At 41.7% G+C, this 144,179-nt stretch overlaps 3 protein-coding genes across 5 annotated transcripts; 2 read left to right on the top strand and 1 right to left on the bottom strand.

The window, feature by feature from the left end:
- Positions 1 to 32,799: 32,799 nt before the first annotated feature.
- LOC132896235 (RING finger protein 223-like) lies at positions 32,800 to 34,905 on the top strand. Its single transcript, XM_060936971.1, has one exon. It carries the CDS (start codon positions 32,812 to 32,814, stop codon positions 33,448 to 33,450), a length of 639 nt encoding a protein of 212 aa, XP_060792954.1. The 5' UTR covers positions 32,800 to 32,811; the 3' UTR covers positions 33,451 to 34,905.
- Positions 34,906 to 39,724: 4,819 nt separating this feature from the next.
- On the top strand, positions 39,725 to 47,926 carry LOC132895943 (RING finger protein 223-like). The gene is made up of 3 exons (XM_060936681.1): positions 39,725 to 40,140; positions 47,649 to 47,770; positions 47,826 to 47,926. The coding sequence occupies exons 1-3, from the start codon at positions 39,740 to 39,742 to the stop codon at positions 47,924 to 47,926; spliced, it is 624 nt and encodes a 207-aa protein (XP_060792664.1). The 5' UTR covers positions 39,725 to 39,739.
- A 14,771-nt stretch (positions 47,927 to 62,697) lies between these two features.
- Positions 62,698 to 136,942, bottom strand: ptpn11b (protein tyrosine phosphatase non-receptor type 11b). Of its 3 annotated transcripts, none has more exons than XM_060938312.1 (16): positions 136,758 to 136,942; positions 103,592 to 103,714; positions 88,052 to 88,246; positions 86,237 to 86,429; positions 86,024 to 86,140; positions 85,773 to 85,886; positions 85,232 to 85,328; positions 82,761 to 82,840; positions 80,821 to 80,976; positions 79,206 to 79,337; positions 78,581 to 78,735; positions 75,522 to 75,589; positions 75,264 to 75,415; positions 74,936 to 75,033; positions 73,876 to 73,993; positions 62,698 to 67,473 (listed from the first exon to the last, which is right to left on the bottom strand). In XM_060938312.1, exons 1-15 carry the CDS (start codon positions 136,769 to 136,771, stop codon positions 73,909 to 73,911), a joined length of 1,779 nt encoding a protein of 592 aa, XP_060794295.1. In that variant the 5' UTR covers positions 136,772 to 136,942; the 3' UTR covers positions 62,698 to 67,473; positions 73,876 to 73,908. The 3 variants fall into 3 exon arrangements, with proteins under 3 accessions (XP_060794295.1, XP_060794296.1, XP_060794297.1); XM_060938313.1 differs by lacking the exon at positions 136,758 to 136,942 and adding an exon at positions 128,219 to 128,302; XM_060938314.1 differs by lacking the exons at positions 103,592 to 103,714; positions 136,758 to 136,942 and adding an exon at positions 89,711 to 89,777.
- Between the last annotated feature and the right edge of the window lie 7,237 nt (positions 136,943 to 144,179).

Genomic DNA, 144,179 nt, shown 5'->3' with positions numbered 1-144,179 from the left:
TAAATTGGACTTGTTCCGTAATCTTAGACGAGGACTGTTTAGCTCTTCCTCTATAGACATAATTCCTGTAGACTTATATATCTTTCAATATATCATGGATATTGTTTATATTCTGTTATATTTTGATACTTCAGCAAGCCTACAGTTTTACTATTGTTGAGATGCAGTGTAATATACTGCACACAATCTAAACACTGCACATACAAAAAAAACAGCAAATCGAGCACCTTGAGAGGTTTTTTTGTATGAATCCTAAGGATTTCTAGGTAAAATTCTACAACAGTTTGTTCCCCCAAAAGACAGGGTTTCAAGTAAAGATAACTAGCCAAGGTAACCTCAAACAATCTTTTTGAATGTGTACTGATAAGCATTATGAAAAACACTTCTCAATGACAACAATATTTAGAAAGTACCTGGAGTAGGTGAGCATGGGAAACAAATTAAATCAGGGCAAAATGTAAAATTTTTTATGTTATTACAGAAGGTCAAGCAACGTATCCTTCTGGCTACATTTGTGAGCAATGGTCTGTGGCCAACTTTCAGAACAATATGCCTGTGTTCTCAAGAAATCTGTGTTAAAGCTAGACTGTCTTTTAGATTTTTCAAGTGTAGGTCATAAAAAGAATTTTCCCAGACAGCCAATTATTTTTGTTTAGTGGAATGAAAGTTACTGAATTTGAATCACAGACTTCCAATTTTATTAGTTTTTTTAATAGAACAATTAATGAATTTAAGGCCACATGGCCCTAAATTCTCTGCTATTTTTTCCTGCTTCACCATGACAATTCACAATACTACGTAATGCATGATGTGGTGGGCTTTCCCTGTTCATGCAAGGCATTGTGGGATACAAATTTGAAACAGGAGAGAAAAATGGAAGACCTGAGTGTGCAAATGAAACGTGAAAGACCAATTACAGTAACGGAAAGTGAGAAGAAAAGTTGTTATGGTATATATGAAGGAAAGGAAACGCAGGACCAAACTAAGAAATATCGGCGGTCAGCGAGCACCTCGGTGTGATCAGCTGTTCGTTTAGCGACAGAATGATGTAACTGTCAGTGCAAGGTCAAAGGTAAACCTGTAGATGGCAGTAATGCAACACTGTGGATGCCAGCTGCCGTAAAACCCAAAAGAAGAAGAAGAAGGTAAACCTGCACATGTGCACACAGACTTCCTCTGTCTGCGTGACTGCACAAAGCGAGCGATTTCATGTACATTATTTGCTAGGGAATCCTCATCTCATCTCATTATCTCAAGCCGCTTTATCCTTCTACAGGGTCGCAGGCAAGCTGGAGCCTATCCCAGCTGACTACGGGCGAAAGGCGGGGTACACCCTGGACAAGTCACCAGGTCATCACAGGGCTGACACATAGACACAGACAACCATTCACACTCACACCTACGGTCAATTTAGAGTCACCAGTTAACCTAACCTGCATGTCTTTGGACTGTGAGGGAAACCGAAGCACCCGGAGGAAACCCACGCGGACATGGGGAGAACATGCAAACTCCACACAGAAAGGCCCTCGCCGGCCCCGGGGCTCGAACCCAGGACCTTCTTGCTGTGAGGCGACAGCGCTAACCACCGTGCCGCCCTAGGGAATCCTCTCAAATTAAATAACTTCCCAGCCACAGAATGGCCGCCTTCTTTTTTTTGTGAGATATTACAGAAATGAACATATATCACAATGACCAAATTTAAGAGGGAACTAAATTTCACTGACTTTATGAAAGTGAAAGGCCGTCAAGCTTTAAAAAGTGTTTTCCATGCATGCAAGTAATTTTTTCCATCACACATTTTGCCTTTGGTTATTGAACTCTGTGTGTAAATGACAGAATCTAACCTTATCTAATAGTAATCAACATCCTCTTGCCTTGCAACATAGCAATGTTTTGAAACCTGCAACTATATCGCAGCAAGTTAGATCAGCTTAAATAGATATATATTATTTACCAGCTTAAGGTCAGTCCGTATCATGAAATACCATGACCAAAGTCTTGAAAATACTGACCGAGGCCTTTGGGCCAAGGTCAGTATTTTCAAGGCCGAGGTCACGGTATTTCACGATATGAGGCCAAGGTCAGTATTTTCAAGGCCTTGGTCATGGGATTTCATGATATGGACATGATAAGCTGATAAATAATATATTCATTTTTTTCTTTATCAAATTCTAACAGAAAATGAGAGCGCCCGAAAGGGAAACCATATTTAGAACAAACCTGCTACAAGCTCTTTTTCGGATTTCTCCTGAAATGTTTTATTTTATTTTGTTTTAATCAGGGTAGTAAAACTCGCTTTCGCTGTGAACACTGTCGTTATCACTATCCATGCTGTAAAATTAATGCTATTTTACTGAGAAATGCGAAAATAAATGTTGACAAAAATTGCTACTATTTTTGTTGTTGTTGTGAACAAGCGATTCGCCAAAGGTCCGTAACAGGGGTCCGTATCATAGGATTCCGGACCGCTCGTGAGCCAATCAGAGTGCACGATTTGATGGAAACCGGACCACGAAAAAATAAAACCTCCATACTGCAGGCTTAGATGTTGTGCGGTGTTCCAACTGAGCCATGAGGAGAACATGGAAACTCCACACAGAAAGGCCCCTTTTGCAAACAATGACAAGTTAATTCTCTCCCATATAAAATAAAATAATTAATTTCTTGAACTTTTTATTCACAGAATAAGACACCAAGTAAGAAAAACCTTGTGTGTGGTGAAGATTTTGCTTCCTCTATCCGTCGAGAGCAATGAGTGAAGTGTGTCTTCTGTGAGGAGTGGAAGCATAAACTGTGCATGATGAAGAATCAAACTGTCAAGTTTATTTGTATAGCGCTTTTAACAATAAACATTGTCGCAAAGCAGCTTTACAGAATTTGAATGATTTAAAATATGAGCTAATTTTATCCCTAATCTAGACAACATGAGGAAGAAACCTCGAGAGGAACCAGACTCAAAAGGGAACCCATCCTCATTTGGGCAACAACAGACAGCATGACTATAATATTAACAGTTTTAACATGAAGACAGTTTCGTTGATGTTATAAACTCTTCACTGATGGAAACTTGAGTGCAAAACTGTTCATGACAACTGCAGTCCTAAAGTTAGCAAGTCAACTGTAGTCCTCAGCCATAAAAGCATTACTGTAAGAGTCCAGAGCGTCTTCCAGGTGTGACTTTCAAGTGTCCTCATGGGGCCGTCCTCTACAGGAGCGATGTGATGAGACTCCAACCAGACACAGGGCACCAGGATGGATCAAGCAGGTCCGAGGAGCAGAAGAGGTCAGCATCTTGATCCCAGGACCGACATGTAACTCAGAGGGACAGATTTTTTTTTTTTTTTTTGGGGGGGGGGGGGGGGGGGGGAGAGAGGGAGAGAAAACACAGGTTTTTATCAATACAACAAACTGTGTAAATACTACAGTGCCCAGGGAGCAGTGAGGGGTTAGGTACCTTGCTCAAGGGCACTTCAGCCCAAGGCCACCCTATGTTAACCTAACTGCATGTCTTTGGACTGTGGGGGCACCCAGAAGAAACCCACACAGACATGGGGAGAACATGCAAACTCCATACAGAAAAGCCCTCCTCCATCAGCCACTGGACTCAAACCCAGAACCTTCTTGCTGTGAGGCGACAGTACTAACCACTACACCACCGTGACACTGATGCTGTGCCAAGTGCACAGGTACTTTTCCCCCCATATATCAAGATTTAAAAAGGAAAAGAAAAAAACATTATAAAAACATGTTTTTTTTATTTGTTGCCCTACCTTGTCATCACAGGGCTGACACATAGACACAGACAACCATTCACACTCACATCTACGGTCAATTTAGAGTCACCAGTTAACCTAACCTGCATGTCTTTGGACTGTGGGGGAAACCGGAGCACACCCACGCGGACACGGGGAGAACATGCAAACTCCACACAGAAAGGCCCTCGCCGGCCCCAGGGCTCGAACCCAGGACCTTCTTGCTGTGAGGCGACAGCGCTAACCACTACACCACCGTGCCGCCCCACTTTAAATCCCCGGAGGGAAATTCAAACTTGCTACCAAGCTCCTGAATCAAAGAAGAAGTAAACATGTCTAAAAATAGAAGATAAAATTGTCTGAAAAAAGAATAAATTGAAATGAAATAAATATAAATAAGTTCAATACTGTAACTGAAGTAAAAGCAAAATGAAGTGATTTTATATACAATGATTCCTATATACATATATTGCACCTGAGTTAAGGACACATGGTAAGACAGTGTACCACAGTTATACAGTGGCATTGTACAGCTTGACTGCAACAGGTAGGAATGATTTCCTGTGTCTATCAGTTGTGCAGCGTGGAAGAACCAGCCGTTTACTGAATGTGCTCCTGTGGCCGATCAGCTCCTCATGTAGAGGGTGGGAAGGACAGTCTAAAATTGTTTTTATTTTGGACAGTGTCTTCTTCTCCAACACCACTGTCAGAGAGTCCAGTTCCACGCCTACAACATGGCCGGCCATCCTGATGATCTTATTGAGTCTGTTAGTGTCCTTCACCTTCAAGCCGCTGCCCCAGCAGACGACAGCGTACAGGATGGCACTAGCCACCACAGACTCATAGAACATCCGCAGCATCGTTCGGCAGATGTTGAAGGACCTCAGTTGTCTCAGAAAATAGAGACGGCTTTTTGTATACAGTGTCCACGTTTTTGGACCAGTCCAGTTTATTATCCAAGTACACCCCCAGGTACTTCTATTCCTCCACCACGTCCACACTGATCCTTTGGATGTTAACAGGGTTCACCGGAGCCCTGATTCTCTTCAGATCGACCACCAGTTCTTTCGTCTTTGTCACGTTGAGCTGTAGGTGGTTCTTCCTGCTCCACATGACAAAGTTGTCCACCACCGTCCTGTACTCGCTCTCATCACCACTGGTAATACGTCCAACCACTGCAGAGTCATCAGAAAATTTCTGGAGGTGGCAGGTCTCCGTGCAGTAGTTGAAATCAGCGGTGTAGAGAGTGAAAAGGAAAGGAAAAAGGACAGTCCCTTGCAGAGCCCTGGTGTTGCTGATCACTCTTTCCGATGCACTGCAAGCACACGTACTGTGCACATGTCAATCATGTGGCAGCAGTGCAATGCATAAAATCCTGCAGATACAGGCCATTACTGTGACATAATTGCAAGTGCTCGACGGACGGGTTTGAGTATTTCCATAACTGCTGAGCTTTTGGGATTTTCATGCACAGCAGTCTCGAGTTTACTCAGAATGATACAGTAACGAAAAAACATCTAGTGAGCCAACACTCTGTGGACAGAAACCCCTTGTTGATGATAAAAGTCAATGGAAAATGGATGGTGAATCTGTCAATCTGACACAAAGGCTACAGTAACTCAGATAACCACTATGTATCATTGTGGTGAGCAGAAAAGCATCTCAGAATGCAAATATGTCAAACCATGAGATGAATAGGCTACAACATCAGACCACCACATCAGTTCCAATTCTGTCAGCCACAAACAGAAAGTGGAGGCTGCAGTGGATACAGGCTCACTAAAATTGGACACTTAAAGACTGGAAAAGTGTAGCCTGGTCTGATGAATCTTGATATTTGCTGAGGAACACAGATGGTAGGGTCAGAATTTGGCACCAACAGCATGAATCCATGGACCCAGCTTGCCTTGTGTCAACAGTCCAGGCTGGTGGAGGTGGTGTAATGGTGTGGGGAATGCTGACCACTTGACTTGCTGACAATGTGCCTCCCTTCATGACCACAATTTACTCATCGTCTAAAGGCTACTTACAGCATGATAATGCACCATGTCACAAAGCAAAAGTCATCTCAATCTAGTTTCAGGAACCTGACAAAGAGTTAGGTGTTCTTCAGGATATCAGCTCATATACCGTGAGTAGAGAAAAACAAAATGGTGGAGCGTGTTGCTGAATCAACCAAGGATGAAATAAAAACTCTACTCAAAAACAAAACCCAGAAAATTATCATCAAGTATTTAAAAGAAACAGAAATAGCTAAAAGAATATCGTTTTTTTCCCCCTCAATAGCTCCTGTTCCACACTCCAGCCCAGTCAGTGGTGGTAATGCACCTTTAAGTTGGTTTGCCAACCACCTACAAAAAAACCCAGAAGAATACAACCCCGATTCCAAAAAAGTTGGGACAAAGTACAAATTGTAAATAAAAACGGAATGCAATAATTTACAAATCTCAAAAACTGATATTGTATTCACAATAGAACATAGACAACTGTAGCATTCCCTATGTGTGGGTGGAGCACAGAGGACGGCAGGACAGAGATCAGGTTTAACACTTGGCTTTATTGCCACACTTTTCAGTACAATAATAATCGCTCTAGCACAGACACACACACACAACCGGCGTCTGGTTCAGGGATGAGCCACTTCTGCTCTCGCTCTCCCTCCTCATATAGGGCGCAGTCACTGGGAAGACACACAAACACAGGTTAATTGCTCTCAGGTGTAGTGATTCTGCCACTTACCTTCCCTGACTCCACCCTCCTGTCACAGACCGGCACTTGACCACGCCCCCGCTGCCACATACCCCCACCGCCCGACTCAGGCCAGGCGCCCATCCGGCCTGCAGCCGACTCCCCCCCCCCCCCCCCCCCGACGGGAGAGGAAGTCCGCCATGACCATCTGCGCCCCCGGCCTGTGGACCACCTTGAAGTTGAAGGGTTGGAGTGCCAGATACCAACGGGTGATCCACGCGTTGGCATCCTTCATGCGGTGGAGCCACTGGAGGGGCGCGTGGTCCGAACAGAGGGTGAAAGGGCGCCCCAGCAGGTAGTAACGGAGGGCGAGGACCGCCCACTTGATCGCCAGGCACTCTTTTTCAATCGTGCTGTAGCGCCCCTCACGCACTGACAGCTTCCGACTGATGTAAAGGACCGGGAGGTCCTCCCCCTCCACCTGCTGGGACAAAACGGCCCCCAGCCCTCTGTCCGACGCATCCGTCTGTAACATAAAAGGGAGAGAGAAGTCAGGGGAGTGTAAAAGTGGCCCCCCACACAGTGCAGCCTTTACCTCAGAGAAAGCCCGCTGACACTGCTCCATCCACTGGACTGGATCTGGCGCCCCCTTTTTAGTGAGGTCAGTCAGCGAGCTGGTGACGTCCGAATAATTAGGTATAAACCTACGATAGTAGCCAGCCAGCCCCAGGAACTGTCTCACCCCCTTTTTGGTCTTGGGCCTCGGGCAGGCCGCAATCGCTGCTGTCTTATTAATTTGGGGACGCACCTGCCCGTTGCCCAAGTGGAAGCCCAGATACCATACTTCCACCCGCCCAATCGCACACTTCTTTGGGTTGGCAGTGAGTCACGCCCGCCTCAGCGACCTAAGGATGGCCCTCAGGTGTTGCAGGTGCCGCTGCCAGTCATTACTATAAATGATAATATCGTCTAAATACGCGGCTGCATAGGTGGCATGGGGCCGGAGGACCCTGTCCATCAGCCGCTGAAACGTAGCGGGCGCCCCAAACAGCCCAAACGGAAGTGTGACGAACTGGTGTAAGCCAAACGGTGTGGAAAAGGCCGTTTTCTCCCGGGATAATGGAGTCAAGGGGATCTGCCAATATCCCTTCGTCAAATCCAGTGTCGAGTAAAAGCGAGCCGTGCCTAGTCGATCGAGCAGCTCATCAATACGAGGCATTGGGTATGCGTCGAATTTAGACACCACGTTGACTTTTCTATAGTCCACACAGAACCGGACCGAGCCGTCGGCCTTGGGAACCAAGACCACCAGGCTGCTCCAGTCACTGTGGGACTCCTCGACGATGCCCATTTCGAGCATGGCCTGAAGTTCTTCCCGAACCACCTTTTTTTTGTGTTCGGGTAGCCTGTAAGGGCGGCTACGCACTACCACCCCCGGGGGCGTCTCTATGTGGTGTTCTATGAGGTTAGTGCGACCGGGCAGGGGCGAGAACACATCCGAAAACTCGGCCTGCAACTGGGCGACCTCCGTGAGTTGGGTCGGGGAGAGGTGGTCTCCACAGGGGACCGGAGAGGTACGTGATGCCAATGTCCCTTTTTGAACCTCCGGCCCCAGCTCCGCCTTCTTCGGAACTACCGACACCAACACCACGGGGACCTCCTCGTTCCAGAGTTTCAGCAGATTGAGGTGGTAGATCTGTAGCGCCCCACCCCTGTCTGTTCGCCTCACCTCATAGTCGACGTCCCCGACTCGCCGTGTGACCTCAAAGGGCCCTTGCCACTTGGCGATCAATTTGGAGCTCAATGTGGGCAACAGTACGAGTACTTTATCTCCCGGTGTGAACTCTCTAAGGCGCGTACCCTTGTTGTACAGGCGGGCTTGCCATTCCTGGGCCTGCCGCAAATTCTCCTGAGTTAGGTGGGTGAGCATGTGGAGTTTTGCGCGCAGGTCCATAATGTACTGAATTTCGTTCTTATTTTGTGAAGGTCCCTCCTCCCAATTTTCCCACAGCACGTCCAGGATGCCGCACGGCTTACGCCCATATAATAATCTGAACGGGGAGAACCCCGTGGAGGCTTGGGGGACCTCTCGCACTGAGAACAGCAACAGTTTGAGCCACTTATCCCAATTACGTGCGTCCTCACTTACGAATTTCTTAATAATATTTTTGAGGGTGCGGTTGAACCGTTCCACTAAACCGTCCGTTTGTGGGTGATATACGCTGGTGCGGATTGGCTTAATCCCCAATAACCCATACAGTTCGCGCAGTGTTCGTGACATAAACGTAGTGCCTTGGTCAGTCAGAATCTCTTTCGGGATTCCGACTCGGGAGATGACGCGGAAGAGTGCCTCTGCAATACTGCGTGCTGAGATATTGTGCAGAGGCACTGCTTCCGGGTATCGCGTTGCATAGTCCACCAGAACTAATATAAAGCGGTACCCTCGTGCTGACCGATCTAATGGCCCGACGAGATCCATCCCAATTCTCTCAAACGGGGTCTCGATTATCGGTAGAGGGCGCAACGGCGCTTTTGGAATGGCCGCTGGGTTTACTAACTGGCATTTGTGGCATGCCGTACACCACCTACGGACATCGCCGCGAATCCCCGGCCAATAGAATCGGGCCATTATTCGGGCTAGTGTTTTATCCTGCCCTAAGTGTCCAGCCATGGGATTAAAGTGAGCCGCCTGGAATACCAATTCCCGGCGGCTCTTTGGAATCAAAAGCTGCGTGACTCGCTCTTTAGTTTGAGTGTCCTGCGTCACTCGGTATAATCTATCCTTCATAATCACGAAGTAGGGGAAGGACGGGGTGGCTTTCGGCGGGAGCGTTTGACCATCGATTACTCTCACTTGGTCAAACGCATGCCGCAGAGTCTCGTCTCACGACTGCTCTAATGGGAAATCTGCGAGGGATTCCCCAATAGAGAGAGGAGGAGCCGGCGGCTCCTCACTCTGACGCGGAGATGACGTAGACGGCTCTGTGACAGCTGCTCCCGCCAAAGCAACACCGGGACCTCCCCCTGTCAACTGGCAGGACCCACTCTCTACTAGGCGCGTCATTAAACCCCGAAATCCCGGCCAATCAGTCCCCAAAATTAAAGAGTGGGTAAGGCGAGGATTAACCACTGCCTTCACTATAAATTTTTCCCCTCTGAAAATAATGTGGACCGACACCAAAGGGTAGCGGTGAACACCCCCGTGCACACACAACACCTTCACCCCTTGTGCTCCCCCCAATGCCTCGTTTTGAACCAGGCTTTGGCGAATTGAGGTCTGATTACAACCAAAATCCACCAACGCCTGATATGTAGCCCCTTGGATACTCACCGGTATGCGATACGCTCCGGCCCGATCGAGGGTGGCCTCTGGTGCGTCGGGGATCCGAACCACCATGCCCACTTCCATTGCTGTGCACTGCTGTTGAAGGTGGCCCAGTTCCCCGCAGTGCCAGCAAACCGGCCCGGGCTTTCCCTCTGCACCGGTGACCTGGGGCTCACTCACCTGAGGTGGGGGAGAGACAGACACAGAAGGGAGAAACGGGAGGGCACCGCGGGTGCGGCGGGCCGGCTGGGGTGGTGCCGGCCCCCGCCTCCGCAGTGGGGGAATGGGTCGAGGACGGGACACAGGAGGAGGGGGAGAGAGAGAAGAGGAGAGAAGAGATGATGTCATCTGCTGTCCTGCCACCAGGACAGCTGCCAGATGATCCTCCGCCAGCTCAACTGCCTGATCCAGCGACGCCGGGGGGTGGCACTGGACCCACTCCACGGTTCCTGCTGGTAGGCGGGCGATGAACTGTTCCAGTAACACCTGGTTGATGATTCCCTCGGCGTCGCGATCGTCGGCCCTCAGCCACTGCCAGCAGGCATCCCGGAGCTGCTGGCCGAACGCGAACGGCCAGCTGACTTCCTCCAATTGCAGCGCGCGGAAGCGCTGGTGCTGTTGTTCCGGTGTGCGCCCCACGCGCTGTAGGACGGCCCAGCGGAGGTCCGCGTACGCCAGCCGGCGGACGGTGGGGAGCTGTAGCGCAGCCAGCTGTGCCTCTCCCGTGAGCAGGGGGAGGAGGCGCGCCGCGCGCTGCTCCATCGGCCACCCCGAGGCTTCAGCGACCTGTTCAAACAACGTGAGGAACGCCTCGGGGTCGTCCTGCGGACCCATCTTGGTGACAGTGAGGGGAGACGGGCCCGCGACCGGAGCACTGGTGGGCCCCACCGACACGAGGAGATGCCGGAACGCCTTGCGATCTTCCTGCTGGGCCAGCACCAGGGCTTCGAAGCACCGCTCTTGTTCCTTTCGGAGTGTGACGAGCGCCTGGTGCTGGCTTTGCTGAGCTGTGGCGAGGGCGTGGACCAGGTCGGCGAACGGGGAGGATTCCATGGGGCTGCTGGGTTGGTGCTCCACTTTCCCAGGTTTCGGCACCACTGTAGCGTTCCCTATGTGTGGGTGGAGCACAGAGGACAGCAGGACAGAGATCAGGTTTAACACTTGGCTTTATTGCCACACTTTTCAGTACAACAATAATCGCTCTAGCACAGACACACACACAACCAGCATCTGGTTCAGGGATGAGCCACTTCCGCTCTCGCTCTCCCTCCTCATATAGGGCGCGGTCACTGGGAAGACACACAAACACAGGTTAATTGCTCTCAGGTGTAGTGATTCTGCCACTTACCTTCCCTGACTCCGCCCTCCTGTCACAGACCGGCGCTTGACCACGCCCCCGCTGCCACAACAACATATCAAATGTCGAAAGTGAGACATTTTGAAATTTCATGCCAAATATTGGCTCATTTGAAATTTCATGACAGCAACACATCTCAAAAAAGTTGAGACAGGGGCAATAAGAGGCTGGAAAAGTTAAAGGTGCAAAAAAGGAACAGCTGGAGGACCAAATTGCAACTCATTAGGTCAATTGGCAATAGGTCATTAACATGACTGGGTATAAAAAGAGCATCTTGGAGTGGCAGCGGCTCTCAGAAGTAAAGATGGGAAGAGGACTACCAATCCCCCTAATTCTGCGCCGACAAATAGTGGAGCAATATCAGAAAGGAGTTCGACAGTGTAAAACTGCAAAGAGTTTGAACATATCATCATCTACAGTGCATAATATCATCAAAAGATTCAGAGAATCTGGAAGAATCTCTGTGCATAAGGGTCAAGGCCGGAAAACCATACTGGGTGCCCGTGATCTTCGGGCCCTTAAGGCCAATTTATGCTGACAACGCAGTCCTCACAGACGGTGTCGCAGATAGCGTCTGCGTAGCCCCCCCACTTTCGCAGACGCTCTGCGCGCACCTCCCAAAAATTGTGACCACCGCAGAAGACTCGCAGACAGCGTCGCAGACAAGAGGGCTCTGACTGGTCCACTGTACATCCGCTGTACACGCACTTCCGCTTCCCTACTTTCCCGGTTTGGTTTGTTTTCACGACCGCCATTTTTAAAAACACGAGCGAAGATGGAGCAGCACGAAGAGCGGTTGATCGAGGAAGTGAGGAAGTACGTACATCTATACGACTCCAGTTCTAGTCATTATAAGTAACCGGAGGATAAACACTCCACTAACCACACCCACCAACTACTCCTAGCGATTTCGCGACTTCACGCCCCCTTGCGTTGTAGCGGTGAATAACATCGCGCATGCCTATTACTCCCGGCTCAACGATAAATTACAACTGTCTGCGAAAAGCTGTCTGCGAAAGCCTTGTCGCAAGAGCATGCAGAGGCATTTAGACAGCACTGCATCACATACAGGCATGCTTCTGTATTGGAAATCACAAAATAGGCTCAGGAATATTTCCAAAGAACATTATCTGTGAACACAATTCACCATGCCGTCCGCCGTTGCCAGCTAAAACTCTTTATTTCAAGGAAGAAGCCGTATCTAAACATGATCCAGAAGCGCAGACGTCTTCTCTGGGCCAAGGCTCATATAAAATGGATTGCGGCAAAGTGGAAAACTGTTCTGTGGTCAGACGAATCAAAATTTGAAGTTCTTTATGGAAATCAGGGACGCCGTGTCATTCGGACTAAAGAGGAGAAGGATGACCCAAGTTGTTATCAGCGTTCAGTTCAGAAGCCTGCATCTCTGATGGTATGGGGTTGCATTAGTGCGTGTGGCATGGGCAGCTTACACATCTGGAAAGACACCATCAATGCTGAAAGGTAGATCCAGGTTCTAGAGCAACATACCGTATGCTCCCATCCAGACGACATCTCTTTCAGGGAAGACCTTGCATTTTCCAACATGACAATGCCAAACCACATACTGCATCAATTACAGCATCATGGCTGCGTAGAAGAAGGGTCCGGGTACTGAACTGGCCAGCCTGCAGTCCAGATCTTTCACCCATAGAAAACATTTGGCGCATCATAAAATGTAAGATATGACAAAAAAGACCTAAAACAGTTGAGCAACTAGAATCCTACATTAGACAGAATGGGTTAACATTCCTATACCTAAACTTGAGCAACTTGTCTCCTCAGTCCCCAGACGTTTACAGACTGTTGTAAAGAGAAAAGGGGATGTCTCACAGTGGTAAACATGGCCTTGTCCACCTTTTTTGAGATGTGTTGTTGTCATGAAATTTAAAATCACCTAATTTTTCTCTTTAAATGATACATTTTCTCAGTTTAAACATTTGATATGTCATCCGTGTTCTATTCTGAATAAAATATGGACTTTTGCAACTTCCACATCATTGCATTCCGTTTTTATTTACAATTTGTACTTTGTCCCAACTTTTTTGGAATCGGGGTTGTAGAAGAAAACCCCCCAAAAATACAAAAAAGCAACAAAATATGGAATAAAAGTATTTGATGGTAAGAACTTTTTTTATTTTCCAAGAATTATTATTATAGCATATTTCACAAATTGCTACTGTCATTTCACTGGTTTGTTTGTATTCTAAGCGGAAATGATTTTGTCAGACGTTTTGTATAAAAGTTTTTATTTCTTGAAAAAAATTAAAATGCTCTGGTGCTCAAAATCCAGTGAATGTGGATGGAATAAAACAGCTATTCCACTCAATCTCGTCGTACATGGCTTATAGGGTTAGGGTTAGGGGTTAACCCTAACCCCGGTGCTACGCTCCTCGTCAGGTATCAGCTCATGTATGACTCGATTTCATGGAATAACTGTTAATTATGCTTAAGTTTCTTACAATCCTGCTTCAACAAAGTAAAAAGTGCTGGTAGAATATTAGCTTGATGTTCGTGCAATGTGAAAACTACCATAAGCTACTTCAATTTTCTTTGTCACAGCATAATCATTTATGACTAATAAATGAGAACATAATGTTTAGTAGTCTTAACATAACGCAGCATTAACAACTTGCATAAAACAGAATAGAAATGCTTGTTAAATGCTAGCTTGTTAGCGTAATGTGAAATTAACCTCAATTTGTTTTTTTTTTAATTTCCTGTCTCAGGCTAAAACTTTAAGACTAACTTTGCAACATTGGCACAGTTGAGTCACAGAAAATTCACTAATTATAAAGAGACTCAAAGGGACGAGCTATATATGCTGGATAATGCTAGCTTGTAACTAGCCTGTTGAGAAAACTCACAACCCGATGTGATTTCTTGTCTCAGCCTAAACATTGATTATTAAATAAGTGTGTAACATTAGAAAGTCATGAACACAGAAATTTTGATGACTGTAAAGAGACTAGCATCAAGGAGAGGCTAGTGCTAGATCAATTCTAGCTGGCCGTTAACTTGTTGAGAAAACTCATAACTCAAATGTTATGAGTCTCATACTCTAAATATCTACAACTATTAAACAAGTGTGTGGTATAAGAAAACCCAGAAACCTCACTGTCGAAAAGGAAACCAGAATGAATGAGATTTGTGCTTTAGGTGCTGACTAAATACTATCTAGTGTCCTGTCTTTTGCTACAGAGTCTCGAACAGAGGAAACAAGCCTTCATAAATAAATGGCTTCAATATTTAGCCTCCTCTTTCCAAAGTGTGATATTTGATATGTTTTTATATTCCACACTATCTTTCTGCATCGTCTGGCCTCTATTTTTTAACAGCCCAATACAGTCTAACTTTGACCTTTCATCTTTTCATTGAAGACACAAACTCAATTTAATTTGACAAAGCATGTTGAGGTATGTTTTGCGAATTTTCTAATGTTAACTGGATCTATTTCTCCAAGTTAACTAATATTTCTAGTTAGTATAAATACGCAGGTGATTATGGAAAATCCTGAGTGCTGATTGGTCGAGAGATTCAGACTATTTCTCGATAATCACCTCGAGTTACTCGGCAAAATGGCTTCCAATCGCTTTGTCACCATAAGTGAGGAAGAATTACAAATTATGAAAGAAAATGCTGTTCCTAAAAGCACTAAAGATGCTACGAAGTTTGATCTAAAATTATTCAAAGGTAAGGTGGAGTTGTGATTTATTTTATCTATTTCAAAACTAAGTATTTTATGTGAGTCGGCGTAGATAAGTGACAAGTCTGCATGCGCACTTTTATTACATTTGCATTCCGCTTTTGAAGTTTTAAATAAATTATTTTTTAATAATCTCCTGTGTATTTATACTAAAACAATTATCCACCTCAAGCTCAACGAATATTAAATATTTAAATAATATTAGCTGGCATTGAGTGGTATATCAGATATATTCCATTCAGCTAGCATGATATTGAACGAGTCGAAGATGAGTTGAATGAATGGAATAAATCTGTTATACCATGAAAAAAAGCCAGCCAATATTATTATACACTACCGTTCAAAAGTTTGGGGTCACCCAGACAATTTTGTGTTTTCCATGAAAAGTCACACTTTTATTTACCACCATAAGTTGTAAAATGAATAGAAAATATAGTCAAGACATTTTCCTGGCCATTTTGAGCATTTAATCGACCCCACAAACATGATGCTCCAGAAACTCAATCTGCTCAAAGGAAGGTCAGTTTTATAGCTTTTCTAAAGAGCTAAACTGTTTTCAGCTGTGCTAACATGATTGTACAAGGGTTTTCTAATCATCCATTAGCCTTCTGAGGCAATGAGCAAACACATTGTACCATTAGAACACTGGAGTGAGAGTTGCTGGAAATGGGCCTCTATACACCTATGGAGATATTGCACCAAAAACCAGACATTTAGTAGAATTTAGCTAGAATAGTCATTTACCACATTAGCAATGTATAGAGTGTATTTCTGATTAGTTTAAAATGATCTTCATTGAAAAGAACAGTGCTTTTCTTTCAAAAATAAGGACATTTCAAAGTGACCCCAAAATTTTGAACGGTAGTGTACATACACATTCCTTTCGGGTGTTCAGTGCATCTTTCTCTTTTAAAATTCTCTCAAAATCTTCTGTATTTAATTAAGCAAGTCTGGCGGTTATGTTTATTTACAAATTGTCACAGTCGCTCACTAGCACAGAAGTTTTACATCTCCAACGTGTGACGTCATGTTGTCTTGACAACATGCAATATCATAAACCATATTTAACACTCACTTTCACTTGAGTACTTCTTTTTTTTACCTAATTGGGTAATGTTGTATTTTGACACATTATCTATGCTTTCACACAAGTATAATTTCTCATAACTTTTCCCACCCCTATTTGTTTTTACCTCATTTTGTCATCTGTGGTTTTGGCTTTCAGTCATTTATCAATTTATTCATTTTATTTTGTATTTTATTTCATTTTTGTTTATATTTCATTGTGCAGACGCTCAATGACGCATTGTGCCTTATAAAAGAGTTGACCTGGCTTGATTTGACTCTATTTCCTCTATTCTTTCTCTCCAAAATAGGAATGAAGTCCTGCCTATATGTCCAGACTGTGAATAATTCCAAAGAAAACATATATAACATGCATAACACAACATGTATGTGTTATTTGCTCCCAGTGTTCCTTCTTTCTAAGATATTAGGCATTCATTTTAGAGATTTGGATTCATCACAGAGATCAGTTGAGCCAAGAGCACAAATGTAATGAAAGCATTTAATATAGTGACATTGACACTCAAACTTGTCACCAAATAAGTATTACAGTTGTTCTTTTGTTGTTATCTATCCTCAATTTAGTCTCCTCACTTTGGCGCTCCATTGCAAGCGTTCTTGTGTGAGCTCATGCATGACTTTTAGAGTATCGGTAAAGGCATACTTCACATTCTTGTAAAATGAGACCCAAGACCCAGAGAATGGCAAGCACCTGAAACGGAGGGATTTGTTTCTATACTAAACGACTGGATTATATTGGATTAACTGATTATCACTGGTTTGTCCCTCAATCATTGCCTCTTTGCTGACATTCCTGATGCAATGTTCTCCATTTTAACCCATGAGTGGCAAAACCAAGAGTTTTATTATGGCCTGTGATCAGACGGAGAGGGAGTGGTGGTAGTCATACTTGCCTTATCACTTTGCACTTCACTCTCTTTTGCACGTGTGTGGTCTAGCTTTCTCATTTGCCTAACTGACATTGCTGAGACTTAACGTCCTCCTTATTCCACATCAGTGTATAATGAATACATGACTCACAGCTTTTCCTCCAAATTAGAAATAAGGGCGAAGCTGTTATTAACTTCCACCTTGCTCTACGTCAACATTCATTAAGCACCCTGACTAATATGATACAGCTGTATTTGGACTTGGAGTGATTTGATAACCCCAAATGAGTAGCTATCAGTCATTGGCCATCTTAATTCTTCCTGCTTGGCTTGCCATAAAAACATCAGTAAACAAATGGTTCTCTTCCTTATAAGTTAAGAAACATACATGAGGCATAATGATCTGAAAAATAAGGATAAATATTTATGTATATAGAGATTCATACTTTTAGAAAAACAGTTTAATCTGGCATGCTAATGAGTTCAGATTAAAACCTTACATCATAGTGGTTTCCTAAGACTGGGTCCTTTTGAAGAATCTTTAACCACACAAGGAATTTTTTATGTTCCTCAAAGGAATATAAAAGTGAAAAAAATTGCTCATGTTTGTTGCTAGCTTAATGAAACAAGAAAACCGAGTCATCTATATCCCCTGCCCTACATACCAACTATATACCAAGTTTCAAGATGTTATTTGTCACATTTTTCAAGTTCTGCTGCAAGAAACCAACCCTACCTCTTTACACTGACCTCAGCAGCCCATGGCATAAGCCCACCGGACCTTTGGTCCAGGTGAGCTAAAAATTAAAATTTCTTACATTTCTTAGTATCAAAAGGTACATATACATTACTTAGTTAACACATGTACCAACTTTCAAGACCATACCACTCAGTTTTCAAGTTCTGCTCCGGAAACAAAACCTACCCCTAAGACTAACCTGAGAGACTAAGTCTGAAATTGTTTCCATGGACACATGAAAAATTACAATTTCTCAAATTTCTTAGTATGAAAAGGCACATCTACCATACATCACCTTGTTAACATGTATACCAAGTTTCAAATCCGTATCATGAATAGTTTTGGATATATGCTCCGGAAATGAACATTGCTCATAGAAATTAAGTCAAAATCTATTTATGTAAAGATTTGAAAAATACTTTTTTTTCCAAAAATCCAAAATAGCAAAAGGCACCAGTTCACATGTTGCTTGATATGTATGCAAAGTTTCATGAAGATATCTACAGTAGTTTTAAAGATACTACCCAGAAACGAAAACGTGAATGGATGGACGGACAGCCGGACGGAACCCGTTTCTATACCCCCCACCAAACTTCGTTTGGGCGGGGGGTAATAAATACCTCTACCTTCAAGTATTATTTAATTTCCTAACTCACATTAAGGAGTGTGCAACATTAGAAACTTTTGAACTGAGAAAATTCATTGAAAAGCATCAAAGGAGAACGTTCTTTTCTCCCATGAGCCACCACATGGCTATTTAGCTGACAAAACCTGTCAGGTGTACACATGGGCTTTTATTTTGGATAGACAAATTTCATTTGTGTTCCCAGTGTTTGCTTTTGCAAAGGCTCCAAGTCCCAGTCTGTAGTTTGCATACAGACGGTTGGGCTGCACCTGTGTAATCAAAAACGGGCTAAAGTACACCCAATTTCAATATGATCCTCATTTATTCATGGCCTGCACCTTCAGAGAGGCAAAGATGACAGAAATGGAGATATATCAAACGAGCAGAGAGAGAGAGAGTGGAGAAAAGGAAGAAGACTAAGACCAATATTGGTACGGACAGATAGACAGAAGGTCTGGAAATGTTACACTCTGAAATTCCCTTGTCCTTCATGCTGGCCCTCCCCCCTCACTAAGCCTGCCTCAAGGCACAGATATTGTTCCTGCCTATCAGTGTCATTTCGACAGGGCGTGAGGAAAGTAAGACCAGGTGAGAGTGGAGATGAGGCAGTTCACTTCTGTTCCACCCGTAGCACTGCTGACTCCAGACTTGAGAACATGAACATGCTCTAGAAGCAGCTAAGGAAAGTAGAATCAAGACAGGAGCACAAACAGGTAAGTGTGTCTGTAGTTTGCTGATCTTGAAACAGAATGCATCTTGAGTTTGGAAAAAAAAAAAAACTGATGTGTTCGAAAGGAAAGAACGATACGGCTAGTATATCCAAGCTGAAGAGAATCCTGATACGAGTCCGAGACCTGACATGAGTCGTGCCTTGGATTTGAACCTCGTGAAAAATGAGCAGCGTTCATTGTTTTAAAATTTGTATCCTGAATCATTTAGCTAGAACAATACACTGAGGTCAAAATGCCACACTTTGAGGGAGGGTCATCCAACGCTGGAGTAGTAGAACCGTGCCAGGTGTTCACTCCAAGTGATAGAGTAAATATACTGGATACCAGAGAAGGTTTATGCTCCTCAGGTGTAGTGTGTGGACTGCAGTGCAGGTGATCATAGAGGCTCAGCCTCCCCCTGTCACTGTGCTGAGCCTCACAGGCTGCCCGGGCATCAGGAATGCCAAAGAGAGAGTAATAAGAGGGAGAACAAGCAGGAGCATTGTGCACTACAGGGAGAGGGAGAAGAGCAGACAGACAGACATAAGGACACACACACATATCTCTCTCACACACACACACACACACTCACACACATACGCACACAGCAGGCTTGTGTGAACAGAACATCTGGTCTGAAAACTCTTATCCTGGATCTACAAATGGACACACACACACACACACACACACACACACACAGCCGTTTTCAGTGTAAACAATACAGATGCCTTGTTAAGCAGAATAAGCATTACATTAAAGGCAATATAAACAATCGACCTGATCATCTGTCCGTCATCTTTGTTCCTATATTTTGGTGCAAATCCAAAACGGTCCTGATATCCCAATGGAGTCAGAATATTGAGCTGTTTTGGACTTTATAACAGTCAGAGTAGTGAGAGATCCAGTGAAGAGATGACTTTCAGAGCGTCTGATTGTGATGAAAAGGTTTACAAAGGGCACTCATAAACCCTGACGGTGCAAAGAAAACAGAAACAACAAAGCGGGCTGTGTGCGCTGCCAGGCGCAAACCAGGGACTCCCACGTAACTCAGTGTCTCACAAAGAAAACACACCCAATACATGCATGATCAAGACAGGCAAATCACAAGGCCTAAACACAGTTAGTATGACACTGCAGCCAAGAGTGAATGATTTCGAAATGCTTGTGGAAACATTCACCCATGTCGAATGAAAAGAATGAGCGAGACTCCTGTTTATACCAGATTACATGAACTAGATGCATGGACTGTAAATTGTGGAACAAGTGCTCTCTTTAATCACCTTTTGCTTTTACACAGACTTGTTCTGCGTACTTTGCTGCAGCTAGTCAAGCGTACACCGTTGCGTGAGCTCAGCATTCTGCACATACACAAGACTATAAATACAAGGTACGCCATTATCAAGCTCACACACACTAATTTAAATCTATCTCTACTATCATTCACATGTGCCTTTTTTTGGAATATCTACTGAATAGCCACAGTCATACTTACACTTTAGTTATGGCATGCAAGTATCCAGCTGGGTCTGAAGGTCAGAGTCCAAACCAGTTTTTCTTTTTTTCTTTCCCTCATTATTCATCAAAGCAATATTGCAACATTTAGTTCAGTAGGTGCATGTTTTGCAGGAATACCTTTTGTACTGTGGTTTTTTTTCTTGACATTGAAATTTACTGTTCACAGCATTTGCTTCATTTAAAAAATGATGGCATTTATTTAATTCAAATGTCAAAATCAACACCAGATACTAAGTCAGTTAATGTGATCCACTATTTGGGCAGCATGGTGGTGTAGTGGTTAGCACATATCACTTCACAGCGAGAAGGTTCTAGGTTCGAGCCCAGTGGCCGACAGGGACCTTTCTGTGTGGAGTATGTTGTCTGCATGGGTTTCTTCCAGGTGCTCTGGTTTCCCCCACAGTTCAAAGACATGCAGTTAGGTTAACATGGGGGCGGCCTTGGGCTGAAGTGCCCTTGAGCAAGGTACCTAATCACTAACTGCTCCCTGGGTGCTGTTTTATGGCTGCCCACTGCTCTGGGTGTGTGTGTGTGTGTGTATGTTTTCATTGCTTCAGATAGGTTAAATGCAGAGGATGAATCTCACTGTGCTTGAGTGTGCATGTAACAAATAAAAGTTTATTTTTCTTATTTGTTATTGTCTGTCTTGCTTTCAGTAAATTATTGTTAACATTTTGTCTTGGGTAAAAATGGAGGTTAAGAAATGTAAACGAGCAAAACAGACTTTAGATTTAGTTATTCACATTTACGATCGATCGATCGATCAATAGATAGATAGATAGATAGATAGAATCACTGAACCCTCTTATACATGTACAAAAATATTGTGGCAGCGGGGGCGTGGTCAAGCACCGGTCTGTGACAGGAGGGTGGAGTCAGGGAAGGTAAGTGGCAGAATCACGACACCTGAGAACAATTAACCTGTGTTTGTGTGTGTCTTCCCAGTGACAGCGCCCTATTTAAGGAGGGAGAGTGAGAGCAGAGGAGCTGATCTCCGGACTAGGCGCTGGCTGTGTGTGTCTGTCTGTCTAGCCCATAAGATTGTTCACTGAAAAGTGTGGCAATAAAGCCATTTTGCAAACCTGATCTCTGTCCTGCCGTCCTTAGTGCTCCACCCACACGTAGGGAGCGTTACAGTGGTGCCGAAACCCGGGACGTGGAGCACCAAATCAGCAGCCCCATGGAATCCTCCCCGTTCGCCGATCTGGTCCACGCCCTCGCCACGGCTCAGCAAAGCCAGCACCAGGCACTCGTCACCAGTGATGGGAATAACGGCGTTAGAATAAACGGCGTTACTAACGGCGTTACTTTTTTTAGTAACGAGTAATCTAACTAATTACTTTTTACATCGTTATAACGCCGTTCCCGTTACTTACAATAAAATACTATGCGTTACTTTATTAAAGCTGTTCTCATCTGGCATGCTGCTCGTTCAGCCTTTCTTTACTCTGCTTTAGTGTGGGGCGGGGAGACACGAGACAGCGGCACAGTAAGCCAATCAGAGTAGATTTGGACAACATATGTAGGTAGGCCACGCCTACTGCACTACTGCGCACGCTTTCAATCGGAAGACGCAGCTATGGCGAGCGGTCAGCCCAGCACTGCGCTTTCACACTGGAAATACAGCCAGCACTTTTCATTACTTGAAATAAAAGGCAAGAGTGTTTACGTGCAATGCACATTATGTCGAGGAACAAAGCGTTTGTCCTCGTCAGTGGCCAGTAATTAGTAACATAATTTTAATAACTGCAAAAATATATTACATTTGATAGATGTCTTATCTCACATTGTCCCACAAAAATATTAATATAGTGTAGATAATGTTACTAACTGGTTCTGTTAAGTGTCCATTTCAGTCATTAAACACATTTAACAATCACTTTTATTATGATTACACTAATTGAATTTGATTTTTTTTTTTTTGGGGGGGGAACAAAATGTAACGGAATAATTACTTTCTCTGGTAATTAGTTACTTTTATGACAAAGTAACTCCGTTACTAACTCAGTTACTTTTTGGGAAAAGTAACTAGTAACTATAACTAATTACTTTTTGAAAGTAACGTGCCCAACACTGCTCGTCACGCTCCGAAAGGAGCAGGAGCAGCGCTTCGAAGCCCTGGTGCTGGCCCAGCAGGAAGACCGCGAGGCGTTCCGGCATCTCCTCGCGTCGGCGGGGTCCACCAGCGCTCCGGCCGCGGGCCCGTCTCCCCTCATCGTCACCAAGATGGGCCCGCAGGACGACCCCGAGGCGTTCATCACGTTGTTCGAACAGGTCGCCGAAGCCTCGGGGTGGCCGATGGAGCAGCGCGCGGCGCGCCTCCTCCCCCTGCTCACGGGAGAGGCACAGCTGGCCGCGCTACAGCTCCCCGCCGACCGCCGGCTGGCCTACGCGGACCTCCGCCGGGCCGTCCTCCAGCGCGTGGGGCGCACCCCAGAGCAACAGCGCCAGCGCTTCCGCGCGCTGCGACTGGAGGAAGTTGGCCGGCCGTTCGCGTTTGGCCAGCAGCTCCGGGACGCCTGCTGGCAGTGGCTGAGGGCCAACAATCGCGACGCCGAGGGAATCGTCGACCAGGTGGTACTGGAACAGTTCGTCGCCCGCTTACCAGCCGGAACCGCGGAGTGGGTCCAGTGCCACCGCCCGGCGTCGCTGGATCAGGCAGTCGAGCTGGCGGAGGATCATCTGGCGGCTGTCCCGGCGGCAGGACAGCAGATGGCATCGTCTCTTCTCTCCTCTTCTCTCTCTCTCTCTCTCTCCCTCTCCTCCTGTGTCCCGTCCTCGCCCCATTCCCCCACCGCGGAGGCGGGGGCCGGCTCCACCCCAGCCGGCCCGCCGCACCCGCGGTGCCCTCCCGTTTCTCCCTTCTGTGTCTGTCTCTCCCCCACCTCAGGTGAGTGAGCCCCAGATCACCGGTGCAGAGGGAAAGCCCGGGCCGGTTTGCTGGCGCTGCGGGGAGCCGGGCCACCTTCATCAGCAGTGCACAGCAATGGAAGTGGGCGCGGTGGTTCGGATCCCCGACGCGCCAGAAGCCGCCCTCGATCGGGCCGGAGCGTATCGCATACCGGTGAGTATCCAAGGGGCTACATATCAGGCGTTGGTGGATTCTGGTTGTAATCAGACCTCAATTCGCCAAAGCCTGGTTCAAAACGAGGCATTGGGGGGAGCACAAGGGGTGAAGGTGTTGTGTGCACGGGGATGTTCACAGCTACCCTTTGGTGTCGGTCCACATTATTTTCAGAGGGGAAAAATTTATAGTGAAGGCGGCGGTTAATCCTCGCCTTACCCACTCTTTAATTTTGGGGACTGATTGGCCGGGATTTCGGGGTTTAATGACACGCCTAGTCGAGAGTGGGTCCTGGCATTTGACAGGGGGAGGTCCCGGTGTCGCTTTGGCGGGAGCAGCTGTCACAGAGCCGTCTACGTCATCTCCGCGTCAGAGTGAGGAGCCGCCGGCTCCTCCTCTCTCTATTGGGGAATCCCTCGCGGATTTCCCATTAGAGCAGTCGCGAGACGAGACTCTGCGGCATGCGTTTGACCAAGTGAGAGTAATCGATGGTCAAACGCTCCCGCCGAACGCCACCCCGTCCTTCCCCTACTTCGCTATTATGAAGGATAGATTATACCGAGTGACGCAGGACACTCAAACTAAAGAGCGAGTCACGCAGCTTTTAATTCCGAAAAGCCGCCGGGAATTGGTATTCCAGGCGGCTCACTTTAATCCCATGGCTGGACACTTGGGGCAGGATAAAACACTAGCCCGAATAATGGCCCGATTCTATTGGCCGGGGATTCGCGGCGATGTTCGTAGGTGGTGTACGGCATGCCGCGAATGCCAGTTAGTAAACCCAGCGGCCATTCCAAAAGCGCCTTTGCGCCCTCTACCGTTAATCGAGACCCCGTTTGAGAGAATTGGGATGGATCTCGTCGGGCCATTAGATCGGTCAGCACGAGGGTACCGCTTTATATTAGTTCTGGTGGACTATGCAACGCGATACCCGGAAGCAGTGCCTCTGCGCAATATCTCAGCACGCAGTATTGCAGAGGCACTCTTCCGCGTCATCTCCCGAGTTGGAATCCCGAAAGAGATTCTGACTGATCAAGGCACTACGTTTATGTCACGGACACTGCGCGAACTGTATGGGTTATTGGGGATTAAGCCGATCCGCACCAGCGTGTATCACCCACAAACGGACGGTTTGGTAGAACGATTCAACCGCACCCTCAAAAATATTATTAAAAAATTCGTAAGTGAGGACGCACGTAATTGGGATAAGTGGCTCGAACCCTTGCTGTTCTCAGTGCGAGAGGTCCCCCAAGCCTCCACGGGGTTCTCCCCGTTTGAATTATTATATGGGCGTAAGCCGCGCGGCATCCTGGACGTGCTGTGGGAAAATTGGGAGGAGGGACCTTCACAAAGTAAGAATGAAATTCAGTACGTTATGGACCTGCGCGCAAAACTCCACACGCTCACCCACCTAACTCAGGAGAATTTGCGGCAGGCCCAGGAACGGCAAGCCCGCCTGTACAACAAGGGTACGCGCCTTAGAGAGTTCACTCCGGGAGATAAGGTACTTGTACTGTTGCCCACGTCGAGCTCCAAATTGATCGCCAAGTGGCAAGGACCCTTTGAGGTCACACGGCGAGTCGGGGATGTCGACTATGAGGTGAGGCGAACGGACAGGGGTGGGGCGCTACAGATTTACCACCTCAACCTGCTTAAACTCTGGAACGAGGAGGTCCCCGTGGCGTTGGTGTCGGTAGTTCCGGAGAAGGCGGAGCTGGGGCCGGAGGTTCAAAAAGGAACATTGGCATCACGTACCTCTCCGGTCCCCTGTGGAGACCACCTCTCCCCGACCCAACTCACGGAGGTCGCCCAGTTGCAGACCGAGTTTTCGGATGTGTTCTCGCCCCTGCCCGGTCGCACTAACCTCATAGAGCACCACATAGAGACACCCCCGGGGGTGGTAGTGCGTAGCCGCCCTTACAGGCTACCCGAACACAAAAAAAAGGTGGTTCGGGAAGAACTTCAGACCATGCTCGAAATGGGCATCGTCGAGGAGTCCCACAGTGACTGGAGCAGCCCGGTGGTCTTGGTACCCAAGGCCGACGGGTCGGTCCGGTTCTGTGTGGACTATAGAAAAGTCAACGCGGTGTCTAAATTCGACGCATACCCAATGCCTCGTATTGATGAGCTGCTCGATCGACTCGGCACTGCTCGATTTTATTCGACACTGGATTTGACGAAGGGATATTGGCAGATCCCCTTGACTCCAGTATCCCGAGAAAAAACGGCCTTTTCCACACCGTTTGGTTTACACCAATTCGTCACCCTTCCGTTTGGGCTGTTTGGGGCGCCTGCGACATTTCAGCGGCTGATGGACAGAGTCCTCCGCCCTCACGCCACGTATGCGGCAGCATATTTAGATGACATCATCATCTATAGCAATGACTGGCAGCGGCACCTTGAACATCTGAGGGCCGTCCTTAGGTCGCTGAGGCGAGCGGGGCTCACAGCCAACCCAAAGAAGTGTGCGATTGGGCGGGTGGAAGTACGGTACCTGGGCTTCCACTTGGGCAACGGGCAGGTGCGTCCCCAAATTAATAAGACGGCAGCAATTGCGGCCTGCCCGAGGCCCAAGACCAAAAAGGGGGTGAGACAGTTCCTGGGGCTGGCTGGCTATTATCGTAGGTTTATACCTAATTATTCGGACGTCACCAGCCCGCTGACTGATCTCACTAAAAAGGGGGCACCAGATCCGGTCCAGTGGACGGAGCAGTGCCAGCGGGCTTTCTCAGAGGTAAAGGCTGCACTGTGTGGGGGGCCACTTCTACACTCCCCTGACTTTTCTCTCCCCTTTGTGTTGCAGACCGATGCGTCGGACAGGGGGCTGGGGGCGGTTTTGTCCCAGGAGGTGGAGGGGGAGGACCGCCCTGTCCTGTATATCAGCAGGAAGCTGTCGGTGCGTGAGGGGCGCTACAGCACCATAGAGAAGGAGTGTCTGGCCATCAAGTGGGCGGTTCTCGCCCTCCGGTACTACCTACTGGGGCGCCCTTTCACCCTCTGTTCGGACCACGCGCCCCTCCAGTGGCTCCACCGCATGAAAGATGCCAACGCGCGGATCACCCGTTGGTATCTGGCGCTCCAACCCTTTAATTTCAAGGTGGTCCACAGGCCGGGGGCGCAGATGGTCGTGGCGGACTTCCTCTCCCGTCAAGGGGGGGGGGGGGGGGGGAGTCGGCTGCAGGCCGGACGGCCGCCCGGCCTGAGTCGGGCGGTGGGGGTATGTGGCAGCGGGGGCGTGGTCAAGCACCGGTCTGTGACAGGAGGGTGGAGTCAGGGAGGGTAAGTGGCAGAATCACGACACCTGAGAACAATTAACCTGTGTTTGTGTGTGTCTTCCCAGTGACAGCGCCCTATTTAAGGAGGGAGAGTGAGAGCAGAGGAGCTGATCTCCGGACTAGGCGCTGGCTGTGTGTGTCTGTCTGTCTAGCCCATAAGATTGTTCACTGAAAAGTGTGGCAATAAAGCCATTTTGCAAACCTGATCTCTGTCCTGCCGTCCTTAGTGCTCCACCCACACGTAGGGAGCGTTACAAATATATATTGCAGTTCCTCCAAAAAAAGATTTGCCATGTGTCCGAAATCACTCACTCGTTCATTACTCCCTACTAACTATCTAGGGAATTACTATATAGAGGACTCTATAGTAAGCTCATTGGTAAAATGGGGGGGGGCACTTTCGGACACTACACCGTCATGCTGTTATTTACATCATTACTATCGCACAATTACAACCCCGATTCCAAAAAAGTTGGGACAAAGTACAAATTGTAAATAAAAATGGAATGCAATAATTTACAAATCTCAAAAACTGATATTGTATTCACAATAGAACATAGACAACATATCAAATGTCGAAAGTGAGACATTTTGAAATTTCATGCCAAATATTGGCTCATTTGAAATTTCATGACAGCAACACATCTCAAAGTTGGGACAGGGGCAATAAGAGGCTGGAAAAGTTAAAGGTACAAAAAAGGGACAGCTGGAGGACCAAATTGCAACTCATTAGGTCAATTGGCAATAGGTCATTAATGGCCCTTTTCCACGACCCTTTTTCAGCTCACTTCAGCTCACTTCAGCCCAACATGGCTCGCGTTTCGACTACCTCAGAGCGGCGCGACTGGGCTCGCTTCAGCCCTACTCAGCACCCAAAACTCGCACGGTTTTGAAGTGGGGCTGAAGTGAGCCAAACCAAGCCGAGTGGGGCTAGGGGCGTGAGGAGACACTCCCCTATGCACTGATTGGTGAGGAGGAGTGTCCTCACATGCCCACACACGCCCCGCGAGCACGCTGGAATCTGTAAACACCGTAAACCCGGAAGAAGAATAATTACGAATTATGAGAATTTCTGAAGCCTTATGCTCCTCGCCTCATCTATACGCTCTTGCCAGTATCTGTTGGCGTTGTCGGTGACAACAAGCGACAGCACCAAGACCAGCAACACTAATGACTCCATGTCCTCCATGTTTATCGTTTACTATCCGGGTCGTGAGACTACCGCTTAAAAGGTCACTGATGTCACTGTTTGCGCCGCCTAACGACATCACGTGACGTCCACCCACTTTCGCTAACTCCACCCAATGTGTCCACCCACTTCCAGTCAGCACGGTTCAGCGCGGTTGTAATCGAAATGCAACTCGAACAGCCCCACTCAGCTCGACTCAGCCCAACTTAGCACGGCACGGCTCAGCCCAACTCAGCCGCGTTGGTAGTGGAAAAGCGGCATAACATGACTGGGTATAAAAAGAGCATCTTGGAGTGGCAGCAGCTCTCAGAAGTAAAGATGGGAAGAGGATCACCAATCCCCCTAATTCTGCGCCGACAAATAGTGGAGCAATATCAGAAAGGAGTTCGACAGTGTAAAATTGCAAAGAGTTTGAACATATCATCATCTACAGTGCATAATATCATCAAAAGATTCAGAGAATCTGGAAGAATCTCTGTGCGTAAGGGTCAAGGCCGGAAAACCATACTGGGTGCCCGTGATCTTCGGGCCCTTAGACGGCACTGCATCACATACAGGCATGCTTCTGTATTGGAAATCACAAAATGGGCTCAGGAATATTTCCAGAGAACATTATCTGTGAACACAATTCACTGTGCCATTTGCCGTTGCCAGCTAAAACTCTATAGTTCAAAGAAGAAGCCGTATCTAAACATGATCCAGAAGCGCAGATGTCTTCTCTGGGCCAAGGCTCATTTAAAATGGACTGTGGCAAAGTGGAAAACTGTTCTGTGGTCAGACGAATCAAAATATGAAGTTCTTTATGGAAATCAGGGACGCCGTGTCATTTGGACTAAAGAGGAGAAGGGCGACCCAATCAGCGCTCAGTTCAGAAGCCTGCATCTCTGATGGTATGGGGTTGCATTAGTGCATGTGGCATGGGCAGCTTACACATCTGGAAAGACACCATCAATGCTGAAAGGTATATCCAGGTTCTAGAGCAACATATGCTCCCATCCAGACGACATCTCTTTCAGGGAAGACCTTGCATTTTCCAACATGACAACGCCAAACCACATACTGCATCAATTACAGCATCATGGCTGCGTAGAAGAAGGGTCCGGGTACTGAACTGGCCAGTCTGCAGTCCAGATCTTTCACCCATAGAAAACATTTGGCGCATCATAAAATGGAAGATACGACAAAAAAGACCTAAGACAGTTGAGCAACTAGAATCCTACATTAGACAAGAATGGGTTAACATTCCTATCCCTAAACTTGAGCAACTTGTCTCCTCAGTCCCCAGACGTTTACAGACTGTTGTAAAGAGAAAAGGGGATGTCTCACAGTGGTAAACATGGCCTTGTCTCAACTTTTTTGAGATGTGTTGTCATGAAATTTAAAATCACCTGATTTTTCTCTTTAAATGATACATTTTCTCAGTTTAAACATTTGATATGTCATCTGTGTTCTATTCTGAATAAAATATGGAATTTTGAAACTTCCACATCATTGCATTCCGTTTTTATTTACAATTTGTACTTTGTCCCAACTTTTTTGGAATCGGGGTTGTAAAACGTGCCAGATCAGTCGGCTGGTGGGTTTTCAAAATAATAAATACCTGCATGTACGTATTTTTGTAATAAATCCATATTATACTGAGCGTATTTCCCACATTAATAAATATAAAATACTTTGTGTCTACTGCATCTTTCAGTTCTTTTAAATCAAAGCTGAATTCTTCTTTGCCGCTGCCTTTTATTCAATCAAATTTGAGGCTTATGATGAATTCCTTGCTCTGCACTGTAACTTTTATTCTGGTATTTTATCTGTCTTATTCCATTTGAACTTTTTTTTCTATTCTCTTACTATTTTTAATTGTACTTGAATTTCTGTTTGTAATGTGTTTCTTCCTCCATCCATTCACCCCAACACACTTTTTTTTTCCAGCGTGACCGCAGTGCATGATGGTATATATTGCTTGGTTAGTGACCATCGGTTGTACATTACTTTGCATGGTGCATTGTGGGATACTTTGAGTCTACTATATAGGGTGTAATAATTCTCACGATACATTCGGACAGCACTACAAAATGGCGAGCTCACTATATAGTCCACTATATAGTGAGTAGTGAGTGATTTCAGACACAGGGATAGTTATAAAAACTTAGAGAATAACTTTTGAAGTGTTTAGAAAACAGGCTTAAGTGTTAAATTTTAATATTATATGTATTTAATCATAATTATTTAAGATGCAGGGCAAGAACAAAAATATAACAATAAATATAGAGCATTTTATAAAATGTCAAATTTGTTCGGATGAAACCTAGAGAAGTCAATCATGTACAATATAACTAACCGTGCTTGAAGTGTCAGTAGCTAAGTTATCAGCAACTTTAGCTCTTTTTAATTGGACTTCTGCTGTGACTTTCAAGGAAAAGCCAGTTCAGTAAAATATGATAATGGGTGGAGGTAATTTCCTGTACAATACCATCACTCACTGTGGTGTATTATTATAAATACAGGACACTTTTTTGATGGAATAAAAACATGTCTTCTTTTCTCTTCTAGCAGGTTTCATTCATTTGGTTTGATAGCATTCAATATTGTTATCATATCGCTTATCCTACTTTTATTATGTCACTCTACCCAATGGAGAACACCTGAAAGGCTACCAAAACTTCATTAGATATTCTTCACACATATTTACAAGAGAAAAACATACCAACGGACATCAAAAAACTGGAAAAGAGAGCAATAGCTGAAATATTGTCAAAGTTCTATTTGGAGGTGAGGAAAAGTGACAGAGACTTTTACAAGAGGACTTCACTAGTGACTATTCGTGCAGGCATTAATCATCATTTGAAAGATACATACAACATATGTGTATGTAAATATTCGCTGGCTTTTTTCATGGTATATCTGATATATTCCATTCAGCTAGCATGATATTGAACTCATCTTCCACTTATTCAACATCTGACTGAATGAAATATATCTGATAGACCACTCAATGCCAGCCAATATTATTTAAAAATATAGTATGCTGAAGGTTTTCAGTGTTAAAAAAGACCTATCATGAAAAAGCCATTAAGAAATATACAACACTAGCTGAAATAAAAGAATAGAAAAGATTTGTAGAAGCCCTATTACAATTTTTTTAATTTAAAAGAACAAGTACATTGGATTAAAAACAACAAACTCTATTTCATAATATTTGCATGACTTTTTATTTACTTGTACATTTTTACATAATTTTCTGACTCATTTTTATGCATATGCATTTATTACAGATCTTATTCATGTAGTTACAGTACCAGTCAAAAGTTTGGACACGCCTTCAAATTCAAGGGTTTTTCATTATTTTTATTAATGAAAAGACACTTCATGTCTTAAAGTAATGATGGATGTCATTTCTTTTTACTTAGTTGAGCGGTTCTTGACATAATACTGTATGGATTACTACAGTTGTGGAATAGGGCTATTTACTGTATTTTTATTATTTACTATTTGATCTCAAACGCGGCGGCACGGTGGTGTAGTGGTTAGCGCTGTCGCCTCATAGCAAGAAGGTCCGGGTTCGAGCCCCGTGGCCGGCGAGGGCCTTTCTGTGTGGAGTTTGCATGTTCTCCCCGTGTCCGCGTGGGTTTCCTCCGGGTGCTCCGGTTTCCCCCACAGTCCAAAGACATGCAGGTTAGGTTAACTGGTGACTCTAAATTGACCGTAGGTGTGAATGTAAGTGTGAATGGTTGTCTGTGTCTATGTGTCAGCCCTGTGATGACCTGGTGACTTGTCCAGGGTGTACCCCGCCTCTCGCCCGTAGTCAGCTGGGATAGGCTCCAGCTTGCCTGCGACCCTGTAGAACAGGATAAAGCGGCTAGAGATAATGAGATGAGATGAGATGATCTCAAACGCATTTATAAGACAAGAAATTGCACTAATTAACTTTTGACGAGGCACTTGTTAATTGAAAAGCATTCCAGGTGATTACCTCATGAAGCTGGTTAAGATAATGCTAATAGTGTGCAAAGCGTCATCAAGGGAAATGGTGACGACTTCAAGTCAAGTTTATTTGTATAGCGCTTTTAACAATAGACATTGTTGCAAAGCAGCTTTACAGAATTTTAATGACTTTAAACATGAGCTAATTTTATCCCTAATCTATCCCCAATGAGCAAGCCTGTGGCGACGGTGGCAAGGAAAAACTCCCTCAGACAACATGAGGAAGAAACCTCGAGAGGAACCAGATTCAAAAGGGAACCCATCCTCATTTGGATGATAACAGACAATGTGATAACATTTTTAACAGTTTTAACATGACGTCTGTTTTGTTGATAACACTTCATTGATGGAAACGTGAGGAGCGATGTGATGAGACTCCAGCCAGACGTAGGGCATCAGGATGGATCAGGCAGGTCTGAGGAGCAGAAGAGGTCAGCATTTCAATCTCAGGATTGACATGTAACTCAGAGGGACAGACCGGGGGGGGGGGCAGTCTGAGTAGACGTGGTGGGTCATAAAGGACCAGAAGTTCGCTCAGGTGCTGTGGCGCGAGCCCATTCAGTGCTTTAAAGGTCAATAGTAGTATTTTATAAACAAAATAGAAAATAATCTAAAGTATGAAACATATTTGTAACTCTTTTTTGTTTACCACATAATTCCATATATGTTCCAGATGTTATTTCATAGTTTTGATGTCTTCAGTATTGTTCTACAATGTAGAAAACAGTCAAAATACAGAAAAACCTATGAATGAGTAGGAGTGTCCAAACTTTTGACCAGTTCTGTAGATCTTTTAGAATTGTATAATTTATTTATTTATAATTTAATCAGAGACCAGTCTGAGGCTTTTCATAATATGACACTTTCATCTTTTTTTTTTTTAGCCAGTCAGACATAGGATGTACCAGTAAGATGGACCTGGGAGCGACTATGTGGCACACCCAGATGACATTGGACACCGATGTGGAGAAAGGTCCCGAGCTGCAATGCTCCATCTGCTTCACCACATATGACAATGTCTTCAAAACACCCAAACAGCTGGACTGCACACATACATTCTGTCTGGAGTGCCTCTCACGCCTCATGGCCATCTCCATGGACCCTCAGGAGAGCAAAATCTCATGTCCCTTCTGCCGACACCCTACCACCATCCCTAAAAACGGCCCGCCAGCTCTGACCACCAGTCGTGAGGTTCTGTGTCGTCTTCCTATGCACCAGCAGCATGAGGAGCCTGTGTGGCTCGATGGGGACAAGCTGTGCTACAAGCCATCGCTTGGGGCAGGCATGCCAGCTTTCTGCATCTGCACTGACATTGGTGCCAATGGGTATGGTGCAGGTGCTCCGCCTCAGATGCACTCCAGGGCAGGCCTGATGGAAAGACTCAGTCAGTGGAAGAAGCTGCTACTGTTTATTGTAATTGTGATGCTGGTGGTAGTGATTGTGTTGTGGCCAGTGCAGTGTATCATCACCACGGGGTCGATGCGCTGTGTGTCCCGCAACCCACACTCCAACAACATCACCTCTACTCCGCGAGTACTGACGCACCCATAACTGAGACTCACACACACACAAGAGGTTCATCTCACACTCCTGAGCTCTGTACATGCAGCTATGATGGGCAAGACACAAAATAAACTTGATTAGAAACTGAGAATGGGCTTGAAACCTGAGTCCAAAAGCATCAGTGTGACATCTCAATTCAGCATCTTATTAGTGTTCTTTTTTTAGTTCAAAACACTGTCAGAAATGTACTGGCTATTCATTCGTTCATTCATTTTCAGCAACCATTTTATCTTGGTCAGGATTGTGGTGGATGCAGAGCCAATCCCAGGGACACTGAACATGAGGTGCGAATACTGGATGGGACATCAATCCATCACCAGCACCACACACCTCCACACATTTTCACATCTAGGGACAATTTAGCATCACCAATCCACCTACTGGGTTGTTTTGGGAGGTATGAAGAAACCAGAGCACCCAGAGGAAACCAAGGAAGAACATGAAACATTCCATACAGACAGTAACCTGAGCTCAGGATCAAACCCTGGAACTGTGACGTGGCAGTGCTTCCCACCGTGCCACTGTATATCTCGTGTAACACAAATATCTTCATCATCAGGAGACAAATCAGTGGCAAAATCTTTGATTAGTGTTAGTTTACTGTGACCCATGTTCATCTGCAGAAAGTACAGGGCTGGAGTTGGTTATTATCAGACTAATGAGATGATCAAACGTAGGACCTCTGTAGAAAGGCACTAGACATAAACATGTGATCAGACACAGGTCTAATACTGTGTTCATTTTCAGCACTTTCTCAAAGTATTTGTATTTTTCCACATCCAAATCATAATCTATGATTGTAGAAAAGAATATGAATTAGTTTGTGCTTCATTCCAAGTCTGGCTGGCTATTTTTCTAAGATCCAATGCCAGATTTAAAGATACCGTAGACTGCCTTTCAGATTTTTCAAGTGGAGGTCATTTTCCCGACACCCAATTATTTTTGTTTAGTGGACTGAAAGCTACTGAATTCGAATCACAGACTTCCAATTTTATTAGGTTTTTTATAAATAGAACAATTAATGAATTTAAGGCCACGTGGCCCGAAATTCTCTGCTATTTTTTCCTGCTTCACCATGACTCAATTTAAGATACTACGGTACATCATGCATCACATGGTGGGCTTTCCCTGTTCACTCAAGGCATTGTGGGATACAAGTTTGAAACAGCAGAGAAAAATGGCAGACGTGAGTGTGTGAATGAAACGTGAAAGACCGACTACAGTAACAGAAAGCAAGAAGAAAAGACTTTGTTATATACGAAGGACAGGAAATGCAGGACCAAACTAATAAATATCGGTGGTTAGTGAGCACCTCGGCGTGATCAGCTGTTTGTTTAGCGACAGAATGATATAACTGTCAGTGCACAGTCAAAGGTAAACCTATATAAACATATATCACAATGACCAGATTTCAGAGGGAACTACAGTGGAGGAAATAATTATTTGATCCCTTGCTGATTTTGTAAGTTTGCCCACTGGCAAGGATATGAACAGTCTATAATTTTAAGAGTAGGTTTATTTTAACAGTGAGAGATAGAATATCAAAAAGAAAATCCAGAAAATCACATTTTATAAAATATATAAATTGATTTGCATTTCGTTGAGTGAAATAAGTATTTGATCCCCTACCAACCATTAAGAGTTCTGGCTCCCACAGACCAGTTAGACACTCCTAATCAACTCGTTACCTGCATTAAAGACAGCTGTCTTAAATTGACACCTGTATAAAAGACACCTGTCCACAGAATCAATCAATCAATCAATCAATCAATCAATCAGACTCCAACCTCTCCAACATGGGCAAGACCAAAGAGCTGTCTAAGGATGTCAGGGACAAGATTGTAGAGCTGCACAAGGCTGGACTGGGCTACAAAACCATAAGCAAGAAGCTGGGTGAGAAGGAGACAACTGTTGGTGCAATAGTTCGAAAATGGAAGAAATACAAAATGACCATCAATCGACCCCGGTCTGGGGCCCCACGCAAGATCTCACCTCGTGGGGTATCAAGGATCATGAGAAAGGTGAGAGATCAGCCTTGAACTACACAAGAGGAGCTTGTGAATGATCTTAAGGCAGCTGGGACCACAGTCACCAAGAAAACCATTGGTAACACATTATGCCGTAATGGATTAAAATCCTGCAGTGCCCGCAAGGTCCCCCTGCTCAAGAAGGCACATATGCAGGCCCATCTGAAGTTTGCCAATGAACACCTGAATGATTCTGAGAGTGATTGGGAGAAGGTGCTGTGGTCAGATGAGACCAAAATTGAGCTCTTTGGCATTAACTCAACTCGCCATGTTTGGAGGAAGAAAAATGCTGACTATGACCTGAAGAACACCATCCCCACTGTCAAGCATGGAGGTGGAAACATTATGCTTTGGGGGTGTTTCTCTGCTAAGGGCACAGGACTACTTCACCACATCAACAGAAGAATGGACACGGCCATGTACCATTAAATCCTGAGTGACAACCTCCTTCCCTCTGCCAGGACACTGAAAATGGGTTGTGGATGGGTCTTCCAGCACGACAATGACCCAAAACATACAGCCAAGGCAACAAAGGAGTGGCTCAAGAAGAAGCACATTAAGGTCATGGAGTGGCCTAGCCAGTCTCTGGACCTTAATCCCATAGAAAACCTATGGAGGGAGCTGAAGCTCCAAGTTGCGAAGCGACAGCCTCAAAATCTTAATGATCTAGAGATGATCTGCAAAGAGGAGTGGACCAAAATTCCTCCTGACATGTGCGCAAACTTGGTCATCAACTACAAGAAACGTCTGACCGCTGTGCTTGCCAACAAGGGTTTTGCCACCAAATACTAAGTCTTGTTTGCTAGAGGGTTCAAATACTTATTTCACTCAAAGAAATGCAAATCAGTTTATATCTTTTATATGAAGTTATTTTCTGGATTTTCTTTTTGATGTTTTGTCTCTCACAGTTAAAATAAACCTACCATTAAAATTATAGAATGTTCATTTCTTTGTCAGTGGACAAACTTACAAAATCAGCAAGGGATCAAATAATTATTTCCTCCACTGTAAATGTTCAGAGGACCTGTGTGAAAATCTGATGATGTTTTAGGTCATATTTATGCAGAAATATAGAAAATTCTAAAAGGTTCACAAACTTTCAAGCACCACTATACATCATGAGTATCCTTCTGCAGATTTTCTATATGTACACTAACATTTCTATAGTTTCTATTGTGTATAATTTTACATGCATTGTATATGGTGTATTTGATCAAACTGTATTATGGACTACATCAGTTTTTTGTTTACAAAAGAGTAAATGCTGAATAAACAACACTTGAAGGAAGAGTGTATATGATTGATTGATTGATTGATTGATTGATTGATTGATTGATTGATTGACATTATGACACCCCCACACACCCCCACACACCCCCACACACACACACAAAGCTGAAGTGTTTGTAAAGATGAATCGCCTGCCCCTTCCTCCCAGTCATTTTAACATCCACATGAAGCCAATTAACATCCCGGGTTTTAGTCATTGCCTGAGCCGAGCAGTAATGACGGAGCGCTCAGTATGGAGAAAATGGAGAATGAGTGGACCAGTCGTCTGATTTCTCAGGACTACTGCACTTTAGCAGGCCCTAACCCTCAAACAACCAATCCTAGAGCACAGACAAACACCAGTTTTAATGACTTTGACATATAATAGAACAAGGTAAGCTTTTCTTTATTTATTATTGATAATACTAAATTCGCTCAAACACTGCTAGGCTCGGTAAATGTAAACAATATGGCAGAACTGAGCCCGCTAAAGAGCCAACTAGCCGATTTCTCTGCTGGATATGCTTGCCTCAGCAGCAATATCTCGCCCTTACATGGAAGAAGTGAATGAACGAAGAACTGAATGAAGAACTCAACAAAGAACTGAAAGTCAGATTGTTTCAAAAAACAATCAGCCACAAGATCGGCCTTCAAGAAGCGAGAACACAGAAGGGTAAGCTGTGACTCATTTGGATACAAAACAACAGATTAATACATGTAACTTGTATTGTGTGTTTAAGTTACCGGTATAAGATTATTTAATTTGCTTCAGAATGTGATTGTCTCAGTTCATCTGATTATTTAATGAGCCTTTTACGTTTTATCAGTGAAAATGCATGCATGTACATGTATGTTGCATAAGTTATAACACCCATCCTGTTTTAATGAGAGTCAGCCCACAATCAATGAAGTCAAATCAGTCTTAGTTGAGCAAGTCGGTAACGGTATTTCTGACTATGTAAGATATGTAATGATTACAATAGATATGTAATATTGGATCATTTTCCTCAATAAATAAATGACCAAGTATAATATTTTTGTCTCATTTGTTTAACTGGGTTCTCTTTATCTACTTTTAGGACTTGTGTGAAAATCTGATGTTGTTTTAGGTCATATTTATGCAGAAATATAGACAATTCTAAAGGGTTCACAAACTTTCAAGCACCACTGTATACATGTATAAAATATATATATTGCAGTTCCTCCCAAAAAGATTTGTCCTGTGTCCAAAATCACTTACTCATTCACTACTCCCTACTCACTATCTAGGGAATTACTATATAGAGGACTATATAGTGAGCTCATTGGTAAAATGGGGGGAACCCCCCCAAAAAATTTTGCGGACACTACTCCGTCACGCTGTTATTTACATCATTACTGTCGCACAAGTAAAACGTGCCAGATCAGTCGGCTGGTGGGTTTTCGAAATAATAAATACCTGCATGTACATATTTTTTTGATAAATCCATATTATATTGAGCGTATTTCCCACATTAATAAATATAAAATACTTTGCGTCTGCTGCATCTTTCAGTTCTTTCAAATCAAGGCTGAATTCTTTCTTCTTTGCCGCTGTCTTTTATTAAATCAAATTTGAGGCTTGCGATGAATTCCTCGCTCTGCACTGTAACTTTTATTCTGGTATTTTATCTGTCTTATTTCATTTGAGCTTTTTTTCTATTCTCTTACTATTTTTAATTGTACTTGAATTTCCATTTATAATGTGTTTCTTCCTCCACAACACACACTCCCCCCCCCCCCCCCCCAGCATGACCACAATGCATGATGGTATATATTGCTTGGTTAGTGAATCAGCTGTACACTATATAGGGTGTAATAATTCTCACTATACATTCAGACAGCACTACAAAATGGCGAGCTCACTATATAGTCCACTATATATATAAGAAAGTATGGAGAAGGCTTGGAACGGCTCATGATCCAAAGCACACCACATCTATAAAACATGGTGGAGGCAGTGTGATAGCATGGGCGTGCATGGCTTCCAGTGGCACTGGGTCACTAGTGTTTATTGATGATATGACAGACAGAAGCAGCCGGATGAATTCTGAAGTGTATAAGGATATACTTTCTGCTCAGATTCAACCAAATGCAGCAAAGTTGATTGGACGGCACTTCACAGTACAGATGGACAATTACCCAAAACATACTGCGAAAGCAACCCAGGAGTTTTTTTAAGGCAAAGAAGTGGAATATTCTGCAATGGCCGAGTCAATCACCAGACCTCAACCCAATCGAGCATGCATTTCACTTGCTTAATACAAATCTTAAGGCAGAAAGACCCACAAACAAGTAACAACTGAAGATAGCTGCAGTAGAGGCCTGGCAAAGCATCACACAGGAGGAAACCCAGCATTTGGTGATGTCCATGGGTTCCAGACTTCACGCAGTCATTGCCTGCAAAGGATTCTCAACAAGATATTAAAAATGAACACTTTGTATTTCTGGTAATGTTAATTTGTCCAATTATTTTTGAGCCCCTGAAATGAGGGGACTTTGTAGAAAAATGGTTGCAGTTCTTAAACGTTTCATAGGATTTTTTTGTTCAACCCCTGAATTAAACCTGAAAGTCTGCACTTCAACTGCATCTCAGCTGTTTCATTTCAAATCCAGTGTGGTGGCATGCAGAGCCCAAATCATGAAAATTGTGTCGCTGTCCAAATATTTCTGGGCCTAACTGTAATTCCATATATGTCCCAGATGTTATTTCATAGTTTTGATGTCTTCAATATTTTTCTACAATGTAGAAAAGAGTCAAAATACAGAAAAACCTATGAATGAGTAGGAGTGTCCAAACTTTTGACCAGTTCTGTAGATCTTTTAGAATTGTATAATTTATTTATTTACAATTTAATCAGAGACCAGTCTGAGACTTTTCATAATATGGCATTTTCATCTTTTTTTTTTTTTTTAGCCAGTCAGACATAAAGGAGGTGTGACTGGTAGGATGTACCTGTAAGATGGACCTGGGAGCGACTGTGTGGCACACCCAGATGACATTGGACACCGATGTGGAGAAAGGTCCCGAGCTGCAATGCTCCATCTGCTTCACCACATATGACAATGTCTTCAAAACACCCAAACAGCTGGACTGCACACATATGTTCTGTCTGGAGTGCTTCTCACACCTCATGGCCATCTCCATGGACCCTCAGAAGAGCAAAATCTCATGTCCCTTCTGCCGGCACCCTACCACCATCCCTAAAAATGGCCTGCCAGCTCTGACCACCAGTCATGAGGTTCTGTGTCGTCTTCCTATGCACCAGCAGCATGAGGAGCCTGTGTGGCTCGATGGGGACAAGCTGTGCTACAAGCAATCACTTAAGGCAGGCATGCCAACTTTCTGCATTGACATTGACATTATTTATTTATTGATTATTTATCGGGGCGGCACGGTGGTGTAGTGGTTAGCGCTGTCGCCTCACAGCAAGAAGGTCCTGGGTTCGAGCCCCGGGGCCGGCAAGGGCCTTTCTGTGTGGAGTTTGCATGTTCTCCCCGTGTCCGCGTGGGTTTCCTCCGGGTGCTCCGGTTTCCCCCACAGTCCAAAGACATGCAGCTTAGGTTAACTGGTGACTCTAAATTGACTGTAGGTGTGAATGTGAGTGTGAATGGTTGTCTGTGTCTATGTGTCAGCCCTGTGATGACCTGGCGACTTGTCCAGGGTGTACCCCGCCTTTCGCCCGTAGTCAGCTGGGATAGGCTCCAGCTTGCCTGCGACCCTGTAGAAGGATAAAGCGGCTAGAGATAATGAGATGAGATGATTATTTATCCTTTATTTAACCAGGGGAGTCATATTGAGACTATCGTCTCTTTTTCAAATGGTCCCTGGCCAATAAAGGCAACACTTTAAAATTTAAGTAAAAAATAGAGAAACCTGGCAGCACAGTGGTGTAGTGGTTAGCACCGTCGCCTCACAGCAAGAAGGTCCGGGTTCGAGCCCCGTGGCTGGCGAGGGCCTTTCTGTGTGGAGTTTGCATGTTCTCCCCGTGTCCGCGCGGGTTTCCTCTGGGTGCTCCGGTTTCCCCCACAGTCCAAAGACATGCAGGTTAGGTTAACTGGTGACTCTAAATTGAGCGTAGGTGTGAATGTGAGTGTGAATGGTTGTCTGTGTCTATGTGTCAGCCCTGTGATGACCTGGCGACTTGTCCAGGGTGTACCCCGCCTTTCACCCGTAGTCAGCTGGGATAGGCTCCAGCTTGCCTGCGACCCTGTAGAACAGGATAAAGCGGCTAGAGATGATGAGATAAGAATAGAGAAACCTCATCTACAAAAAGACAAATAGACCAACATCAAACAAAGCTAAACACACATAAACAGCAACAAACACCAATTAATACAGACATAAGAACACAAAAGCAGAGCGCACCATATTACACAAAAACACCACACAAATCACACCACATTACACAGCAACATAAAACACAACACCTAACAGAACAAAAATTAAATACAGTAAAGAACATATAACGCAAGAATACAACATACAACAACCAAGACATCATACAACAAACAGCATAAGAAACCACAAACGAAAAACAAAAGATCAGAACAGTAAACTACATACAATCACACTTATAGCTGAAGGCCTCTGAAACATACAATTTAAACTCATTAAGTGAGATAAAAGTGCTTAGCTTCAACTGTTTCTGCAGAGCATTCCAAGTTGAAGGAGCATTATAACGGAAGGCAGTTTTACCAAATTCAGATCGTACAGGAGGTGTAGTAAAAAGAATCAGACCTCAGATTGTACCTATTGTTTTCTATTTGAGAGAAGACTGATAAGAGGGCAACAATCCTATCACTGCCTTATAAATGAAAATAAGCCAGTGATGCTGTCTACAAACTAAGAGTGGAGGCCAACCTGATAAACTGTATAAACGACAGTGGTGTGTAGAATACTCAGCCTTAAAGTGCCATTCCACCATTGGATGTATTCTTTGGCATAAAATACAATATATTTTATGACAACATGACTAGACAGAGAAATCTTTTAGCTTCAAAATTATATATCAAACATAATTTTTTGACAACGACAAGTCACCTACCCTTTTAATTTCCGCGCGGTAGTGAAACGTGATGTCATCGGCAGGTTCCCCTTCTTGTGTACCACGTCACGTGTGACGTGGCACAGATTATCAGCAATGGCGGATAGAACGCGATTTCCACTTGTCGATTGCTGTGCCGATATTCACCATCGACCGTCTCCTTTGGGCATCACTTGCTATTTTCCTTCACTTCTTTTCCGAAGCTGACAATCGCGTTCTATCCGCCATTGCTGATAATCTGTGCCACGTCACACGTGATGTGGTACACAAGAAGGGGAACCTGCCGATGACATCACGTTTCACTACCGCACGGAAATTAAAAGGGTAGGTGACTTTGGTCGCAAAATTAATATACTTGTCGTTGTCAAAAAATTATGTTTGATATATCATTTTGAAGCTAAAAGATTTCTCTGTCTAGTCATGTTGTCATAAAATATATTGTATTTTATGCCAAAAAAATACATCCAATGGTGGAATGGCACTTTAATGGCAGAGCGCAAGGCAGAATGGTAAACAGAGTCCAGTGAGCGTAATACAGACTTTGCTGCATGCATATAAAGAATGTCTCCATAATCCACAACAGACAAAAAGGTAGCAGCCACTAGTTCCTTCCTTACTTTTAAATTAAAACAAGCCTTATTTCTATAAGAAAAACTTAACCCTTAACTTCTTTACCAAGTTCTCTACATGGAGTTTAAATGAGAGCTTTTCATCCAGTAAAAAACCCAGGTATTTATAATATGCTACTTTTTCAATTTCCTGACCATGTATTTATTTATTTATTTTATTTTATTTATTTGCACATGATAAAAGAAATTTACAAGATAAACATAAATGGAACAAAAATAGAAAACATGCTGGGGGAAGAAAAAAGCACAATGTCTTCCCCCATTTAAATTAACAAGTAATTAATACAAATTTAACAAATTAGAGAATAACTATATTAACAATAGTAAATAATAACAAATAATAACAAATATTAATAATAATAATAATAATAATAATATGATAACAAAATTATACATGGGCAGCACGGTGCTGTAGTGGTTAGCACCGTCGCCTCACAGCAAGAAGGTCCGGGTTCGAGCCCCGTGGCCGGCGAGGGCCTTTCTGTGAGGAGTTTGCATGTTCTCCCCGTGTCCGCGCGGGTTTCCTCCGGGTGCTCCGGTTTCTCCCACAGTCCAAAGACATGCAGGTTAGGTTAACTGGTGACTCTAAATTGACCGTAGGTGTGAATGTGAGTGTGAATGGTTGTCTGTGTCTATGTGTCAGCCCTGTGATGACCTGGCGACTTGTCCAGGGTGTACCCCGCCTTTCGCCCGTAGTCAGCTGGGATAGGCTCCAGCTTGCCTGCGACCCTGTAGAACAGGATAAAGCGGCTAGAGATAATGAGATGAGATGAGAAATTATACATTAAACTGTAACTGGTATCATAACTGAAATAAACAAATATAAACAAAATGTCAATTGCAGATAACAAAATACAAGTTAATGAGTGAAAATAAGAAACTGATAAAATGTAACCTACTGTAGGATCTATACATAAAGTAAAAAAGTGTAATTGATTGATTTCAAATGGTGAATAAATATTGTACTAATAACAGAAGCCTGGTGCATGGTGTAGTGTAATATTTTACAATTTGATCCAAGACTGAACTTTACTTAAAGGTCCCATGACATGAAATTTTCACTTTCTGAGGTTTTTTAACGTTAAAATGAGTTCCTCTGACCTTCTTAAGTCACCCCAGTGGCTAGAAATTTCATAATGTGTAAACCAAACTATGCCCAACATTTGAGAATGGTGCGTCAAAACGGCGCGTTGATAAGCTCTTCCCTTTACTACGCCAGCAAGGGAGATGATCCCCACGCCCCCCCCCCCCCCCCCCCCCGGATTCCCACCCACTGTATGGATTGCCCCGCCCAGTTGTAGTGAGGAGACCATAGAGGACACAACAAAATGGCATCACCTAAGCGAGCGAAACATGGAAGTTGCGCTGTACATGGATGTGACAATGCAGAAAAGAGTCTGTTTTTACTGCTGACGGGAGAGCCCCTGAAGACGCAGTGGCTTAATTTTATTTACTTCAATAATACGCCGTCGAGTCTATCTAAGACGGTGTATGTTTGTCGGAAGCATTTTCCTGAGGAATGTTTCCACAACTTGGGACAGTACAGGGCAGGTTTTGCACATCAACTGTCACTGAAGCCTGGGTCCGTACCAAGCATCCCTGCCGCATCAGCCACAAACACAGAACAAGTAAGTGTATAACTGGTCGTTTTGCCATGTTTTAAAATCGGTGCGTTAGCCTAGCAATGGCTACATTAGCTGTGCAGCTAACCGCTTCCTGCAGTTAGCCAGGTAATCTGCGCTACAAAACTAAAGAGCATGCAGCATGCTCTGTTAAACAGAGTTTAGTCTGGAAATTGACTGTAACTTATGAGCTTATGTTTGACTATTGCTCCGCAATGCATGTCTTCTGTTGGATAAGCGCTATGTTGCTGTAGTTGCTGCTTCTATCCTCTTTGGTTATGGAGTGCATGTTCAAGCCTAGGGTATTATACGTTCGTAAACTACCACTCCGAACACTCTCACTCTCTGTTCTCTGTGTCACGTTGAGTTTACGAAAGGAGTCCGAGGGAGAACGGGGTTTTGTCTTAGCAGCGTGGCTACAGGCGCTGATAGCAGCGAGTATGTGTGTGCGCAGCTTGGTCAAGCCCCTCCCCCTCCCCCCATGGCCCGCCCCCACCCTCTACCCTTCCCCGCCTCCATGCTTCTCATTAGCAAAACGACGCACTGGGAAAAGCGCTGAAATGGGGCTTTCTCCCAGGAGGCTATATTTACGTGCCGAGGGTTCATTTCGAGAAAAGCTGCGGATATAACATCCAGAAGCCTCCACGAGCCCGTTTAAAGCATCAACAAACCACCATGCCATGGGACCTTTAAAGATAAAGGTCAAGTGTGGCTGGGGAATGAGAATAGGTGGTTTTTAAGGTTACGTTTAAAACTAATCATGGATGTAAAACTTTTAAGGTGGAGGGGGAGGTTATTCCATTCAATTACACATTTGTATTGAACACTCTTTTGACCTAGGGATGTTCGCACTAGGGGGATGTGTAGTTGGTCGCTTTGTCGAGTTTGGTAAGCATGAAATTGAGAATTAATATTTAAAAAACTATCAAACGTGTCTGGAAGAGAATTTCTAAGAAATTGGAAAGTGAAGATATTTAGCTGGTCTATTGATATCAATAATATTTAAAATCTTAAGCTTCATAAATAGAGGTAAAGAATGAGCATAAAAAACTGGATCTGGTGGCCATACGAACAAATCTTTTTTGGAGTAGTATTAGGGGCTGTAGTGTAGTTTTGTAGGCACATCCCCATACAATATTTCTGTAGGTCAGATATGAGTATATTAAGCTATTATATATGGTGATAATGGTTTGTTGAGTAAGAAGATGTTTGATTTTCCCATAAGTTCAATAATTTTAGACATTTTATTACATAACATGGCTATATGTGGTTTCCAGGTCAGTTTGTCATCTATTATTACGCCTAAGAATTTAGCTTGACACTCTTGAGAAAGGGGCATACTTTTTATTAAGATTTTTGCGTTATTTCTATTGTAGGTTTTATTTTTATTACATAAAATAAGGAAGTTTTTTTTTTTGGCATTGACCGATAATTTGTTAGCCTCGAACCAGATAACTTTTTCTAATTCTTGATTAGCTAGTTTTATTAAAGTTTGAGTGTGAAAGGAAAAGATTGGAGTCATCTGCAAATAAGATAAAGATGATGATTGTGGAAGCTTGTGCAAGGTCATTGATGTAAATTAGAAATAGTAAAGATCCTAAAATTGATCCCTGTGGTACTCTGCATTGTACTGTTTTAATTGTAGATTTAGTGTTGTTAATTGTTACATATTGTTGTCTGTCAGATAAATAAGAAGATAACCATTTTAATGCAGAGTCATTTATGCTATATTGTTTTAGTTTGCTTAGTAGAATAGAATGATTTACTGTGTCGAATGCTTTAGATAAATCAAGAAAAATTCCTATGGTGTACTCTTTGTTGTTTATAGCTGAGGAAATTTTGTCCATTAACTGAATCATTGCCATAGAGGTGGAATAGCCCTTTCTGAAGCCATATTGGTGTTTGTATAGGATGTTATTATGATCTAAATGTTTCAGAAGACGGTTATATATTAGTTTTTCGAGAACTTTAGATATACAGGGGAGGACAGATATGGGTCGATAATTGTTGATATTAAGTGGATCACTGCTTTTAAAGATGGGAGTTACCTTTGCAACTTTTAGTGAGTGAGGAACAACTCCATTTTGCAAGGAAAGAGTAAGAGTGTGTAAGAGGGGCAATGATATGGGGCAGGGAAAGTTTTAGAACTTTAGCGCTTATTTCATCATGCCCAGCAGCTGAATCTTTTAGGTTTTTGACGATGCCTGTGATTTTGGCATTAGTTGGTGGTATAAAGGTCGATAAATTAGATTCTACTTGTAAGGTAATGTAGTTCAGAGGGTCCTGCGGTCCTTTTTGTATTTTGCTTTCTAGTGAAGCCCCAATATTGACAAAAAAATCATTGAAGTCATCACATAATTCTTCTTTATTTTCGATAGTTTTATTTCCAATTTGAATTTTGTTTGGACCGGGTGTTTTTATTTTGTCATGATTTAAGGCGTCATTTATCATTCTCCATGTTTGTTTTATATTAGAAGCGGCTTCAGTAAACTTTCTGTGATAGTATTCTTTCTTTGCAGTTCTAAGGAGATGATTTAGCTGATTTCGGTACTTTTTGTAGACACTGTGGTTAAGGGGTCTAGGGTTCTTGACGTACTTAAGCATAAAGTTTGTTTTTTTCTGCGTATTGATTTTAATATTCCGCTACTTAACCAAGGTTTTTTCCGAGAATGGTTGAAAATTTTTGCGTTTTTCTTAGGAAAACATTTTTCATATAAAGATCCGTACGTTTCAAGAAACTGATTGTAAGCTTTCTCTGTGTCCACCTCGGTAAGTATGTTGTCCCAAACAATACCTGATAGGGATTCTGTAAATTTCTGAATGTTTGTCATGTTAATGAGATGGTAAGATATTTTGTCTGTCTTCCTAGTTGGTTCCACTAAATCAGATATAAGGAATATCGGAAAGTGATCCGATATATCTGTTACCATAATCCCAACTGTGTAGTCGATGTTAAGTGTGTTTGTGTACATGTTATCAATTAGGGTAGCAGAGTGTGGGGTAATCCTGGTAGGCTTGTATACATGTAGAGTGACAATTTGAGGTAAATCCTGCATGTTACTAGAGTGAATAAACAGCATATATTTTGGGGTTTTTTTTAGAATTAAGCACCAGTTTTAATTTCAATAGATTCTTTTATATTGTGAAAGCATCCTGCATTTTCTTTAGTGCCTCATGTGGAGATCTGGCAGTACTGTATATAATTGTATCGTCTGCATATAAGTGTATAGCTGCATCTACATTTATACAAATATCATTTATGTAGATTGTGAACAACAGAAGCCCTAATATGGAGCCTTGAGGGACTCCAACTATTAGTTCTGCCTCCCCTGACATAATGCCTTCACATGTGACACACTGATATCTGCTAGACAGATAGTTTTTAAACCACTCAATAGCATTAACAGACATCCCACATTTAGACAGACAATGTAACAAAATTGTGTGGTCAACCGTATCAAAAGCTTTTGAAAGATCAACAAATAATGCTGCACATGACTCTTTATAATCAATAGCACTGACAATATCATCAACTACCAGTAGGCGTGGTGCAGGTGCCAGTAGGTGTGGCGCAGGTGCCAGTAGGCATGGCGCAGGTACTCCACCTCAGAGGCGCTCCAGGGCAGGCCGGATGTTAAGATGCACTCAGGAGAAGGTGCTGTGGTTAATTGCAATTGTGGTGGTGGTAGTATCAGGTGTGTTGTTGACACTGCGGTGTGTCAACAACACACCGCAGTGTCATCCTCACAGACTCGCAGACTCACATCCTCACAGACTCGCAGTACTGCTGGTTCATTATCCCACACTCCGACAACATCACCTCTGCTCCGCGAATACTGACGCAGCCATAACTGAGACAGACAGACACACGCACACACGAGGTTCATCTCACATTCCTGAGCTCTGTACACGCAGCAATGATGGGCAAGACACAAACCTGATTAGAAACTGAGAATGGGCTTGAAACCTGAATCCAAAAGCATCGGTGTGACATCTCAATTCAGCATCTTATTAGTGTTCTTTTTTTTTTTTTTAGTTCAAAACACTGTCAGAAATGTACTGGCTATTCATTCGTTCATTTTCAGCAACCATTTTATCTTGGTCAGGGTTGTGGTGGATGCAGAGCCGATCCCAGAGACACTGAACATGAGGTGCGAATACTGGATGGGACACCGATCCATCACCAGCACCACACGGCACCACACATTTTCACATCTAGGGACAATTTAGCATCACCAATCCATCTACTGGGTTGTTTTGGGAGGTACCATATGAAGAAACCAGAGCACCCAGAGGAAACCCAAGCAGGCACAGGAAGAACATGAAACACTCCATACAGACAGTGATCAGACACAGGTCTAATACTGTGTTCATTTTCAGCACTTTCTCAAAGTATTTGTATTTTTCCACATCCAAATCATAATTGTAGAAAAGAATATGAATTAGTTTGTGCTTCATTCCAAGTCTGGCTGGCTATTTTTTTTAAGATCCAATGCCAGATTTAAAGGTAGACTGCCTTTCAGGTTTTTCAAGTGGAGGTCATTTTCCCGACACCCAATTATTTTTGTTTGGTGGACAGAAAGCTACTAAATTCGAATCACAGACTTCCAATTTTATTAGGTTTTTTATATATAGAACAATTAATGAATTTAAGGCTACATGGCCCGAAATTCTCTGCTATTTTTTCCTGCTTCACCATGACCCAATTCAAGATACTACATCGTGTATCACATGGTGGGCTTTCCCTGTTCACTCAAGGCATTGTGGGATACAAGTTTGAAACAGCAGAGAAAAATGGCAGACGTGAGTGTGTGAATGAAACGTGAAAGACCGACTACAATAACAGAAAGCGAGAAGAAAAGACATTATGTTATATACGAAGGACAGGAAATGCAGGACCAAACTAATAAATATCGGCGGTCAGCAAGCACCTCGGTGTGATCAGCTGTTTGTTTAGCGACAGAATAATATAACTGTCAGTGCACGGTCAAAGGTAAACCTGCGCATGCGCACACGCACTTCCTCTGTCTGCTTGACTGCGCAAAGCGAGCGATTACATGCACATTATTTGCTCCCCTCAAATTAAATAACTTTCCAGCCACAGAATGGCCGGATATTTTGTGAGGTATTACAGAAATAAACATACAGTGGTGCTTGAAAGTTTGTGAACCTTTTAGAATTTGCTATATTTCTGCATAAATATGACCTAAAACATCATCAGATTTTCACACAAGTCCTAAAAGTAGATAAAGAGAACCCAGTGAAACAAATGAGACAAAAATATTATATTTGCTCATTTATTTATTAAGGAAAATGATCTAATATTACATATCTGTGAGTGGCAAAAGTATGTGAACCTCTAGGATTAGCAGTTAATTTGAAGGTGAAATTAGAGTCAGGTGTTTTCAATCAATGGGATGACAATCAGGTGTGAGTGGGCACCCTGTTCTATTTAAAGAACAGGGATGTATCAAAGTCTGATCTTCACAACACATGTTTGTGGAAGTGTATCTTGGCATGAACAAAGGAGATTTCTGAGGACCTCAGAAAAAGCATTGTTGATGCTCATCAGGCTGGAAAAGGTTACAAAACCATCTCTAAAGAGTTTGTACTCCACCAATCCACAGTCAGACAGATTGTGTACAAATGGAAGAAATTCAAGACCATTGTTACCCTCCCCAGGAGTGGTTGACCAACAAAGATCACTCCAAGAGCAAGGCGTGTAATAGTTGGCGAGGTCACAAAGGACCCCAGGGTAACTTCTAAGCAACTGAAGGCCTCTCTCACATTGGCTAATGTTAATGTTCATGAGTCCACCATCAGGAGAACACTGAACAACAGTGGTGTGCATGGCAGGGTTGCAAGGAGAAAGTCACTGCTCTCCAAAAAGAACATTGCTGCTCGTCTGTAGTTTACAAAAGATCATGTGGACAAGCCAGAAGGCTATTGGAAAAATGTTTTGTGGATGGATGAGACCAAAATAGAACTTTTTGGTTTAAATGAGAAGTGTTATGTTTGGAGAAAGGAAAACACTGCATTTCAGCATAAGAACCTTATGCCATCTGTGAAACATGGTGGTGGTAGAATCATGGTTTGGGCCTGTTTTGCTGCATCTGGGCCAGGACGGCTTGCCATCATTGATGGAACAATGAATTCTGAATTATACCAGTGAATTCTAAAGAAAAATGTCAGGACATCTGTCCATGAACTGAATCTCAAGAGAAGGTGGGTCATGCAGCAAGACAATGACCCTAAGCACACAAGTCGTTCTACCAAAGAATGGTTAAAGAAGAATAAAGTTAATGTTTTGGAATGGCCATGTCAAAGTCCTGACCTTAATCCAATCGAAATGTTGAGGAAGGACCTGAAGCGAGCAGTTCATGTGAGGAAACCCACCAACATCCCAGAGTTGAAGCTGTTCTGTACGGAGGAATGGGCTAAAATTCCTCCAAGCCGGTGTGCAGGACTGATCAACAGTTACCAGAAACGTTTAGTTGCAGTTATTGCTGCACAAGGGGGTCACACCAGATACTGAAAGCAAAGGTTCACATACTTTTGCCACTCACAGATATGTAATTTTGGATCATTTTCCTCAATAATAAATGACCAAGTATGATATTTTTGTCTCATTTGTTTAACTGGGTTCTCTTTATCTACTTTTAGGACTTGTGTGAAAGTCTGATGATGTTTTAGGTCGTATTTATGCAGAAATATAGAAAATTCTAAAGGGTTCACAAACTTTCAAGCACCACTGTATATCACAATGACCAGATTTCAGTGGGAACTAAATTTCACTGATTTTATGAAATCGAAAGGCCGTCCAGCTTAATAAAAAATAATAATTATATATATATATATATATAAATTGTTTATTCAAATGTTGATCTCTGAACAGTATTCAAAGTGAGTCTTTACTTTGAATACGAAACATCTCATGCCAAAATCCATTAAAAGGTTATATTAACTTTTATCCTTTTTTTTATCCTTCTGCAAATTTTCTATACGTACACTAATATTTCTATAGTTGTGTATAATTTTATATGCATTATATATGGTGTATTTGATCAACTTGTATTATGGACTACATCAGTTTTTTTGTTTACAAAAGAGTAAACGCTGAATAAACCCCAACACTTGAAGGAAGAGTGTATATGATTGATTGACATTATGACACACACACACAAAGCTGAAGTGTTTGTAAAGATGAATTGTCTGCCCCTTCCTCCCAGGCATTTTAACATCCACAAGAAGCCAATTAATGTACTTCATTTCAAAGCCTTTGTCGAAAACGAGGTTAAAAGTAAAAGAAGTGAAACGGTATCCAGCTCCTGCATGTAGTCTCAGATAATGCACAAGTATGCCCACTGGGAAACTGAGGAAGCGTCAACATGAGCAGCTGTCAAACATAGCTGTCTATATGAGAAAGTGGCTGGATATGATGGTAGGGTTTCCAGTGAGCACCAAGGTGTTGAGATGATCCGAAGCTTTAGAGAGCACAATATTCGAACACCGTGTCTATGAGCATTAATCATTACAGACATTATGCAAAACTTGTCTTTTTAGTACATGATTTTAGTAAAATTCCCCAACCTCACACTCAGGATGTAACACAATGCCACTATCTGTATCTTCGTCCTCAAAATGTTTGCATATGAATCAGAAGTGGGTGTGGTTTATACTGGATTTTGTTTATATGAACCCGACCACTATTTCCTGGAACCATGGAAAACACCTTGCTCTGTTCATTTATGAATTAGAACAACAAATAACAATTTGCACATTTGTTCAAAACTTTCTGACAAGCTTCCTACCTTATTATGACTGAGTAAGCAAGCCAACTGCACTCACCTCCCACTTTATTAAGAACACCCTTACACTTGCTGTTTGATGCAGTTCTGTCATCAGCCAATCCCTTGACATCAGCACAATGAGGATGGGTTCCCTTTTGAGTCTGGTTCCTCTCGAGGTTTCTTCCTCATTTCGTCTGAGGGAGTTTTTCCTTGCCACCGTCGCCACAGGCTTGCTCATTGGGGATAGATTAGGGATAAAATTAGCTCATGTTTAGTCATTCAAATTCTGTAAAGCTGCTTTGCGACAATGTCTATTGTTAAAAGCGCTATAGAAATCAAATCAAATCAAATCAAGTTTATTTGTATAGCGCTTTTAACAATAAACATTGTTGCAAAGCAGCTTTACAGAATTTGAACGACTTGAAACATGAGCTAATTTTATCCCTAATCTATCCCCAATGAGCAAGCCTGTGGCGACGGTGGCAAGGAAAAACTCCCTCAGACGGCATGAGGAAGAAACCTCGAGAGGAACCAGACTCAAAAGGGAACCCATCCTCATTTGGGCAACAACAGACAGCCTGACTATAATATTAACAGTTTTAACAGGTATAACCCTCAACTGTCCTCATGGGGCCGTCCTTCACAGGAGCGGTGCGATAAAACTCCGACCAGACACAGGGCACCAGGATGGATCAAGCAGGTCCGAGGGGCAGAAGAGGCCAGCATCTCAATCCCAGGATCAACATGTAACTCAGAGGGACAGATTGGGGGGGGGGGGGGGGGGGGGGAAGAAAACACGTTGTTAGGTATGCCCTAAAATGACAAGTATTAAATCTAATGACAAGTATTAAATCTTAAGAACCTAAATCTAAAGAAATAAACTTGACTTGACAATGCATAAAATCATGCAGATACAAATCAAGAGCTTCGGTTGATGTTCACTTCAAACATCAGAATGGGGAAAAATTGTGATCTCAAAGTGTGCCTTTCTTTCGCTGTGGCATGGGTGTTGGTTTGAGCCAGATGGACTGCTGGTTTGAGTATTTCAGAAACTGCTGATCTCCTGGGGTTTTCACACACAACAGAGAGAGGTCAGAGGAAAATGACCAGATTGGTGCGAGCTGCCGGCAACTCATACAGTGGATATAAAAAGTGTACACACCCCGTTAAAATTATATATTTTTTTACATCAGAAAAACCTATGAGACCACAATAAATAATTTCAAAACTTTTTCTACCTTTAATGTGACCTATAACCTGTACAATTCAATTGAAAAACAAACAAATCTGTTGGGGGGGGGACAAAAAAAAGTACAATAAGCTGGTTGCATACAGTAAGTGTGCACACCCTTAAACTAATATTTTGTTGAAGCACCTTTTGATTTAATTACAGCATTCAGTCTTTTGGGGTTCACACCTACCATCAGTTAAAATGACTCTGATTAATCCCAAATAAAGTTCAGACATTTACTCAGTTGCATCCTCCAGCAAAAGCCAGGGTTCACAGAGAGCTTACAGAGCGTCAAAGGGATCTCATTGTTGAAAGGTATCAGTCAGGAGAAGGGTGCAAAAACATTTCCATGGTATTAGATATACCATGGAGCACAGTGAAGACAGTCATCAAGAAGTGGAGAAAATATGGGACAAGAGTGACATTACCGAGAACTGGACGTCCCTCCAAAATTGATGAAAAGACGAGGAAAACTGGTCAGGGAGGCTGCCAAGAGGCCTACAGCAACACTGAAGGAGCTGCAGGAATTTCTGGCAAGTACTGGTTGTGTACTACAGTGCCTTGAAAAAGTATTCATACCCCTTTAACTTTTTCACATTTTTCCACCTTACAACCACCAACTTAAAAGTTTTTTTATTGAGATTTTATGTGATAGACCAACACAGAGTAGCACATAATTGTGAAATGAAACGAAAATTATAAATGGTCTTCAAAATTTTGAACAAATAAAAATCTGAAAAATATGGTGTGCATTAGTATTCAGCCCCCCTGCATCAATACTTTGTAGAGCCACCTTTTGCTGCAATTACAGCTGCAAGTCTTTTGTGGTATGTCTCTACCAGCTTTGCACATCTAGACACTGAAATTTTTGCCCATTCTTCTTTGCAAAATAGCTCAAGCTCAGCCAGATTGGATGGAGAGCATCTGTGAACAGCAATTTTCAAGTCTTGCCACAGATGCTCAATGGGATTTAGGTCTGGACTTTGACTGGGCCATTCTAACACATGAATATTCTTTGATCTAAACCATTCCATTGTAGCTCTGGCTGTATGTTTAGGGTCATTGTCTTGCTGGAAGGTGAATCTCCTTCCCAGTCTCAAGTCTTTTGCAGCCTCCAACAGGTTTTCTTCCAGGATTGCCCTGTATTTAGCTCCATCCATCTTCCCATCAACTCTGACCAGCTTCCCTGTCCCTGCTGAAGAAAAGCATCCCCATAGCATGATGCTGCCACCACCATGTTTCACAGTGGGGATGGTGTGTGCAGGGTGATGAGCAGTGTTAGTTTTCCGCCACACATAGTGCTTTGCATTTAGGCCACAAAGTTCAACTTTGGTCTCATCTGACCAAAGCACCTTCTTCCACATGTTTGCTGTGTCCCCTACATGGCTTCTTATGCCTGTCTTTCAACAATGGCTTTCTTCTTGCCACTCTTCCAAAAAGGCCAGATTTGTGGAGTGTACGACTTATAGTTGTCCTGTGCACAGATTCTCCCACCTGAGCTGTGGATTTCTGCAGCTCCTCCAGAGTGATCATGGGCCTCTTCGCTGCTTTTCTGACCAGTGATCTCCTTGCTCCCTCTGTCAGTTTAGGTGGACTGCCAAGTCTTGGTAAGTTTGCAGTTGTGCCATACTTTTTCCATTTTTGAATGATGGATTGAACAGTGCTTCTTGAGATGTTCAGAGCTTGGGATATTTTTTTATAACCTAACCCTGCTTTAAACTTATCCAGAACTTTATCCCTGACCTGTCTGGTGAGTTCTTTGGTCTTCATGATGCTGTTTGTTCTTCAGTGTTCTCTAACAAACCACTGAGGCCTTCACAGAACAAGTGTATTTATGCTGAGAGTAAATTACACACAGTAGGACTCTATGAACTAATTAGATGACTTCTGAAGGCAATTGATTGCACTGGATTGTATTTAGAGGTATCAGAGTACAGGGGGCTGAATACTAATGCACACCACATTTTTCAGATTTTTATTTGTTTAAAATTTTGAAGCCCATTTACCATTTTCGTTTCACTTCACAATTATGTGCTATTCTGTGTTGGTCTATCACATAAAATCTCAATAAAAAACTTTTAAGTTCGTGGTTGTAAGGTGGAAAAATGTGAAAAAGTTAAAGGGGTATGAATACTTTTTCAAGTCACTGTACATGTGACAACAATCTCCCGTATTCTCCATATGTCTGGACTATGAGGTATGGTCAAAGAAAAACATCCAGGTCTGGCTAAATTTTGAAAAAAAAAAAAACATCAACTCTCCCAAAAGTGTGTGGGAAAATGTATTATGGTCTGATGAAACCAAGGTTGAACTTTTTGGCCACAATTCCCAAAGGTATGTTAGGCACAAAAACAACACTGTGCATCACCAAAAGAACACCATACCCACGGTGAAGCATGGTGGTGGCAGCATCATGTTTTGGGGTTGTTTTTCTTCAGCTGGAACAGGGGCTTTAGTCAAGGTGGAGGGAATTATGAACAGCTCTAAATACCAGTCAATTTTGGCCCAAAACCTTCAGGTGTCTGCTAGAAAGCCGAAGATGAAGAGGAATTTCATCTTTCAGCATGACAATGACCCTAAGCATATACTGAAATCAACAAAAGAATGGCTTCACCAGAAGAAAATTAAAAGTTTTGGAATGGCCCAGCCAGAGCCCAGACCTAAATCCAATTGAAAATCTGTGGGGTGACCTGAAGAGGGCTGTGCACAAGAGATGCCCTCGCAATCTGACAGATTCGGACCGCTTTTGCAAGGAAGAGTGGGCAAATATTGCCAAGTCTAGATGTGGCAGGCTGATAGACTCCGACCCAAAAAGACTGAATGCTATAATTAAATCAAAAAGTGCTTCAACAAAGTATCAGTTTAAGGGTGTGCACACTTATGCAACCAGCTCATTGTACTTTTTTTATTTTTTTATGTTTTTCCCCCTAACAGATTTGTTTTTCAGTTGAATTGTACAGGTTATAGGTCACATTAAAGGTGGAAAAAGTTTTGAAATTATTTATCGTGGTCTCATTTTTTAATTTAATTTTATCATTTTAACGGGGTGTGTACACTTTTTATATCCACTGTAGCAACTCTTTACAACTGTGGTGAACAGAAAAGCATCTCAGCATGCAACAGCAGAAGACCACATTGGGTTCCACTCCTGCCAGTCAAGAACAAGAATCTTAGACTCAAGAACAAGTTCCTATGAAATTGCCTGGTGAGAGTATGTTTCAAAGCTACAATGCATTTCACATATTTTATTTTTTTGTACAATTGACATTAATAATTTTTTGTCAGATTTACTTTTAGTTTTTGTTTTTCTTACAGTGCAGAAAGATCATAAAAGTTTGGACACACTATCAGAATCTGCTACAAAAAGTCAAAATGGTGCCCTTTAAGCATCATTTCATTATAATGCCCATATGATTTTCTCATTAAGTACGTTTCTTTTGCTTGTACAAAAATATGGTTTTATTTTGTAGTTCAGTAAGGTAATGTTTAGGCTGGAATATTGGAGTAAACGAACGTATGTACACTACCGTTCAAAAGTTTGGGGTCACCCAGACAATTTTGTGTTTTCCATGAAAAGTCACACTTTTATTTACCACCATAAGTTGTCAAATGAATAGAAAATATAGTCAAGACATTTTTCTGGCCATTTTGAGCATTTAATCGACCCCACAAATGTGATGCTCCAGAAACTCAATCTGCTCAAAGGAAGGTCAGTTTTATAGCTTCTCTAAAGAGCTCAACTGTTTTCAGCTGTGCTAACATGATTGTACAAGGGTTTTCTAATCATCCATTAGCCTTCTGAGGCAATGAGCAAACACATTGTACCATTAGAACACTGGAGTGAGAGTTGCTGGAAATGGGCCTCTATACACCTATGGAGATATTGCACCAAAAACCAGACATTTGCAGCTAGAATAGTCATTTACCACATTAGCAATGTATAGAGTGGATTTCTGATTAGTTTAAAGTGATCTTCATCGAAAAGAACAGTGCCTTTCTTTCAAAAATAAGGAAATTTCAAAGTGACCCCAAAATTTTGAACGGTAGTGTACGTACGTCCGGTCGGTTGGTCGGTGACTGACTGACTCACCCTGTGAACAGGGTTACCAGGTTAAGTGCATAAATGTTCTCATAGTGCAGATACTGCAAATCAAAAATGTGCACACACACACACACACACACACACACACACACTAATACCACTGTTAACTTCTTTCACATACAAGGAAGAAGAAAAAGAAAGAAATATATAATTACCTTTTACTAAGCCTGAACATTTTAGGCGAGGTTCAGGCCGGCTGTGCATCTTGTGAGTAGCATTTTGAATGGAATTGTGAAACCTGGGAACCATCCCGCCCCCACCAAATTTCCCTTTCAAGCTTCACATAAAAGCCTCACTCTTGCACAATTCCTTTGTTTCGACTTGTAGGATCCCAGTTATGCTGCACACACCACGTCCGAAGGTTATTGGTTTTTTTTTTTTTAAATCTTCCAAGAAAATAAACACAAAAGCAAAACAAAACAACCACATCAAAAAAAAAATCAAATAATAGATCTACTATTTGTATATCTGTATTTGTTCATGACATACAGTGGTGCTTAAAAGTTTGTGAACCCTTTAGAATTTTCTATATTTCTGCATAAATATGACCTAAAACATCATCAGATTTTCACACAAGTCCTAAAAGTAGATAAAGAGAACCCAGTTAAACAAATGAGACAAAATATTATACTTGGTCATTCATTTATTGAGGCAAATGATCCAATATTACATATCTGTGAGTGGCAAAAGTATGTGAACCTTTGCTTTCAGTATCTGGTGTGACCCCCTTGTGCAGCAATAACTGCAACTAAACATTTCCAATAACTGTTGATCAGTCCTGCACACCGGCTTGGAGGAATTTTAGCCCATTCCTCCGTACAGAACAGATTCAACTCTGGGATGTTGGTGGGTTTCCTCACATGAACTGCTCGCTTCAGGTCCTTCCACAACATTTCAATTGGATTAAGGTCAGGACTTTGACATGGCCATTCCAAAACATTAACTTTATTCTTCTTTAACCATTCTTTGGTAGAACGACTTGTGTGCTTAGGGTCGTTGTCTTGCTGCATGACCCACCTTCTCTTGAGATTCAGTTCATGGACAGATGTCCTGACATTTTCCTTTAGAATTCGCTGGTATAATTCAGAATTCATTGTTCCATCAATGATGGCAAGCTGTCCTGGCCCAGATGCAGCAAAACAGGCCCAAACCATGATACTACCACCACCATGTTTCACAGATGGGATAAGGTTCTTTTGCTGGAATGCAGTGTTTTCCTTTCTCCAAACATAACGCTTCTCATTTAAACCAAAAAGTTCTATTTTGGTCTCATCCGTCCACAAAACATTTTTCCAATAGCCTTCTGGCTTGTCCACGTGATCTTTAGCAAACTGCAGATGAGCAGCAATGTTCTTTTTGGAGAGCAGTGGCTTTCTCCTTGTAACCCTGCCATGCACACCATTGTTGTTCAGTGTTCTCCTGATGGTGGACTCATGAATATTAACATTAGCCAATGTGAGAGAGGCCTTCAGTTGCTTAGAAGTTACCCTGGGGTCCTTTGTGACCTCGATGACTATTACACACCTTGTTCTTGGAGTGATCTTTGTTGGTCGACCACTCCTGGGGAGGGTAACAATGGTCTTGAATTTCCTCCATTTGTACACAATCTGTCTGACCATGGATTGGTGGAGTCCAAACTCTTTAGAGATGGTTTTGTAACCTTTTCCAGCCTGATGAGCATCAACAACGCTTTTCCTGAGGTCCTCAGAAATCTCCTTTGTTTGTGCCATGATACACTTCCACAAACATGTGTTGTGAAGATCAGACTTTGATAGATCCCTGTTCTTTAAATAAAACAGAGTGCCCACTCACACCTGATTGTCATCCCATTGATTGAAAACACCTGACTCTAATTTCACCTTCAAATTAACTGCTAATCCCAGAGGTTCACATACTTTTGCCACTCACAGATATGTAATATTGGATCATTTTCCTCAATAAATAAATGACCAAGTATAATATTTTTGTCTCATTTGTTTAACTGGGTTCTCTTTATCTACTTTTAGGACTTGTGTGAAAATCTGATGATGTTTTAGGTCATATTGATGCAGAAATATAGAAAATTCTAAAGGGTTCACAAACTTTCAAGCACGACTGTATTTGTTCAATCTGAGGAATGTAATCTCTATCTTACACACACACGCACACCCCTTCTGATGTTGCATGAAATACAATTGCACATCGGAGCTGTTTTGATACTTGCCTGTCACATAGTCAACACTAATGCCAGATCCACACTACAGGATAATCAGATTAATTTTCAGCCCATTTTGTCAGTCCTGATAATCACAAAATATCCCAAATTTAGGCTAAACTATTACCTTTCCATATTAGTCTATAGTGTGGGGCATTTGTAATCTAATCTCAACCCCTCTGATCTACTTACAATCAGCTATAACAGTAACACTGACAGGTAACTTGAATAACAATGATTAACTCATTACAATGGCACCTGTCGAGGTGTGGGATATATTAGGCAGCAAGAGAACAGACAGTTCTCAAAGTTGATGTGTTGGAAGCAGGAAAAATGGCCAAGCATAAGGATCTGAGTGACTTTGACAAGGGCCAAATTGTGATGGCTAGATGACAGGGTCTGAGCATCTCCAAAATGGCATATCTTGTGGGGTGTTCCCAGTATGCAGTGGTTAGTACCTACCAAAAGTGGTCCAACAAAGGACAGTCGGTGAACCAGCAGCAGGGTCATGGACACCCGAAGCTCACTGATGCATTTGGGGAGCAAAGGCTAGCTTGTTTGGTCCGATGCCACAGAAGAGCTACTTTAGCACAAACTGCTGGAAAAGTTAATGCTGACTATGATAGAAAGGTGTCAGAACACACACTGTATCTGAGCTTGCTTTTAATGTTATGGCTGACCAGTGTACACAATCTCTTCCCCCCCCAAAAAAAAAAGTTTAGGGTCTTTAAAGGATATATGCAGAACCATGGCCTCACTTTTGTTTATAAATGCCTTGAGACCTCAAGAATGGCACAGGAATAGTTTTAAGTGTTAACAATAAATAATATAGTAATTTTTTACAGTTAAAGTGATTCATATAGCTAGCGGTCTGAATGAATGACCTTGACATCCGTAACGTCACAGCAGGAAGTCTATCGGTCTCATCGCCATTTCCGCTATACTAAAACACAGAGCTGACTGCAACTCCGATCCTCCACATCACATCACACATCACATTATCTCTAGCCGCTTTATCCTTCTACAGGGTCGCAGGCAAGCTGGAGCCTATCCCAGCTGACTACGGGCGAAAGGCGGGGTACACCCTGGACAAGTCGCCAGGTCATCACAGGGCTGACACATAGACACAGACAACCATTCACACTCACATTCACACCTACGGTCAATTTAGAGTCACCAGTTAACCTAACCTGCATGTCTTTGGACTGTGGGGGAAACCGGAGCACCCGGAGGAAACCCACGCGGACACGGGGAGAACATGCAAACTCCACACAGAAAGGCCCTCGCCGGCCCCGGGGCTCGAACCCAGGACCTTCTTGCTGTGAGGCGACAGCGCTAACCATTACACCACCGTGCTGCCCCTCCGATCCTCCATTTTGAGCTAATTTATCGCCATGCCACGTAGATGTGTTTTTGGCCGGTGCAACAACACAACAGAAGGTGGATTTATGTTGTATTTATGGCCCAAGAATGTTCAAACTAGGGCTGGATTCAAAAGATCGATCCATGATCCGATATCGATTCACGTTCAAAAAATACGAGATCGATTCAAAAATGTGTGGATCGATCTCTTCCAGGTGGCTACTGTATAGGCACTATTTTCTCGACTGCGCAAGGACCGCTATAAAAAGCGGGTGCCGGCAAACGAAACCGAAACTTAAGAACGCGAGATGGCTGAAGCTGCACAGCTAAAATCACCGCCTGGCCTGAAAGCTGATGTATGGCATTACTTTGGATTCAAACGTTATGAGGACAGAGACGAAGTCGACAGAACAAAAGCAGTGTGCAAACTGTGCCACATAGAGGTAAAATATAGTGGCAATACAACCAATCTCCGCAACCACTTATCCAGGCACCACGCCGACACAGTTTCAGCTAAACCTGCGGCGAATCAAACTGCACTGGAGAAGGCATTTGGTGTTAAATTACATGCACAAACACATATGGGGCTGTTCCTGTCAATAGGGACAGTTTTTACTTTAAAGTGACAATCCAGCAATATCTAAGTAAATCGATATCGAATCGGATCGTGACCTTATGAATCGGAATCGAATTGATCCAGGAAATCTGGATCGATTCCCAGCCCTAGTTCAAACTGCAAAGATTTGGATGCGTTTTGCGAGAAATTCACAGGCACATTGGGCGGCTACGAAGTGGTCTCTCTTCTGCTCTGCACATTTTACTGAAGACATTTAACGAGACCTCTGATCTGTTAAGGAGCGTTGGCTATAAGCCCGTATTGAAAGAGGGTGCAGTCCCAACAATTAAAGAAAAGAAAACAAGAAAAGGAAAGTATTTATTTTTTATTTATTTAAAAAGGAAAGTTCAGTTGCACCAGTCCTCCCGGAGTGAGCCGAGGGTTGTTGGTAAAACCCGGGATGGAATGGGACAGGACATATCGCTTGAGCAGTGACCTCCTCGCGGTTGTTGCTAAAACCGGTGACGTTCCGGTCCGTCCCAGGTTTTAGTAATTGCCTGAGCCAAGCAATAATGGCGGAGTAGTCAATATGGAGAAAATAGAGAATGAGTGGAGCAGCCGTCTGATTTCTTCACTGGATATTGCTGCCATCTCGCCCTTATGTGGAAGAAGCGAATGAATGGAGAACTGAACAAACAACTGAAAGTCAGATTATTTCAAAACAATTGGCCACAAGGTCGGCCTTCAAGAAGCGAGAACACAGACGGGTAAGCTCCAACTCTCATTTGGATACAAAACAACAGGTTGTTTACCTGCATTTAGATTAATACATGTAACTTGTATTGTGTGTTTAAGTTAGTGGTATAAGATTATTTAATTTGCTTCAGAATGTGATTGTCTCAGTTCATCTGATTATTTAATTAGCCTTTTACGTTTTATCAGCGAAAATGCATGTGTTTACATGTATGTTGCATAAGTTATAACACCTATCCTGTTTTAATGAGAGTCAACCCACAATCAATGAAGTCAAATCAGTCTTAGTTGAGCAAGTCGGTAACGGTATTTCTTACTTTCACCATAAATTTTTATTTATATGACTTTAGTCTAAAGCTGTCAAAGGCTTCGGCCTTAAAACCGGTTACCGCTGTGACGTCATGCACTCAGGGCTGGCTGGCTCAGCGGGGCAGCTCGAATGCCACCTTTGCGGTCGATTTTAACTCTCAAAAATATATATTTTTTTAATTCCCATTTATGCAGCATACAAGAGTCAAGGATGGAGATACTATCCACTCAGAAATTTATTTAAAAATAAAGGTTCTGCGTATCTGCTTTAAGCTGGCATGGCATTAAAAAATACAAACAAACAAGAAAAAAACAGGTCTTAGTGTTAAGTTTAAATATTATATTTATTTATTCATTATCAGTTAAGATAGTCATCGCATCAGCTGTGATTGCCACAAAAGAAGGCGTTTAGGTTTAGCCAGTGCAAGAGGAAAAACTATTCACACAAGGACAGACAGCATACAATTAAACCAGGGATTAAGAAAAAAAAAATTGAAAGAAACTAATTTGAAAATGTAGAATAGCAATGTTTTACATACCTTAGGATTATTAACATTGCAATTTCCAAATAATAATAATAATAATAATAATAATAATAAATTCTAAAACAATACATACAGTTCACATGTATTACTAAATAATAAAATCAGTAAGACGTGACATCTATAATCTAAAATTCATCAGTGATGGCAAAACAACCAAATAGCAAAACGTTATCTACACATCAGCGCCCACAGAACATTCTCACACTCGCCGGCAGCTAGGGCTCAGCAGTTCATACACAAGTTCAAGTATTGAAGTCTCAGCAAAACACCAAAGATTGACCCCTTAGCCATTTTCACAGTGGCAAAGTGAACACAACAATATCAAGAAGAGACAAACGTGCGTCTTAGTACAAAAGAGAATTCAGAAAAAAGCTCTCTCTTTCCAACAGTGGGAATAAGCTTGCAAATAAGCATGAACATTGCGACATCATTTCTTGCATTAGCTTCAGTCTTCGGTTATTAGTAGCATATTTGGAGCAACACGCTTCATCTCACCCACAGGCTAAAACCTCCACATGCGTATATAACATTTTTGGCATCAAGAGTCATCGAAAGGACAGCAAATTCCTCAGTTCAGTTCAGCAGTGATCGTGCTGTTTAACACACATCAGAATATAATCTATACACGTGTGCTTCATTGTTGCAAATTCCAACAAGGCCAAACATGAACGTTCTCAGAAAATATGGAGTACGCAACTGTACCGCTGTTTGTCACTCGTGTGAGATCCTTAAGGGTATGAGTTCTGTACATTAGGCATTTTTAGCGAACATATTTACATTTTACAGTTATGACTGTACCTTAAAGAATATATATTTTTTAAAAAGGTACACTTGGTACACTTTCTGATGTAATAGAAATGGATTAAATAGGCACCCTATTTCAGGGTCTTACCCTAGTGAAAAGCACCCTTTTTTCTTTTTTTTAACAAACAGAGGTGAATTTCCAGCAAGAAATCCTGAAACTATAATATAGTACCCTCCAAAATAACTGGCACACTTCTTGAAAATGAGCAAACATTCCTTTATAATAATAATAATAATAATAATAATAATAGCACATATGTGATTGTGGCAGCAGGGGCATGGTCAAGCACCAGTTTGTAAATGGAGAGCGAGGCCGGGGAAGGTGAGTGGCAAAGTGGAAGCACCTGTGGTGAATTAGTGTGTGTGTGTGTGTGTGTAGTAAGAAGGAGCAGATAAAAGGACGGAGCAGTAGAGTGTGAGGATCTCTCTTCTCCCGACTGATGTCACGTCCGTATAGTGGCACACAGCTCATCATTGTAAAGCTGCTGAAAAGCGTGTTTTGTTTGATTTTTGTGGTTTTGAAATAAAACTGAGCGTGAACTTGATCCTGCCTGCCTGTGATTCAGTGTCCACTGTAATCAGGGAAACGTTACAGTGATATTTTGTGCTCAAGCATACAAGGGCATCGAATAGTTTGACCAACTTTTTTTTTTTTAAGATAAAAATGTTGTGCACTTTATCTGCTAAACGCTGCCACACTCTTCCTGTATCTAAGTCTCTTCCTGTAATGTCTAACAAGGTTAGACAGGTTAGAAAGATTTCTGTCCACTTCTCCGTGTCAAACATTTTAAGTTCCTTTATATTCTACTAGCAGGTTACCCGGTGTTGCCCGGGTTTTGAAAAATTCTGGGTTGCCCCCAGACTTCCATGTCAAATTTGGTGAAAATCTGTTGAGAAATGGTGATGTTAACCCAAGACAAATAAAAATCCAAACATCCACCACCCAGGGGCCCATCAGGGACCCCATGGAGCCCGTACATGAATTTTGTTTACATCTGCTAAATTCCGGGTAATCCCCAGACCTACTTGCCAAACTTAGTGAAAATCCGTAGAGAAATGGCGATGTTAGTTCAAGACAAACAAACAAACTTTGCCGCTTATTATATAGACGTCTGGATTTCCGTCTTTAATTCAGACCAGTGACCATCGTAGGGTTCAATCTGGAGACTGAGGTGATTTTGTGTTTCTTTAACCAGGTCTGTCTTGATGTTGAAGCATGTTTGGCTCGGCGTGTTGAAAGCACAATGTATAGCTAGGTCTTAACCTCCTGGCAGATGGAACCAGGCTTTGAGCTGAAATATCCTGCTATTTGAAAGAATTCATGATGACCTTCATATTCACAAAAGCCCCTGAAACACCAGCCACAAAGCATCAGTGCTCCACCTCCACAGTGGTGTATCAGGTGCTTTTCTTTGTATACGGCTTCATTTTTGCCACCAAATATGCTGATGGTGTTTAGTTTAGGTCTCATCTACGGTAAGCATAAGTTCGAATAACACTTGGTTTAGTTTAGACGCTGAATTTTATGAGATGTTTTCACATCTCATATGATGATGTTGCACCTCTTTCCTGTAACGCTTCCAAATAGCTCGCTGTTCTGGAAGTACTATTTGGTTTGACTTGGATTGTGACAATCAATTAAACTGAGATATTTGGACTCCATTTCCCTCTTTCAACTTCGTCTTCACTGTTAGGTTGGACAGTGGGTCCAATTCCTGATAAATGTCCAAATTTTTCAAACATGTGGAACTAAGTTTTGGTCTTAAATGTGCTTTATGGTATTTATAACTGCCTATGTTTTTTTTTTTTTCTTAATATTTATGACCTGATTTGTGCAGGATAACAACTATAAGTCTCCTTTGTAGTCAAAAATTATTTTGATTTTCCCATGATAATAATGAATGACAAGGGAATGTTACATGTGTGCAAGCTCATATTCATACCTCAGGGAAACGGGACATTGTTAAAGGACACTGAAGCAACAGTAGTTCCTGGGGCCTGAAGGCAAATGTTTGACAGAAAATGCTATTATTTACAAAGCAGTTCCAAATGAAAATTTTTGTTAGAACAAAGAGAAATAGTTTCTCTCATTGTTTGACTGGAAAATTCTGTGTAATATTTATTTCATACAATCACTTTCATATGAAGGGTGCCTATAATTCTTGAGGGCACTACATCATTTGAACCACAGCCAAGCTGGATCAAAATTAAAACAGTCTCAGTTCTTCCACTCATCACATCACCTTCCTCCTTATATGGTCTTCGCTAAAACCACTTTCATGGATGTAGACGGTGATTAATCCGACCCACCATTACCTGAGTTATTTTAAGCATTCAGAATCTGTCGCATGTGTCTAATCCTCCTCATGTAAGCATGCAACTCTAAGATCACACTCCTTTTAACATCACAAGGCATGCTGGTTTCTTCAATCATCCTGTGTGGATTACCGGCATTTTACAAATTGCTTTTTCACAGGCAAGATTATTCTGTATTCTTAGTCTCAGGCCATCTGGACTGCTTAACTCTGTACTGAAGACTGTTCACATGAGTGACCTGACCAGCATGCGGACCCGTCTTCTCTACTTGAGCACCACGACTTTCATAAACTCGTCATAACTCACACACCTCTCCGGTTGCCTCTCCTTGACTTGCTGCTGATGAAATTGAGTGGAATCCTTGAACAGACCACAATCCCTGAATGCCTATTTATCACCACATTTATACACAAACCCTGAATAACAATCAAAAAGCTTTTAGGGTCTTCCTCTGAGAATGTGAAAAAAACAATCAAATGATGTTTTTAATCAACCCTGCTCAACGATTCCAATATCGGTCAAAAATATCATTCACAATGAACAGAAAATGTGTCATAAGCAATCAATAATGGACATAACATTGGAGAAATAATCAGTGTTATTGATGAACTGCCAGAGCTTTCTAAAACCAGATATTAAATAATAAAAAAAAACCTTCTGAAGACGTGCCTGCTGAGAAAAAGCTCAAACACAGAAGATGATTGGTCTATGAGCCCATTAATAACTAACACGTGACTCCATATACAATCAGTACAGGATGAAGCTTTGCAAAGCATCACAGCAGACACTTTTACCAAAGCATAAAATGCGGCCTGCTTATTGGCACATATAAAACTATCTACAGCACGTACCACTTTAAAAAGTCACCCGTTTTTGCTGTTAGCTAACAATAATATTAGTAACATCTCTGCATTCTGTGTAGCTTGAGAGCTGGAACGTGTTGCAATTCTAGCTGTTTTTTTTTTTTTCTTCTTGCGTGCAAGCTTGATAGGATCGTCTGCCATGGACAGGCGGATTCCTTTATCGTGTCCATCTCACAGCAAAGCACTAACTATTAGTGAAATGCAACAGAGGTCCTTGGGACAGCACAAGGTCTGGCAGCAGGCATACAGAGTGTGGACAGGACAAAGCCTGGAGAAACCTGGAGTTAGTCCTGTTTAACAGTCTTTGTCCGTTCAGGAGTGACTGAGTAGCTGAGCGCTAGGTCGGCAGAACTGTGCCGGCTTTTCAGACTGGAAGGAGAAGTGCCGAGGCGGCTCTGTTCTGGCTGTTTGTGGCGGATCAGGCACTTAGACATCGAGTCAGTCAGTGATGATGAAGTGAAGGGGCCGTGGAGCTCTCAGGGGCCACCAATCATACCTCCAACACACAGGCATCCACTCAGTGACAAGCTCCACAGTCACCTCACAGCCAAGTGCCTGCACATAGCACCTCTACTGTAACCGAGGAACAGCACACACACACACACACACACACACACACACACACACACACACACACACACACACACACACACAGAGTTAAAAGTCAGCAAAAACAATCATGAAACCATGCACTGTAGACCGAAAGTGTCATTTCATCGCAGACAATAATAATAGTATTTTAGGAGCATAATGTGTCCATGTACTTGACAACTAAGACACAGAGCTCAGTTCTGCCTTTGTGTTTTGGACAACATTCAAGCACAACCCACTCCCTTCTACATCAATGCTTTTATTCAGAATATCCAGCGAATGCTACTTTCTTCTGGTAAGTTGATACTGTATCACACAAAGGCTTAGAGGTTAACAAAGGCCAATTCCTTACACTTCTAAACAAAATATTATGTTCAAAATTGCATTACTTAAAGGAACAGTCCACCGTATTTCCATAATGAAATATGCTCTTATCTGAATTGAGACGAGCTGCTCCGTACCTATCTGAGCTTTGCGCGACTTCCCAGTCAGTCAGACGTGCTGTCACTCCTGTTAGCAATGTAGCTAGGCTCAGTATGGCCAACGGTATTTTTGGGGGCTGTAGTTAGATGCGACCAAACTCTTCCGCGTTTTTCCTGTTTACATAGGTTTATATGACCAGTGACATGAAACAAGTTCAGTTACACAAATTGAAACGTAGCGATTTTCTATGCTATGGAAAGTCCGCACTATAATGACAGGCATACTAACACCTTCTGCGCGCTTTGGCAGCGCATTGATATCTGAGCTCCGTATCAATGCGCTGCCGAAGCGCGCAGAAAGTGTTAGTACGCCTGTCATTATAGTGCGGACTTTCCATAGCATAGAAAATCGCTACGTTTCAATCTGTGTAACTGAACTTGTTTCATATCACTGGTCATATAAACCTATGTAAACAGGAAAAACGCGGAAGAGTTTGGTCGCATCTAACTACAGCCCCAAAAAATACCGTTGGCCATACTGAGCCTAGCTACATTGCTAACAGGAGTGACAGCGCGTCTGACTGCGTCTGACTGACTGGGAGGTCGCGCAAAGCTCGGATAGGTACGGAGCAGCTCGTCTCAATTCAGATAAGAGCATATTTCATTATGGAAATACGGTGGACTGTTCCTTTAAAGGTGCCCTTCCACCAAAAATGTTTAATACTGTCTCTTTTTGAAATACCATAGTTCACTCCGAGTTGCATATGCATGCTGCACGTGAAAATGTAATTCTACTCCCATTCCCTGTATTAGCTTATGAAAGAAAATAGTCGGAAAAACGAGCGGATCTGAAAAAGCCCTATGAACTTGCGTCACTTCGAAAATTAGTATTCACGGCCTCGCCCACCTTGGCTTGCAACCGCCCATGGGAAGAAAGTTCGGATTTAAGCGTGAGGAGAGATAGCAGAGCCCATCTTGTCAGTAGCTAACGAAGAGGACCTAACAGCAGGTTGAAAACATGGCTGAACAAGTTCGTGCCTGTGTTATTTGCGGCAGTAACACATCAATGTTGCATGTTTGGGGAGGGTGGGACCTCCCCTGCGCAAGTTACGAGTGTTCAAAGTCGGACTGGAGTCGCTGACAGAAACGAAACCTAAGCGGAGTGCCACGGCTCGCCTCGGGGCGAATTACGTCCCGAGGCACGGGGCTAGCCCGCCCTGGCAGCACTGGTTCATTGGGGAGAGGGCAGAGGTCTCTGGCCGCCAAGTTTGGGGAGGCTGGGACCTCCCCTGCCCGAGTTACGAGCTTCCAAAGTCGGGCTGGAGCCGCAGACAGAAACGAAACCTAAGCGGAGCAACGTTGCAAGATAGAAGAGGTGAAGAAGAAATGGTTGGAATTTATCTTTGGAACACCACCAGCGAAGTATAATGCAGCATTAGTACTGTGTTCTGATCATTTCAACCACAGTGACTTTTCAAACTTCGGTGCCTTCAGTGGTGGTTTTGCTTCGAGGTTGTTTTTAATACCTGGATCTGTGCCGTCAAGACAATCGACCACCAGCTCACAAGCTGTAAGTAAAACATGAACTTTTTGTTCGAAGGTTTTTGTTACAAAATAGCATGTTCATATTCTCCATGTTAGCATGCATGACATGGTCACAAGCTAGGCAGGGATGAGAGTTTTCCGCTTTTCGGCGGATTTCCGCTTTTTCTGAGTAAAATCCAAATGCCAAATCCGTTGAGAATTTTTTTTTTATTAATTTCGGGGGGTTGGGGTATGTTCCATCATGCTGTTCAAACTTTATTAACTCCAATGACGTTTACACATTATTTGTAAGTCGCCATCTTTAGTCTTGTTTAAATCTCGTTGAATGTGATGTAAAATTCGTGTTATCTACATTGTTATTGGTCAAAACATCGATGTCGAGACCATAATAGCCAATCAAAACAGTTTTTACAAAGACACCCACATCTGCTTGTTCTGACCCACTCGAGTTAGCGTCACAGTGCTGTTAGCCAATCAGATGTAACACGTTTACATGTCATGAATATTAATGAGTAAGAGCTGAAATCCTGTCGTTCTCCCGCCACCCACTCCTCCACCAAACTAGAACAGCCTGAAACAGGAGAACCACAGCATTTCTTTCACCAAAACCGCCTCACAGGGCATTCATTCATACTAGAGACCACCGCACAATTAATGAAAAAACGATGCAATGAGACCTTTAACAATTACTCGCCAAAGGTGAAATGAATATCAGTGAATAATGACCAAGACAAAGTCAAGGTTATTATTCACTGATATTCACCGAGCCTGAGGCAGGTAGTTGTTTTAGTATAAATACACAGGTGATTATTTAAATGTATGAAAAAAAAACCCTAATTTATCTCAAACTTCAAAAGCAGCATGCAAATGTAATGCACACAGACTTATGTCACTTATCTATGCCGATTCACATAAAATACTTTGATTTGTAAGAGATAAAATAAATCTGTCTGTGAAGATTCTCAGTCATCCAGGTCACAGTAAATCGCAAATGCTAAAGAAGGCAACTGGACTTGCTTGAAATTCTTGAAGATGTTTCACCTCTCATCCGAAAGGCTTCTTCAGTTCTGTCTGACTAGTGGGGAGTTCCAGGTATTTATCCTCTAGTGGACCAAAAGCAACCCTAAAGCCTCGGTCACAACCGGCCGTACGTGCTCCTACGGCCGGTCTACGTGCAAAAAACGCAAGAAACGCATGGAGGGCGCGCGTGAAACGCATGGAGGGCGCGCGTGTGACGTGCTGATTTTCGAGCCGTAGACTGGCCGCAGACCGGCCGCAGAGGTTCTTTGTCATGTCAAACAAACTCTACGGGCGCTTACATTTTTTTCAGGTTGCAAGACAAACTTACGGCCAACGTGCGTCTTTCTCCATGAATAAAAAAAAAAAAAAAAACGCAGCGATTTGGGAAACGCCAAAAATCACACGGCCAAAAAAATCGTACGTCCGGTTGTGACCTAGGCTTAAGGAGAGTCGTTGAGGTCACATGGGACGTTGAGTCATCCTGTAGGTATTAGGTGGTGTTTACATTAGACCGTATCTGTATCGTTTTCGTCGCGGATGCACTGTCCGTGCACATTAAAACGCCGGGAAACGACTCCACTGGCGGAACAGTTTGAATCCGCCAGGGCCCACGTATTCAACCCAGTACGTATCTGATCCGGTGCTGTGTAAACATTGAGGAACGAGGATACGCAGTGCTGAGCTCTAGCTGATGTCGTCATTGGACAACGTCACTGTGACATCCACCTTCCTGATTTGCTGGCGTTGGTCATGCCACGTTGGTCATGTGACGCGACTGCTGAAAAACGGCGCGGACTTCACTTCCTGCTATTTGTCCCGAATCACTGCTCGTGCGCTTCACTCGCACGCTCTGTGAGCTGCGCAGGGCCGGAGTGCGCACCCTCCAGAGGGCACTCGCTGTTCAGGGCGGAGTGATTTGGAGCGCAGGATGCCTGCGGAGCCGAGCGTATCCGTGTATTGGCGTTGCTGTGTGTACGCGAATCGTGTATTGGCGTTGCTGTGTGCACGCGAATCGTTTTAAAAACGTTAATCTGATGATCCGCTGATACAGTCTAATGTAAACACCACCTTAGGGTCACTGGAGGCTGGGTGTGAACGGTGTTAGCAGCCTAGAGAGTCGTTAGGGTGATCTGTGGGTCGTTGGCTGCCTCTGCCATCATGTGAATCATTGAAGTCAGCTGAGTTTTGGCGTGGATGTGTATTCAGTTTTCTGGGAAGTGTGCCAAGGACTGCATTGTAGGTGGCTGATAAGGGGTGTCTCAGACCACCTCCTCTGTTCAGTGATGGTCGTTCCAGGTTGATGAAGATGACTTCTTTTACTCCTCTTTCAAACCACTGGTCTTCTCTGGCTAGAATGCGTACATTGCAGTCCTGAAACAAGTGTTCTTTGTTATTGAGATGAAGATAGACTGCAGAGTCCTGGCCTGGGGAACTGGCTCTCCTGTGTTGGGCCATGCGCCTGGAAAGCGGTTGTTTCGTTTGGTCCAACACAGTACACTGAGAAATGTTATTGTTTTTTGAAAAATATATGCTCATTTTGAATTTGAGGTCAGCAACACATTTCAAAAAAGTTGGGACAAGGGCGTGTTTACCACTGTGTTGCATCACCTCTACTTTTAACAACACACTGTAAACATTTGGGAACTGAGGAGACCAATTGCTGTAGTTCTGAAAGAGAAATGTCCCATTCTTGCCTGATATATAATTTCAGTTGCTCAACAGTTCGGGGTCTCCTTTGTTATATTTTGTGCTTCATAATGCACCAAAGGTTTTAAATGGGAGACAGGTCTGGACTGCAGGCAGGCCAGTTTAGCACCTGGACTTGTTTACTATGGAACCACGCGGTTTTAATGTGCGCAGAAAGTGGTTTGGTATTGTCTTGCTGAAAGAAGCAAGGCCTTCCCTGAAAAAGATTTTGTCTGGATGGCAGCATATTGCTCTGAAACGTGTACATATCATTCAGCATTAATGATGCCTTCCCAGATGTACAAGCTACCCATGTCATGTGCACTAATGCCCCCTCATACCACCACAGATGCTGGCTTTTGAATTGTGCACTGATAACAAGCCGGATGGTCCCTTTCCTCTTTAGCCTGGAGGACGTGGTGTCCATGATTTCTCAAAACAATTTCTACTTTTGATACATCAGACTTCGGGACAATTTTTCACTTCATCTCAGTTCATCGTAAAAGAGCTCGGGCCCAGAGAAGGTGGCGGTGTTTCTGGATATTGTTTACATCTGGTTTTAACTTGCATTTGTGGATGCAGTAATGAACTGTTTTTACAGAGATTGGTTTTCTGAAGTGTTCCTGAGCCCATACAGTGATTTCCACTCCAGACACATGTCTGCTTTTAATGCAGTGTCGCCTGAGGGCCTGAAGATCACAGGCATCCAACGTCAGTTTTCAGCCTTGTCTCTTGCATACGAGGTCACAGTGTAAAAATTCTTTCTAGGCCTGGTTAATTTCATTATAATAATTATATTTAGATTAATTCATAAATAAATAGACTCCTGGTTTAAATTAATATCTACAACCCCAATTCCAAAAAAGTTGGGACACTGTGTAAAACATAAATAAAAACAGAATGTGAAGATTTACAAATCATGGAAACCCTTTTATGTACCTCGTATGGTACATAATATCATTAAAAGATTCAGAGAATCTGGAGAAATCTCTATTTCTCCAGATTCTCTGAATCTTTTAATGATATTATGTACCATAGATGATGTGATCCCCAAACACTTTGCAATTTTACATTGAGGGACGTTATTCTTAAATTGTTGCACTGTTTACCCAGAGCGGTGAACCCCTCCCCATCTTTACTTCTGAGAGACTCCGCCTCTCTGGGATGCTATTTTTATATCCAGTCATGTTACTGACCTGTTGCCAATTAACCAAATTAGGTTTGTTTGTTTTTTGTTGTTTTTTTAAACATTATACAACTTTTCCCAGTCTTTTTTTGCCCCGCCCCAACTTTTTTGAAACGTGTTGCTGACATTAAATTCAAAATGAGCATATATTAAAAAAAAACATTAAAATTTCTCAGTTTCAACATGTGATATGTTGTCTTTCTACTATTTTCAATGAAATGCAGGGTTTCCATGATTTGTAAATCTTCACATTCTGTTTTTATTTATGTTTTACACAGTGTCCCAACTTTTTTGGAATTGGGGTTGTAGATATTAATTTAAACCAGGAGTCTATTTATTTATGAATTAATCTAAATATAATTATTATAATGAAATTAACCAGGCCTAGAAAGAATTTTTACACTGTGACCTCGTATTCACTTTTTACACTTTACTTTCTTGTTGAACTTTCTGACTTTCACACCCCTGACACCACCTGTGTGGTGCTAACTGCAGTGCAGAATGGAAACGGAAACACATACTCACACAGAGGAGAGAGTGAGGCAGCAGCCCCAAGCCCTATCTCCTGGAATTTGTGCAGACGGCACTCTTTGGGTTTTTGATGTGTACGTTCTCGTATACACTGGATGCTTCATCATTCATTCTAGTTAAATAAGACAGCATGTTATACACAGTGTGAATGATGACGGATTTACTCTTCAAATCTCATCAGTAAACAAATGAACAGAGACCGAGATGTGCAGTACAGTTTACAAGTTACTGTCCGAAGGATGTTTCGCCAAACAAAGAGTAGTAGTTTTACGTCACAGCATTCATCAAACAGCAAACAAATGTAAGTTGAGTGAGTGTGGGTGTAAGCTATACATAGTTTACAGCAAATGAGCTCAGGTTCCTCAAACAGTTTACAGAAAATGACTTACTTGCCAAAGACACATAAGCAAATTCAGTAAATTCAAAGCAGTTCTCATAAACCTCGTGAGTAAATGAAACTTGCTCATCAAGAATTAACTCGTGTGGGTTGTACACTACCATTCAAAAGTTTGGGGTCACTTTGAAATTTCCTTATTCTTGAAAGAAAAGCACTGTTCTTTTCAATGAAGATCACTTTAAACTAATCAGAAATACACTCTATACATTGCTAATGTGGTAAATGACTATTCTAGCTGCAAATGTCTGGTTTTTGGTGCAATATCTCCATAGGTGTATAGAGGCCCATTTCCAGCAACTCTCACTCCAGTGTTCTAATGGTACAATGTGTTTGCTCATTGCCTCAGAAGGCTAATGGATGATTAGAAAACCCTTGTACAATCATGTTAGCACAGCTGAAAACAGTTGAGCTCTTTAGAGAAGCTATAAAACTGACCTTCCTTTGAGCAGATTGAGTTTCTGGAGCATCACATTTGTGGGGTCGATTAAATGCTCAAAATGGCCAGAAAAATGGCTTGACTATATTTTCTATTCATTTTACAACTTATGGTGGGAAATAAAAGTGTGACTTTTCATGGAAAACACAAAATTGTCTGGGTGACCCCAAACTTTTGAACGGTAGTGTACGGTATGTAGGGTGTGTATGAAAGGAACTCACACAGATGAGCGAGAGGAGCTCACGTTGGGCATGGCCCTAGTATTTGTCATCTGTGGATACTTGATATTGGAGTACTCTCTTTCCTTTCTCTTATTCCTCTGCAAAAGATCATCAACAACATGACAAACTGCCATGGGCAAGAGGAGCAACCACACACCCTGACTGAACAAAAGATTGTCTCTTTTCACAGCTTTGAACTCACACTACCAGAGATGCTATTACACAGGCAGTGGAGTAGTAGGTGATTAAGTGAGGAATAGAACAGGGTGACATCTAGAAACACAATCCTACAAAACACTTCATTCCTTTTATAAAGCAGCGATATTACCTGCTCCTCCTCCAGTCTCTTCTGTGCTGTGTCGATATACTGTTGTACAGCCATGTAGATGAACTTATACTGGGCTTCAGTCTGGACCATGCCGGATCGCTGCTGACGCACTCGCTGGATCGTCTTTGGGATGTCAATGTCACAGTCCAGCCCTACACCGAGACACACCAGGATGAACAGACTTAACCACAATGAACCAGCACTTATCAGCTATCACTACAGTTCATCACATTCAGAGGATTGATATCTGCTGCATACCTTGTCTATTTATGATATCGATAAGGATGTCTATCACAATTATTGTGCCTGTTCTTCCGATCCCTGCGCTGTAATAAATGCAAAGAAAAACAGATAAGAAGAACATTCAGAACCAAGATATCATCAAACCCACACGGAAGTGTTTTTATTTACTATTTAGGCCTGCCTTGGTTATCTAAGATCACGTTGGCCCAGTTTGAAAAACACAAATGTGAAAACAGTTAGTCTGCGTAAACACGTCTGCAATCTTGATACCAAAGACCCGTCCACATGCTCCTGGGAAATTTTTAACAATAGTTTTACACTAATGTGTTCAAAAAATCTCTCTGCTCATACACATGCACAAAATCCAAAGCAAAAAAATTTGAAAATGCTCGCGTGAGCATGCCAGCCCAGTAGGTGGTAGTAATACGGCAAACTGTCATGTCAAACATCTCAAAAATAACAATAAAAGCAAGCGTATTGAGCAGTAGAGGAGGCAAAATGTAGAAATGCACAATCCAGTCTCAACAATCTCTAATTGGAAACCGTCCCACCAGTTTAAAATTTGGTTTAAAATTTCCCTTTCAAAATAAGGTTTGGATTCAGGAGCAGTACAGGGCACATTTAATACCTGGAACCACAGCATGACAGCACACACGGTATAAAATTTCATATCCATAACATTTACAATATAGCCATAATTGATATATTTCTAAAAAGCTGCTTTGTGACAATGTGCATTGTTAAAAGCACAATACAAATACAATTGAACCGAATTAATAATAAAACAAAGCAAGTTTGAATTTATATATATATATATATATATATATATATATATATATATATATATATATATACACACACGTGTGTGTGTGTGTGTGTGTGTGTGTGTGTGTGTGTGTGTGTATAAACACACACACACACACACACACACACACACACACAACAACAACAATAATAATAATTAATCTTGACATGACAACAGAATTTTAAATTGTTTAAAAAAAAAAAGTGTGTGTGTTTGGGGGGTGGGGGAGTGTTAGGGCCTCTGGGCCACAGTGAATTTCAGGCTTTGATCAAGTAGTAGTATAGTTTCATAGTGTAACTAAACAGACGGCCTCATCTAGCCAGTCTGTAATCAAAATGTGTGATGGCCCCGAGCTGCAATCAGAATGTAATCTTTAAACACAATTTCTGCATTTTCACTGTTGGGAACAACTTTATGGTTATGGTTCAGATACATACAAAAGAGTGTGCACAGGCTGGCATACATTTATTCAGAAATAAGAAAAGCATGAGTTCAAATCCCAAACATTACACAACCATTCGGGAGTCCAAGTGAGCAAAAATAGGCTGTTCTGTCTGGGTCGGATGGATGGCATACACACTCTCTGCGGTCAATCACAGAGGCACTGGACAGTCATGGGTGGCTGGAAGCTCATGCATGTGGAATAGGGGGGATAGCGCAAGTGTGTTAAAGGAACAGTCCACCGTACTTCCATAATGAAATATGCTCTTATCTGAATTGAGACGAGCTGCTCCGTACCTCTCCGAGCTTTGCGCGACCTCCCAGTCAGTCAGACACAGTCAGACGCGCTGTCACTCCTGTTAGCAATGTAGCTAGGCTCAGTATGGCCAATGGTATTTTTTGGGGCTGTAGTTAGATGCGACCAAACTCTTCCGCGTTTTTCCTGTTTACATAGGTTTATATGACCAGTGATATGAAACGAGTTCAGTTACACAAATTGAAACGTGGCGATTTTCTATGCTATGGAAAGTCCGCACTATAATGACAGGCGTACTAACACCTTCTGCGCGCTTCGACAGCGCATTGATATCTGAGCTCCATATCAATGCGCTGCCGAAGCGTGCAGAAGGTGTTAGTACGCCTGTCATTATAGTGCGGACTTTCCATAGCATAGAAAATCGCTACGTTTCAATTTGTGTAACTGAACTTGTTTCATGTCACTGGTCATATAAACCTATGTAAACAGGAAAAACGTGGAGGAGTTTGGTCGCATCTAACTACAGCCCCAAAAAATACCATTGGCCATACTGAGCCTAGCTACATTGCTAACAGGAGTGACAGCGCGTCTGACTGCGTCTGACTGACTGGGAGGTCGCGCAAAGCTCGGAGAGGTACGGAGCAGCTCGTCTCAATTCAGATAAGAACATATTTCATTATGGAAGTACGGTGGACTGTTCCTTTAAGCTGCCCTGTGATCCAGTGGTTCACCACTAACTGGTAGGTGGGAATGGGCTAAAAATTAATGGCCAAGGAAACCGGCTATGACAAAAGTGGTGTCTTTTCAAACGTCAACAAAGCATTAACATCATGTGTTCTAATGAAGAGGATAACAATTATACACACATACGGTACACAACACCAGTTAAAAATTCTGGACACACTGTTTAATTCAATGTTTTTTCTTTATTTTTATTCATTAAAATATACTTCATGTCTGAAAGTAATGATGGATGTCATTTCTCTTTACTTAGTTGAGCGGTTCTTGACATAATATGGATTATGGCTATTTACTATGTTTTTATTATTTACTGTTTGAAGCTGGTTAAGATAATAATGGCAACAGTGTGCAAAGCATTCTCAAGGTAAACGGTGGCTACTTCGAAGAATCTAAAATATGAAACACTTAAACACTTTTTGTTTATCACGTACTTCCATATACAGTATGTTCCATATGTTATTTCACAGTTTTGATGTCTTCAGTATTGTTTATGGCATTCCACAGTCTGTTAGTTTTGTATAACAGACCATTGCTATGGAGCACGTCCTTAGCGGAAACAATAAAATCTTCTTTAAATCAATACTGCGGGTCAAATTATTGATTTCTTTAGTAAGTAAGTACCCATATAATAAGGGGGTAATCTACAGCCAGCCGGTCACTGTCGCGAAATAAACCCCTTCAGGGTGAGTCAAGATGTCGGGGTTTATTTCTTGGTATTGACCAATTCTCTGCACAGTGTCCCTTACATAATGACTGGCTCACTGTACATTATCCCTGACATAGCTGATGCTGTGCACATTTAAGGTATAACTTGGCTGCACTGTGAATTACCTGCAGTGGACTATGACAGGACCGGTATTTGGAATGGCGTTCTGAGTTCGATTAACCTGTTCAAGAAAGTTGAGAACTCCTCCTGGTTCATTTGGCACACCATGGTCAGGCCAGCTCAGGTACTGATAGTGCCAGATATACCGGGAAGCCTCCTTCTACATTTATACCAAGACAAAACAAACATTCAGTAAATGATGTCCTTAATCTGAATTGAAACACACATTTCAGGTATGTTGGCTTAAACTTCAGAACAAATCAAAAAGACTACAGAGCCTAAAATACATATGCTGTACGTCAGTGTTTCTTAAAACAAGAGGCTTAGGTTTGTATTTTTTTAATTTTCTTTTTTTTTTACCATTTCTCAATAATATAAAAACAAGCAAAAAATAAGGAGAAACAAGCAAAGTCCAGCCAGAGCAAAATGCTCCAAATCTACACTTTAACAAAGTGTAACTGGTTCAAAAATACAGCTTGAATAAATAAGATGGTACATATTTGCCAATTATCAGAATGTTATTATATTCTGTGCTGCAATCATAAGGGGTTTTTTTCCCCACTAAAGTGGGTCACTTTCTGCAAAAATTAAGGGGAACCCAGTTTTAAGAATTAATTAAAAGGGTCTTACGCGGTCTGTACGTGTGACCTCCAGCTCTCTGAGGATGTAGTCCTGAGCAGCCTGCTCTTCCATGTTCCTCACACACACATTCCCAAACTCCTTTGCTGTGCCTGTGTCTGGCCAGTAGCGTACACACTTATTCTGTTGATGGACAGAATAAAGATAAACTCAGGAATTAGAAAAAAGTACTTCAGTGGACCAAATGAAGTACTTAAAAATACTGGAGCAGAGCTGATAAACATGTTTTTTTGAAACAAACAACAACAACAACAAAAAAAAAAAAAACCCATCATATTTCAGCAACTAGTTTTATAAAAACATGGACTAGAGCGGCTTCGGCTTCTGGAGCAGACTGTCTGCTGCGGCTTAGGTGGTGTTTACATTAGACCGTATCCGTCTCGTTTTCGTCGCGGATGCACTGTCCGTTCACATTAAAACGCCGGGAAACGACTCCACAGGCGGAACAACTTGAATCCGCCAGCGTCCACGTATTCAATCCATTACGTATCTGATCCGGTGCTGTGTAAACATTGAGAAACGAGGATACGCTGTGCTGAGCTCTAGCTGACGTCGTCATTGGACAATGTCACTGTGACATCCACCTTCCTGATTCGCTGGTGTTGGTCATGCCACGTGCTGACGTCGTCATTGGACAACGTCACTGTGACATCCACCTTCCTGATTCGCTGGCGTTGGTCATGCCACGTTGGTCATGTGACGCGACTGCTGAAAAACGGCGTGGACTTTCACTTCCTGCTATTTGTCCCGAATCACTGCTCGTGCGCTTCACTCGCGCGCTCTGTGAGCTGCGCAGGGCCGGAGTGCGCACCCTCCAGAGGGCACTCGCTGTTCAGGGCGGAGTGATTTGGAGCGCAGGATGCCTGCGGAGCCGAGCGTATCCGTGTATTGGCGTTGCTGTGTGCACGCGAATCGTTTTAAAAACGTTAATCTGATGATCCGCTGATACGGTCTAATGTAAACACCACCTTAATCAGTTGCACACACGTGTAAATTATTCAGGTGAAGGCAACTCATCAGACCAGACTCCAGCACGATGGACATTAGATCAGAAACAGAAGAGTTTTCATAGACTTTTGCAGATTTTTAATTTTATTTACGACCTCTGGTGTGATCTGACATAATGGCTTGTTTAAAAAGAAGTGACAGTGAGCACAATGTTGAAAGACAAATAAACGCAGATGTATCTGTTTATTCCCGCCATGTTACCTTCAGAACTGATGCGTCTCATCTGTTCTGGTCCATAGCAGTAGTCAAAATTGGTAACATCAAGTGCCAGTATAAAAGAAAACAAAAACTACTTCAAACTGCCTTTATTATAGGCATTAACTTGTCATTAATACTGAAGCATTAAAAAGGTAAATGCTGTCGCCATTCAGCCAAGTTGCTTATCCAGACCTACAAGGAATTTTATGTAACAGGACCTTTATAAATTTCAGTTGAATACCCCTGAACTAAACTCTTCAGCAGTGCATCTCTCCAGGTCTGAAGGACTCTGCTGTCATGTGCAACATTTTTATAGCTTGAATTATCAAAATCAACCTTGGCTATGTTCTTTTGCAACAGCTGGAAATAAAGCACAGCAGCCTACAGGGCCAGACCTCACCCTGCCTCGCTCCATCTCCTTGGTCGTCATGACAATAACATGAGTGTTTTCCTGATACACCATTTTCCAGAAGTCCAGCACTGTGTTCTGAAGGCAGCCCTGAGTAGCAATGAACACTTTGCCTTCGTCCACATGACGGCCCTCTTCCTGAATACTCTGAGGAAGCGCAAAACACACACCAGCAGTGCTGCACAATTAGATTCTTTCAACAGCAAAAACTGAACTAGTTTAAAAATCGGAAATATTACATTTGATTCTGTCCACATTCACTGGATATGAGCAATCGTGCGCCCTGATTGGCTACTCTGCTACTAGGCTATCAGCTCATATACTGCGAGTAGAGAAAAACAAAATGGCAGAGCACATCAAGTCAGATATATCATTTTGTTATCAAGTATTGAAAAGAAACAGAAATAGCTAAAAGAATATAGTCCCCCCCCCCCCCCACACACAATATCGCCTATTCCACACTCCAGCCCAGTCAGTGGCAGTAATGCAGCTTTAAGCTGGTTTGCCAATTGCCAAAAAACCCTAAAGAAGAAGAAGAAGAAAACGGCGGCACGTGTTACTGAACCAACCGAGGACAAAATAAAAACTCAAAAAAAAAAAGCAACAAAATATTGAATGAAAGTATTTCCTGGTAAGAATGTTTTTTTTTTTTTTCAAGAATTATTATTACAGCATTTTTCACAAATTGCTACTGTCATTTCACCGGTTTGCGTACATTTTAAAGGGGTACCAAATATAATATATACAGTTGCTGATGTGACAAAGTAACGTATTCTTAAGTATTCTATCAAATTTATATACTAGAAAACAACGAAATATCTTGGTAATTGTAAATATAATACTTTATACGCTAAACCGCACAAGAGTCGCCATTTTTAAAAGACCGTGAGGTCAGCGCTACCCACTGCACTAGCGGAACTCTCCGAAATAGAGGAGATAAGCGTGTAATCATGGCGTCGGGCGCATCAAGTGAAAGCGACAGCTCTGTCGAATCATACGAAGAGATCCCGCAAGACACACTGCAAGCAGGCTATGGCTTAGAAGGGTACCAGTTTGAACCTAGGAGAGGTACTCTCGACTCCGGTGATGAAATAAGAGAAGAAAGCTCGGATGACGGCGAGGATGAGACTGATGCTGACCATGGGCATGGCGAGCGTGGGGCAGAGCGTCTGCGTGCAGGTGACACGGCGTGGTGCTCGTGCGGAAAATGTAACGTGGAGTTGCTCACGAGTCCAGCAGAATTTATTTGCTGCAATGAGATAGACGCCACCCGTGGACTTGCGAAATCGTCGCATGAGGCAGAAACAGGTATTTCACACGTGCTATTCCCAACCTCAATGAGCCAACACAACTGGGCACATACATACGTCATGAGTGTTACGCAGAGAAAATGAACGTGCATTCTGATTGGATAAAATTAATATCATGGCGGGCTGTTCAAACTGCGGAAATAGTTTGCTCGAGCTACTTTCAAAACACTATAACTTTCCAACCTTAGAACAAAAAAACTTTTGTAAGTCTTGAATAAGGTTCGTTGATGTGTGTTTTATTGTTATATTTATTCTATATATTGCCCTCTGTTCCCCTTTAAGCGGAGATGATTTTGTACAAAGTTTTTATTTATCAAGTTACAGTAGCAAAAAATAAAAATGCTCCGTTTCTCAAAATCCAGTGAATATGGATGGAATAAAACAGTTATTCCACTCAATCTCGCCGTACATGGCGTACAGCCGACTCGGTGCTACACGCCTCGTCGGCTATCAGCTGATGAATGACTTGATTTCGTGGAATAACTGTTAATTGTATTAATAACACTGTGTGCTCTCTCACATATCCTCAGGATGTGTTTAACAGAGAACTGATGAAGCTCCTCAGATGAGTAGCAAAACTGTCTGAGTTTGTAGCAGACTTTTAACCTGAATTTGACTTACTCGGATATAATTGGCATTAATGTAGTCAGAGCCAGGCACATCGGGATCTGCTTCCCTGATTGTCACCCGGGTGGTGTCAACTACAACACAGAGAAAAAGCATGACTAGGACTAGCAGTGAAAATAGTGTCTGGAGTCAAGCTTTAAAAAAAAAAAAAATTGGAACAGGCATGTCAAACTCATTTAAAGTAATGGGCCACATCACATTTTACAGTGTGGCGTCAATTGAGCCCGAATACAAAACAAAATCAGTTTAACAAAATCAACTCCTCTTACAGTTGCAGTCAGAAGTTTACATACAGTGACATGAATGTCATCTTGGATATGAAATGTCATGGCAATATTTGGGCTTTCAATTATTTCTCTGAACTGTTCACTGTCTGTGGCGAAATGACTGTACAACATATTTCTTTAATAAAAAAAAAAAACATGAATTTGGTGCACAAGTTTTAACTTATTTTGGGTTTTCTGAAATCAACACAGGGTCAAAATTATACATACAGGGTCAAAAATTTCCATACACCTCACTTAGATTATTAATTCAGAGGTGCTGAAACTTCTAAAATGTCTCTTATCTTGCCAAGGCCGAGGTCTCTTAACTTCCTGTTAGTGATCATGATTGACTACAGCTGGTAGCTTCTCTGTGCCTTCATAAAAAGGGTTTGTTTACAGCACTCATTGGCTTTACCAACACACAATACAATGGGAAAGTCCAAGGAGCTCAGTGCAGATCTGAGAAAATGGATCACAGATATACACAACTCCGGAATGTCTCTTAGAGCCATTTCTAAACAACTGCAAATTCCAAGATCAGTTCAAACAATTGTATGTAAGTTATTTTGAGGTGTAGTCACTTTGCCAAGCCACTTTGCTTCAAGAAAAACCAAACTGTCACCCTCAGGTGAAAGGAAATTGGTTCAGATGGTCAGGAACAACCTGGGAACCACCATGGCACAGCCCTGCCATGAACTGGAAGCTGATGGATCACTGTCTACAGTTCAGATCACCATGGACTAAGAGGCTGCTATCCAAGAAATAACCCCCTGCTCCAAAATTGACACCTTCATGTTTAACTAAAGTTTGCAACTGACCACACGGACAAAGAAAAAGCTTTCCGGAGGATAGCTGTATGGTCAGATGAGACAAAGACTGAGTTGTTTGGTCACAATGACCATCATGTACAGAGGGACACTGTACCAGCTGGTGGTGGTGGAAGGATCATCACGCTCTGGGGCTGTTTTGCTGCCAGTGGAACTGGTTCATTGCACAAAGTGGATGGAATAATGAAGAAGGAGGACTACCTCAGAATTCTTCAGCATAAACCATCAGAAACTTGAACGTGACTTGGGACGTGGGAGTTACAACAGGACAATGAACCCAAACACGCATCAGAGCTGGTTGTGGAGGATAAAGCAGGCTAATATTAAACTTAAAACAAGTCCCGACTTCAACCCTATTGAAAATATATGGACAGTGCTTATAAGTTGAGTCCATGCCAAGAAAAAAAAATGAATTGAACTCTACCAATTCTACCATGAAGAGTCGTGAAATATCCAACCAGAATTCTGTCTGAAGCTTGTTCATGGTAAACAAAAATGTTTGGTCAAGGTGAATCTTTCGAAGAGACATTTTACCCAAATATTAGGTGTGCTGTATGTATATTTTTGACCCTATATGTATACTTTTGACCTGGTGTTATTTCAGAAAACCCAAAGAAACTTCTACACCGAATTCTAGGTTTTTTTTTTTAAAGATGTATGCTGTACATTCTGCCACAGAAAAAGAGCAGTTCAAAGAAATCATTCAAAACCCGAACATTGCCATGACATTCATATCCAAGATGACATTCATGTCACTGTACGTAAACTTCTGACCGCAACTGTACATGTTCATTTATCAGCGTATGGGTGAAATGTACACACAAACCAAATATTTTAAATATTATGGGCTAATTTGTATCGATTCATATTTAAGCAGGCAAATCAATACAGTCACAGCAATATTCACAAAAAAGGTACCGGTAGTTAATTGTGATTACATAAGTATTCGCTCCCACTGTTGAAAAAAATAAAATGGAGACATGTACAGAGTCAAATGTTTTTAGCAATGAGGATAAATACTTTGACATGTTTTAATTGTTAAAATGACAGTATTAAATATTTTAGCTTGCTAATAAAGAAATGCATACCATTAGCACATTTTATTAGTAGCTGAGTCTACAGTTTATTGTTTTATTTTGCCCCTAGTGTCATAACAGAGATTACAGTACCACTTTTTTCAAATCTTTGAGTTCAAGTGCAGTCCACAAGAGGTTTTTAATATCAAACATGGATTAATTCAGGTGGGCGGACGGATTAAAGCCTTTATCTGACTGGTCCAGGCCCATGGGTTGTATGTTTGCAATCCTCATTAGGAAGGAAAAAAAAAAAAGAAACAGGTGGTGGTAGTTGGTGTGTGCAAGAGTTGACATACAGGGTAGAATGTTCTTGTATCTGTTTTTGCTCTTATTCTCAGCTCTCTGGCCTTCTTTTCTGGGGTACAAGAGTTTACATTCCTGCTGCTGTAGCATCTGGGGGCATACAGGAGAGAAGAAAAATTACTGAAAGAAAATAAGTGCAGTCACTGGATAGTGGCAGAACTTTGATATACAACAAAAACAGTACTTGATGCAAAATAGCCAAAAAAAAAAAAAAAAACCCTCAGACAGAACAGTGTCTAATATACGGCTGCAGAACTACATGAAATTTGTGTCTAGCCAGCACCCCCTAGGGGAGAGACACAGATGCTTTATATGAGGTCATGCAAGAAGCTCAGACAGAGGGCCTTTTGTTCAGACATCATCTAACTGCTGGTTTCATCAGATATAATATATAAAGAAGTACAGAGGCAAATATAAACTGAACTATGACATACTCGCTATTTCCCTTCAGAAAAAAACAAATTCTCTTTACTAAACTGAGCTACTCAATTTAGCATTTAAAAACAAATTAACAAAATCAGCCCACTGATATACCTCAAATTCTTCCCAGAAGCCTTGCTTGGGTTTTTCAGAATTGTCTGCCACTTTGTTCAACTCTCGCACTCGGTTCTCAATGTTGGCTGCGTTTATCCGAGTGGCATTGAACGGCTTTTATTTGCAAAGAGAAAACACAAAGCAACCATTAGCAATACTGCAACTTGGCAAACAGCCAAAAGTGCTTTAATACACACAAGGAAAGCGAAGGGAAAGATCTACAAACTAAAAGAGCGAAACAGAATGTGCACCTGCTTAAGGTGCACTACAATCCCACTCTTCTCCACCATTGGGTTCTTTTTATAGTGCTCCACCAAGTCTGTTAGTGTGTCAAACCTCTCCCCTCCACCCACATCATACTTCACATCCTGTCGAAGCAGCACAACAGCACACAAATGACATCAGGCTTTTTGAAAATCCAACAATCACTCGTTTAAGCATCTAATCTCGAACCTCTTCCATACCTGGTAGCGTATCATGACGTGGGTGACCTTTGTTTTGCGGTCCACGTTTTCATGTTTTTCCTCATTAGTGAGAACAGACAGCACAAAGTCTCCAGGTTTGCTCTGACTCTCCCTCACCAGAAAGCTGCCTGGCTTGCCTTTCTCTGTGAGCAGCTTTTCTGCATCTCTGCCTGATAGATGCCCATGATACCACCTGAAAACACAAAATGAATTATTTTCGTTTCATTTTCTGTTCATTTCTCTTAGCATGCAGTTGAGTTTGCAAAAAAACAGAAACGTGGTTAAACAAAAAACAAACAAACAAACAAACAAACAAACAAACCCAAAATGATATAAAAAAAATGCATAGACATTGTAAAGGCATCAAAACAAACCTCACAAAACATTTTTTTTTGTCAGCAGTCTGTCACGCAATACATGTTTTAGTCGAAACGATAAAAAAACTATATGTTTGTGGTTGGAAAATTGGCACATGCGCTTGTACAAAGCTCGCCTACATCATGTGATAGAGTTGCTGATGTGGAAAAGTGAAGGTATGTGTGGGTGGTGTGCTGGCTGTTTTCATTTAATGGAAAACCCGCAAAAACCGAGCTATCATAAACTGTGATCTTTATGACCAGACAACGATAAGTGAAGATCTCTGGTTTTAGAAGCAAACCTAAACAATTTTATAATGTTAGCAGATGGTAATTAGAGTAGATTTCTGCAAGTAAAAACAGCAGGCCTGCGAATAAACACCAAATATAAACATGTAGCTGAATAATAGCTGCTCTCGGAGCAGAATTCTGAAAAGCACAGGAACACAGCGTTAGTATTTATTTATTAAAAAAAAAATCCACAAACTCAAGAATGATCTCGGAGAAAAAAAAAACAAAAAACCTAAACGAACTAATTATACACATCACATTTTACCAGCTAATCCTTTCTCTGTTTTGGCTCTTTGCCAAGTCTAACCCTCTGTGATTTGTGCACTAGAGGGCAGGGTTTCATGAATCTTCACTGTTGCTCTCTTTCTCTCTTTGTGTACGTGCGTGCGTTTGAGGGGTTGCACTGACTAGTCACCAAAGAAAAGGCTCTTAATGACTTCTTTCTCGCTTTAATGGAACACCGTCACTTTTATATCATGTCGTATGACTGTATCCTTCCTCTATAGTTATTTTTGTTGCTCTTAAAAGTCATAAAATGTCAAGAAAATCCTTACACGGTGGTGGAGCGAATTCCACTGTGATTAGTGCTGTCTAGTGTGTATATGCTGCTGTGGGTTGCACGTCACTGTCCAATCCCAACTCGGCTCGTTTGGAGTGGCACGTAACAGAAGGCAGTTTTCAGATTACTCAAGCTGGAGTTGAACATACCGTAGGATCCTCCATCCAAGGGCAGTCGGTCATTAAGCTATAAAGAGGTCTTTACTGATGGACGTGAGCTTCCATGTGACACTCGCTCAGTTACAGAATTAATGATGAGCCACTGTGTTGCCCATGAGCACAGTTTAACAATTGGCACTTCCTTAAATAGTGTAATATGATATACAGATATAATTTTTGCACATTTAATGTGCTTATTTATTTTTGCTACTAACAGCGTAACCTAAAGAAACACTGAAGCTGAAAATGTAATTGTAACCTGGCACATCCTTTGCTGCTGTTTATCATTTAACTGCACTAAGCAATGTCCTGAAGTTTTTGCTTTAACTATGGAAAAGACCACTAGTTGACTACATTTTCTGAATACTGGTTGACTGATTAAAATGAATAGCTGTGCAACCATTAGTGCATGCATGTGTGTCTGTGTGCGTTGCCATTGCTGTTGTTCTACCTCTCAGAAGTGGGGTCTTTGCAGTTGAGAGGATATTTGAGCTCGATAACGTCGCCGTTCCTTTCACGCAAAAGGTCGTGCTGCTCCATGTAGTACTGCACCAACTCGGCCAGAGTGGCGAACTTCTCCCCTCCATACAGGTCATAGTAATCGCCAGAATTCTGGATCTTAATGTGAGTGACTTCGTCGTTCCGCCTAATTGGGGTTGATAGGAAACACAGATAAGACAAAGGAGGCAGCGCTCAGTGAGCTCACATGGTTAATGGACTGTGACTTCAAACAAAGTTCTACATCTGTTTTACCTTTATAACAGTTTTTCAAATTACACACAGCATGATTTACAAGGATATACAAAAAAAAAATAATGTGCTCTGCATTATTCATTCGAACTGAAGTATGACAAATGATTTAAAACAGCTAACAGTGGGGAAAAGAAATACGGTTGAATTTAAAGTAAATCAGTCCAGCTATGCAGGAATGTTTAAAGTAATTAATTAAAGTAGCACTATGTTTTTGTAAGAAGAAAATCTCTATTGCGTGCTTGCCCCAAGGCTGACACAAACAGATTTTTATTAGGTAGTAAATTTAAAAAATTTAAAAAACACACAAAAACCAACAGCACAGTGGAATCATTTTAAAACACAAACAAATAGCCAGAAACTGTTTTATCATTTTGCAGAAAGTAAACATCGAGTTTATCTGAACATACTTTCAGGAGGCCAAGCAAAAACGTGCATGAAATGTGTGTAATGGTCTGACAAAACCCTTCACGTGGTGAAATTTGAACATTTTCTATGACACAAAGCTTTGAAAACCATGAGCTTTCCTGAATAGAAATCCATTTCTCTTTTGTGCATATCTCAACCAGAAGTAATGTTCTAGTATTTTAGTGGTTAGTGTGGTTACCTCCAAAAGTGAAAAAGGAGAAAACGGTGTTGAAAGATGCTGTGATGACTGACTGATACGCTGGAGTTTGCAGAATCCAAGAGGATACGAGACACTGAACGGTCACTCGTCTTTACAGAACAGCAGGCAATTTGCAAAACGGTTGATGACACCAAAATATAATATTAGCTGTCCTTTTGTGGAGAGCTTTAAAAAAAAATCATATCACTAAATTGTTCTGACATTTGATCTAAGCTGATGCGTAATATTTAAATTGTATGGTCGGATTTATTTAAATTTGTACTATGATGTGTATTAATCTTTTAATAAACCTGAACGTGAACAGAACAGCTTTTCCTTTCTATATTCTTTCAAATAATGAAGTTACATGTATGCATGGGCGTGTCAGTGTTGTTCCAGTCAGACGAAAGACAAGCTGTTAAGAAGCTGTGTTATGCGTATTAACCTAATGAGTGGAAAACACTCCTTCCTCTCTAAGAATGACACGAGAACATTTTTATTACCGCAACCCTGACGCCACAAAAGCAAACCATTTTTTTTTTAAAAAAGACCTTTGAACTAAATAGCGGTTGGTTTCAGCAGTTGAGCGCAATGATAAACTGCAGCCACAGATGCAATATACCTATACAGCAGGAAGGATCCACATGAGATACTTCATTTACTTTCCAACGTTTTTCACTACAAGTATGAATGTACTGCAAAATATGCTGAAGCGCCAAATGTCAACGTATGGAAAAAAGTGAACATGAGCACCTGCACAGATAAAATCACCTGGGCTCAGGCAACAAACCGCAAGTGTGCAGTCAGGTCAGATCATATCTAGCATGAAAACACACACACATACACACAAACGTCAGTTCAGCAAATATATGGCCTCGTATTTAAAAGCAATAAGGCCAGACTGATAATGAGGACAGAGTGATATGAAAGTGAGATAAATCCGATCTCGCATTCGCTAGTAGATCTGTCTCTATGTGGGCTTGGCTCCTAAATCTGCACTCTCTCCTGAGTGTAATTGCATTACAGTGGGAGCAGTGGAGACCGAGCATTGCAGGATTTCAGTGCTGAGGCCTAATGGGCGAGGAAATGCTGCAAATGGGCAGCCCGTGCTGGCCCTCTGTGAGCTGCTCTAATGCAATCACAGTGCACACAGCCAGACATGGCAAAAAGCCCCAGCTGATCTCATTTATCTCCATACGCTCCCGGATACACCGCTTCTCTGGTCAAATCTGCCTTAAAGTTAATACAAAGCAAAGCACCAAATGGTACTGCTTATTAAACCAAATGAAACATACTATATGCATAAAGCAACTACCATAAATAAAATTAATAAAAAAAAATTAAAGCGTGTAATCGGTGCTTGAAGAAATTCTCTTTTCTTCATGTGATTTTTAATTATTTGAAGTCTTGACAGATCGATAAATATTAATCCAAGAAGTAATAAAAATAAACATTCTGTAAAAAAACAAAAATATAAAATATACAAGTATAAAGAAACATATACACACAAGTATAAAATATATATGTTATTTACCAGCTGGGAGGTCTGTATGGTGAAATACCGTGACCGAGGTCTTGAAAGTACTGAACGAGGCCCTCTGGGCCGAGGTCAGTATTCAAGGCCAAGGTCACGGTATTTCACCATACGGACCGACCTTAAGCTGGTAAATAATTATTTTTCTTTACCAAATTCTAACAGAAAACGAGAGCGCCCGAAAGGGAAAACCAAGCCGAGTCGCCATTTTGAATCCTCATTCACAGCTGTAATGCAAATGGCTTCCTCCTCGGTATACAAGTGCACTTCCATGGCAGGAAAAAAAACTACATTTTGCCGCCTATGTAGTCCCCTATTTATACAAAATTGAGTCATTCAGGATTCAGCCATGTTTTTGCTCGGCGTTAGCAACAGTTAGAGGTTTTTAGCTTTCTCCTGAAATGTTTTTTTTTATTTCTTCTTCCTCAGGGTAGTAAAACTCGCTTTCGCTGTGAACACTGTCGTTATCACTATCCATGCTGTAAAATTAATGCTATTCTCCTGAGAAATGCTGTCAAACATTTATAAGATTTTTGATAATCTTATAAATAAATCTTATTAAAAAAAAAAGATAAATGTTGACAAAAAATGCTACTCTGTTTGTTGTTGTTGTGAACGAGCGAGTCGCCAGAGGTCCATAACCGGGGTCCGTATCGTAGGATATGGACCCGCTCGCCAGCCAATCAGAGCTCAGGATTTGATCTAAACTGTACCGTGAAAAAAAATTAATAGTTATTCCACGAAATCGAGTCGTACATGAGCTGATAGCTGACCAGACGTGTAGCGCTGAGTCGGCTATAAGCCATGTATGACGAGATTGACTGGAATAACTGTTTTATTCTATCCACATTCACTGGATTTTGAGAAACAGAGCATTTTTATTTTTTTGCAAATTTGATAAATAAAAACTTTATACAAAACATCCGACAAAATAATTTCCGCTTAGAATGTAAACAATCTGGCGAAATGACAGGAGCAATTTGTGAAAAATGCAATAATAATAATAATAATAATAATTATTGAAAAATGAAAATAATGTTCTTACCACTTTCATTCCATATTTTGTTGCTTGTTTGTATTTTTGGGGTTTTGTTTTCGAGTTTTTATTTCGTCCTCGGTTGGTTCAGCAACACGCGCCGCCATTTTGTTTTTCTCTACACATGGTATATGAGCTGATATCCTAGTAGTAGAGAAGCTAATCAGAGCGCACAATTGCTTATATCCAGTGAATGTGGATAGAATAAAACCATACACAGACACACACACCCTTTAGGTCAGTGTAAAAGTGACAGTGCAGTGGTATTTACTGCGGGGAAGATGAATGTGTAAAAATAAAGTAAGTGTAACGAATGGCGCAGATTTGGAACGATGACGAAAACAACAACATCATCCTTTAGGCCAGATTGAATATGGACAAAATAACACTGCTATGCTCCAGCCTCTTATTCAAGGCTGTCTACTCATTCATTTTATCTTTAGAGCTACATGCATTCGACATTGATTTTACTGCCAGAGCCAGGCTTGGCAGAAATGGGAGCAGAGGAACACAACAATGCTAGTGAGTCACTCTACATGTCTGTGTTTAACTATTTCCTTCCTGAATGCATAAAAGTCCCACATACTGTACACACACGGATCACAGTCGGCTCTACACTGTCCTGTATAGTCACCATAAAGCAATGTATTAGATGTCGAAGAAGTTTATATTTATATGTGCGGTTTAAAATCTATATGTATATCTATCTATATGGCTGTATGTTCAGACAGCCGAGGTAATAACGTATTATGTAAGTCAGGGGTGGGGAGGGAAAAAAAAAATCCATACCAGCAATAGGGCAATGTTCATTCCCCCTTGTTTGGGAGCAGTGTTGAAACTGAGTGGGTTCCAGTGTCATACTTTAACCATAAGTAACTTATTTCAACTGTATGTCTTTATACATAATTCATATGAAACGTTTAACCAGGAGGGACGTATTTACCTCTCTTTTTTCATTGTGGGCTCCAAACAGGTTTGAAAGGTCATTTCCTGAACAGTTACAGCACACATCACCTGGCACTGATACCGTACATCACCTGACACATTAAACTGACCTTCTGTGAGATGTTTGTATGACAGGATTCCTCGCTACATCCTCTCTGTACGAGCTCCGAAACTGTTAACAATGGAGCCGACGGCATGCCGCAGTCTCCACCCAGGAAACTCAGAGCGAGAGAGATAAGAGCGAGCGAGAGGCATGGACGAGAAGATAATGCCCTGATGGAATACTTCTGTGTCCATTTAGCTCCCAAAAAACCTCCAGGCCTTTATCTAATAATGCTCTTTTAAGGCAAGACTTTCCTAATGACTTTGTAATCACCCTCTCAACTCTCACGGGGAAGAAAGTAACTTTCAGTCTGCATGGCTGTTCATTCTGTTGGCTGTCTATAGAGGACTTTACACTGGACAGAAAGATGGGAAAGCTTTTTTCAGTGGTGCTTTAGCTTTTTAAGAAGAAGAATACATAAAGCAAATTTGAAAGCACTGTATGCACGAGTTTGAAATCAAAGTAACTACAACCCTCATTTCCAACTATAAATCTTAAAAATTAATTAAAGTTGTCATACTCAGTACATACGTTTGTGCACCCCAGGACTACATGAATACAAAAAAAAAATGCAATTAATAGCAAATTACTATGATGTTGATCATGTCAGGTTATATGTGTTTCTTTATTGTCAGTAACAAAAACACTTAAATAGGGTATGCTAATATATTAACTCTTAGAAGTCTGTATTTTGCAGAAAAAAAGCCTTTAAAAGTTTGCATATTAGAAATGGTATGATACCACACTTTTTCTTTTCTGAGACCAACACCAAAACATAGAGTATGAACTGATATTGATGCTCGTCTGATGTTTTTGAAACTACTAAGCTTTAATTTTTAAATGAAGAATTTAAATATTACAGGGAAAAATACCCAGATTAAAAAATGACTTACACAAGCTTACAAAGCTTTACACAAAATCACTTGCATCACAAATATAATAATAATAATAAAAAAAAAAATCAAATCTAACAAAAACACCATTAAGGCTCTTTATATGTAAACATTTACTGCTGTAGAATAAAAATCCATTTCCAATTTTTTTTCCATTTCTTATAGGATCAAATTTATTCTTTTTTTTTTTTTTTTTACCCCCAATATAGGATCCACCATTATTTTTTATTTAATTTTTTGGGGGCTGTTATTTACCCGAGACAGATCATGGGTGTGTATACACACACACACACACACACACTATATATATATATATATATATATATATATATATATATATATATATATATATATATTTCATACAAACTACATCCAGGACATTGAGTAACATTTTTTTCCAGTATCGTCACTCATGAGGAAATCGCTGAATTGTTTTGATAAATTTGGGTACTTTTTGTTTGCGAATGTGTCGATATAACAGAAAGAAAATTACATGTTGGCTTAAAGATATGAAGTTTATCTGCTCAAGTTGAAAAACTTGCATATTTCAGACGAAATACATTGTGGATCTAAGTGACCTATTTTTCGACATTTCATTCCAATGACGTCACGCCCAGTGTTTTCCTGCTGACTGGACGCGTGTTGTCAAAATTAAAATTCTTTTTGATTAACTTACACACACACACATACCATACATACATATATTAAAGGTTGGATTTTTCTCATTTTTTCAGAGTGAGATTAAACTACTTCACCAAAAGGTGGACATACTTTTACCAAAAGTTTGCAAATACTTTCCCGAATGCGATCTGCAGTGATATGTGATAAGTTGGATGCACTGCTGTCCCCTTTAGCACTGCCTTGAGCCCCTTCTGTATCCTCTGAAAGAATTTTGTAGCCCTTTCTTCTTCTAATATTCAGTTCTTGCAGAATAAAATCAGGACTAGAACTGACAGAGTCAGGGTAAAACTCTGACCTGAAGGAAAAAACAAACTATTTTTTCAGTTGATTTCACCTTTTCTTCTGGACTCTCACAATTTTTTTTTATGAGATACACAATTCAGTGTACAGCATAGTAGAATTTTCTCTTAGTTGAATAATTGAAATACATTTCTTACTTTTTCACCCAGGAACCATGAGAAACCATTTGCAGTAAACTGTAACCTTATGTTGACGACAACTTCTTGCGTATTTGGTAAGAATCACTGAGCAGAGAGTGTTTATGCTTGCAGGGGATTAGGCTTAGTAAAGATTAATTTAAGTTGACTGAGATTAAAGTGGAAAATACAGGCATAGGAATCATTTCCCACATTTTTTCCCCCACATTTTTTTTAGACCTCTAAAAGAGAACGTTAATCAATATTCAGCACTTACTGATCCAATTGCATAACAGTCTGTGACACTGAACACAGTGACCGGCGCGAACAACCGCTTCATTTCACCACTTTTTCTTCCTGTTTGTGTTTTAATGTTCATGTCAAAACTAGTCAATGTTTCTCAAACATGATCCATTAAGCTTGGTTCAGTTTTACCAACTTATTCACAATCCAAGGTCCGGGTTCGAGCCCCGTGGCCGGCGAGGGCCTTTCTGTGTGGAGTTTGCATGTTCTCCCCATGTCCGCGTGGGTTTCCTCCGGGTGCTCCGGTTTCCCCCACAGTCCAAAGACATGCAGGTTAGGTTAACTGCTGACTCTAAATTGAGCGTAGGTGTGAATGTGAGTGTGAATGGTTGTCTGTGTCTATGTGTCAGCCCTGTGATGACCTGGCGACTTGTCCAGGGTGTACCCCGCCTTTCGCCCGTAGTCAGCTGGGATAGGCTCCAGCTTGCCTACGACCCTGTAGAACAGGATAAAGCGGCTACAGATAATGAGATGAGATGAGATTCACAATCCAGATTATGTTCAGCTCATTTCAGCCTGAGAATTACACTGCGTAATTAAAGCTTTTATACCAAAATGCTGTTGAATGCTCGATGCTGATTGGTCAGAAGGTGTTGATTCATTTTCTGTAATTATACAAATCAATGTAAGCTAGCTAGCCAATGTGCTATAAAGTGAGTCTGGCTTCTTAGGGATTCATTTCTGCTTGTGGAGCAAAAATAAACAGAACATTTGGCCATATTGTGTATGAAATGTCAGCTACTCAATATTAATTTCTTGTTTATAGAACTGTTTAATAAAAGCAATAATCACACTCACAACTGTACGGTCATACTGAATATCGGCACATCTGTAATGACCTACAGCACTCACCCTGCCGGCTCGTACCCACGGCCAAACTGCAACCGATATTCAGTATCCTTGACTTGCAAGTGATGTCAAAGCAAAATAGAAACCCGGATGTCGGCCATGTTTGTGGATATACAAATGCGGGGTCAAGCGACAGTCCATACAAAACAGTCACGCGTGCGCAACTTTCTTTGTTTTTCCACTGTTTTAAGCATTTTTTTTAGCTATCTTTCTGCTGTATATGGTTGTGGTCACAACAGTACTCCTGACCGTAGCATGTTCCGATTTTTTAGAATTCCGTCCGTGATTCGGAAAAAGAGCGGGGAAACGCTGAGGCTTAGTATGGAGAGGAGACGAGCATGGCTGAACAACATCGGCAGAGCTCGTGTTTGCAGTAATCATTTTATCTCAGGTGAGATTCAAAAGCTCTCTCAATAATATCATGGAAGAATTTTATTTCGTGTTGCTAGAATTTCGCTATTAAATGAGCGTTCTCTTGTTGTGGTTCACTCAGTCGTTGTTATAATTTTAACACGTGTATTATCAGGCCTTTCAATTACATAATGCACCCTGTATTTCTGAATTTGGGCTTTTTCCGTCATGATACAGTGTAATTTGGGCTTTTCTGCAGGCGCAAAGTGTTGTTTTCCCAGTGCTCTGTGTTTAAACCTGCTGCTGCTTTTTTAGCTACAAAGTTATGAATAAATAAAGAAATCTCATCTCATCTCATTATCTCTAGCCGCTTTATCCTGTTCTACAGGGTCGCAGGCAAGCTGGAGCCTATCCCAACTGACTACGGGCGAAAGGTGGGGTACACCCTGGACAAGTCGCCAGGTCATCACAGGGCTGACACATAGACACAGACAACCATTCACACTCACATTCACACCTACGGTCAATTTAGAGTCACCGGTTAACCTAACCTGCATGTCTTTGGACTGTGGGGGAAACCGGAGCACCCGGAGGAAACCCACGCGGACACGGGGAGAACATGCAAACTCCGCACAGAAAAGCCCTCGCCGGCCACGGGGCTCGAACCCGGACCTTCTTGCTGTGAGGCGACAGCGCTAACCACTACACCACCGTGCCGCCCTATAAAGAAATCTGTGAATGTTATTTTTACCTTTATTGCAAAATGTCTACAGCATTAATCCCTCTTGATGTACATGACAAAAATAATTAGAATACAGTTAGTTAGTATTTAAGAGATGTGTCGGGGCCTGAGGAGAGCCTGGAGGAAAGGAGCCTGGGAATGAAAAAACAAGTTCTGCACTGTATGCCATCAAAGAGACGAACCTGTAGCAGACCTGCGACGCAAAAGGTTTTTCAGTCACATCACAAGAATCGGCAGCGCAATTCACAGCATGTGGTCGGGTAAAAGATCCTAGTTTAAACGAAAGGCCGGTGTCTAAGACTATCATCAATAAGAGGACCAAGCTCCAAGTCACTGATTCCACCCACACTTACACAACCGTGTGTATTTAAGATGCGAGCTGTATCTTAAATACGCACAGTTGTGTCCTGAATAGCTCTCTTTTATTCAGTCTTTTTACCTGATTTACCTCATGTGGAAATCCCGCTCTGGTCATTGGTACGCGAGTCTCGCTCCTCCATGAAATCATGGCGTGCCGATCATCGTTGATGGAGAATTCATGCTCTGCGCGAGGCTTACGGCTAGTGCGACGAACCCGCAACAACATGGGGATGGTGCGGATTTCAGGTCAATTACGAGAAATACATGCTAATTCTTGCTAATTTTGGTGTTTTTAAAGAAGAAAGTCAAGACACTGGGTTTTATGCAGCCAAGTTTATTTAATCAACATTGTTTTTGTTTTACTTTTGGTAGTATATTTTGGGTGCTTGACCTTAATCTGGGCGCCTTTTTAATTTGGGCGCCTATGATGTTATCCGCTGGAGGTTTCATGTAATTGAAAGGCCTGATTACAATTTCGCTTCTAGGAGCGCCATAAAATTACATGATAGAAACAATCCAGACTGGGCACCCACTCAGAAAATGGGCTATGTTTCATCCAAGGTCGGACTTGATTCTTCGGCAGCCAAACCAGATAGAAGGAGATATCTGGGTACTTGATGGTCAGTAGAAGTGTATTATTTTCAGAAAAGTCTGACTTTTTTTAAATAATATGGGTCAAAACCACACATATCTATCTTCTCTTCGTATCGAATTTTCGCTCGACCGTTCAAATCGTGGTAATGCTGAGAAAATTCAGTATTGTTTACAGACACACTTTCAGTGGTTGCCATCCTAGTTGCTTTGTATATCCACCATCATGGAAGATGTTCATGACGTAGCACGTTTTGATCACATGCTTGCAAGTCATCTATAATCACACTCTTGTTCACACAATATTGCTCGATTGTCTTACAAAAAAACCGTTGCAATTCCTACATAACTGAAATAGACAATCAGCATCCATGTGACATCACAGAACAGAGCTTCATGAACTTATACATGCTAGTGCGTCTTTGTGCCTATGGGGGAGAGCAGGGAGACTTGGGACAGTTTGCATTCCTATAAATTAATTTCAACCAATCAGCTCTTAGATTACATCAGAAGTTAGATGCTGCTCCTCAGAGTAACCAACTTGCTTTGGAGCCACAAAGCTGGACACTGCAGTAAGGTTTGTGCAGTTCAATATTTTTCTCAACCAAAACTTGTATTTTCTACTTCGCCTCCACCTCCATTCTATGGTATAATGTACGCTGGTAGCCTGGCAAGCCAGACTAAATGTGAATATTTAGTCTGGCCTCGATCTGTAGACATTTCCGATGGGTGTGGGAGGAACAAACCGCTGTCTTTCAAACTGTCTCTGTGCGTATAGGCCAACGCTCTGACCAATCAGCGCAACAGTGACTGTGACGTAGTCAGAGCGACAGAAAGCAGTGGGGGAGGCCTTGAAATAAATAATTTTTCAAAATGCGTATTAATTAATAAACAGGTTCTAGATATTAAGAAGTTTGGAGATAATGACCACAAGTTTGGAGTCTGTACCACATACTTAAAATACAGTCTTATTTTTTTCAAGTGTTTTTCAAGGGTTTGCTTAAACTGGTTTTGAGAGTTTTTATTTAGTGGTGTTTGGTGAAATAATTTCCCTTAAATTTAAAATAACGGGAAAATAAGAAACAATCAAAAAGTAATGTTTCAAAGCTGTTTATTAATTCTTCGTACTGCACAAACTAGCCCCATCCTTTTGGCTACGAGCGGAGCCAGCTGGTAGATCAGACTTTTGCCATAGCCGGTCGGCAAAACAGCGAAAACGCCCTTCTTGAAAAGGAATGAGCGGAGAGCCTCTTCCTGCTCATGTTTCAACGAAAACTCCAAGTCTAATTCTTCTAAAACTGATTCCAAAGCGGAGTCAAACGTGCACTGTTCACTAGCCGTAGCCATCTTTCCTGTTGTGCTTTCTCCAGCATCGCGCAGCCTTGTCGTCACTCCTGCAAAAGCTCGCCCAAAGAATCCAAACAAAAACTTTGCGTTGTGATTGGCAGGCACGATTTGATGCCCGGGGTGTTTTTGTTTATATGGTCCGAGGCTAGACCCACTCGTTAGGCAAAAAAATTTTTGGCCGCTAGGCAGGTGGGTCTAGTTTACTAGGCTAGTACGCTGGTGAATTTTGGATTTATTAGGGATTAAAAGTATGTAGCCTAGAGTTACCAGATACAGTATTATTTATTAAAGTGCATATTCTGGACCAATTTCGTGGGTGTTTTTTTATATGAAAGTATGTCCCTTTACACACTCATCCAGAAGGGTAATTTTGCACAAGGCCATCTGTCTACAGCAGAAAAAAATAAAATAACAAAACACGTCTGGAAAAATCCCAAGGGAGTCTGGAGCCAGATTCGTGACGTTATCTGCGGAAGTGCGAGCAGGTTGAGAGAGCTTTGCACGGTTTCAGTGCGCAGCCTGTGTAGACCAAGCGCTCCCATTTCTCTCTCATTGTCCGGTCTTTTGGGAAACGATGAGTACTAATTCTATCAAGATTGGTGTTACTACACCCTCCTACGATACATCTGTTAACCATTTTAATAATTACGCAATAACGTTGAAGAAATTTGCAGAAAACCACCAGGTCGTTTTCTCATAAACAAACCAGTGCTGACATAGGATTCAGAGGGAGGCGTCCCGCACGTGACGTCACGAAAATCAATGTTTGCCGGGAAATCCAAATGCCAAGTTTTTTCAGAGGTGGACCAATTCGCCTCAAATGCCTTGATTTCAACTGAATTTTTCTGGTATTGTGCAAGGTAAAAAAAAAAAATTGCAGAGAATGCAGAATGTTACAGATATTTGACTAAAGTTTAATATAAAATAGGAGAATTACACTGATCTCGCTCCTGAATTTACCCATGATACGCACTTTAAACTCTGGGGAAGAAAAAAAATTAAGGATTTTTTTTTTTTTTTAATGGCCAGATGAAGAGAGTTGGGACAGTTCATCATGTTACAGGTTTTTTCTTGTGGTTTACAAATATAACTGTTTAAAAAAATAAGTTAAAAATATGGGAGTGTACGTGCATGAGGATTACGCTTATTTCATTCCTTCTTCAGAATGGAACTGTTTTGTTGAGTCAGGTTTGGGGTAAACTGACATTTTTCTATTGCTGTACCAACATCGTGTGTTCATACAGTTCATATGTTACACGTTTTGATAATAAATTAAAATTAAACATGCAAGCCTACAGTGGTGCTTGAAAGTTTGTGAACCCTTTAGAATTTTCTATATTTCTGCATAAATATGACCTAAAACATCATCAGATTTTCACACAAGTCCTAAAAGTAGATAAAGAGAACCCAGTTAAACAAATGAGACAAAAATATTATACTTGGTCATTTATTTATTGAGGAAAATGATCCAATATTACATATCTGTGAGTGGCAAAAGTATGTGAAGCTCTAGGATTAGCAGTTAATTTGAAGGTGAAATTAGAGTCAGGTGTTTTCAATCAATGGGATGACAATCAGGTGTGAGTGGGCACCCTGTTTTATTTAAAGAACAGGGATCTATCAAAGTCTGATCTTCACAACACATGTTTGTGGAAGTGTATCATGGCATGAACAAAGGAGATTTCTGAGGACCTTAGAAAATTTGTTGATGCTCATCAGGCTGGAAAAGGTTACAAAACCATCTCTAAAGAGTTTGGACTCCACCAATCCACAGTCAGACAGATTGTGTACAAATGGAGGAAATTCAAGACCATTGTTACCCTCCCCAGGAGTGGTCGACCAACAAAGATCACTCCAAGAGCAAGGCGTGTAATAGTCAGCGAGGTCACAAAGGACCCCAGGGTAACTTCTAAGCACCTGAAGGCCTCTCTCACATTGGCTAATGTTAATGTTCATGAGTCCACCATCAGGAGAACACTGAACAACAATGGTGTGCATGGCAGGGTTGCAAGGAGAAAGCCACTGCTCTCCAAAAAGAACATTGCTGCTCGTCTGCAGTTTGCTGAAGATCACGTGGACAAGCCAGAAGGCTACTGGAAAAATGTTTTGTGGATGGATGAGACCAAAATAGAACTTTTTGGTTTAAATGAGAAGCGTTATGTTTGGAGAAAGGAAAACACTGCATTCCAGCATAAGAACCCTATCCCATCTGTGAAACATGGTGGTGGTAGTATCATGGTTTGGGCCTGTTTTGCTGCATCTGGGCCAGGACGGCTTGCCATCATTGATGGAACAATGAATTCTGAATTATACCAGCGAATTCTAAAGGAAAATGTCAGGACATCTGTCCATGAACTGAATCTCAAGAGAAGGTGGGTCATGCAGCAAGACAATGACCCTAAGCACACAAGTCATTCTACCAAAGAATGGTTAAAGAAGAATAAAGTTAATGTTTTGGAATGGCCAAGTCAAAGTCCTGACCTTAATCCAAAGGAAATGTTGTGGAAGGACCTGAAGCGAGCAGTTCATGTGAGGAAACCCACCAACATCCCAGAGTTGAAGCTGTTCTGTATGGAGGAATGGGCTAAAATTCCTCCAAGCCGGTGTGCAGGACTGATCAACAGTGACCACAAACGTTTAGTTGCAGTTATTGCTGCACAAGGGGGTCACACCAGATACTGAAAGCAAAGGCTCACATACTTTTGCCACTCACAGATATGTAATATTGGATCATTTTCCTCAATAAATAAATGACCAAGTATAATATTTTTGTCTCATTTGTTTAACTGGGTTCTCTTTATCTACTTTTAGGACTTGTGTGAAAATCTGATGTTGTTTTAGGTCATATTTATGCAGAAATATAGAAAATTCTAAAGGGTTCACAAACTTTCAAGCACCACTGTAGGTATTTTATTTTTGTTCCAAGGCCCCCTCAACGTCTCATGTCTCCTGGCAAAAAATAATGACACAAAAAGTGAGGCTTGAAAAGCCAGTATATGCGACGAGCTGAGAAACTAAAGTAAACGCTCTGTCATGCAATATGAATGCAACGCTACCTGCAAAGAATCTCACACAACCTACAAAAGCTGAAAATCTGTCCCAAGATCTCCCCGCTCTCTACACTAATTAGAAAATCAGAGTGGATAAGTCAGAAAAGAAGCCTGTGGTGTGGCTGGACCACATGGTCCTATTGTGAAGCATACAAGCTGTAACATGAAGCCTCACCACCAAAGCCACAGGCAGCAGGTCCAGGGTTCAGCAGCCCCTCACCTTAAAGCTGTTATGAACCACCACTGTTGATTCCTTGCCAGCAGCCGCAACACACAGTCCGGTCTCTCACCCCCACACCCCACAACCCCTCCCTTTCTCTCGAACTCCTCCAGACTAACAGCTGCAAGAGCACACGATGCCACCACAAGCTGAAAACCTAAACACTTCTCTCAGACATCCTGGACAGTGTGAAAGAGCAAGGCCATCTAGGAACACTGACGTTTTGTAGTTGATACAAATGCTTATATAGCTAGAACAGCCTTTCTCAACCAGGGTGCCGTCTGGCTTTGTTAGGGGTGCCGTCAAAAAATTATATATTCTAACATTGAAATAAATAAAATGAATTAAAATTCCAAAAAACGATAGTTACACTAATGCAGATCATCGCCGCCTCATGCATCATCAAAATTTGTCTCACGGCCCCCTTTCCCATGTCACAACGTCGCTGCCGGGGTCAGCGTATGGTCAGCGTGACTGCGTATATTTTATATGGGGCTGCCTTGAGAATTTGCATACTTCTAAAGGGTGCCGTGACTGAAAAAAGGTTGAGAAACGCTGAGCTAGAACACAAACGATGAAACCAAGCAGTGCACACTAACCGTGAATCGAGAAACCCATGACACTAATCATTTAATTTACTGTAAGACTTACTGAATATGCTATGGGTTGAAAAGAAAAAGAAAGAAAAGACAAAATGTTTGCAGAGAGACAACTTCACTTACCAGCACTATAAAAAAAAAAAAATAAAGCTATGTATGCATTTCTTCTTCTATGTTTTCACTGTAATTTTTATTTCTCTTCTCATCATATTTTAAGACAGTTTTTTTTTTTTTTAATCATCAGGTTTATGGTTTTTTTTACTGCACAACATAAATGACCTGATTTTGTGTGCGGCGTGGAGCCTGGCCAACTTGCTATTCTGTACAAACATTGAGCACACTAATGCGTCACCAGTCTTGAAAGTGCTCAAAGAAACCACAACGCTCACTCAGAGATCGATAACGCTGCATACAAATGTGCTCACTGTCTAGCCGGAGATGTATGCATCAAGTCCACCAAACTGCAAGGATGGGAACAAACAGCTTGTCTGAAGTGATCAGTTAGCAGCTGTACTGGCCTGAGGAATGAATGCTCAATCTTCTGTGTATTCAGGAGCAGGACAGAGTGGAGAGGAGCATAAAAGACACAGCAGTGAGGTGTTAAAGAGGCCCACCTGACAGACAGTGTGAAGTCTCCTGGGTTGCTTTTGCTTGGTCGAGCCAGGAAGCTGCCGTGGACGCCTCGCGTCAGGAGGAGGTGCTCTGCCTCGATGCCACTGATGTTGGGGTGAAACCACCTGGAGGAATGCGAAAAATAACATACAGCAGTGTCACTACAATTCATCTTTATACAACCCCAATTCCACAAAAGTCGGGATGCTGTGTAAACTGTAAATATAAACAGAATGTGAAGATTTGCAAATCATGGAAACCCTATAGTTCATTGAAAATAGTACAAAGACAACATATCAAATTTTGAAACTGAGAAATTTTGTTTTTGTTTTGAAAAATATATGGTCATTTTGAATTTGATGTCAGCAACACATTTCAAAAAAGTTGGCACAGGGGCATGTTTACCTAGTCTGGCTAACGCGACTTCAAAGCTCTGCGAGCATTTGGTCTGGCCAAGATATTAAGCCCAACCGTTTCCCAAAGTGCGTGGTTGACCCGCCTCCCTGAAATGCCTCAGTTTGCTACTGGTCGAAGCCAGAAAAGGCTGTGACGAAGCTTAAACCAATCACATCACTCTTTCCTCTGACGTATGCGACGCGACGGGGGTAACTGGTAGATTAAACTCTTACCGAAGCCGGTCGGGAGCAAGGCGAAAACGTCCTTCCTTTCAATAAATACCTCCAGGGCTGCTCTTTGCTCCGTTTTCAATGAGAACTTGCTCCATGTTCATAATGTTTCTAGTGAATGAAGCGCTTCCAGCATAGATTCTGTAAACAATCTATGGCTTCCGGTCGCAGTTCTACTACGTCACTGCCTTGAACACGCCTCTACCCAGGGCCGTTGGAGATGCTCAAAGTTGATTGGCTCCCGATTTTTCGGGAGCTTGGAAGAGCTGTAGATAGCTTGCCTGGCCAGACTAAGTTCGCAACAGGCCCTCGTGTTTCGTCACGCTTAGGATGGGCGGGCCCAGGCTAGTGTTTATCACTGTGTTGCATCGCCTCCACTTTTAACAACACTCTGTAAACGTTTAGGAACTGAGGAGACTAATTGCTGTAGCTCTGAAAGAGAAATGTTGTCCCATTCTTGCCTGATATATAATTTCAGCTGCTCAAAAGTTCAGGGTCTCCTTTGTTGTATTTTGTGCTTCATAATGCACCAAAGGTTTTAAATGGGAGACAGGTCTGGACTGCAGGCAGGCCAGTTTAGCACCCGGGCTCTCCTACTATGGAGCCATGCAGTTTTAATATGTGCAGAAAGTGGTTTGGCATTGTCTTACTGAAAGACGGAAGGCCTTCCCTGAAGAAGATTTTATCTGGATGGCAGCATATTGCTCTGAAACGTGTATACATCATTCAGCATTAATGAGGCCTTCCCAGATGTACAAGCTACCCACGTCATGTGCATTAATGCACCCTCATACCACCACAGATGCTGGCTTTTGAACTGTGCACTGATAACAAGCCAGATGTTCCCTCTTGTCTTTCGCCAAATTAGTTTGTGTTTTTTAGCATTATACAACTTTTTCAGTCTTTTATTGCCCCGTCCCAACTTTTTTAAAATGTGTTGCTGACATCAAATTCAAAATGAGCATATATTTTTCAAAAAACAATACAATTTCTCAGCTTCGATATTTGATATGTTGTCTTTGTACTAGGTTTCCATGATTTGCAACTCTTCACATTCTGTTTTTACTTATGTATGTTTTACACAGTGTCCCAACTTTTTTTGGAATTGGGGTTGTAATAGGATACATCAGTAAGAAAATATACAGTGATAAAGGCATATTATATTTGCATTATGCAAGGAATAAAATATGACAAGGTGTGCTGTTGTAAGAAAATAATCAACAACGGAGTGATGTGATGTTTTACTACTCTTACGCCACAGTAATTTGCCAAAAATTATATTTCCTATTTAACGCAGCTTGTTACTGAGAACCTGAAAAATGCAAAGCCCTTCATCCCAAACACTTTCCTGTGTCGGAAAGTTTAAAGGAACACCTCTTACCAATACTAAGCGCTGACGCCCGAGACTCCGTCCAAAAATGCTAAACAATCTCCTTACTAAATATCTCATGACATCAATGATGATACTTTTTTCTTTTTTTAAATAATAACGTAACTTTAAATCCATTGTTAGGTTTCGTATCACCATTTGAAACCAAAGTAACCTCATTATTAACAAAGACATATTCCAGATCACACTCAAAGTAAACTGTATGAATAAAGTGTCTTGATGCTGAACCACTGAAGGCTAAGAGAATTCTCCGTAGTAAGTCTGTTCCAAACAAATAACTCTACACTGATCGGTCACAACATTAAAACCACTTGCCTAATAGTGTAGAGATCCCCTTGTGCAGCCAAAACAGCTCTGACCCATTGAGACGTGGGCTCTACAAGACCTCTGAAGGTGTGCTGTGTTAGCTGAAACTAAGACGTTAGCACCAGATCCCAAGTCCTGCAAGTTGTAAGGTGGGGCCTCTATGGAGCAGACTTGTTTGTCCAGCACATCCCATAATGCTCGACTGGATGAGATCCGGGGAATTTGGACACCAAGTCAACACATTGAACTCTTTGTCATGCTCCTCAACCCATTCCTGAACAATTTCTGCAGTGTGGCAGGGAGCATTATCCTGCTGAAAGAGGTCACTGCCATTAGGGAATACTGCTGCAATGAGCAGTAGGCATGTAACAATTCACCCAATTCATGATTCGGTTCGATTCGCGATATTGGGTTCACAATTCAATTTTGCCAGGATATTTTTAGAAAAAAAAAATTAAATGAAAATCTTATTACAAAAAAAAAGCAACATTTATTTTCCTGTTCTTTATCAATTTATATATTCCTTTTGTTAAATGAAAATACTTTTATAAATACAAAATTTATAAACATTTCTAAAGGTTGGAGTAAAATATAGTAACCTATTCACTAAAATATTCCTTTTATTAACAAGACATGGTCATCACTATCCCCCACCACGAGCATTTTATGAAGACCTCAACACTTACGCCCTTATAAGCCCGTTACTTTAATACTGACTTATGATGTCATGCGTGCTATGACACCTTCATAAAATGCCACCCAGCTTTTTTCAGTAGTATGAGCACGCAAAGTGTCACTGATGTAGTTTCTGAGAAAACTTGTCCAGATTGGGTCCACTTGTACAAAGTCCAATAACATAAATCAAGTGCCATGACTCTGAAAATAATAATTTCTCGTAAATGATTTTCGAACTGAACTTAGATCAGGAATAGTAATACGAACACGCAAAGTTTCATTGACGTAGCTTATGTAGTTTCTGAGAAAACTTGTCCGGAGTGAAACAAACAGATGGACTCCATTCTTATATCTTCTTGTGCACTTCGTGGCGGGGGATAAAAAATGAAAGAAGGCAATAACAAGCCGGCCTTTTCTTAATAAGCATTCCTGAAGGCTATAGTCAGAGTAAACATAAAACTACCTCCATTTGCTTCTCTTTTATACAGTCTGTATAAAGATAGCTCAAATTTCTTGTTGAATCTATTTGTACAATCACACCTCAGTGCTCTCATTTTAGATCTGCTTTTTGTGCATTTTCACGCCATTAGAGATGTTTTACTTCTGCCTACAGTGAAGTCATGTGCACTCGGTGTGTTGTATGTTATTGTACCCTCAGCTGTCTAAACAATACAATTACACCTAGGAAAACTAAGAGATAACAGAGCCTAATAAAAATTGTGGTTAATGTATTATTTCCATGATTAAAATAGTTATAAATTTGTACTGCGATTTATCGATGCACAATATATTGCTCCAAGCTGGAATTTTATCTATTCCGATTCCGCTTAACAAGTCCCATTCTTATCATCATTTCCCAGTTTCAATTCCAAATTAGAGAAAAAAAAAAAAAAAAAAAGGTCAAACGTTTAGATAACAAAACATCACTTTTGGCCATTTATTGTAGTCCATTCCTTTCATTAGCCATGCATGCTAGCTCATATGTAAAACAAATGGATACAAATGGAATAAATGGATGGTTGTGGTGATATGCAGTCACGTCAGGCTTGTAGTACTCAAGTCCAGGACTCGGACTCGAGTCTGACTTGTGCCCTAATTTTCAGGACTTGTGACTTGACATGGACTTGAGCACTGATGACTCGGACTCGTGCATTAACTGCATTAGGACTTGGAAATTAGAGATGAGGACTCAGATTTTTTCTTTATTTTTTGTAACATGCCATAATAATCTGGCATAAAATATTTATATCTACATTCATTTTTGTACTAATTTCGTGCAAGAGTGTCACACCTGAACGCCTTGGCGCGTGCATCAGATAGACTCTCAAGAAGTGTACATTTCTGCGATTTGTCCATGATTACAATGTTTAATTTATTAATGAAGGTCACGCTGCATACATTTCAAAGCTTAAAGTTAGATTTAATGTTGTAGAACATCTGAATAACAAGTTAGTTCTGTACTATATGTTATGACTTATGTGGTAACAACAGTCACATCCCTCCAGTCCATCTCTCTTTTTATTTAAAAAAAAAAAAAAAGCCTAAACTTCTGTCATGAAGATTTTTCCATGCTAGGAAACTCTGCAAAGCACCATGACTGTTACAAAGCACTGACACCAGAGATGCCTTTTATAACGGGTAAATGTCTCCTAACAAAAACTTTACATCAATGATCAGTTTTTCTTTATTAAATATATTCTTTAAAGCCCATTTATTATTAGTCTTAGATCATGTGGAATGGAGGCTGTAGGAGTCCTTTTCTGCAAGCTGTTACTATATGAAAATGAGCGCATTAGTATAAACCTATCATTCATGTTATATCCTGAATTACTGTCCCAGTTATGCTGTTATACAAAATAATGCACACCTTCTGACCAATCAGATTCATGAATTCAAATGCACTGGGGTGTGTCTTTAACTATTATTCTTTTTTAAAAGGAAATACAACAGAGTAAGATAACAAATAGGATATCGAGTTGCAATATTATCATAATGCAAACTGTTACACTTTCCGCTCAGTCACCACAATTGTAAAAAAAATTAAAAATAAAAAAATATATATTAAAATCACACTTCAGTTTTAAAACTCTTACTCTACAACTTTTACTTCATCCTTTGTGAATAAAATGACTAAATTTAAAAAATATCTTTGTTAAAAATAATACCTACAGCCCATTGTAGTACTATCGGAGTCCAGCACACGCAAGTTAAATTATCCATCCATCCATTATCCACAACCGCTTATCCTGTGCAGGGTCGTAGGCAAGCTGGAGCCTATTCCAGCTGACTACGGGCGAAAGGCGGGGTACACCCTGGACAAGTCGCCAGGTCATCACAGGGCTGACACATAGACACAGACAACCATTCACACTCACATTCACACCTACGGTCAATTTAGAGTCACCAGTTAACCTAACCTGCATGTCTTTGGACTGTGGGGGAAACCGGAGCACCCGGAGGAAACCCACAAAGACACGAGGAGAACACGCAAACTCCACACAGAAAGGCCCTCGTCGGCCACTGGGCTCGAACCCGGACCTTCTTGCTGTAAGGAGACAGTGCTAACCACTACACCACCGCAAGTTAAATTAAATTAATACTGTGAAATGTCAAAATGTCAAACAGTGTCTGGGGAAAGTTAGCAGTGGCTCCTAGTGTGCAAAATGATCAATAAAAAGGAAGTGAAAAAAATAAGAATTAAAGCAGTATAGGTAATTTTGGAGAAAACTGCAAGAGTATGCTCGATTTTCAAAGTACTGAAGTGACAACTCCCACCCCGCTCCCTCCAAAGCCACTCCTCCAGAGCACATGAATGCACACGGCCTGATTACTGCTGGAGGACTATTCCACGAGTGTGTGTTGGGGGGGCGGAAGCATAGTGCATTTATTGTTTACCTCATATCTCATTCACATGTAATAAAACACCTAACATTATCATAATCAACATAAACAACCAATATGGCTACTGTTAGTATTCACTGCTGTCCACTAGGTCACTAGCTTTAGCAATATGTCTGCAATAATATTTCTGCCTACCCTTGTGAAAGACACTGGGCATGCACGAGTGCAGTGGCAGTGTGGGCGCAGATGGACAGGTAGGTAGACAGGCAGGTAAGCCTTCCAGGCATGTCATTCAGACTGAAAGAAATGCCTGAACTGGCTTTTTACAGGCCTGAGTCTGCCACGGATGATGGATTTTTTTTTTCTTTTTGCTGTCAGAGCATTTGATTTATTCACCGCTGTCAGGATGCAAAGAGAATTTCAAGAAATATAGCAAAAATGCATCTAAGAAAATTACCTACCCTACCATAATGGTCTATTCTCGTGTGGAATGTGCTGACATTTATCTATACTCAGTACAAAAGTAAGGGAAGATCTCGAGGTGGATACTTTGAGGAGAAATAACTATACACTTAACAGTTATTCCACGAAATACACTACCGTTCAAAAGTTTGGGGTCACTTTGAAATGTCCTTATTTTTGAAAGAAAAGCACTGTTCTTTTCAATGAAGATCACTTTAAACTAATCAGAAATACACTCTATACATTGCTAATGTGGTAAATGACTATTCTAGCTGCAAATGTCTGGTTTTTGGTGCAATATCTCCATAGGTGTATAGAGGCCCATTTCTAGCAACTACCGTATCACTCCAGTGTTCTAATGGTACACTCAGTACGTTTACATGCACATGCAAATCGAGCTGCTGTCGGTAATCGAGCTAAGGGTCCCAGCAGGGGTGCCAGAGAAATCCAATCCTACATGCACACAAGGAAATCGAGCTATTGTGAGGTACATTGTGCACCCAAGCCACAGGTGGCGCTACACGCCCCATCGTGTTGGTACACTTCCGGTTGTCGTCATGAAGAAGAGCTATTCAAGAGCAGGGTTGCCAGATACTGCTGACATTTTCCAGCCCAAAATACGTTCAAAACCTGCCAAAATACACTTGAAAAGTCCCAATTGAGCAGGAAACCGCCCAATCTGGCAACACTGTTCAAGAGTATAAACAAAGTTATCAGTTCCGTGTTCACAAGAAGTGTTTGTAGTTTGTGTGTACAAACAGAAGTGTTCCTAATAAAATGGCCACTAAGTTGAAGTTGATCTGTAATGGTGAACATATTAACTGTTAGCCTGCTAACATGCTAATAACTGACCAACTAATTGGAAATGGGTGCGTACATGCCCAGACACAAGTGTTCCTAATAAAGTGGCGGCTAAGGTGAAGTGTCATGCCGACCGAGGCTGTTTTTTTTTTTTTTTCCGACTGAGGCTGTTGTGTTTCCCGCTTGTGGTCTCGTCACTCGTCACTTCCGGAAGGGGCAGTGCTGAAGTAAGTAGCTCTACTACGTAGCTCGATAGGGTTTACATGCACTATTGCCGCTTTTCCACTACCAACGCAGCTGAGTCGGGCTGAGCCGTGCCGTGCTGAGTCGGGCTGAGTCGAGCTGAGCGGGGCTGTTGGAGTTGCATTTCGACTACAACCGCGCTGAACCGTGCTGGCTGGAAGTGGGTGGACACATTGGGTGGAGTTAGCGAAAGTGGGTGGACGTCACGTGATGTCGTTAGGCGGCGCAAACAGTGACATCAGTGACCTTTTAAGCGGTAGTCTCACGACCCGGATAGTAAACAATAAACATGGAGGACATGGAGTCGTTAGTGTTGCTGGTCTTGGTGCTGTGGCTTGTTGTCACCGACAACGCCAACAGATACTGGCAAGAGCGTATACAACCCCGATTCCAAAAAAAGTTGGGACAAAGTACAAACTGTAAATAAAAACGGAATGCAATAATTTACAAATCTCAAAAACTGATATTGTATTCACAATAGAACATAGACAACATATCAAATGTCGAAAGTGAGACATTTTGAAATTTCATGCCAAATATTGGCTCATTTGAAATTTCATGACAGCAACACATCTCAAAAAAGTTGGGACAGGGGCAATAAGAGGCTGGAAAAGTTAAAGGTACAAAAAAGGAACAGCTGGAGGACCAAATTGCAACTCATTAGGTCAACTGGCAATAGGTCATTAACATGACTGGGTATAAAAAGAGCATCTTGGAGTGGCAGCGGCTCTCAGAAGAAGAGGATCACCAATCCCCCCAAGTCTGCACCGACAAATAGTGGAGCAATATCAGAAAGGAGTTTGAGAGTGTAAAATTGCAAAGAGTTTGAACATATCATCATCTACAGTGCATAATATCATCAAAAGATTCAGAGAATCTGGAAGAATCTCTGTGCGTAAGGATCAAGGCCGGAAAACCATACTGGGTGCCCGTGATCTTCGGGCCCTTAGACGGCACTGCATCACATACAGGCATGCTTCTGTATTGGAAATCACAAAATGGGCTCAGGAATATTTCCAGAGAACATTATCTGTGAACACAATTCACCGTGCCATCCGCCGTTGCCAGCTAAAACTCTATAGTTCAAAGAAGAAGCCGTATCTAAACATGATCCAGAAGCGCAGACGTCTTCTCTGGGCCAAGGCTCATTTAAAATGGACTGTGGCAAAGTGGAAAACTGTTCTGTGGTCAGACAAATCAAAATTTGAAGTTCTTTATGGAAATCAGGGACGCCGTGTCATTCGGACTAAAGAGGAGAAGGACGACCCAAGTTGTTATCAGCGCTCACTTCAGAAGCCTGCATCTCTGATGGTATGGGGTTGCATTAGTGCGTGTGGCATGGGCAGCTTACACATCTGGAAAGACACCATCAATGCTGAAAGGTATATCCAGGTTCTAGAGCAACATATGCTCCCATCCAGACGACGTCTCTTTCAGGGAAGACCTTGCATTTTCCAACATGACAATGCCAAACCACATACTGCATCAATTACAGCATCATGGCTGCGTAGAAGAAGGGTCCGGGTACTGAACTGGCCAGCCTGCAGTCCAGATCTTTCACCCATAGAAAACATTTGGCGCATCATAAAACGGAAGATACGACAAAAAAGACCCAAGACAGTTGAGCAACTAGAATCCTACATTAGACAAGAATGGGTTAACATTCCTATCCCTAAACTTGAGCAACTTGTCTCCTCAGTCCCCAGACGTTTACAGACTGTTGTAAAGAGAAAAGGGGATGTCTCACAGTGGTAAACATGGCCTTGTCCCAACTTTTTTGAGATGTGTTGTTGTCATGAAATTTAAAATCACCTAATTTTTCTCTTTAAATGATACATTTTCTCAGTTTAAACATTTGATATGTCATCTATGTTCTATTCTGAATAAAATATGGAATTTTGAAACGTCCACATCATTGCATTCCGTTTTTATTTACAATTTGTACTTTGTCCCAACTTTTTTGGAATCGGGGTTGTAGATGAGGCGAGGCGCAGCGCATAAGGCTTCAGAAATTCTCGTAATTCGTAATTCTTCTTCTTCCGGGTTTACGGTGTTTACAGATCCCAGCGTGCTCGCGGGGCGTGTGTGGGCATGTGAGGACACGCCTCCTCACCAATCAGTGCACAGGGGAGTGTCTCCTCACGCCCCCAGCCCCACTCAGCTCGCTTCAGCCCCACTCCAAAACCGTGCGAGTTTTGGGTGCTAAGCAGGGCTGAAGCAAGCCGAGTCGTGCTGCTCTGAGGTAGTCGAAACGCGAGCCGTGTCGGGCTGAAGTGAGCTGAAGCGAGCTGAAGTGAGCTGAAAAAGGGTAGTGAAAAAGGGCCATAAGTAGCTCGGCAAAAATCGCATAATCTAGGTCGTGTAGCTCGATTACGAGAAATCAAGTTCGGTTCAATTTCAGCCGAGCTAAGGTGTTTCCATGCCATTTAGAACTTCGATTTCAGTCGAGCTACGGCAGAAATTCGATTTTCTCTATGTGCATGTAAACACACTCAATGTGTTTGCTCATTGCCTCAGAAGGCTAATGGATGATTAGAAAACCCTTGTACAATCATGTTAGCACAGCTGAAAACAGTTGAGCTCTTTAGAGAAGCTATAAAACTGACCTTCCTTTGAGCAGATTGAGTTTCTGGAGCATCACATTTGTGGGGTCGATTAAATGCTCAAAATGGCCAGAAAAATGTCTTGACTATATTTTCTATTCATTTTACAACTTATGGTGGTAAATAAAAGTGTGACTTTTCATGGAAAACACAAAATTGTCTGGGTGACCCCAAACTTTTGAACGGTAGAGTCGTACGAGGCGCATAGCACCGAGTCGGCTATAAGCCATGTACGACGAGATTGAGTGGAATAACTGTTTTATTCTATCCACATTCACTGGATTTTGAGAAACAGAGCATTTTTATTTTTTGCAAATTTGATAAAAACTTTATACAAAACGTCCAACAAAATAATTTCCGCTTAGAATGTAAACAAACTGGCAAAATGACAGGAGCAATTTGTGAAAAATGCAATAATAACTCTTGAAAAAAAAAAGATATGTTCTTACCATCAAATACTTTCATTCCATATTGTGTTGCTTTTTTTTTTATTTTTTTTGGGGGGGTGAGTAGAGTTTTTATCTCGTCCTCGGTTGGTTCAGCAAGACGCTCTGCCATTTTGTTTGACTCTACTCACAGTACTGTATATGAGCTGATATTCTAGTAGTAGAGTAGCCAATCAGAGCGCACGATTGCTCATATTCACTGAAATGTGGCTAGAATAATTACTGATATCCTCAATGAATTTTTAGTGAAGGAAATATTAAAATGTTGAATAACTGGTGGTTTGACGTAGACAATTTAATACTGTAATTACACAATTTCACTGCTGTGTCATGTACATCTAATAAATTGCCCCTTTAATTATTGTCATTAATGTGCTGTACACATTTTTTTTATTCCCTACACTACAGGCTTAAAAGCACTCCAAATTATTACAGAGCTTCACAGAAACTTTCTGGTTCTCACGTGATGCTTTAATAGCTATAGAAAGGGTTCTTAAACTTTATGTGGCCAGGAATTATTTTAAATGTTTAAAAATAATAATAATAAAAATAAAATAAAACAATGGTTATAAAGATGGGTGATTTCTACCACTGGAACACATCATCCTCCTCAACAGCAACAAACCCTGGGTCTATAAAAACTTGCACATCATTCAACTATAGTGTATGTGTGTATAAATAATATTCTGGAGATGTATTATTTTCAATGTATAGAACACGGGTGGCACGGTGGTGTAGTGGTTAGCACTGTTGCCTCACAGCAAGAAGGTTCTGGGTTCGAGCCCAGGGGCCGGCGAGGGCCTTTCTTAGTGGAGTTTGCATGTTCTCCCCGTGTCCGCGTGGGTTTCCTCCGGGTTCTCCGGTTTCCCCCACAGTCCAAAGACATGCAGGTTAGGCTAATTGGTGGCTCTAAATTGACCGTAGGTGTGAATGTGAGTGTGAATGGTTGTTTGTCTTGATGATCTGGCAACTTGTCCAGGGTGTACCCCGCCTCTCGCCCATAGTCAGCTGGGATAGGCTCCAGCTTGCCTGTGACCCTATACAGGATAAGCGGCTACAGATAATGGATAGAACACATTTTTATCAAAGTTACATTTGCTCCCGAGTGTCGCAACACAAAAACATTTGCCCATCATCTGGAGATCGCTAGTTCAAGACAGCATTACATTATATGGCATTTAGCAGACACTCTTATCCAGAACGACGTACAACAAGTGCAAAAGTCAGCAAAACTGGCCTGTGCTCTGATGGAGAAGTGTATTCTCTCCTCGTCAATTACAGCGACACTACCCAATCATGGGTGTCTCAGAGGAAGCACCCGTGGTAGCTCACGCGTAGGGGAGACCTTTCTGGTGGGTGGGAATTGGCCAATGAAGGAGAAAATTGGGGGGGGGGGGGGGGGGGGGTTACATTTAAGTTGACATTGCAGACTGAGATAGACTGGTGACCTGTCCAGGATGTATCCCACTTCTCACCCAAAGTCAGCTTGGATTGGCTCCAGTTTCCCCCGTGGATAAGCGATATAGGTAACAGAGGGATGGATTATTTAAAGGCCTACTTATTTAGTTTTAATCCAAACCATTCAGTTCAAGTGGGCCGTCAAATAAGTAATAACTACAGGAACTCAATAATAAAGTCAGTAACACTGAAATTGACGGACTGAAATTTAAAAATTAATGGAGCCTGGATCTCTAGGAACATGAATCTGCTTTGTCGTCTTGTCGAAACCTTTTCTTGCCTTCACCTTTGCTGCTAGATCCCTGCAAGATGCTAAGCAAGCGTTGAACTAGCTTTCTTCCTGTGGCTAACTACTGTTTATCAGATGCACACATTTCACTGCATTTTCTAACGCCAACTTTCAAAGTTTCATCAGATTTCTTCAAACATCATATCAGGAAACATGACCTGACTCAGATATATCTCATCATGATTTGCTATCCTCTAGGGAAGGACAGTATGTTGAGATAATATTGATATCATAATAAATCATGTCACACCACACTTTTCTTCCTTTCAGTGCTAAATAATTTTATTTTGTAGAAGGAAAGGCGTTTTTCTTTTAAATGCAACACGACATTAAATCAAACCTATATCATCACAGTATGATAAATATTGTGCAGGTTTTCAAATATGGCGATATATAAATTTAGCATTACCACTATTCACGACACACCATGGACTCTTGCACTCCATTTATTTGTACATTTTGGCCATACGTTTGCTTGCATAGCTCTGTATGGTGTATAGTCTATTTATACCACACTGCAGAGAAATCCTGTTTAGCTGGACTCCCATGTTTGATGTTTTAGTGATGTACAGTTGTGGCCAGAAGTTTACATACAGTGACATGAATGTCATGCCAATATTTGGGCTTTCAGTAATTTCTTTGAACTGTTCTTTTTCTGTGGCAGAATGATTTATACAGCATACATCTTTCATTAAATAAAAAAAAAACACTTGAATTTGGTGCACAAGTTTTAATTTTCTTTGGGCTTTCTGAAATCAACAGAGTCAAAAGTATACATGCAGGGTCAAAAATTTACGCACGCTCACTTAGATTATTAATTCAGAGGTGCTGAAACTTCCAAAATGCCTCTTATCTTGCCAAGGCCAAGGTCTTTTAACTTCCTGTTAGTGATCATGATTGACTACAGCTGGTAGCTTCTCTGTGCCTTCATAAAAAGGGTTTATTTACAGCACTCATTGGATTGACCAACCCACAATACAATGGGAAAGTCCAAGGAGCTCAGTGCAGATCTGAGAAAGAGGATCGTAGATGTACACAACTCTGGAATGTCTCTTGGAGCCATTTCTAAACAACTGCAAATCCCAAGATCAGTTCAAACAATTGTATGTAAGTTATTGTGAGGTGCAGTCACTTTGCCAAGCCACTTTGCTTCAAGAAAATGCAAACTGAAAGGAAATTGGTTCGGATGATCAGGAACAACCTGGGAACCACCATGGCACAGCCCTGCCATGAACTGGAAGCTGATGGATCACTGTCTACAGTTCAGATCACCATGGACTAAGAGGCTGCTATCCAAGAAATAACCCTCTGCTCCAAAATTGACACCTTCAAGCTTAACTAAAGTTTGAAGCCAACCACACGGACAAAGAAAAAGCCTTCTGGAGGAAAGCTGTATGGTCAGATGAGACAAAGATTGAGTTGTTTGGCCACAATGACCACCATGTACAGAGGAACACTGTACCAGCTGGTGGTGGTGGAAGGATCATCATGCTCTGCAGCTGTTTTACTGCCAGTGGAACTGGTTCATTGCACAAAGTGGATGGAATAATGGAGAGGGAGGACTACCTCAGAATTCTTCAGCATAAACCATCAGAAACTTGAACACGACTTGGGACGTGGGAGTTACAACAGGACAATGAACCCAAACACGCATCAGAGCTGGTTGTGGAGGATAAAGCAGGCTAACATTAAGCTTAAAACAAGTCCCGACTTCAACCCTGTTGAAAATATATGGACCGTGCTTATAAGTCGAGTCCAGGCCAAGAAAGAAAAACAATAATTGAACTCTACCAATTCTACCATGAAGAGTCGTGAAATATCCAACCAGAATTCTGTCTGAAGCTTGTTCATGGTAAACAAAAATGTTTGGTCAAGGTGAATCTTTCAAAGAGACATTTTATCCAAATATTAGGTGTGCTGTATGTATATTTTTGACCCTGTATGTGTAATTTTGACCCTGTGTTAATTTCAGAAAACTCAAAGAAAATTAAAACTTGTGCACCAAATTCTAATTTTTTTTAATTAAAATATGCTGTACAATCATTCTGCCAAAGAAAAAGAACAGTTCAAAGAAATTACTGAAAGCCCAAATATTGCCATGACATTCATATCCAAGATGACATTCATGTCACTGTATGTAAACTTCTGACCCAAACTGTATAATACAACAGAGCACAGCTCCGGGATTTGCTACAAGGTGTTTCTGTGTATGTCTCCTTGTACAACCCCGATTCCAAAAAAGTTGGGACAAAGTACAAATTGTAAATAAAAACGGAATACAATGATGTGGAAGTTTCAAAATTCCATATTTTATTCAGAATAGAACATAGATGACATATCAAATGTTGAAACTGAGAAAATGTATCATTTAAAGAGAAAAAATAGGTGATTTTTAATTTCATGACAACAACACATCTCAAAAAAGCTGAGACAAGGCCATGTTTACCACTGTGAGACATCCCCTTTTCTCTTTACAACAGTCTGTAAACGTCTGGGGACTGAGGAGACAAGTTGCTCAAGTTTGGGTTAGCATTCCTATCCCTATTCTTGTCTAATGTAGGATTCTAGTTGCTCAACTGTCTTAGGTCTTTTTTGTCGTATCTTCCGTTTTATGATGCGCCAAATGTTTTCTATGGGTGAAAGATCTGGACTGCAGGCTGGCCAGTTCAGTACCCGGACCCTTCTTCTACGCAGCCATGATGCTGTAATTGATGCAGTATGTGGTTTGGCATTGTCATGTTGGAAAATGCAAGGTCTTCCCTGAAAGAGACGTCGTCTGGATGGGAGCATATGTTGCTCTAGAACCTGGATATACCTTTCAGCATTGATGGTGTCTTTCCAGATGTGTAAACTGCCCATGCCAAACGCACTAATGCAACCCCATACCATCAGAGATGCAGGCTTCTGAACTGAGCGCTGATAACAACTTGGGTCGTCCTTCTCCTCTTTAGTCCGAATGACACGGCGTCCCTGATTTCCATAAAGAACTTCAAATTTTGATTCGTCTGACCACAGAACAGTTTTCCACTTTGCCACAGTCCATTTTAAATGATCCTTGGCCCAGAGAAGACGTCTGCGCTTCTGGATCATGTTTATATATGGCTTCTTCTTTGAACTATAGAGTTTTAGCTGGCAACGGTGGATGGTACGGTGAATTGTGTTCACAGATAATGTTCTCTGGAAATATTCCTGAGCCCATTTTGTGATTTCCAATACAGAAGCATGCCTGTATGTGATGCAGTGCCGTCTAAGGGCCCAAAGATCACGGGCACCCAGTATGGTTTTCCGGCCTTGACCCTTACGCACAGAGATTCTTCCAGATTCTCTGAATCTTTTGATGATATTATGCACTGTAGACGATTATATGTTCAAACTCTTTGCAATTTTACACTGTCGAACTCCTTTCTGATATTGCTCCACTATTTGTCAGTGCAGAATTAGGGGGATTGGTGATCCTCTTCCCATCTTTACTTCTGAGAGCCGCTGCCACGCCAAGATGCTCTTTTTATACCCAGTCATGTTAATGACCTATTGCCAATTGACCTAATGAGTTGCAATTTGGTCCTCCAGCTGTTCCTTTTTTGTACATTTAACTTTTCCAGCCTCTTATTGCCCCTGTCCCAACTTTTTTGAGATGTGTTGCTGTCATGAAATTTCAAATGAGCCAATATTTGGCATGAAATTTCAAAATGTCTCACTTTCGACATTTGATATGTTGTCTATGTTCTATTGTGAATACAATATCAGTTTTTGAGATTTGTAAATTATTGCATTCCATTTTTATTTATAATTTGTACTTTGTCCCAACTTTTTTGGAATCGGGGTTGTATGTGAAAAATAAAACTTGAAACTTTTCACCTTGTTTTCAAAAGGCATATTAAAACTAAAAGCAGGTGTGCTGGTGTTGTAGTTTAAAGGAACAGTCCACCGTACTTCCATAATGAAATATGCTCTTATCTGAATTGAGACGAGCTGCTCCGTACCTCTCCGAGCTTTGCGCGACCTCCCAGTCAGTCAGACGCAGTCAGACGCGCTGTCACTCCTGTTAGCAATGTAGCTAGGCTCAGTATGGCCAATGGTATTTTTTGGGGCTGTAGTTAGATGCGACCAAACTCTTCCGCGTTTTTCCTGTTTACATAGGTTTATATGACCAGTGATATGAAACAAGTTCAGTTAAAAAAATTGAAACGTAGCGATTTTCTATGCTATGGAAAGTCCGCACTATAATGACAGGCGTACTAACACCTTCTGTGCGCTTCGGCAGCGCATTGATATCTGAGCTCCGTATCAATGCGCTGCCGAAGCGCGCAGAAGGTGTTAGTACGCCTGTCATTATAGTGCGGACTTTCCATAGCATAGAAAATCGCTACGTTTCAATTTGTGTAGCTGAACTTGTTTCATATCACTGGTCATATAAACCTATGTCAACAGGAAAAACGTGGAAGAGTTTGGTCGCATCTAACTACAGCCCCAAAAAATACCATTGGCCATACTGAGCCTAGCTACATTGCTAACAGGAGTGACAGCGCGTCTGACTGCGTCTGACTGACTGGGAGGTCGCGCAAAGCTCGGAGAGGTACGGAGCAGCTCGTCTCAATTCAGATAAGAGCATATTTCATTATGGAAGTACGGTGGACTGTTCCTTTAACAAATATGTGGACCAGCCAGCAGAGCTTTGGGGGAATTATTGTTTAAATTCTAATGTATTAAGGCTTATTTACATTTCCTCTAATATTATACAGTATAGTGTGTATTTATAAACAAAGTCTCAGTGTCTCGATATATAGCTTGTTTAAGACATTAATTGCCTGCACTCAGGACACTGAAAACTTGTTTGAAATCATTTGAAATCCTGATTTTATTATTTACTTTTTATAAAATATATATATTTGTGAATTAGAAATGTTACATATGAATCATATAACCTGTTTTGGTATTGAGAATATCAGAGATTATTCTATCCACATTTACTGGATATGAGCAATCGCGCACTCTGATTGGCTACTCTACTACTCGGCTATCAGCTCATATACCGTGAGTAGAGAAAAACAAAATGGCAGCATGCGTCAAGTCAGATATATCACTTTGTTATCAAGTATTTAAAAGAAACAGAAATAGCTAAAAGAATATAGGTGTGTCCCCCCCAGTATCTCCTGTTCCACACTCCAGCCCAGTCAGTGGTGGTAATGCACCTTTAAGTTGGTTTACCAACCATCAAAAAACCCTAAAGAAGAAGAAAATGGCGAAGTGTGTTACTGAACCAACCAAGGATGAAATAAAACCTCTATTCAAAAACAAAACCCCAAAAAATACAAAAAAAAAAAAAGCAAAATATGAAATGAAAGTACTTCAGGGTAAGAATGTTTTTTTTTCCAAGGATCATTATTATAGCATTTTTCACAAATTGTTACTGTCATTTCACTGGTTTGTTTAGATTCCAACCGGAAATGATTTTGTTGGACATTTTGTACAAAGTTTTTATCTATCAAATTTGTTAAAAATAAAAATGCTCTGTTTCTCAAAATCCAGTGAATGCGGATAGAATAAAACAGTTATTCCACTCAATCTCGTCGTACATGGCTTATAGCCGACTCGGCACGACGCGCCTCATCAGCTATCAGCTCATGTACGGTACAATTCGATTTTGTGGAATAACTAAAAAGGGAACTGAAGTCATTTTTAAACTTGCTTTATTTATTAATTAACGTGTTACTCAATCACGGTCTCAGTTTTAGTAACCTTATATTGTGACTCGTTTTGGCAACTAATTGCAATTAAATATTATACTTATCGTCCTATTCGGTTTTTAGCCGTGTTGAATTTAGTTCGTTTGGTCCACGGCAGGCGTCGCTTATCCACGCGATCCTCAAGAGACTTCGAAACGTGACGTGTCAGCCAGGTGTCAGTGCCGCCATTTTGAAAACTGTTTTCCAAACGAAATATTGCACAAAAACGAGTTTAAATGACGATTACCGCCTACTTTTTTCAAACTTTCCTGATTGCTATCAAAACAAACAAAACTTCCGGCTTGATTACATCAGCATTCGAAAGAGGGCGTGCGCGTCTTTTGACAACGTTGGCAGATGTCCGTCACTTTGATTTCCGCTGTACGTTTTACTTCCGTCCTACGATGTCTCGCACAGGTCTCAACGAATCTCGTTTACGGCCATTGCTCTGATATATGGACTGATATATTACATAGCGTATTTCAAACACTCATAACTTGCTATAGCGGCGACAAAATAGCGATCAAAAATGCATTCCTATATTTAATAAAATGAAATAAATAGAATTTTGATAATACAAAATTTGCCTTTAGTTCTCCTTGGACAAAAAGATACATTAGAGCAATATGTATTACATATATGAATAATAACATTTCTAATATAAAAAAAAAAACTAAAAGAAAACATTTCAGTTCAACATGTCAGCTTCATGAACATCCTGCTGAACGAGACTACAACCCATGACAGTCTGTTTTTAAACGTGACTTCTTAATCTTCAGGGGATGAAAATCTGTTGTGGTGTGAGAAGGTGGTGGCGGGGGTAAGAGAGTCAGGTGCATTCTGGGACAGCACTGCGTCTCTGAGGCTTCTTAAAAAGATCAGTGTGTCAAACTTTTATTTGTAAAACATTATTTATGAGATCTGTTAAAAACAAAGACCTCAGATAATCTTGGAAATCATTTCTTTCTTCCAAAAGATAAATCCTTTTTATATTTTATTTTACATATTAAATCCATTTCTGTATAAATTATCATCTGTTTAAAACCTCTTTTCTGACTGTAAATGTATTTTTGCATAATGAAAAAAAAAAAAAACCTCTTTGCATCAGATACTCAATAATACATCATACTTTCAGGGACATTTTTCACTCGTTCATATGTCCTATGACTCACATGTTTATGAAAAGATAATAGCTTTCCCCTAATGTTGAATCATAGTTATTTTCCCCTGTTATTTCAGTGGAAATAAATAAATCATGCAGCTTTTAATACATGTGGAATGAGCGTAAATACTTCACTACTATTCACTCTGACTGCTCTTATTAATAATCAGACTTAACAACAGCATGCGACAGCACAGCTACTTCCTGGAAACATATGTGAACACCGAGGAAAGAAAAAGAAATTTCCATTTGGCAATTTCCTGCCTTATTATCTCTCAAAACATGTGCCAGTAACTGAACAGAGCTCGATATAGCAATGAAAGATATTATGAAACGCTGCATTTCTTCAGACGGTTTACAGTAGAGTGCTCGCACCGCCGAACGTTTTTATAGACTTGTTTTTTTTTTTTTGCTTTTGAGAAATATAACTGACACATTAACTTCCTGGAATGTGCAAAAATGATCCAACCATCTCGAACATTTCTGACACATCATGCATTTTTAGATGATATTTTCCTTGACATTTCCAAAGCGTGAATCACACATGAATGGTAGCAGTCAGTTTTACACTGTGCAGCAGGACTGGTCCGAATGTTCCTCAGGCTTGTGTGTTCACGTCTACAGAGCTTTTCTAAATTAAAAAAAAAAAAATACTAATAATAACTATTCATTTTTGTTTTCAAAAGAAAAACAAGTGTGTGATGTTGATAGCAGGCTTCTCTGTGAGTGTGCTTTAGTCGTAAAGAGACTCAAATTGTAATGAGAATCTAAACGAGCGGTTATGGCATTTCACTGCATGCGGATTGTGGACTTGTGTTTTGAACGCAAGATAAAGCGGGCTGTTACACAATCATGGCTGGCTTTTTGAATAACACCAGCTAACTTCTGCAACTAGGTCCAGTGTTTATATGCTGGAGTTTCTTAGACCTTATTTTACCGGGACACACCAGCCCTACCTACAGCACTAATATCCCTTATAAGTGCGTATAAACGTGTTTGTAAGAGTCAAATGCAGCTCAGTTTGGACCTTGTGGTCATTTCATTTAATTCTACTTTAAATTATTACACTTAGATTTTACTGGTTAAATTCAGAATCATTGCACCAACTAGGTTTTACTTTGGGATGTATACAGTACTTTCTTTCACAAGAGAAAGACATTTAAAGTGGAAGTTACTTTTTTTGTAAACTAAGTGCCTCTGACAGGACCCTTTGTCCGTTAAAAATGTCCTCTCCGCAAATCACTCGCCATATGATCAGGTTGTAAATGATTTTTTCAGAAAATATTTGTCTTATTTGAAGCAGAATACGTTGTAGTTGTTGCACAGTAAAAAAAAAAAAACAAGACCTGAGACAGATGCGAGGCACATTTGCAGCAGAGTTTCACATGTGGTTGAAATGTGTGACCGTCAAAAAGTGTCCTCTCCGGAAAACCACAAGGATCATCACCACTTCAGTTGTTATTACATTCAGCTACCACCATGTACAAACAAACATTGCTGCAACATTTGTCTTTAAAAATCACATCCATTTCAGTAGGTTTTCACTTTGTATCCCTTACTCTTGTGGACTATAAGAAAGTGGGTTAATTTTAGAAATACACTATACGCCATCTTCTCATCACAAGTAACGCCCAGTTATATGACCTGTAGCTCTGAAATTCTGCACATTTGATTTCCATCTCAAAAAGGTCATTTTTGGCAGCAGAGAAACACAAAAATCTGAGGTTTGATTTTTGGACTATTGTGGACCCAAAAAGCCTCCCCTGATTGTGAAACAGCCCAAGTAGCAAAAGCAATCGATTTACGTCAAAGAATAATCATGCATATTATATAGAATAAAATGAATACAGACTAATATAGCATAACGTACACTGACATGAAGATTAGGCTAGCCTTAATAAATTCTTTGTTGGTGGTAACATGGTATGAAAAATTCCAGTAGGGAGGCAGCAAAAAAATTATTTTGCCCATTCAAGATCAAGTATTTGCAGAGATTTTTTTTTTGCCCGTTCAAGATCACCAGGTATTTACAGAGAAATTTTTTTGCCCATTCAAGATCACCAGGTATTTGCGGAGAATTTTTTTTGCCCATTCAAGATCACCAGGTATTTACAGAGAATTTTTTTTTCCCATTCAAGATCACCAGGTATTTGCGTAGAATTTTTATTGCCCGTTCAAGATCACCAGGTATTTGCGTAGAATTTTTATTGCCTGTTCAAGATCACCAGGTATTTACAGAGAATTTTTTTGCCCATTCAAGATCACCAGGTATTTGCGGATAATTTTTTTTGCCCGTTCAAGATCACCAGGTATTTGCGGAGAATTTTTACTGCCCGTTCAAGATCACCAGGTATTTACATCGAATTTTTTTGCCCATTCAAGATCACCAGGTATTTGCGTAGAATTTTTTTTGCCCATTCAAGATCACCAGGTATTTGCGGAGAATTTTTTTTGCCCATTCAAGATCACCAGGTATTTACAGAGAATTTTTTTGCCCATTCAAGATCACCAGGTATTTGCGTAGAATTTTTATTGCCCATTCAAGATCACCAGGTATTTACAGAGAATTTTTTTGCCCATTCAAGATCACCAGGTATTTGCGTAGAATTTTTATTGCCCGTTCAAGATCACCAGGTATTTACAGATAAATTTTTTTGCCCATTCAAGATCACCAGGTATTTACAGAGAATTTTTTTTGCCCATTCAAGATCACCAGGTATTTGCGTAGAATTTTTATTGCCCGTTCAAGATCACCAGGTATTTGCGGATTTTTTTTTTTGCCCATTCAAGATCACCAGGTATTTGTGTAGAATTTTTTTTGCCGGTTCAAGATCACCAGGTATTTGCGTAGAATTTGTATTGCCCGTTCAAGATCACCAGGTATTTGTGGAGAAATTTTTTTCAGACAGGCCACATAACAACCCACACATTACAAGCCTTGCATCAGTGTAATTCATTTTACAGCAAAAAAATTTATTTGACATGCAAATAATCTGGTAATGCTTGAGAAAAATTTAATATCTGACACAGAACAAGTTCATAACTTTAAGTATCAAAATGTCACTAACGTGACACACAACACAAAGTTCGATATCTAAATCAAACCCTCCATTTAATATAATGTCAAAAACTATAGATCTGCACTGAACAACTTTAATAATCTTTCTAACACGACATAGGGCCAGAAAAAATCAATGTCTGACACAGAAATATCTAACTTTAAAGTATCAAATGTCACAAACTTATAGCATACAACATGACATTGCAATATCTGCAAAAAGTAATACTGAAGCAGTTATTGCATCTAAACTACAGAGTTAAATGTGAAACTTAAGAAGTCAAGTCAATCTCGAGTTCATCAGCACCGGCAGTGGGTTTCGCGTTCCCCCTTGTACCATGTGTACAAACGAAAACATGTACGTGACTTAGATCAGCATCCTCATCGATACAAATATCTGATATGTCTACATTTTCTATGAACACACTTTTGAAAGTTTTAGAACAATCAACGCGCACTATTTTATTGCGTATTTTAGTGTCGTTATTCACTGCTATAGATATTAAAAACAACTTGCAGTCGACATGGTCGTTGGACACCATTTTAGCAAACAAAATTAACAACCAATGAGACAGCGGCTTTCTTTTCACCGTGTCAAATGGACCAATTGTTAGGTGCTACACATATTGATTTTGGCAACAGTCAGTCAATATGGGTACGGTGTACAATAGGGGCCATTCAGCAGGCCTAAACTTTATTTTTTTAAACTATACATATTTCACCCGCAAATTTTTTGACTTTTTTTTTTTTTTATACCCGGCCGGATTACCGCCAACAAATAATTTTTTAAGGCTGGCCTTATCTAGCTAAAGAAAGTGATGGACAGAAACTACTCACACTAGTTGTGTGTGTGTGTGTGTGTGTGTGTGTGTGTGTGTGTGTGTGTGTGTGTGTGTGTGTGGTTTTGGTAGTGATGATGATGATCACTTGTAAGGGTGAGCGCAAGTAAGTAAGGAATAAAACAAGACTGTTAGAGGAAAATAACTGATGATAATGTGGTGTGTTATGAACCGAGTCACTGTTACCATGCCAAATATGATTATTTTCCAACAACCACGCGTCCTGGAGAGTTTTATTCTTCTTACACCACAATAATTTGACAAAACTAGCATTATTCATTTAAAAAAAAAAAAAGAGAGACACCTCGTACATTTTATCTATTTATACAGCATCCTGTTATCACTTACATTACAGGAGCTATAAACACACAGTCCCTTTAATAATGTCTCTTAATTTTAAGAGAGAAGAAAATGCAGCCTGTCAGGTTACAGAGTAACTGCCAAGCATAAAGTTTTCCTGTACTGCAAAACATACAGCTTCACTTCTGACGGCTACAAAAAGTGCTGACACTGGAGACTCCTTCAAAAAAAATTAAAAATAAACATTTCTTTATAGAAGGCATCACGTTGCTAATATGGTATTTCATACAAGTCTTCTGTAAAGAACCAGTACTACTGTCAGAGCTGCTGTTATAAAGAACAAATCAACACCTTCTGACCAATCAGAATTGAGAATTCAATAGCACTGTAGTATAAGGCAAGTTATTCTATCCACATTCACTGGATATGAGCAATTGCATGTTCTGATTGGCTACTCTACTACAAGGATATCAGCTCATATACCATGAGTCAAGAAGAACAAAATAGCAGAGCTTGTTGCTGAACCAACCGAGGACGAAATAAAAACTCTACTCGAAAACAAAACCCCAAAAAACAAAATATGGAATAAAAGTATTCGATGGTAAGAACGTATCTTTTTTTTTTCCAAGAATTATTACCATCATCGCATTTTTCACAAACTGTTCCTGTCATTTCGCCGGTTTGTTTACATTCTAAGCAGAAATGATTTTGTCGGATGTTTTGTATAAAAAAAAAAAAAAAAAGATTTTAGTAATTGAATTTGCAAAAAAACAAAAAATGCTCCGTTTCTCAAAATCCAGTGAACGTGGAGAGAATAAAACAGTTATTTCACTCAATCTTGTCGTACATGGTTTATCGCCAACTCAGCGCTACACGCCTCATCAGCTATCAGCTCATGTACGACTCGATTTCGTGGAATAACTTAAATATTTCATATTAAGGATTTGTCTTTAACAAGGTCGATGTACTTTTATATAATGGCTACAAAAATATATTTTACCATTAATTTTTTTTTTTACCTTTTTTGTCCATAAAATCAGCTGCTTCCAACCTGAGTTTGTAATTATCATTAAAACACATTTCTAATTTGTTAGAAAAAGATATAACTATGATCCTGTTATCAAAGAAAAGTGTATTGTGCTACTATTTATCACATTATGGATATTATGTCATCATATCATACTCCCCAGCCCTAATCATTCCTTCTCCTCATGTAACGCTGACCCCCTTCTTCACAGCAGCTTAATCCTGAGCTCTGGGCCTCTTCATTCAATCACACACACCTTCGCTTGTCTTCTGTTCAGGATCTTTCAAGCAACACACCGCTTGGAGCGTCATATTTCTTTATCACTATAACGCATGTGAGAAAATACACACAGTATTGACAGGCATGCTTTTTCCTACCTCACCATTTTGGCTGGAGCCCCTGCTTCGCCTTGCAGCTCACTAATCCACGCTCAGTACAGTTACACAAGGAGGGAGGGAGGGAAGGAAGGCAGTGCTGCTCTGCTGCTGAAGGAGGAGGAGGAGGAGGAGGAGGTGGTAATCTGGGATTTGGATGAGCCTGAGCCGCCCAGATAGGAGCGTCAGTTGGCACAATCAGCCACTGAACAACTGTCCATCACTCCCCACGCCTGACACAATGCCGTTGCGCTCAGTCCCACTCAACTTCTCTTTTTATCTTCACCCTCGATATGTTGCAAATGTACTGCATGTTTTTTTTTAAATATCCCACCCAGTGCAATACGCACAGAGACAAGAGCGTCTAGTAGCAAGGTTTGCGCATAAGCAAAGCAAACAAAGCCGTGTGGTGGTGGAGCAGAAGGCTGCCGTGCACAGAGAGAACTACTTTCTGTGGTAACTTGAGTAAGAGCTTCCAGAGGCCAGACAAAACCAAGCCTGACACGCTTTTGTGACATAAAATGCCCACTCAGCCATGAAGCACCAATTTAAAGGCATTCACAGAGCTGTAATCGACTTACATTAGAATAAAGCCAGACCCAAAACAGAAACTGGAGAAGATAAAAAAAGACAAAAAAAAAAACTTCATAACAGTGCCTTGACAACTAGTTTCCACTCACAGAGGTAATAATGAGCTGCAAACGCAGTAAGATACGGTAAACAGGCCAAGGCAGAAACAGAAATTAAAAGTACCTCAGGCCATCGACCCTGGTTAAGCTTTATTAAAGCATTTATGCATGCAAAGCATTGTGGGTAGACACTGTATAATCAGTTGTCTTAATTATTCAGAATAATTAATCCAACTGGAATATTTCAGGGGAAGAGAACGGACTTTCATTTGCCTTCATTTCAGGCGAAAGAAAGAATGCTTCAGTCTAATCATTAACAGCTAATGTGAAGTTGCTGACGTTAAAAATTAGAAATGCGTTCCTTCAGTATGAGGATGATTAAAATGATTAAAAATGAGAAGCTGAATACGTTGGCAAGTAAATATTTTTACAGTTTAAAAATTAAATGCACAATAATTTTAATAACAACAAAAAAACGTAGGAAAAAAAAAAATTACTTCAAATACTTCAAAACTTTGCAAGTGCCCTAAAGGAAATCATCCTGGAAAAACCAAACAACCTTGAATCAAAGTAAAGGGATTTAAAACAATAATAATAATAGGGCGGCACGGTGGTGTAGTGGTTAGCGCTGTCGCCTCACAGCAAGAAGGTCCGGGTTCGAGCCCCGTGGCCGGCGAGGGCCTTTCTGTGTGGAGTTTGCATGTTCTCCCCATGTCCGCGTGGGTTTCCTCCGGGTGCTCCGGTTTCCCCCACAGTCCAAAGACATGCAGGTTAGGTTAACTGGTGACTCTAAATTGACCGTAGGTGTGAATGTGAGTGTGAATGGTTGTCTGTGTCTATGTGTCAGCCCTGTGATGACCTGGCGACTTGTCCAGGGTGTACCCCGCCTTTCGCCCGTAGTCAGCTGGGATAGGCTCCAGCTTGCCTGCGACCCTGTAGAACAGGATAAAGCGGCTACAGATAATGAGATGAGATGAGATGAATAATAATAATAATAATAAAAATAATGTTGCAAGTATTTTTTTTTTTATAAAATTACCGCCTGCAACAAGTTGACCATTTCCTCCTCCTCCCTCTGGCAGTTTAACTTTTTTTTTTCAGTGCAATTATATTACAGAAGAGAAGAAAATGATTAAAGATTACAGATTAGAGAGACAGAGAGAGAGAGACATTTGACAGAGGAAACATGGTCCCGCGAGTCCACAGCTTGCTGCGTCTTACGTAATGTCTCAAGTTCAACACAGACAGCTCTTTAAAGAGACAGGCCTGGTGACAAAAAGGGGATATTCTTAGTGCCCCCTGCTCGCCTTCAAAGCTCCCCGAGTCTATATTAGTCACAGATGCTCACATGCTGGCTGGAGTTTGCTACTGTTACTGATATTTTTAGAAGACCTGAGCCCTGCATGCAGCAGCATGATAACACACACACACACACACCACTCTAACTAGTGCAATAGGTACCCAGTGAGACATGATTTAATAGGGGGAAGGGGGGGGGGAGAACTGTCCCCATAGATAGAGTATTGATCACGTCCTGGAATTAAAGTGCATTTACAGCTTAAAACACTGACTGTACGCACGTCACAAAAGATCTTAATCCTTTGAATGAAGGACTTTTCATATCCTCACAAAACCTGTCCAGATGCCAACCCTTCTCTCATCTTACTCAGGGAGAAATAGACTGCTGGTTTTGAATGTTGCAGTACACACAGCCCAAGGACATACTGTATAAAGCGATATGAATCGGACATCCTGGAACATATTCAAATTCCTCATAGGTGATGATATTTTCAACAATAGTGGACGATTTCTCAATGAATAAGTGTATGTGAAAAATATGGGCGCTGAAGACCTCCAGGGCCGTGCCATGCCATGCGGGTTTATTTTAAGTGATAAGTGCTTATCAGCAGCTTAGGAATCATCTCCTATTCACTCTGACACACACACGCTTACTTTTCTCAATCTAAACTAACCAGACTTCACCCTATTACAGCTCATCTAATCTAATATTTAGTACTCGGACATATTTAAGGACCGCTACCTTCAAAACTCTGCTCCATAACCAGCATGATGTCAGTTACTGAGAATTTTGGAGATGCTATCTCTTCTCTTCACATTGGCAGCTTTCCTGGCTTCCTAGCTATCAAAAAAAAAGTCTGAGTGCTGACTCACAGGTCCTGTCCCTCCTGCTTTTACACGAACAAGTCCACAGGAGCTCTCAGATAAATATAGTGTTCGAGAACATACAGACAGAAATGCAAGCATTTCCTCAGCGCTAAAACACCTGGGTGTCACGGTCCTCATCACGAGATGTATTCAAATACCACAGTGATGCCTCTAAACACATGCTCTCCTGTCTGATATGAAGGGGAAATGGACACGTTTGGGGAATTTAAGTCATCATTAACTCGTGTAATATAATCTTATTATCTTAATGTTTATTCCGTCTTCCTGATCTCTCATGGGCGTTATCTAAATCCATTTAAAGCCCTGGTGAATTCGCGATTCTGACTGGTCACAATGTGTTGATTAATGTTCTATAACAGCACCTCTGACTAGTAAAATTACAGGCAAATCACAGGTTTATCGCTACACGTTATCGTTTCTATCGAAACAATTTACACAGGAACTTGTATAACGTACAAATCATTGATACGGTGAAGTTTTCTGGAAGGAGTCTCTAGTATCAGCCCTTTGGAACACTCAGACATAAAGCTGTAACTTCAGACACAGGAAAGTCTTCGGGACAGAGAACCTTGTGATTTCTCTGTAATACGGCAAGAAAAAGAGAATGGTGAAGGAACAACTGCTTCTAGCTGCTAAAACATAAGTGATAACAGGAACTGACATGTTTCATGGATGTTCTACAACGTTAATTGCTACCATAAACGGATAAAAAGTACAGGGTGTTGTTCTTTATTTAATAACCGATTACTATTTTTTGGCAAACGGCTGTGGTATATCTCATCTCATCTCATCTCATTATCTGTAGCCGCTTTATCCTGTTCTGCAGGGTCGCAGGCGAGCTGGAGCCTATCCCAGCTGACTACGGGCGAAAGGCGGGGTACACCCTGGACAAGTCGCCAGGTCATCACAGGGCTGACACATAGACACAGACAACCATTCACACTGACATTCACACCTACGGTCAATTTAGAGTCACCAGTTAACCTAACCTGCATGTCTTTGGATTGTGGGGGAAACCAGAGCACCCGAAGGAAACCCACGCGGACACGGGGAGAACATGCAAACTCCGCACAGAAAGGCCCTCGCCGGCCACGGGGCTCGAACCCGGACCTTCTTGCTGTGAGGCGACAGCGCTAACCACTGCACCATCGTGCCGCCCGGCTGTGGTATATGAGGAATAAAACACTTCAGGACCTGCTGTTTTCAGAAAGTCATCAACATGCTGATTCTTCTACTATAACAACAAGTGCCTCAGTGTTTTAGTCCTTAATTATTGTATTCCATTACACAGTAATAATAGCATGTAGTCATGTGTAAATAGTACAAATAATGCATCAACCTTAATATGGAAATTATCAGTTTTCTCAGGAATGTATACTTTATGCCAGTTCTAAAACAAACAGGTCAATGTATTATACTTCTATTTATAAGTAAATATTTTGATAACCCCTGGTAACCAGTAACCCATAACCTGCTGTGTAATGGGAAGGGAACACGGAAATGGACAAAGCCTGGAAGTTGAGGGCAACACTAAGTCGTGTGTCAGAGCACTGCCTGGAATACACTCAAAACGTAATCCCCATTATTCAAATGGCTGATTCGATAAATATTTCGACCTCCTACTTCCTTCCTCCTAAAAGTACATCTCAGACAAAATTATTATTGATTTAGGATTCTCTCAGTAATGCATTTAAGACTGAAGATCACAGGCTGGGGAATGAAAACTTAATGTATACTTTCTCTGAACATCTCCATTATTGATCTATCTAAAGGATGGAATCGATAAAATATACATAAACGTTCTTAGTTCAATGGAGAAAAAACACTTATGTTCATTATTATGTAAAAACAACAACAACAAATGAAACCCAATATGTCAATCACTGTATTAAATTTACTAAATTGGTCTACATTCATACATTATATATCAATATTATATATTACATTTATTATATTTAACAATTATTCACCAAAGGCAAAGTAAATACCGGTGAATAATAACCAAGACGAAGTCAAGGTTATTATTCACCGATATTCACCGAGTCTAAGCCAGATAATTGTTTAAGTATAAATACACAGGTGATTACTTCCAAAAAATTTTTTTGCACTAAAAAAAAAACTATTTCAAACTTCAAAACTGGCATGCAAATGTAATAAAGGTGTAGCTCAGACTTGTGTCACTTATCTGTGCCGACTCACATAAAATACTTTGTTTTGAAATCGATAAAATAAATCACAACTCGACCTTACCTTTGAGTAGTTTTAAACTAAACTTCGTAGCATCTTTAGTGCTTTTAGGAACAGCATTTTCTTTCATAACTTGTAATTCTTTCTCACTTACGGTGACAAAGTGATTGGCAGCCATTTTGCCGAGTCCCTCAAGGCGATTATCGAGAAATAGTCAGAATCTCTCGAACAATCATCTCATCTCATTATCTCTAGCCGCTTTATCCTGTTCTACAGGGTCGCAGGCAAGCTGGAGCCTATCCCAGCTGACTACGGGCGAAAGGCGGGGTACACCCTGGACAAGTCGCCAGGTCATCACAGGGCTGACACATAGACACAGACAACCATTCACACTCACATTCACACCTACGGTCAATTTAGAGTCACCAGTTAACCTAACCTGCATGTCTTTGGACTGTGGGGGAAACCGGAGCACCCGGAGGAAACCCACGCGGACACGGGGAGAACATGCAAACTCCGCACAGAAAGGCCCTCGCCGGCCACGGGGCTCGAACCCGGACCTTCTTATTGTGAGGCGACAGCGCTAACCACTACACCACCGTGCCGCCCCTCGACCAATCAGCGCACACAATTTCCTATAATCACCTGTGTATTTATACCAAGATTAAGTAATAAGTTACTGCCTGTTTTTGCATTTATATATTAAGAACAACTCTTTTGCATTCATTAAGTGTACTATCTTAACGTCTTTGTGAAACCAGACAACTTGGGCACCAAAAACAAGTTTAACGAACCTGCTTCCTTAGAAATCCATCCCAAAGTTGGTTCTTTTCCAGTACAAACATGTCCTTGAGTGTTTATTCCTGTTACACCACAGCAATTTGCCAACACTAACATTTAAGTTTAAACAATGGCACATGCATACGTTTTATCCATTTGCACCGACATTTAATGTCACTTAATGTCTGCTAAATAAGCTAGATCCTGTTATTACTTCGGTTATTAGTTTATTACTCTCAGGGGTTTGTTTTTCTCGCTCTTAAAGTTAAAAAGACAAACAAAAAACAGATTGTCAAATTGAAAAAAAAAAATCACCTTTCCCATGTGGAAAAACCGCCACTTCCAAATTTAACTCTGACTTTTGCCAAGTGCTGACATTACAGACTTCTTCCACAAATCCTTAACTGACATCTGAGAGAAACTTCACCATGTCAACCGTTAAACAATTTTTATAATCTGTTTATATGGAGCATCTGCCATATAAGTCACTGTAGAAATGAAAACGTATTTGAATGATCACACTCTGAGAAATGATTGTCAGAGTCGTGCGATTATAGAAAATAAAGCAACACCGTTCTGATCGATCAGAATCCAGCCATCAGCTGCAGTGTGGTATGATTATAAGTACTGTAATGGATCATTTGGTGTAAGGCATTCAGGACACATTAGACCTATTTCAATAGTAATAGTGCTATATTCCTAACTGCAAATAATTCAACATAATTTAAAATAGGACACAACTCCTTTCTACTACAACATCAACAGCAGCGACTGATTCATCCTGTTTCTTATTTGATTACTTTGATCCATCACTCACATCTACGGAACGATCACGTCTCGTCCCTTTCTGAAAGCGCACCCTCCACCTCACGTTGCAGATGTTCTTCACTAAAAGTGTGTGGACACAGAGCTGGTCTGTCCCACGGAGAGTGAAGTACTGTCCCCATGCTACTGTCCTACTGTTTACTCAAGACCAAGGCAGAACACCTGTCCAAACACACACTGCCCCTGGGACTCCAGCAGCCTGTTTATTCGATTGTATTTACACCGTCAACCAAACACCATTAAAAAATGTTCTCGTCGGCAAAAAAAATCAACAGTTATAAATTATAACGGAAGACCAACCTCTTTTTGTTTCTTCTTAACGAAAGCAGCCTGACAGAAATAAAGTCACAAGTTACCAAAGGTACCAAACTGTACTTGTCCTTGTTGCTGTTTCTTTTCTTTACTATGTCGCTATATTTCATCTAAGGTGGATGGTTTAAAATGTAGCCTACATCAGTGGTCCTTAAGGTCCAATGTACCTTCCATTCACTATCTCTAACCGCTTTATCCTGTCCTACAGGGTCCCAGGCAAGCTGGAGCCTATCCCAGCTGACTACGGGTGAGAGACGGGGTACACCCTGGACAAGTCACCAGGACACAGAGACAAACAACCATTCACACCTACGGTCAATTCAGAGCCACCAATGCATGTCTTTGGACTGTGGAGGAAACCCATGCGGACACGGGGAGAACATGCAAACTCCGCACAGAAAGGCCCCCATCAGCCGCTGGGCTCGAACCCAGAACCTTCTTGCTGTGAGGTGACAGTGCTAGCCACTACACCATCATGCCGCCCCAACATACCTTCAATTCTGTTTAACACACTAAAGGTATAAAAAAAATTGGGGGGACTATTATTTCTGAGAGTTTATAATGTACAAGCTGCATTACAGACCCAGGTTCAGTCATTTAAAACTAATAACACTGTGTCTGTATGTGATCCATTAATCTTCCACTAATATGATTTAATAATGATATTATAGAATGATATTCACGATATATCGAGCCACCTTTAAACAAACAGAAACAGGCCCACATTTTTATATATCATCTCATTATCTCTAGCCGCTTTATCCTGTCCTACAGGGTCCCAGGCAAGCTGGAGCCTATCCCAGCTGACTACAGGTGAGAGATGGGGTACACCCTGGACAAGTCGCCAGGACAAAGAGACAAACAACCATTCACACCTACGGTCAATTCAGAGCCACCAATGCATGTCTTTGGACTGTGGAGGAAACCCATGCGGACACAGGGAGAACATGCAAACTCCGCACAGAAAGGCCCTCGTTGGCCGCTGGGCTCGAACCCAGAACCTTCTTGCTGTGAGGTGACAGTGCTAACCACTACACCACCGTGCCGCCCCAACATACCTTCAATTCTGTTTAACACACTAAAGGTATAAAAAAAATTGGGGGGACTATTATTTCTGAGAGTTTATAATGTACAAGCTGCATTACAGACCCAGGTTCAGTCATTTAAAACTAATAACACTGTGTCTGTATGTGATCTATTAATCTTCCACTAATATCGTGATTCAACAAAGATTGATATTCACGATATATCGAGCCACCTTTAAACAGAAAAATAGAGAAACAGGCCCAAAATTATATAATATATATATATATTTTTTGTTACATTGTGGCACAACCAACATGTTTCAGAGTCAAATCCCCCACACCACCCGAGCCGCATCATTTCTGTGAGGAAATAAACAAAGTAACAGCACATTTGCGACAATTCGATTCCGCCATTAGCTCCTCGCGCGACCGATACAATGTTTAAACCGGTTAATAACTGAACACCGAGAAAGTCCCGGCTCCTCTGAGCGCATAACAGCACCCGACAGCCCTGAAACCGGCTCTGAAACCGGCTCTCCGGGCCGGAGAAAGGAAACCGGCGCCTTGGCGGTGTGTATCCCCGCGCCCGCTGCTTACCTCCGGGAAGTCATGGCGGTTGTGCGGCTGCTGAAGGCCGGTGTGAAGGGAAAAGGAGCGCGAGCTGCTGCGGCGAGTCTTCCCGCGCGTGCCGCTCACTCTGCTGAGCCGAGAGCGAGAGAACGAGCGCAAGCGCGTGACAGCCGGCACTCTCTCTCTCTCTCTCTCCGCCTCTGGCGCGCGATGCGCTGTCACACAGGGGCTGCGTCCCAATCCGCACACTACAGAACTACACAGGCAAGTAGGTCAAATTCGTACACTACTTCAGGTGACGTACAGTACATGAAGGGCTAGATCTAATGCACATACTCTTTGTCATCTGACAGGTGTCGAACTGCATACTAACGTGCGAAAGAGCAGGGTTTGATTTGGGGTTAATTTAGGGTTAGGTTGGGGTTAGGTCTGAGTTTGGGTTATATGAGGGGTAGGTTGGGGTTAGGTCTGAGTTTGGGTTATATGAGGGGTAGGTTGGGGTTAGGTCAGAGTTTGGGTTATATGAGGGGTAGGTTAGGGTTAGGTCAGAGTTTGGGTTATATGAGGGGTAGGTTGGGGTTAGGTCAGAGTTTGGGTTATATGAGGGGTAGGTTGGGGTTAGGTCAGAGTTTGGGTTATATGAAGGGTAGGTTAGGGTTAGGTCAGAGTTTGGGTTATATGAAGGGTAGGTTAGGGCTAGGTCAGAGTTTGGGTTATATGAGGGGTAGGTTTGGGCTTGGTCAGAGTTTGGGTTATATGAGGGGTAGGTTAGGGCTAGGTCAGAGTTTGGGTTATATGAGGGGTAGGTTGGGGTTAGGTCAGAGTTTGGGTTATATGAGGGGTAGGTTGGGGTTAGGTCAGAGTTTGGGTTATATGAAGGGTAGGTTAGGGTTAGGTCAGAGTTTGGGTTATATGAAGGGTAGGTTAGGGCTAGGTCAGAGTTTGGGTTATATGAGGGGTAGGTTTGGGCTTGGTCAGAGTTTGGGTTATATGAGGGGTAGGTTAGGGCTAGGTCAGAGTTTGGGTTATATGAGGGGTAGGTTAGGGCTAGGTCAGGGTTTGGGTTATATGAGGGGTAGTTTCGGGTTAGGTCAGAGTTTGGGTTATATGAGGGGTAGGTTAGGGTTAGGTCAGAGTTTGGGTTATATGAGGGGTAGGTTAGGGCTAGGTCAGAGTTTGGGTTATATGAGGGGTAGGTTAGGGCTAGGTCAGAGTTTGGGTTATATGAGGGGTAGGAAAGGTTAGGTCAGAGTTTGGGTTATATGAGGGGTAGGTTAGGGCTAGGTCAGAGTTTGGGTTATATGAGGGGTAGGTTAGGGCTAGGTCAGAGTTTGGGTTATATGAGGGGTAAGTTAGGGCTAGGTCAGAGTTTGGGTGATATGAGGGGTAGGAAAGGTTAGGTCAGAGTTTGTGTTATATGAGGGGTAGGTTAGGGCTAGGTCAGAGTTTGGGTTATATGAGGGGTAGGTTAGGGCTAGGTCAGAGTTTGGGTTATATGAGGGGTAGGAAAGGTTAGGTCAGAGTTTGGGTTATATGAGGGGTAGGTTAGGGCTAGGTCAGAGTTTGGGTTATATGAGGGGTAGGTTAGGGCTAGGTCAGAGTTTGGGTTATATGAGGGGTAGGTTTGGGCTTGGTCAGAGTTTGGGTTATATGAGGGGTAGGTTAGGGCTAGGTCAGAGTTTGGGTTATATGAGTGGTAAGTTAGGGCTAGGTCAGAGTTTGGGTTATGTGAGGGGTAGGTTAGGGCTAGGTCAGAGTTTGGGTTATGTGAGGGGTAGGTTAGGGCTAGGTCAGAGTTTGGGTTATATGAGGGGTAAGTCAGGGCTAGGTTAGAGTTTGGGTAATATGAGGGGTAAGTCAGGGCTAGGTCAGAGTTTGGGTAATATGAGGGGTAGTTTAGGGTTAGGTCAGAGATTGGGTTTATATGAGGGGTAGGTAAAGGTTAGGTCAGATTTTGGGTTATATGAGGGTAAGTTAGGGGTAGGTCAGAGTTTGGGTTATATGATGGGGTCAGTTAGGGCTTGGTCAGAGTTTGGGTTATATGAGGGGTAGGTAAAGGTTAGGTCAGAGTTTGGGTTATATGGGGGTAGGTCAGGGTTTGGGTTATATGAGGGGTAGGTTAGGGCTAGGTCAGAGTTTGGGTTATATGAGGGGTAGGAAAGGTTAGGTCAGAGTTTGGGTTATATGAGGGGTAGGTTAGGGTTAGGTCAGAGTTTGGGTTATATGAAGGGTAGGTTAGGGTTAGGTCAGAGTTTGGGTTATATGAGGGGTAGGTTAGGGCTAGGTCAGAGTTTGGGTTATATGGGGTAAGTTAGGGCTAGGTCAGAGTTTGGGTTATATGAGGGGTAGGAAAGGTTAGGTCAGAGTTTGGGTTATATGAGGGGTAGGTTAGGGTTAGGTCAGAGTTTGGGTTATATGAGGGGTAGGTTAGGGTTAGGTCAGAGTTTGGGTTATATGAGGGGTAGGTTAGGGCTAGGTCAGAGTTTGGGTTATATGAGGGGTAAGTTAGGGCTAGGTCAGAGTTTGGGTGATATGAGGGGTAGGAAAGGTTAGGTCAGAGTTTGGGTTATATGAGGGGTAGGTTAGGGGTAGGTCAGAGTTCAGGTTATATGAGGGGTAAGTTAGGGCTAGGTCAGAGTTTGGGTTTCTGAGGGGTAAGTTAGGGTTAGGTCTGAGTTTGGGTCATTTAAGGGGTAGGTTAGGGCTAGGTTGGAGTTTCGGTTTCTGAGGGGTAAGTTAGGGTTAGGTCAGAGTTTGGGTTATATGAGGGGTAAGTTAGGGCTAGGTCAGAGTTTGGGTTTCTGAGGGGTAAGTTAGGGTTATGTCTGAGTTTGGGTTTTATGAGGGGTAAGTTAGGGCTAGGTCAGAGTTCAGGTTATATGAGGGGTAAGTTAGGATTAGGCCAGGCTTGTGGTTAGTTTAGGGTTATTTTAAGGTTAAATTAGGGTTAGGTTAGGCTTAGGGCAGAGTTAGTGTTAGTTTAGGGTTAAAATTGGGTTAGGCTCAGCTAAGCGGCTAAGCTCAGAGTTTGGGTTATATGAGGGGTAGGTTATGGTTAGTTTAGGGTTAAAATAGTGTTAAGCTAGGCTTAGGTCAAAGTTAGTGTTAGTTTAAGGTTAAAATCCAGGTAGGCTGGGCTTACAGTGGTGCTTGAAAGTTTGGGAACCCTTTAGATTTTTTATATTTCTGCATAAATATGACCTAAAACATCATCAGATTTTCACACAAGTCCTAAAAGTAGATAAAGAGAACCCACTTAAACAAATGAGACAAAAATATTATACTTGGTCATTTATTTATTGAGGAAAATGATCCAAAATTACATCTGTGAGTGGCAAAAGTAAATGAACCTTTGCTTTCAGTATCTGGTGTGACCCCCTTGTGCAGCAATAACTGCAACTAAACGTTTCCAGTAACTGTTGATCAGTCCTGCACACCGGCTTGGAGGAATTTTAGCCCATTCCTCCATACAGAACAGCTTCAACTCTGGGATGTTGGTGGGTTTCCTCACATGAACTGCTCGCTTCAGGTCCTTCCACAACATTTCGATTGGATTAAGGTCAGGACTTTGACTTGGCCATTCCAAAACATTCACCTTATTCTTCTTTAACCATTCTTTGGTAGAATTACTTATGTGCTTAGGGTCGTTGTCTTGCTGCTTGACCCACCTTCTCTTGAGATTCGGTTCATGGACAGATGTCCTGACATTTTCCTTTAGAATTCGCTGGTATAATTCAGAATTAATTGTTCCATCAATGATGTCAAGCCATCCTGGCCCAGATGCAGCAAAACCATGATTCTACCACCACCATGTTTCACAGATGGGAGAAGGTTCTTATGCTGGAATGCAGTGTTTTGCTTTCTCCAAACATAATGCTTCTCATTTAAACCAAAAAGTTCTATTTTGGTCTCATCCATCCACAAAACATTTTTCCAATAGCCTTCTGGCTTGTCCACGTGATCTTCAGCAAACTGCAGACAAGCAGGAATGTTCTTTTTGGAGAGCTGTGGCTTTCTCCTTGCAACCCTGCCATGCACACCATTGTTGTTCAGTGTTCTCCTGATGGTGGACTCATGAACATTAACATTAGCCAATGTGAGAGAGGCCTTCAGTTACTTAGAAGTTACCCTGGGGTCCTTTGTGACCTCTCCGACTATTACTGTACACGCCTTGCTCTTGGAGTGATCTTTGTTGGTCGACCACTCCTGGGGAGGGTAACAATGGTCTTGAATTTCCTCCATTTGTAAACAATCTGTCTGACTGTGGATTGGTGGAGTTCAAACTCTTTAGGGATGGTTTTGTAACCTTTTCCAACCTGATGAACATCAACAATGCTTTTTCTGAGGTCCTCAGAAATATCCTTTTTTCGTGCCATGATCCACTTCCACAAACATGTGCTGTGAAGATCTAGCCTGGGCCCGCCCATCCTAAGTGTGACGCAACACGGGGGCCTGTTGCGAACTTAGTCTGGCAAGGCAAGCTATCTTCAGCTCTTCCAAGCTCCCGAAAAATTGGGAGCCAACCAACTTTGAGCATCTCCAACGGCCCTGGGTAGAGGCGTGTTCAAGGCAGTGACATAGTAGAACTGCGACCGGAAGCCATAGATTGTTTACAGAATCTATGCCGGAAGCGCTTCATTCACTAGAAACATTACGAACATGGAGCAGCGGCAAGCCTTTGACACAGCGGTAGATGCTGTATTGAAAGCATTCAACGGGAAGTTCTCATTGAAAATGGAGCAAAGAGCAGCCCTGGAGGTATTTATCTTCTTCCTGTTACTCAAGCAGTTTCCGTCACGTCACATACATCAGAGGAAAGAGTGATGTGATTGGTTTAAGCTTCATCACAGCCTTTTCTGGCTTTGACCAGTAGCAAACTGAGGCATTTCAGGGAGGCGGATCAACCACGCGCTTTGGGAAACGGTTGGGCTTAATATCTTTGCCAGACCAATGCTCACAGAGCTTTGAAGTTGCGTTAGCCAGACTAGTGAAGATCAGACTTTGATAGATCCCTGTTCTTTAAATAAAACAGGGTGCCCACTCACACCTGATTGTCATCCCATTGATTGAAAACAACTGATTCTAATTTCACCTTCAAATTAACTGCTAATCCTAGAGGTTCACATACTTTTGCCACTCACAGATATGTAATATTGGAACATTTTCCTCAATAAATAAATAACCAAGTATAATATTTTTGTCTAATTTTTTAACTGGGTTCTCTTTATCTAATTTTCAGACTTGTGTGAAAATCTGATGTTGTTTTAGGTCATATTTATGCAGAAATATAGAAAATTCTAAAGGGTTCACAAACTTTCAAGCACCACTGTACATCAGAGTTAGGGTTATATGAGGGGTAGGTTAGGTTTACATCAGGCTTGTGGTTAGGTTAGGGTTAGTTTAGGATTAAATTAGAGTTTGGCTAGGCTTAGGTCAGAGTTTGGGTTATATGAGGGGTAGGTTAGGGTTAGTTTAGGGTTAAATTAGGATTAGGTTAGGCTTAGGTCAAAGTCAGTGTTAGTTTAGGGTTAAAATAAAGTCAATAAAGTTCTATCTAATCTAATCTAAAATGGGGTTAGGCTAGGCTTAGGTCAGGGTTAGGGTTATATGAGGGGTATGTTAGGGTTAGATCAGGCTTCTGGTTAGGTTAGGGTTAGTTTAGAGTTAACTCAGGGTTCGGCTTAGTTAAGAGTCAGGGTTAGTTAAGGGTTAAATTAGGGTTTGGCTAGACTTAGCTCAGAGTTTGGGTTATATAAGGGGTAGGTTAGGGTTAGTTTAGGTTAAATTAGGGTTAGGTTAGTTTAGGGTTAAATGGAGTTAGGTGAGGCTTAGGGCAGAGTTAGGGTTATATGAGGGGAAGGTTAGGGTTAAATCAGGCTTGTGGTTAGGTTAGGATTATTTTAGGGCTAACTCAGGGTTAGGCCTAGGTCAGGGCTAGGGTTAGTTAAGGGTTAAATTAGGGTTAGGTTAGGCTTAGGTCAGAGTTTGGGTTATATTAGGGTTCGGTTAGGGTTTGGTCAAGCTTGTGGTTAGGTTAGGGTTAAATTAGGGTTAGGTTCAGTTTATGTCATGGCTAGGGTTAGTTAATAATTAAATTAGGGTTAGGTTAGGCTTAGGTCAGAGTTTGGGTTATATCAGGGTAGGTTAGGATTATGTCAAGCTTGTGGTTAGGTTAGGGTTAGGTTAGGTTTAAATTAGGGTTAGGGTTTGTTTAGGGTTAAATTAGGGATGGGTTAGGCTTAGGTCAGGCTTGTGGTTAGGTTAGGGTTAGGTTAGGCTTAGGTCAGAATTAGGATTATATGAGGGGTAGGTTAGGTCAGGGTTAAGGTTAGTTTAGGGTTAAGACTGAGGTTAGTTTAAGGGTAATTAAGGGTGAAATTAGGATTATGTTTGGGTTAGATTAGGATTAGGTTAAGAATACCATTAGGTAAGGGTTAGTTATGAGTTAGATTAGGGTAAAGTCATTTTAGGATTAGGTTAAGATTAAATTCTGATTCGGTCAATTTTAGAGTTAGGATGGGGTTAGGTTTGGGGGGAATAGATCTTCTGCTTATGTAAGATTACTAAGATTACCAAAGATAATGTACAAGAATGAGACCAAAATACTATGCCAAGTACGTTTTGTCTGTCTGCCTGTGTGTCTGTGTTTGCACGTTATTTATTGTGGTAGTATACCATTGAGACATGGCTCAAGAATATGGAAGCATATAAAACATTGAGGAATGTACTCACATATATGAGGTAAAAGCTTATAGAATCGAATGCCTTTATTGTCACTATACACATGTACAATGAGATTAAAGATTAAAGATTATATCAAACTTATATGCTTTATTAATAAAGTCAGAGAGAGATTTTACCTTCTTGGTTTTTCTTATGTTACATATTTGACAGAAAAAATGTAAAATGCTCTGTTATAGCAGTGGATATTCTGTCACTGCTATGAGTCATGCACAAATTGGTGCTTGTTTATCTTCGGTGTCAGAGGCACAGTGCTGAAATTATATACTTCTTTTTAAATGGCTCTCCTCTTACACAAGCCATGACACACTCGTTCAACCATATTCCATATAATTACTGCCATCCATATAGACCTATGATGTTAGTACTCATGGTGGATGTTAATAAAAGCCTATGGTTATGCTACTCAGTACAGTATGTCACTTAGTGAAAAGAATAGGATCTGCAGCACAGATCCATCATCAGTGTGATTTGGAAGTGGCAGCTGTGGGCACAAACTGCAGTCTGTGAGCTTTGCACTGATGCCATGGCTGTGCTGACGTCAGCAAAGATTAATCTGCCCAGGGGATGGCATTATGCAATTGTCTTGGACACCAGGCATTCTTCTACAGATTGTTCTCCCTCCATCTGTGTGTCGCTGATAGGATCTGACCTGCTGCTCTCTGTACTGGGTGAGAGTGCCAATGCAAATATATTATCAGTTACTAT

This window comes from Neoarius graeffei, chromosome 13 (genome assembly GCF_027579695.1).
Source record: "Neoarius graeffei isolate fNeoGra1 chromosome 13, fNeoGra1.pri, whole genome shotgun sequence".
NCBI lineage: Eukaryota > Metazoa > Chordata > Actinopteri > Siluriformes > Ariidae > Neoarius > Neoarius graeffei.
This window is presented reverse-complemented; position numbering and strand designations above follow the sequence as displayed.

Coding starts and splice junctions, on each gene's coding strand:
- LOC132896235 (XM_060936971.1), top strand. CDS start 32,812: ATGGACCTGGGAGCGACTATGTGGCACACCCAGATGACATTGGACACC.
- LOC132895943 (XM_060936681.1), top strand. CDS start 39,740: ATGGACCTGGGAGCGACTGTGTGGCACACCCAGATGACATTGGACACC. Junction 40,141..47,648: donor TTCTGCATTGACATTGACAT/TATTTATTTATT, acceptor TAGGTGTGGCGC/AGGTGCCAGTAGGCATGGCG. Junction 47,771..47,825: donor TGTGGTGGTGGTAGTATCAG/GTGTGTTGTTGA, acceptor TCATCCTCACAG/ACTCGCAGACTCACATCCTC.
- ptpn11b (XM_060938312.1), bottom strand. Junction 88,247..103,591: donor GACTTCACACTGTCTGTCAG/GTGGGCCTCTTT, acceptor AACCCCAATTAG/GCGGAACGACGAAGTCACTC. Junction 75,034..75,263: donor AGAGACTGGAGGAGGAGCAG/GTAATATCGCTG, acceptor GATCTTTTGCAG/AGGAATAAGAGAAAGGAAAG.